The sequence below is a fragment of the Bidens hawaiensis genome, unplaced genomic scaffold, assembly GCF_021521415.1.
Source record: "Bidens hawaiensis isolate Kalapana, Puna unplaced genomic scaffold, B.hawaiensis_p1.1 tig00041330_1, whole genome shotgun sequence".
Taxonomy (NCBI): Eukaryota; Viridiplantae; Streptophyta; class Magnoliopsida; order Asterales; family Asteraceae; genus Bidens; species Bidens hawaiensis.
In genome coordinates, this window is record NW_027497325.1 from 79,467 (window position 1) to 196,050 (window position 116,584).

The 116,584-nt window shown below is 35.6% G+C and overlaps 5 protein-coding genes, 1 long non-coding RNA gene, 1 other non-coding gene and 3 pseudogenes across 8 annotated transcripts; 7 read left to right on the top strand and 3 right to left on the bottom strand.

Moving 5' to 3' along the window:
- Window positions 1–6,242: 6,242 nt before the first annotated feature.
- LOC143592874 (uncharacterized) lies at window positions 6,243–8,683 on the top strand. Its single transcript, XM_077072674.1, has 8 exons — window positions 6,243–6,529; window positions 6,631–6,829; window positions 6,934–7,135; window positions 7,244–7,397; window positions 7,467–7,473; window positions 7,543–7,795; window positions 7,884–8,219; window positions 8,295–8,683. Exons 1-8 carry the CDS (start codon window positions 6,243–6,245, stop codon window positions 8,681–8,683), a joined length of 1,827 nt encoding a protein of 608 aa, XP_076928789.1.
- Window positions 8,684–19,255: 10,572 nt separating this feature from the next.
- On the top strand, window positions 19,256–20,751 carry LOC143592878 (uncharacterized). Its single transcript, XR_013146002.1, has 2 exons — window positions 19,256–19,632; window positions 20,581–20,751. It is a non-coding gene; the product is annotated as an uncharacterized LOC143592878 (long non-coding RNA).
- A 14,010-nt stretch (window positions 20,752–34,761) lies between these two features.
- LOC143592879 (AP2-like ethylene-responsive transcription factor At1g16060) lies at window positions 34,762–37,705 on the bottom strand. The gene is made up of 7 exons (XM_077072676.1): window positions 37,515–37,705; window positions 36,970–37,052; window positions 36,837–36,845; window positions 36,133–36,221; window positions 35,911–35,984; window positions 35,174–35,224; window positions 34,762–35,070 (listed from the first exon to the last, which is right to left on the bottom strand). Exons 1-7 carry the CDS (start codon window positions 37,658–37,660, stop codon window positions 34,887–34,889), a joined length of 636 nt encoding a protein of 211 aa, XP_076928791.1. The 5' UTR covers window positions 37,661–37,705; the 3' UTR covers window positions 34,762–34,886.
- Window positions 37,706–57,436: 19,731 nt separating this feature from the next.
- On the top strand, window positions 57,437–61,760 carry LOC143592886 (putative folate-biopterin transporter 3). Its single transcript, XM_077072683.1, has 4 exons — window positions 57,437–57,924; window positions 59,266–59,525; window positions 60,083–60,178; window positions 60,924–61,760. Exons 1-4 carry the CDS (start codon window positions 57,585–57,587, stop codon window positions 61,686–61,688), a joined length of 1,461 nt encoding a protein of 486 aa, XP_076928798.1. The 5' UTR covers window positions 57,437–57,584; the 3' UTR covers window positions 61,689–61,760.
- Window positions 61,761–62,126: 366 nt separating this feature from the next.
- Window positions 62,127–66,053, bottom strand: LOC143592880 (protein HEADING DATE REPRESSOR 1-like). Its single transcript, XM_077072677.1, has 3 exons — window positions 65,543–66,053; window positions 63,521–63,852; window positions 62,127–62,456 (listed from the first exon to the last, which is right to left on the bottom strand). Exons 1-3 carry the CDS (start codon window positions 65,634–65,636, stop codon window positions 62,259–62,261), a joined length of 624 nt encoding a protein of 207 aa, XP_076928792.1. The 5' UTR covers window positions 65,637–66,053; the 3' UTR covers window positions 62,127–62,258.
- Window positions 66,054–66,757: 704 nt separating this feature from the next.
- LOC143592875 (1-acyl-sn-glycerol-3-phosphate acyltransferase PLS1-like) lies at window positions 66,758–71,156 on the top strand (annotated as a pseudogene).
- Window positions 67,863–67,983, bottom strand: LOC143592888 (U5 spliceosomal RNA). The gene has a single exon (XR_013146004.1). It is a non-coding gene; the product is annotated as a U5 spliceosomal RNA (small nuclear RNA).
- Window positions 71,157–95,022: 23,866 nt separating the features above from the next.
- On the top strand, window positions 95,023–97,950 carry LOC143592882 (4-coumarate--CoA ligase-like 9; annotated as a pseudogene). The gene is made up of 6 exons (XR_013146003.1): window positions 95,023–96,067; window positions 96,705–96,894; window positions 97,008–97,153; window positions 97,226–97,293; window positions 97,438–97,540; window positions 97,621–97,950. The product of XR_013146003.1 is annotated as a 4-coumarate--CoA ligase-like 9 (transcript).
- Window positions 97,951–98,389: 439 nt separating this feature from the next.
- LOC143592889 (U5 spliceosomal RNA) lies at window positions 98,390–98,482 on the top strand (annotated as a pseudogene).
- Window positions 98,483–102,681: 4,199 nt separating this feature from the next.
- Window positions 102,682–104,367, top strand: LOC143592887 (mitogen-activated protein kinase kinase kinase 20-like). Its single transcript, XM_077072684.1, has one exon. The coding sequence runs from the start codon at window positions 102,730–102,732 to the stop codon at window positions 103,963–103,965; it is 1,236 nt and encodes a 411-aa protein (XP_076928799.1). The 5' UTR covers window positions 102,682–102,729; the 3' UTR covers window positions 103,966–104,367.
- The last annotated feature ends 12,217 nt before the right edge of the window (window positions 104,368–116,584 follow it).

Genomic DNA, 116,584 nt, shown 5'->3' on the forward strand with positions numbered 1-116,584 from the left:
CGTATTTGACATGACAACCATTCTATGTATTTAATTAGACAATATTACAGAAATTGTCCTTTATCTTTCACCTAAATTTCACTCGTTGTCTCTCATCTTCAAAATTGATCATTTTTGTCCTTTATGTTTCAAAATCCGACACCCTTTGTCCTTTTCGCCTAACCTGGTTAGATTATGTCGTTAAGTCATGTCAGTTGCTACTCACGTGAGGGCATTTCGGTCTTTTCAGCTATCCTTCAAATTTCCCCCAATATATAAACGACCCTAACCCCCTGACCGTTCAGTAATTCATCTTCTTCATCCTCGCTCTTCGATAAGTTAGGGTTCAGCCACAAAAAGACCAATCATCAACTCCGATGGGTGATTCGGGCTGGGTCGTACGCGACATAACCGAAGAATATGACCTCGATGCTCTATACGGTATGTTGCGTCTTCCGCTACAATTTGTAACCCTAGGTGCGATTAATCGTTGATTAACTTAAAATTTTTTTTTTGCAGGCTTATATCCTAGTATTTCAGTTTGTGCTTGCATACTGGTGGTAGGTTATTAACACCTCCAAACCGTACCTATGTTGGAGGTAAGGTAACGTTTGTGGAAACTTGATAGACATAGACAAGTTTTCAATTCATGAGCTTGATCTGATGTTGGATATGTTAGACTACAATGAGACAATGCCAATGTACTACCGGTTCTTGCATCCTGAAAAGAACTTAGACAATAGCCTTGAACACCTAAGTAGTGACAGAGATTGTTTGGAGTTAGCTAGACATGTGGAAGAGCATAAGCTCATCCATGTTTATACTACTCATGGTGTTAAAAACATAAAGGAATTGTTTACCTCACCAACTAAGTCTAAGTCCATCACTATTGAAGAGATTGATGAACCTGACCATTTGCTATTGTGCCTTTAAAGTTAAATGAAGATGTTGGGCAATCTAGTGGGGCTGGACATGATGTTGAGCAATTTAGTGGGGCTGACAATGAGGACATAGATGTTGGTCATTTTAGTGGGTTTGGAAATGACAATCAGGATATAGATATTGGTCATTCTAGTGGGTTTGGGAATTATCAAGAGGATGTAGACATTAGTGAGCAAAGTAGGCTTGGGAATGAGAAAGAGGATATACAAGAGAATAGGGTTGACAATGAGGATGATGATTGTCACACCCCAACCTAAGGCGGAAATGCCGGGGCGTGATCCAATTGCTCAAAGCTCGAAGATACTATCATAAATATAAATGACAATATCTAATTAATTATTTTGTTCAAATAATACACACAATAATCAAATACAACCAAACCATTCAAATAAATAAATACAACAAGTCTAAATCCATGTACGTCTTCATTATAATCCTAAGGTCTTTCTAAGTGTCCATTCTTCAACTTAGGTGTGACATTTGAGCCAAAACAAGGTACACCTCAGTACGTATTTACCGATTAAGCAAATAAACGTCTTTTGTGTAACAAACGAACGATTAACCGAACGGGTCGGGTTATGACCCAGATATCTCGGGGGGCCATCTATAAGTGATATACGTTTAATACAAGCTAAAAAATTAGAAATATGGCCTTAGTTTGATAGCAAACAAGTTAAACGAAATTATGCTCATTTAACTACCCGCTATAGATTTAAACGCGAAAGATAGTTACAAACCAAGCATTGTATCATCCGTTAAGCCGAAAAAGACTTACCAAACACTTATTTGAAAAGTTTTAAGCGATCCGTGAAAATATTTTTGATTTTTACAAACATATAGTATGTTTTTATAATTTTACACAAAACTAGCCGAAAAACACTCGTTTTCGCGCTGTTTAACGCACCCGATAAGTTTTTCGCGCCAAAAACCGAACCCAAACTAAATTTGGATCGGGCTTTTTGTATTTGGGCTGGAGAAACCAGATCATAGGGCCAAAACAGCCCATCATGGGCCCAAAGGGACTTCCGATCGGCAGCCCACCCCCACCCCCCATTCTTTTTATAAAACTTGTTTAGGAAGCTTGTTTATCCAATTTGGTTTATAAAAACTGAGGTCCAAGCAGCTGCAAGCTGAAATTCCAGAAAACCTCCAAACCCTAAGGTAAAGAGCTTAAATAAGTAGCTTTTGAACTTGTTTAAACTTGTTTAATACCATAAAAACATGTCTTGGTTACTAAAAATCATTCCTAACCGTGTAAAAATCCTAAAAATGTTCCATAAACATTTTTTGATCATAAACATGGTAAGGAACCTGTTTTGATATTTTTTTTTGGCCATAAACACGGATTAAAGGGTTGAAACGGCGTTTTTACGGTTCAAAAGTTCGTTTTTGTGCACTAGCCGAAACCCTAAGTTAAGGGCTGTTATGTTGATGAAAAATTGCTTGGTTTGTGATATAGGACTTGTACCTAGCTTTATTAGAAGCACAAGAACCTGAAAACTTGATTAAAAAGTCGGAAACGAGCCAAACCCGCTAAGGTAATGCCGAAACACTCGCTTACGGGCTACTTAGGTTAAGGTTGTTATGTGCATATTTTTAGGACTTAAAATTTTTCAGGGACATCAGGGACCATGTCAATGAGTCCCTATTCAAATTTGGTAATTTTTCGACCATCCGAGAATATTTGGCGAATTTATTACAGAATTGGGACGTTTATTTGGGAAAAATAGCTAAAATACTTCAAAAATTATGAAAATTTTCTAGGAACTCATATTTGATGTATTTTGATCATATATGAATTTTGGGATCATTTGGAGAAGTTTAAAGGTGTTTTGTTTATTTGCGTTCGTGTGAATTTTTACAGCCGAATTTGGTCCAAAAAGAATATCGCATGAGATTTTTACATTCTGGAATTGATACAGGTTGTTTTGAGACATGATTTGAGTATTCAGGAATTTTTTTGGAATTTTTGGAAATTGTTTGGGGTAAACGGACGATTTTCAGGTAAAATATAGCTGATAAAATGAATTTTTATAAATTAATAAATCAGTAAATAAATTCCAGAAATATTTTTATAAAAATCTATATATTTTAATTTATAAGTGGTTAAATTTTCATAATTTAATGATTAACGGTTAATTAATTATGCTAATCTGAATATTAAACAAATTCATTTTTTATAAAAACCGGTAAGTTCGCGACTAGTGAATCTGCGGGAATATCAAAACACCAAGAGTGATCAAAAATCATATTTTTGGACTAATTAAGTAAAAATGAACTTTTCTATGAGAAACCTGGACAATCTGGGTGGATTGTGCGTGTTTCTTCTCAAATCAAACTGAATAAACGGAAACGGGCCCCGTGGCTAATCCGGGACCCTAATAGGTGATCATTCTTTATAACTTAATCATTTTATTAACCAATACATTTACTCAAGCTTATTTTCCCATAACTGTTTTCTGAACGCGTAAACGAGCAACTTGGCCCAGCTAGGAAAACGGGAATCTGAGCCAAGTTCGGTTTTGAGTATTAGACATTGAACAACATCACAACCTAAGCCTATTGCCACTTTCTGGGCGTTCCAGCTACACTCAGATTAGTTATACAGCCCAGATTAGTATTGAGATTATAATAATATTAAAATATTAATATTATTATAATATTGATTATAGGAACTACTGATAGCGGACCGAACGAACCACGAGCTGATACAATACTGAATATCTACTAAACCGTGAGTTTCATGACCTCACTTTTAAACTGTTTTACGAACTTTTGGGGTGAAAAGCATGTTTGCTTATATCTATATACTTATTTGAAACATGTGCTGATGTGAATTATCTAAGTGCTACACACGAAGGTCCCCAATATTACAGTGATTAACTTCGAGCCGGTGGCTTGTGAATAGTACTATTGGTTTGACAAACCCAGGCGGGGCCAGCACGGTTGCTGAGACATTATCCCGTTTGCACATGTCCATATTTTATTTTTACGAACCCGCTATGTAGTGTTAGACATAGCTACCGGGGCATGTTGTGGGCGGAAAGGGGCCACAGTGGTTGATTGAGCGTGGGAAATGGAGGCACGCAGCACGAAAGTCCAGGCTTCACTGTAGCTTAGCATAATTACATCACATACATCATTTACATACATACATACTTATTTCATGATTACAAGTGCTGAATTGTGAATACTCATTACTGTTTTCTTGAAACTCGTGAAACTCACCAACTCTAGTAGTTGACCCGTTTTAAACTGTTTTTCAGGTGTACCTAAATCAGAATGATTAGGTGATCTGTCACTTGCCTGAAGTGTGTGGTTGATGCTATGTGAATAGAAGCAAAGACGTTAGTAGTAAGAACGTTTAGTTAACGAACTAGTTTCGTTTGTACCACCTAGACTGTAAAACAATGATAGAACGAAGAAATGTAATATAATGTAAATTAGTTTGTAATGATTCTTTATAAACAATGTGTTGATACCAGAGGTGTCTGTTACATTCCCGTTTTACGCTTCCGCATTGTGCTAGTCGGGGTGTGACATTAGGCAACCTGCATATGCGTAGAAAATGGAGTTTTGTCAACAAATATGTTGAGTGAGATTATCACCAACTTTGACACAACAAATAGTTATATAATAAATAAATAATAAATGATAAGTGGTAAATGCGCAAACCAATCTATGTGGTAATAATCAATCAAACCTTAACAAACCAAAATCAAGTATATTCGTGTGCCAATGAATCGTTGCCAAGCGAATCGGGCATTGATTACAATGACTAGATTGTCGGTTTACCTTCGCCAAGCGAATCGGGCTCCGTTTACTAAGACAGTCATATGATCATACTAATGAGAACCCTATAAAAGGGGATATGTTGAACCTCTCCGAACTTTATCAAGCAAATAATTAAACAGGTAGCAATTAGCAAATAACATTCAACTGATATTCATACAATAATTATATTTGCGATTTTGAGTATATATATATATATATAGAATAAAAAATATGAGTAAGTACGCATATGTTCCCAAAACATTAGAAAACATTTTATAAAAAGGGGAATGATCAAACTCACCTTAGATTAAAGGCAAGTGAGTATAATTAAGAATAAACGAGTCAACGGATAAGTGAGTCGTCCAATACGCGTCAAACGAGATAACTGATCAGAACCTGAAACTTTTTAATATGAAACTATAAATAAAAACGAACTTAATGCCGCTGGAATCAATCCAAACGGATGAGTAGAACTCTAGTTATGTTGAATTAAACGTTTAAGCGAGCTGGTACTGACCAAAATCTGAACAGCGAGTCGGAAATCGGGTTTTGGGCAGTAGCCTTAAAACTACGTTTTGAAAATAAAAGTTATCTGGACCGAACGTTGAATCCGACCAGAAGCATGAGAAAATGCAAAGTCAAACTTGTTGACTGTTTTGCCCTTTAGCGGGTTTTAAGCGAATTGACCAGTCAACACCCTTCAATCACCGAAATTGATTGAAGGTTATTGACTAGGGAATATGTATGAACGATTTTACAGTTTACAACTTACCCGGAAAGTGAAAGGAATGATAAGAAACGGAAGTCAAAGGTCATTGAGTTTGAAAAGTCAACGAACAAGTCTTGAATCTTTAACGTATATGCAAAAACCGAAGGGTTGGAGAATGAACAGAGGTAAGGGACGACTGGAGGATGTTCCTTAGGGTTTTATTAAAGTTTACAGCAGATGGTTATGTCTAGTTTATATAGAAAAACATAAAACGAACTAATTATGGGCTTTTGGCCCGTTTAGGCAAGTAAATATGGTTTAAAGGAAAGAATCATCAATTTATTCATAAAGATCTGATCTTAAGCAGATGAAAACGATTTAGGACTTGTATTTTAGTTATATGATGTTTACTTGGACCTTAATTCACTCAAACATGCCTAAAATAAACGATTTTATACCATAAACGAGTTAGGAAATGAACTAGAACTTAAACGATCTGTGCAGAGTTGCCATAGCGCCGCGCGGCGTCCACCACCCTTGATGGTCACGCAGCGCCCCAGCCACAATGGTTGGAGTTTCATTTTTGTCACAAACAGCCCCTATACTTTGTTAAATGAGCATACTTGAACTAGTTTTAGTATAATTTGGTTTTGAACATTGATTGGAATACAAGGGCCTAAAGTGAACACTAGGAAACTTATTTACTTATAATTATTTGATTTTTATTAATATTAAAGGTCTAAAATGTTCCCGAGTCGGATTATAAGCAAACGAATACGGGTTTGAAAATCCGAAATGTTACAATGATGATACGTATATTGTGGATGAGGAGAATAACATGACAGAACCTGAAGTGGACATGAGTGATTACAGATTGAATGTTGATACAGATGTTGAAGATGGGGATGATTTAGAACCACTAGATTTTGGTGAGGATGTAATAGACAATGACAAATTTCTTAGTGGGTCAGAATCAGATGAGAATGAGACCAGCGATAGGAAAAACATTCTTCACAGTATAAGAAGATCCAATGAAAACATGTTAAACTTTTATCTTGGCCAGGTATTTGGAAGAAAAGAAGAGGCTAAGAAGTTGATTAGACAACATGCAGTTGAAAGTAGAAGGTTAATTAAAACTAAACAAGATGATCACATAAGAGTAAGGGCAGTTTGCACTATTCTAAGCCAGACTTTGAGGTTGATGACTGTGGGGTGCATGCTGCTAGCCAACAGAAATCTAAAAACAAAAAAGAGAAAGGCAAAGGGGCTGAAAAGGAAAAAGGAAAAAGTAAAGGGGCTAGTGGGAACAAAAAGAGAAAGGGGAAGGGGCTAGTGGGAACAAGAGCCGAACCACATGATGGTGGTAGGGGCAAAAGGACACAGTCACATGCTTATCAATGTCCATGGGTCTTGTTTCTCTCCAAAGTAAAAGATTCTCAAAATTGGGTTGTTAGGACATTAAATACCAACCACACATGCATTCAATCAAGGAATATACATGCTTGCACATCACTTTTCTATCTGAACAGATGTTAGAACAGATTGAAGAAAACCCTAACATCCCTGTTAAAGCAGTTCAAGATCAATTTAGAAGGAAGTATGGTGTTAGTGTTCATAAGATGAAAGCATACAGGGCCAAAATGAAAGCAAAGAGAAAAGTTGAAGGGGACTACAAGCAACAGTATTCTTTTCTTAGGGATTATGCTGCTGAGTTGGTTGATAAAAATCCAGGTAGCACTGTTAAGATTGAGGTTGAAGTACCATCAGCTCATGAAGCTACAACCAGATAGTTCAAAAGGATATATGTTTGTTTGGCTGCTTTGAAACATGGGTTTAAAGCATTAGACAAGAATTTGATTGGTCTGGATGGTGCATTTATGAAAGGCATCTTTCCTGGTCAAATGCTTACTGCAGTGGGTCTTGATAGCAATAATGGAATCTACCCTGTCTGCTATGCAATTGTGGAGTCAGAAAGTTTTAGCTCATGGACTTGGTTCTTAGAGCTTACGGCAGATGATCTGGAAATATGAAGCAATTCAAGGTTTACTTTCATGAGTGACAGGCAAAAGGTAAGGAATTAAAGGTTCACTTGCTATTTGTCATTATGTTATTTATTAACCTTTGTTTATGTTGAACAGGGGATTTTTCAAGCCATTCAAACTTTGTTTCCTTGTGCTGAGCACAGATACTGTCTTAGGCACATCCATGAGAATATGAAGCTTGCAGGATATAGAGGTGTGCTGTACAAAAACATGTTATACAAATGTGCTACCTCAACAACCAAACTTGAGTTTCTTACTGCAATGAATGAGTTAAAGGAGTTCAACAAGGAAGCACACTTGTGGTTGCCAAAAATAACACCTCAATCCTGGTCCAGGTCACACTACTCTGGTTAGTATTTAAAGACTTTAGCAATAGTTTGTATGCTTGTGATACTTATTAGACTGTCTGCTTATTATCTTGTGTAATCCTTTAACAGGATTAGCAATTTCTGATGTAATGATTAACAACATATGTGAGGTATACAATGGCAAGATTGTGGAAGCCAGGGACAGACCCATCATATCTGCACTTGAGTATGTAAGGGAGTATTTAATGAGGAGGATTGTGACTGTGCTTGGGATTATTGATAAATATGAAGGCCTGCTTACACCTAGGGCCACACAAATGTTTGAAGCAATCCAGAAACAAGCAAATCATTACAGTGTGCAGTGGAATGGAGGGGATCTATATGAGGTGAGTGGAAAACCTACTGATCCATATGTTGTCAACTTGGCAATGAGGACTTGTAGTTGCAAGGGCTGGGAAATTACAGGTATGTTGATTACATTTGGTTTGAATTAATTGTAGCAAGTTGCCTTGTTTATATGAAGACTTATATTTGGTACAGGTATGCCCTGCAGACATGCTGTGGCTGCACTTTGGTTCATGGCTGCTAATGGAGGAAGGGTGGGGGCATTAGAAAGTTGGGTTCACGCGGTGCACACAATGGACAGGTGGAAGTTGGTTTACTCCTTTAAAGTAAATCCAATAAATGGGATGACTTTGTGGACAAAATGTGAGGCTCCTACAACCATTGTAGCACCCAAGCACCACACCATGGCAGGCAGACCTAAGAAGGCAAGAAAGAGGTCAGTTGTGGAAAAGGATGATATACCAGCAACTGGCAAATTGACAAGGAAGAACACCTTTGGAGCATGTAGCAGGTGTGGGAGCACTGGCCATAATGTGAGGACTTGCACAGGCCCACTAAAGAAGAAGGGAAAAAAGGCAGCTTAATGGGATCCTGCTTCACTAGATCTTCATTTGGTTATCTTGCTTTAGTAATGTCTTTTGGTTGTGTACTTTGAACCCTCTAATGATTTTGTGTATTTTAAAGTTTGTGGCAGCACTTGACTTTATTAGGTGTGGTAACTGGTTATGGTTATGTATTGTGAACAACTTATGTTATGTGAATTATGAGGTTTATGTTGATTTGGTTATGTTTGAGGTTGTGTTAAACACTTTGACTTCAATAAGTTTGACTTTATTAAGTTTGACATGAATAATTTTGACTTTGTGTATTGCAATAATGCACCAGAGTATGACAAATGGTTGTGGTACAAACTTGTGCATTGTAGCACTTTCATTAATCTACAAACTTTACATCATGTTGCTTGGACATACAAAAGAGATACAAAAGGCGTGCACTTTGCACCTAAAACCAACCTAAACCAACCCCAAAAGACGATAGCATCCAAAAGACAACTTAACTATCAACAGCCAACCCTACATCCAAAAGACTACCTATCAACAGCCAAACCCACAACATTACTTGTCTGCACCTTGAACCAAAAGAAGATACAAAATAAACCCTATCCAACTAACAATTAGCAACTTCTTAAGCTTCATTGCGTCGGATTCACTTGCTTTCAGTTTCCCGACAAGCCTTTCATTCCCAACTTCAAGGTTGTCCTTCACCCTAAGCAAGCCCGGAATGATGTCAGCACATCTTTGACACTTACGATCGTACCAACCAACGAAACCACATCTTGAATTCTGGATTTTCACATAAAAACAAGATTTTAGGCAAAGAATGTAAAAAACCCTAATTATCGTCAATTACCTGGTCAGGACATGAATAGAAACGCCGAACAGGATTCCTGTCGGTCCACGACGTGAGGATGATCGCCGTTTTCCCACAATTGCAGAGAACCATGGTCGGAAAGTTTCTGGATTGCAGAGAGAACCTAGGGATTGTTGAAGGTGAGTAAATGATCGGTCAGGGGGTTAGGGTGGGTATATATTGGGGGAAATTTGAAGGGTAGCTGAAATGACCTAATTGCCCTTACGTGAGTAGCAGCTGACATGAGTTAACAAGAAAATCTAACCAGGTTAGGCGAAAAGGACAAAGGGTGTCGGATTTTGAAACATAAAGGACAACAATAATCAATTTTGAAGATGAGGGACAACGAGTGAAATTTGGGTGAAAGATAAATTACAATTTCTGTAATTTTGTCTATTTAATTATATTTCAATGACATCCGCCATTTCAAATGGCGGATATGAACAGTGATTTCGCACTTGACATGACAACTCTCCTTTATCTTTTTACATAACTTTTAAAGTTTATTTTACATTAAAAAAAGACTTTTTATTTAAAACCAATGTCAAGAGGGCTTTAAATCTTTACATGCACATGTGAAAAATCTAACATACATTTCTTTAATGGTGTTTTGCAACTTTTTGCCTTTTCATTTCATTTGTACGCTGTAAATATGAATTTATTCCCTTTACTTAATTGTTACATTTAAGAAAGTAATGTTACTTTTTCTTGATATTATTTCATCATGTTGTGGTCCAAAACTTTTATTAGTATGAAATTGTGACATTTTAGTTGAGCTTTTATTAGTATGAAATTATGACATTTTAAGTTTATTTTACATTTAAAAAGATACGTTTTTTTAACTAATGCCAGAATAATTTTTAAAAACAATCAATCTAGTAATTTATACCCCAACTTGTGACATCCATAATATAGCTAGCTTGGTAAAATATTCGTTACTAATATACTATATTAATTGTTTAAAAGACCACATAAGATTTTTCTTTTATTATTAAAAATTCTTATAATTAGTATTATTAATAAATATTAATTAGTACACCTAGCTTAAAGTATTTTTGACAGACTCTATTTATAATTTGAAGAAATGAGATTTGGTAGTACGATTACCGTTCACACTTGCCATTTGAAATGGCGGATGTTAAGAGGACATCTGTCATTTCAAATGGCGGATGTCTATCAAAAATACTTTAAGATAGGTGTACTAATTAATATTTATTAATAATACTAATTATTAGAATTTTTAATAATAAAAGTAAAAACGTATATGGTCTTTTAAACAATTAATATTAGTATATTAGTAATGAATATTTTACCAAGCTAGCTATATCATGGATGTCACGAGTTTGGGTATAAATTACTAGATTGATTGCTTTTAAAAATTATTCTGGCATTAGTTTAAAAAAAAACATATTTTTTTTAAATGTAAAATAAACTTAAAATGTCCCAATTTCATACTAATAAAAGCTCAACTAAAGTGTCACAATTTCATACTAATAAGAGTTTTGGACCACAACATGATGAAATAATATCAAGAAAAAGTAACATTACTTTCTTAAATTTAACAATTAAGTAAATGGGATAAATTCATATTTACGCATCGTACAAATGAAATGAAAAGTCAAAAAGTTGCAAAACACCAATAAAGAAATGTATGTTAGATTTTTCATAGGTGCATGTAAAGATTTAAAGCCCTCTTGGCATTAGTTTAAAAAAAACGTCTTTTTTTAATGTAAAATAGACTTTAAAAGTTATGTAAAAAGATAAAGGGGAGTTGCCTTGTCAAGTACGAAATCACTATTCACATTCGCCATTTGAAATGACGGATGTCATTGAAATATAATTAAATGCATAGAATGGTTGTCATGTCAAGTACGAAATTACTGTTCACATCCGCCATTTGAAATGGCGGATGTCATTGAAATATAATAAATACATAGAATGTGGGTCATAGAAAAGTACTGCCACTGTTTACATCCGCCATTTGAAATGGCGGATGTCAATAAAAAATATTTTTGACACATAGGGGTAAGCTAGGTGACCGGCGGTCAGCTGTAAATTAACATCCGCCATTTAAAATGGCGGAACACGAATAAAATATTCAAGATCCGTCATTTCAAATGGCGGAACACATGTTTCTCGTCCACATCACCAGACAAAAACTGACAAGCCCTATGTTTAATATGACATCCGCCATTTCAAATAACGGATCTCCTATTTTCAATCAACAATCTTTCTCTCTCCTAAAAACCATTTTATGCTCTTCAATTTTCCTATTTAAAAAAAAAATCCTGTAAACCCACATTATTGTTATAAATTCAAGAAAGGCTTAATGGATCGCGATGATAGCTACCGAGAGCGAAATCTTAGATAATATAAACTGCGAGGAGGTGATCAAACAATTTGTTGTCAAGAATACTAAGAGAGCTTCACGATTCATCGGTTAGCCGTTAGATATTATTGTATTTGGTTTTATGACTATATATTTTTTTTATATTTTATTGTTATAACTTTAATGAAGTTAAAAAAAACTAGCTTATATGTTATATATTCGTTACTCGTTAAGGCCTTTTTATTTCGGCTCGACCGGGGTATATAAATTCTCGGAGACGGCCCTGGAGGGAATGGAATGGACGTATGAATGGGATGGACAAATGAATAAAATGGATAATTAACATTCCATTGTCATGTTTGGTTAACATGTAGGAATTCAATACTTCATCACTTTATTATTATTATTAACTATTATTATTATTATTATTATAAGAATAATAATAAATAATAAAAGTAATAATAATATGAATATTCATAATAACAAATTTTTAGGACCCTCTCGCTACAGCGAGATTGTTAAGCTGAATAAAAATAATCATAACAACGTTGAATCACATATGCGCGTCGTAAAATGTTAACTCGTCAAATTTAAAATAATAATATTGATAATATAGTAATAGTTATAATAATAGTTATATTATTATATACAAACAATAATGATAATTATATAGTAATAGTAATAATAATAATTGTTTATTCTTTTGACCTTTTATTCCTTGAATGAATGAATAAAAAAAACAACCATATCCAAAAGAAAGAAAATTCTAAAAACGGAATGGGTTTCATTCCTTATAGATTGATCCACTCTATTCATGCCTGGTAACCAAAATATTTGTTTTTTTTCATTTAATTGAAATGACCCATTACATTCTCTCTTTCATTCATTCATACCAAACGCCATCTTGATTTAATGAGATTAGCTTCATGATCATTTCATACCTTTATTAATAATACTCCTTCATTTGATCTCAAATTTGCATTTATATTTTATATTTATATTTATATTTACGCCTGCGCATACATATATACCAACGTTGCTGATTTATGTATTTATCCTCCATAGTCTATTCGGACTTAAATAGTTGAAAATGACAAAATAGCAGATTTTTGTAGAGCTAGAGTTGCAATGGCCCTCAGTCAAGGTCTCCGCAACCCCCTCTCCTTACTTCGTTTTCAATCACAATGTTTTTTATTTCTGGTTCATCATATTTTTAAATGCAACAGATTTAAGCATCTAATAATGCATCTATTAAACAGATAAGAGTATATATGTATGAACACATTAATAAGAAGACTTTAGCTAATTTATTTATGCTTACAAATATTTATAAGTTTATCTAAATAAGACACTCACGAGTCACGACCTCCTCGTTAGTTTTATGTAGGAGATATCCCAAACTGAACATGGCCCAATAGGTTTGGGCCCAATACATATTAGCCCATATACTCCCTATATAAGATTATAAGGTAAAGGGAGGCTTAACCCTATATATAGATGGATTTTACTCCTTGTTAATTTTGAGTAGAGAACCATAATAACCCTACAATAACATCTATATATAGGGCTATGTAGAGAGAGTTGGATATGCCATTATATTAATATAATCGTATTATATAATGTTACATTTAAAGGAAAATCTGACTATCCATTTATTAATGTGGATGAATTTTAATAAAAAGAATGGTGGTGTTGGTTGATCAATGGTGTGGTGTTAGATAGAAAACAAAGAGTAGGCCATGTTATGGAAAATGTTGGGTGATGAGGAAATGCAGTCCATATACATGTGAACCTAAGTGGTTGGAATGCTTTGGCATTTCCCTCATGAACAGGGCATCCATAGAAGCAGACACAAACACACATAATTAATCGAATCTAGATATTATGTGGTTTATGGTAATAATATCCTTCTGTCGACACAAAAACACAAATCTTGGCATATGCTGTTCGAAATATAGATATATATGGGAATATGGGATTATGGGATACAGTAAAATAACCACTCATTGTTACGTTCATAGGAGGGAGGGAGGATCAAATTTTCATACCAAAAGGTCACTATTAGAATACCGAATATTTGTAAACAATTTTAACTAGCTTACTAGTTACCATGTATTTTTGTGTCTTTTCTTCTGTCCCTTCGATACCAAAATGAGTCAGTAACAAATATAGCAATTAGTTTGCAATGGACATGTACACGTCCATTGCTTCTGCGACCATATTGATTATAGTTCTAATGCGGTCACTTAAACTTGTACTGCTTTTTCTATCTTTAAATGTTGAACATTAATATATACCGGGTTTGTAGTAGTGTCTAATTACATCAAGGGGTGTGCTTGTGTTGCTTTAGGACGGTTTTGGGCAAAAAGTGAAACACAATCAAAAATTAAAAAAAAATAAATTATTTCACCATCTCCTGTCTTTTGCTTTTTTCATAATAAAATATAATGTCTACATCAAGACAGAAGGCAAGCAGACAACAAGCTACGTGGTAAGCCCTTTTAGAATTGGAAAACCCGTTGATCGATTTCAGTTAATCGATTTTACATACAGCTATGGTTGCTTATGGGTCTTGTAAGCGTGAAAGATATGAGCTTGAAATGTTTGTGCTTAACTAAAATCACATTGAAAATAATTATGCATATCAAGTTGATTGTAGATAGGTTGTGTCGACTTGAAGTGTATCGACGGGTTATCCAAGTTAAAGACTAACATCCATTGATAAGTTTTTATAAATGGACTGATGATTTATTCTGAGAAAAAATGTTTATTTGAAATTTATTGAATGTTGAATGTTTCCGTTACTATGTTTGAATGAATTTCTCTGTTGAGAGTTATGTCTTATGAGTAAATTCATCAGCTAAGTAAACAAACTTAAATAAAACATAATTAACAAAATAACAAGTGTATGTGATAACCCAATAAACTATTAGCATTTAAACCCAACCCGACAAGGATAAAATTATTATACGGCTTGCATATATATATTGGTTATAAAGATCATAGTAACAATTACATCGAAACAGAAGACAAGCGGACAACAAGCTGTGTCACTACCCCCTTTTAAATTGCAAAACCCAATCTTTTAAAAACCACATTCGCTGATCTTAGAGTCATAACATTACTATACATAACCTGTTGAACTCGGGTAGCGGAGGTAGTCCAAGGCTCAAACAACGAACGAGGGTGATATTGTGGAATTTGATGCTGATCTCCTCCATCGAAATAATGAATTAAAGTTGTGTAACACGAATGCAACCCATTTTAACATATATTAAACGAATTATAAACCGGTTAAATAGGTTGGTATGCTATAACAAATTTGGTTAAACATGTCATAAATGTTGTCAGGTTAACAAGTTTAATTAAACATGCTAACAAATCAACTCAAACATGACCCCATCTAGTTAAACATGTTATAATATTAACACGAGCATGATTTATTTATTAATGAAGCCAAATATAATAACTCAAACCTACTATTATAAAGTCTCATATGATGAATCTTGACTCCTAGTATATGTTTTTATTTTTTACAAAAAGGGAATTAAATTAAAGAAAAATAAGATGAGAATAAGATGTAATAAACTAATTATGCAGCCAGTTTAATAATTAAAAGAATTGGTATTTATGTCATCAACCACTAACCAATTCTGTGTCATCATCAAAGAGTTTATATTAATCTTGTTTACATGCTTACTCACGACCACCGGGGCCATTGACCAAGACACTGCCTTTCCTTATAAGTTGCATTTAGTTTATCTAAACAGGTGTCCATCCATGATGAATCAATTAAATTCCGATATCGAAGTTTACGTTGTTTCCAATTGAAATATCAATTTGATTTGATATTACTTGTTGCTTTTCATATTATAAATTTATTAGTACAGAATCAATAACTGTTAAAAGTAAATAAGGTTAGTGCTCTACTTGGGTAATGTCATATTTATATAAATATATATTATTTTTTAGGAAAGTGAATATGATTTTGTTAGGCGAGTAACCTTATATGGAAAAATACTCTAAACTATGTCGTTTTAAGTAAAAAACCTCTATCTAATTAAAAACTCTTTCATATTATCTAATATATATAATTTGAAAGTTTGGCGGCGCTAGAATCTTATTGGTTCAAGTGGCAGTCCGATATTGGACAAAGTTTTTTTTCTTTTGTATTTTTTATTTTGTTTCGTAGTTTCAGTATCATAACGAGCATAATTGAAACAAATTAAATTTGTGTCGATTTACCACCACAAATCCCGAGACCAACAATGCTCAGGTTTTACCGACTTACCACCGCAACGCCTGAGTTTTACCGACTCTTTTATTTTAATTCCGATACCTTATGATGGTATTGACTGAATTCGTGTCAACCCATCGTCGTAATGTTCAGGTTTTACCAACGCCCAGGTTTCAATGCTGGGGTTTTGCCATTGCGCCGGATAGAAAATCTAGTTTATAATAATTTTGTAACTCCACTAACCGCTTAACCGCTATAGAAGGTGGCAAAATGTCAACTCGATCTTTTGATTATAATGTTTTTTTCCCGGGGATTTCCATCACAAACATCCAATGTCTCAAGTTTTCAGAGAGGAATTATATTGGCAGCTTTCTCAAGATGGAGTTTTTTTTGGTATTTATTGGATGAATTTGTTTTTCTTATTTTTATAATTGAAGCATTATGTGTGTCATCAATGAGAATAACAGGGAACTCAAAATTGAAAAGGAAAAAAAATCTTAAATAATCGAAGGAATCACAACTTACTAATGTATTGAGAAAAGTTTGCAGGTTTTCAAATGACGTTTTTGTGTTTTTATTTGTTAAATTTTGTTACTTATTTATTTATTTAACTATTATATATATTATAACATCACTGTAATTAATACATAACTTGACATTCAAAAGACATAAATAAATTAATCCAATAGTACGAGCTAGATCCAAAAGCTTGAGAACTAAGGGATTCGATTAAGATTGCGTGCAGCTGTTTTTCAAATACAGATTAGTAAATAAAGATTTTCTATAAAAGGGGAAGGTATTTTAGTTAAATGAGGGGTTTTTGTAATCATTTTTAATCAAAACTACATAGTTTTGTTTGGCTTTCCGTGTAAGGTTACACGTCTAAGAGCACCGTATTCGTTTTCCCCATATTTTTTTATTTCGTTATTCTAACAGCAAGATGACATGTCCACACCCTTTTTGAATTGGAGGTGACCTAGTCAGTTGGTACCCATGACTTCTAGTATAAAACATCTTAAAAGAATCTCACATCAGATTTTAGATTAGAGAGATGTGTTGATTTATATATATACTCACATCTTGTGATCAAGTATGACGAAGGTGGGTCTTAATAAATGATGATTGAAGCAAGATTCTGTGATTTGAACCATGACACACTGTATTTCCATTCCGATCGTATCATGGAGTTACAAGCACAACAGATTCCATCATAATACACTTGAGTGTGATAAGATAAAAGTAGATGGTTAACTCTGGGAAGTTCTCATGAGTCATGACTTTGTCAAGAATAAATCGGTTAGTCGGTAGTGAACAATATCAAGGCTATAATGGGAGTGTTCCAGTATGGAATGAGAACAGCAACTCGAGTGTTATTCAAGATGGCCTACAGACTGTTGGTAATTTCATACCGTGTTCACAAGTTGGTAAATTTGGAAGGACCTAGTTGACAAGTCGATCAAATTGATATAGTTTTCCAATTGTAATAGGATTAGTATAGTAATATCTTGGTTACCAAGTTATAGTTAAATACATAAATATAGGGGTTGGATCATAAGCCTTTGAATGTGTGATCAATAGAGATTTATTGTAACAAGTCTTTGAGTCACTTTTCTTTCACAATAATAAAGTATATATCGATATTACAATTTGAAGTGGTATAAGAACTTGGTGTAATCTTAGTCCAAGCTCGAGGTGCCCTGGATCGTAACCAAATAAAGTGTATGACTTACCAAACATCGCTCACCATGGATCCAAACGCATACGTTAGATCTTGTAACTCATCATTTAAGTTGTTAATTATACCCAATATTTGGATAAGCGGCCTCTTAGAAAATTATCATGTAAGTAACCAAAAACAACAAAAATTAATGAAAAAACAGATAATATCATGATCATGGTGGGATGTTACATAAATGTTGACAAACATTTAAACTCCATTACTACATCCAAAAATGAGTTTTAAAAATTTCTCCGAAGCTTATAGCCGAAGTCCTAACCTGAAGCTATCCTCCTCTCAACGATGGCTGGTGCCTTACTGTAGATAAGAAATATGATTAATACTCACATTATTACACTTAGAAAAATAAACGCAAAAGTCTCACATCCAAGATATATGTGATTCGTTGAACCTTTGCTAAAAAGGTGAATAGCTTGCTTGAGTGTCGTTAATTATAAAAACTCAAGCATAACTCGACCTTTGTGGAACCGAGTAATGTTAATGTGGACTGCATAAGTTCCTAGATGTGGTAGTTCAAACAACTATATCGAGGCTATAAACACATAAAAATGGGGTTCCCTTCAAGGATCAATCTTATCTATATTATATATAAACGAAATCTTTAAAAGCTCTCTGGTTGCTCTATAAATTCTTTCAATTCATCAGATTATTTTATTTGTAAATAAAGAATTCTCATGCATTTGATCCGAATTCACGGGTATGAGTCTCACCAAACCCAGATAACTCTTAAACGGGTTATAACATCTCATTAAATTAAAAATTAATCTTGTAAAATATTTGATATGAAAATCATAAAAAATATGGATATACTAAAAATTAATATCCGATTTTTTAAAAAAAGAGATAATTTTAATTAAGAAACAATTTTATAGTAAAAAGAAATAAACAAGTCATGGGTCACAAAATTTAGATAGCTTTTAAACAGGTTATAATATAACATTTATTTATGAAATCCTTTTATCATCAAACCCTAAGTATATTATTAGCTTTATTACAATAAATAAAATTAAAATCCAAAAAATATATATTAAAAAATAAAAAATATAAAACAACTATCGTAATACGGGGGATAAAACCTAGTTTGTAACATAAAAATTAAGGACCAATCTTATTTGTAATTGTTTAATTTGTCTAATTTCCATTGGTTTTCAAAGGAATAGAAAAGTGAATCTTAATTGGTTGGATTATAATACTAATTTATGACTTGCACGACTTGCAAAAGCATTAGTCTAGTCCTTTATGCTAAATAAAGATATAATATTTACCTTTTTAGAAGATAAACACAAACTTGTTTGATATTATAAAACCCTAAAAAGCCACGTCATTGTCACACCCTTCCACCATCCACTTCATTTATTAATTTTTCTTTATAAATACATCAAGTGAGCCAATAGCTTTTCACCTTTAAGTTTTAAATTCACCACTAAACTAAAGTGAGGCTCACGTAACACCCGTGCAACACTCTTCCTTTAATATCTCTATACATACAACCACACCTTCACCATATTCAATAGAGACTATATCACATATTAATGAAGTTTTTCTTCCCTGAGCTTGGTTTCTGTTTCGGCGGCACCGCCATAACGCCGCCTGCGGAGATCATCTGCTCTGATGTCTCGAGTACTCGCCGACGTGTAAGGCATGGTAAATTCACGAAACACTGGAAACCGGAGCTCTCAGCGATCGCAGAAGATGGTCATATGCGACGACAAAGTCATGATCAATCGGTTAGTGTTGTTAGATCGGAAAAGAAACCGCTGAACAAAACCAGATCGTCGGGAAGACCTCGATCTCATTCGTATAGTAGTGGTGATTACAGGTAAACTTTTGAATCAAGATTCTTGTAACTTGTTATTAAATTCTTATAATTTATTAGTTTCATATGTTTAAGAAAGTTATGATACTTAATTAAAGGCGTCGTATCATACAAGCAATGTTTTCTGATCACACAAAGTTCACATGGTGACATAACTGTAAATATGGAACCTAAATTACGTATAAAAAAAATAATCACGCATAAAGTAAAAATGATTGCTCATGGAGAAAAATAATTAGACATGAAGAAAAATAATTAAGTAGAAGAAAAATATAATCTCATGACGAAATATAATTACGCATAAAAAATCAAAGCATGACACATCTGATTTAAAAAAAGGTATAGGAACAGGGTACTCAAATTAAAGAGAAAAGAAGTTCGATTTTATGATGTAGTTATTAAAAAAATATATATATACTATTTAGAAAAGTTATTAGCGTTGTAAAAAAGTGGGAGAATTTAAAAAAAAAGTGTGTGCTCAGGATTTTATAATTGGAATTATGTCACCACGTATTTGTTTTGAATTAACTCAGTGATCCGGAAGCCTTTGTATTTAAACCTTTTCAATTGCAATTAAGTAATAAAAAGTGATTATAAAAAAAATAAGTGAGCATCACGTGTATTTCTTAAAATCTCAATATGATAAGGTTGTACCAACTTGTTTGATCACATGAGCAACTTGTAGATTCATATTTGTTTAAATTCACACACATTTGAGGTGGTCAACCGATGAATATATGTTGTTAGATGTGTACTCATGTTGTAACATAATTAAATTATGTATTTATAGTATTTCGTATCCTATTTGTGTTAGCTCTATATGTTTAGCTGAAATTCTTTTTGCACTTTTTAAATTTCGGAAACAATATTGTAGTGAGGTGTCGTTTTAAATTCTAATTGCTACGGATATATTTAACATGTCATATGAATTATTGTGTGACAAATATACAGGAAATTTACTCAGACAGTGGCGATTCCTGCTTTTTCTCCGACACCGTTCGTGTTCTAACTCGGATGATCGGAGATGCTTGTTTCGACATGCTGTTTGTTTGTATATTGAAAACTATTTATGATTTACTTTGGCTTGCAATGGTATAAAATGGGATATTGATGCTTGCCGATTACTTAATTGCTTTGGAATTATAGAAAAATAGTTTTCAACAAATCTAGATACAATCAAGTAAGATAGAGTAGGGTTTGGATCAAATACAAATAAAATTAACGTGCTAAACGTGAGAATCAAGTAGAGTAATTATATATACAAGTAGAGTAATTATGTAATTACACTATAGAGTACGTAATTACTATTATATATACAAGTAGAGTAATTATGTAATTACACTATAGAGTAATTACGTACTCTATAGTGTAATTACATAATTACTCTACTTGTATATATAGTTACTCTACTTGATTCTCATATTTAGCACGTTAATTTAATTTGTATGTTAACTATTCCCAGATAAAATATATGACAAATGTAAAAAATATCATCCTTCTTTATAAGTCGCAGATTTGTTTGGTTGGTGTATTTTATTCACACACTGGACATGGGTGGTCATATAAGTATTGTTGCAATCATGATAAATAAGAAATGAAAAGAGGCAAAGGATTATCTCGTAATTAATTCACGGGTGTGAATGATTGAAAAAACAATATCTTTTCAATCACGCTACTGCCACATGATTTTTAGGTAAAGCATTTTCTAAAGCAACATACTAAAATAATCTAAATAGAAAATAGGTATAATCCTTTAGTTTTATCATTTATGGTAAGTATATAATGGTTAAGCAACTAACAACAATTTATATTTTCTAAAACAACATACCAACTTCGGAAATCCACTTAAGATGTGTGTTATTCACAACTAGTGACTTAATATATGGTCTACTCAACTGTAAGCTTTTGGTTCCCGTGGATGCAAAATCATTGCTCATCACCAATTATTGGAAAGACGAATTTTTTTAGGGTAAAAGAAACCAAGTTTAACCCGGACTGTTTTGAAAAAATAAAATCAGTTTAATATGCCTCTGGTCGGGACTAGGCATTTTCTTAGACTGTGTGTAACTGGAAATGGGCTGAAGATGGTTTCCATGTCAATTGACCATTGGTACTGAACCATGGACTTCGAGCCTGTGCATGGGCTACTTCGTGGACTCACGGCCATGCACAACGGCTGTTATTACTTATTATCGAAATGGATTACCAAACATGGGCCGCAATAGAAAGTAGAAAGTGTCTTGGGAAATTTGTTAAAGAAATTAAGATGGCAATTTCAAATATTAAATACAAACTTGCTTAAGAACCCATGTGATATACGAGATTATCTAAATAATAAAAAAAAGTAAAACAATGAAATTTATCATGCTTATGAACCATTGATAAACTAGTTTTATACCCGTCCGTTGGACGGGTAATTTATTGTTATAAATTATAAACTCTTTTCTTTATTCTAACAAACACACATAAAAAATAAAGAAAAAGATCAAAGTAGAATATAGCACCTACACTAACACAACCGTACAATTATATGAAAATGTAGCTGTCTGAAAACTCAAACATACATTACTTGTTGAAGAATAATGTTCTTTTAACGGGTTCATGAATAGTAACTATGTTGCATTAGGTGGTTTAAATTTAATCATCAATTTAGCACCAAATAAATACAAATTGTTAACATCAACTCATATATTTCTTTTCAACATAGCAACTGAACTGCATTATGTTTACACTTTAAAATCAAAGAGAACAAAATATGGTGTTTGTAACTTGTTATTACCCCAATACCACACCACTGCTCAGTTCTTGTTAGTCAAAATGATTTTAACATACATCTAACTTGATAACCCATTCAATAAGTAATATACTTGAAGATGGCAAATAGCCACGAAACAATTAATACAAAGATTGAACGCCCAAAATCTATTATAAATGCATTTACTTCTCCCTTTTCATGATAATCTAACCCAATAAAATCTGTATACACTCGAAAATGACTCACAACCAAATGGTACTATCTTTCTTTTTCGGTAAAGGGAAAGAACCTAGAAAAATTATAATTTAAACATCAAAAACTGCAAATAAAAGGGTTACTTAATTAATCCTGTCGGGACATGTCCCCAAGTAAAATCAACAACCTCCGAATCACTAAAAAGAGATCCTAAACAAACATAAAATACCCTATCCATCTCATATATACCCTAAATTCACACTCATTACGAATCATATTGACAACTCTATTATGCCCGACTCCTAATATAACTCTCTTCACATTCTTTAGCCAAATATAGTATTTAGTTTTGCTTCATGAATATTCTCCTTATTCATCATATGACCCCATTTTGGACTTTGCAGTCAACAACATCTAAGGCTCAGACCAAAACTGATTTACTATTCTAAGCGTGACCCCAATTTATGCCATCAACATGATTCAAAAATACCCTGCACACAATGATTGAAAAACAACTTGTTTTAACCCAAACAGAATAGCTTCATTTAAAACAACCCATTTTTCATAACCCGTTTTGACCTGTTACCCCTTCGAACCTAACCTGCTCGTTTTGCCAGGCTTATATATGGCCATTGAGTACCGCAAGCAGGAAAAAATTTTTGTTCTACAATTACTAACAGAATTAGCAATAATTACTATATTCATTTAAAAAACAGAAAAATCCCGTTGTTTTAGAGAACTTCGCCTTAAAATGGTGCTTGTGAATATGAACAATAGAACTGTCATTCGGGCATAAATCCACCTGGTAATATTGTAAACAAAAGACTCTTTTTAGACTTGAAGCATTAGAAAAAACTTATTTTTGCATTTCAAAAACTATATCACCATGGTTCATTTTGATACCTTAATTTTAAATCAACTAATTTTACTTTTTAGCTTTAGAATTTGACATGGAATACTTGCCAGTTTAATTTGTAACAAATAACACATTTTAATAAATTAAAGTAAAAAACAAATGGGTTAAGCGGGTCAACCCATGAGCTTATCAGGTTAACACGACCCACTCAGCTAAATAGGGTCGCGAGTTTAACTCCAAAGATCCATATATAGACTAATGGAAGTCGAAAAAAGGCCCGTATGAACTTACGAGATGATACTGTCAGTGATTGTTCCCTTTTATTGTTTCTCCTACACGGGCCACCGATGGTTCCGAGTTCCCTGCATTTTCCTTCGGGGCTGGAATTGTAGCCCATAGGTGGGTTAAGGAGCTAAGGTACTCCAAATGGCTTAATGTTATTCTTGTATGCATATACAAAATAAATCAATTAAGTTTTTCTTATATAAGTTAATTAAAAAAGCACCTCAGCATCAATATTATTTCTAATTCCTCCAGAAGTTTTCACATCCTCAGAGCCTAAATAATATAGATAAAAAGAAATTATCCAAATTAGCATAGTAAATTATATCCTTATGTGGTTATGAATAAATTCAAAGAGAAGAAATTACACCAAAATGAGAGAACTGATGAAGACCATCGTGCAGACAACTGTTTTGACTGATGGAGATCATTAGACTGCATCAATTAAGATTTATAACTATCATCAAGCAAATATTTCTTCGTTAAACATTCAGAATAATCTAATATAGCATATGACGCTATAATAATACATTATAACCACCAAAAGTGACAGAAGAACCTTGAGAGAAGCATCCAATGATGACGGAATTGAAGGAATCGGAGGTTCAGCTGGGGAAAAATAAATGATTGAAACAACGCTACAAGTAATTATGAAATCCAAAATCAAACCAACAAAAGTAAGTTTCTTACCGTGGTTGGTTTGTGTTGCTTTCCCAATTCCTCTGTTCACTAATATTCTCCTTATGCATTGCAATAAAATATATTGAACTCAAATCAGTAGCAAAATCAAACACCGTCAATTCGGAGCCGCTGACTAATTCAAACTTGATATGAAATCCATGACCGAGTTCAGGATCCCTTTGGCTCTGCTCGATTGGGGATTATGAAGTCGCTGGGAGAGCTTTGGTGATGGTAGGAGTTTATAATGCTGAGGAAATTAGGGGGAGGATACGACGTGGGTTGGAAACAATAATATATATATAATTGACAATCGTTGAATTATAAACAAAATCAGACTGGGTGTCAAATATATATTTAAGTTGTAATTAAACTTGTCTAACCCTCTTAACCGCCTCTAAGTTACATATAACTACATATGTTTATTGAAGTGTAATATATATATATATATATATATATATATATATATATATATATATATATATATAAATGGCCATGGTTGTTTACTCAGTGAAGAAACGTGGATCTACTCACTGGTAGCAGATCTACTTTCCTCGGGTATGATTAAACTGTTTCACCGATGGTTCCTTTGAATCCGTGTTCTTCCACCTACAAAATGAACAGCGCCGTTACTTACCCCTCAGAAAGGGACAGAGGGGTCCTCTTTGCGGTAACCCTCCGGCGTGAGAATCAGTATCTTTGTGGAGAAGATAATAAAGTGTGAGTCAGTGAAATCTCAAGAGTATTGCTGAATCGCTTGAATACTCTTGATTGTGTGACTGTGTGTTTTCTGTAACTGACTGTGAGTGAATATAATTCAATATGATTGAATGTGATATCACTGCTTGTAACTGTCAATGATTGAGTGTCAATGAATCTGTCATCAAAGTGGAGTTGATGCTGTATTTATAGTGCTAGGGTTTCCACTGGCTGGGCTCAGCCTCGTTGGCCTCCTCCAATAGCACTGCGCCACGTGTCCTCTGGGACACCTGGCGCTTTCTCGTTGGTTGTAATCATGTGGTAGCACATGTGTCATGCTGAGTTGTCGACCTTTCATTTGGCAGCTGTCAACATCAGCATATTCTTACTCCTTAAAAAGATGCCTTCTAGAAGAGTGTCTGACGTGCACAATCAAGGTTGCCCTGATCCTGATTTGGATAAGGACGAGGTTGATTATGTGTACGTGTGATATGCGCCCATCCTGAGAATGCGCGAAGTCTTCTTTTTATTCTCACGCGCAGATATTTCATGCGCAGGTGTGATATGCACGAGCGTGTGATATGCGCCGCGCGCTGGTGCGCCACGCGCATATGTGACGCGCGAGCATATGTGATGTGCAAGAGCATGCGATATGCGCCGCGCGCATATGTGATGCGCGAGCATATGATGCCTGAGCATGTTTTGTATGCGCGATGCGCCTGGGTTTTGGCTTTGTGCCTTCATAATGTCTTTATCTTGTGGGTTGACCCGCCTTGCTTGGTGTTGAGGCGGGTACATACCTCTTCAAGCCCCCCCAGTCTAATGTGTGTCTTATCTTGCGCGAGCGTGGTAAGATAGATATTAGACTCACTGAATTGTCCTTTTATAGGGGGTTTTGTCGTTTTCTTGGTTGTTTCCATCGTCGCGCGAAGTTCTATCCATTTGGTTGAAAACGAAAGGTCCAAACACGTGGTTGGTTGGTGATGACGTGCGCCGTAAACGTGTCAGACGTTTCGTGTGCTCGAGGTGCTACAGTTGCCTTTCACGTCCCCTCACACAGCTGTCTTGAACACGTGTCGCACTCGCATTGGTTAGTACCTGGGAGTGGGGGCGCGTCTCTGTTCCGTGGCAGGTCGGTTACATCTTTTTGTCCCCTCACACAGCTGTTAGGGACACGTGTCGCGCCTTCGTTGGCTTGCCCCTGCGAGTGGGGGCGCGTGAAATCCGATCAGCTGCCACATTTCTCTCTCCTGGGCCTATAAAAGCAGGCCCTTAGGAAATTTTTATCTTCATCTTCATTGTTGCTAAAATTCAAATTTCTGCTTTCACATTCTGATTTGAGTGTTTACATCGATTCGAATCCTCGATTATCGGCTATTACAGTTGTATGTCTGATAGTTCATACTCGTCTAGCCCTTCAATCACCTCCGTTGCCTCTCGAAGACGCCGTGTGAAATCTGTGGTGATGTCGACATTGAAGCAAAAGGGGAAGGGGAAGAAGGTTGTTGAGACCACATCGGAGGAAGTAGGGAGGACCAAGGCCACCAAAAGGTGGAATGAAATCCCCTGCAAATTGAAGCAGGCAGATCTCGACAACCTGATCACCTCTCAGGGCTTTCCCACCCTGTTTGGCTGCATGTTGCCTAGGTCCGGGCAAACGGCGGCGGACCCGCCTGCCGGCTATATATCCCTATATAGCCACTTTTTCACCCACTGCAACCTTCGTCTCCCGATGACAAGGTTTGTGGGTGCACTGTTGAAGTTCTATGGGATTCACATATCCCAAGTCCATCCGTTTGGACTCGTGCGCGTGACTCACTTTGAGTTCATGTGCAAATCCCAGCGCGAGGAACCCACTCCTCGGCGCTTTCAATATTTTTATAAGGCCAAGATCCAAGACAATTGGATCTCTTTTATTCCTCGCAGTCAGAAGGTGAAGTGCTCCACTGTTTCATTCAAGAGCCTTCATGACTGGTCTGAGAGGTTTTTTTACATTAAGGCAGGTGTGATCCCCATCCGTATGACCATGCGCTCTATCACTTCTGCGCCTGCGGATGAGGATGTCCTCAAGAACCCAACTGGCGCATGGGTTAAGAAACTGACCGCCGAACCATCCCCCGCGAAGAAAATTTGCGAGGAGGCGCTGGTTGGGGTCGGCATGAGCAGGCTCTGGGCCGACAGCGCGCTTGAGCCCGTTATCCAAGTCGACGGGTTGTGTAAGTTTTTTTTTTTTTTTTTTTTTTTTTTTTTTTTTTTTTTTTTTTGCGCGAACATCGTTCTTTTGCTGATATCATTTAACTTGTCTTTGCGCAGTCACCAAGGATTACATCCTTGCCGCTTATGATGAACATGTGGAGGGCGGCTCCGTCGAACTTGGCGTTGGGGAGGTTGGTTTCCCGGATCGCTTTGATGACATGTTCATCCCAGTGGATCTGGATTTTGACTTTGACGGTGACGCGCCTGGTAAGCCTTCGCACTCCTGCTCATTCCTTTAGAATACCCAAGTTTATTAACAGTTCTGTCGCTTGTTTTTGTAGATGCGCTTGAAAACTACGAGCTAGAGCTCGCGGAAGAGGAGGAGGAGGAAGAGGAGGCGCCTCTACTAAAGCGCAAAGCTAAGGGGAAATCTGGCGCAGGGGCCAGTAAGAAACAGAAGAAAGAGGACACCCCTGTCGCTCATCCCCATGCTCAAACGAAGGGACCTAAGGAAACCCAGGTGTTTACCACAAAGGTTTCTTTAGCTTCTCTGCCTGTGAGAGTGGGCAGACCTCCTGTCCACTTGAGGTATGGTGGCGTCGCCTCCTCCTTTCGCGCGGCTGAAGAGAGAAGCAGTGCCGCGCCTGCAACAGGTATACTTTATTTATCTTCATCTGGCTGAATTGTTATTAAACCTTTGCTCCTTTAAATGTTTGCAGAGGCAGCGACGGTAACAGATCAGCCGCAGGCGCCACAAGGTGCCACGGCTGCGCCGGGGACTCCATCGAAGTCCCCTGTTCTACCCTCTGAAAAGGGTAGAATGGATTTTATGGCGATGTTCGATGCGCGAACAGAATTGCGCCAAGGTAAGTTTTGCACATATGTCTTCTGAATTTTTCCCTTTGGAGTCAGTCATAAACAATTTTTCCTTGTTTATTTGTTCATAGGAGTTGTAGCTGGCGCAACAGTTGCTGGTGATACTCCTGGCGGCACTTCCGGCGCCGCTGGTTCTGGTCCTGCTCCTGCTAGTGCTGAGTCTCCCCTTATTGGGATTACCAAGGAGCAGGAAACCGTATTGCGCGCCGAACTGGCGGCGTCGAGACCTCCCTCGCCTCCTCCTGCACGCAGCCCTCCCCGCGAGGCTGGTTTGGAGCCTTCCAGGTCGCAGGAGAAGAGGCCTGTTGAAGAAGACGAGGAGGACGAGGGGGTTCAAGTTGAAGACTCCTTGGGAGACCGCGCCAGCCCTGCGATGCCGCAAGTGTTCGCAGCGCAGACCTCTGGTGGGGCTGGCGCTGACTTTCCTGCTTCATCCCCGCAGGTATGTATTGATTTGTTGGTCCGCTGCGCGTATCTCCATATAAGTATGTTTTATGACTTAGAACTTTTCTTGTGTTTTGCAGGAAGGTGTCCACGTTTACCGCCCGAGATGGAAGATTAATGAAGAGAGTTCCTTTCAATCCATGGGCGTATGCGAGGACTTCTGGGCTCATGCCGTGCCTCCTACTGAAAGGAGGTATCAGGAGGAGCGCACCCGCGCGGACTTGCTGAACGACCATGTTTTCGCTGGGTCGGCTTTCTTCGCTGCTTCCCAAGAGCTTCGTCGTGATTATGTTAAAGTACGCGACGCTCTTGTGGAAGCCCAGCGAGAGGCTAAGGTGGCCGCCTGGAACCTGTCTGATGCTCGCGCGCGAGCTGAGAAACTCCAGGCGGAGCTCAGTGAAAACAGAGCAAGTGCCAACACCGCATACATCAAGCGCGGGCCTGAGCTCCAAGCTGCGCGGGAGAAGCAGCAGTTGGCGGAGGCCGAAGTTGCCAAGTACGCGCGCAGAGTGCGTGTCTTGGAACAGCAGGCCGAGGCGCGTGACCAAGCTATCATCCAGAGTATCACTGAGAAATCATCACTGGAGAGCGAGGTTGCGCGCCTGAAAAGGGATTTGGCGGCCGCGCAGGCCGATAGAGATGAGGCCTTGGCCACGGCGGCGTCTAGCCAGGAAGCACTTGGTGCTGCGCAGGCGGAGAAAGAAAAAATTTTGGCGGCAGCAGCGTCTGATAAGGAGGAACTAAAAAAGGCTAAGGAAACTGTTGAGTTATTAAACTCTCAGGTTCCTGCCCTCGAGACGTCTGTTGCTGGCCTCGCGCAGGATCGCCAATGGCTGGTGTCACAGGGCATGGCTCGCTGCGCTTTGGCGATGAAATATTCCGCCGAGTTTCAAGCCCTTGTGATGGACTGCAATGCCGCCGCGCGTTTGGTGGGCCGAGCTGAAGGGTTTACGGATGGGTATGAGTATGGCATGTTGAGGAAGAACCCATCCGAGTACCCTTACAAGAGCGATGCGGCCTGCGCGGACATGGCCGCGGTGGGGGAAAAGTATATGAATACTCCCATCCCCATCCTTATGCAGGTACCTTGATCTTAATGAGTTTTACTTTACTAACTTTTCTAAGTGTTTTGTACTCATTACTTTTCTAATGATTTACAGATAGCTGCGCTTGCTGACCAGCCCGACCTCGGCGCGCTAAAGAAGTTGCTTGATGATTGCGAGAGGGCTGGTGGCGATGATGGTGGCGCGGGGGATGTTGCCCCTGCCAGCGGCTCTGGCGCGGCGAAAGAATCTGCTCGTGACACCGTTGTGATCGAAGACTCCAATGAGGAGGAAGAACTTGACTATGGTCAGTTCGGGGATGAGGAGCAGACCGCGCCAGATGCTGCGGGAGATGATGAGGGTGATGAAGCGGCTGACGTCGACGTGGAGACTTGAGAAGCCCTTCATCAAATTTTGTATATTTATTTTTTATACTTGTAATTTGTAACTCATCATACTTGTAAATTTCGATCCAATGGAATGAAACTTGTTCTCTCCTTTTCATATCTTGCGCATTTCCATTCATCTCTTCATGTTTGGTTGTATAGATATAAGATATGCTTGCACGTTAAAATAAGAACAAGGTTGTATGGAAATTATTCACTTAACCTCTGTTCTATTTTGTTTGTGGTTCTCGCAGTATCTTGCTCATGCTGACATGCGCGCTAACTTTTCGTTATTTTCTTTTTCGCGCGTCGTTGTCGCGCGGTATGGAAGTATGAGTTTAGCCATTACATGTCAGCTTGTGTTTCTCAGATATCCACTATGATTCCGCGCGCGGCCTCGACCTGAGACCTTAACATGATATGGCATGTACTTTGCCTTAGTTGTGTTTAAGGATTTTTATGATCAGGCTGCGCGGGATGTAAGATGGATGTTTGTGAGTGTTTTGAGCTAAGGCTCTTTGTTTTGGGCTAAGGCCCTGACGTTTTTAGAGTTAAGACTCATTAACGTGTTTGAGCTAAGGCTCGTAAGTTTGGGCTAAGGCCCTGACGTTTTAGAGTTAAGACTCGTTAACGCGTTTGAGCTAAGGCTCGCGCATGTATGTTTTACTTCGCTTTATTTTGTTTTGAAGTCAATATAGTGTTGTCATATTGTTCCAATTTAATAAAGGAAGTGTGAAACATGTATGCAAAGGTAATAGAACAAATATTGAAAGATAGCGCGACAAATATTGAAAGATAGCGCGAATCATCATTCATGATGGCTTAAAAGCCTTGATTACAAATTTGAACTTTTACATGAAGCATTTTCTAAGTTGTGCCGCGTTCCACGAGCGCGGTATCTTTTTTCCATTCAAATCTTTTAAAGCGTACGCGCCTTTCCCCAAATCTTCTGAAATTTGATAAGGTCCCTCCCAATTGGGGGACATTTTTCCTGGGGGTATTGCGCGACTAGCTTCATTGTTTCGAAGGACAAAATCATTTTTCTTGAAGTGGCATTCTTTAACGCGCTGATTATAATATTTTTCCAGCTTTTTCTTGTATCTGGCTTCATTAATGATAGCCGCTTCTCTGCGCCCTTCAAGCAAGTTAAGGTCCAATCTTCTTTCGCGCTCGTTATCAGTTTTGCTCATCATGAGTACCCTATGGGATGGGCATCCAATTTCTGCTGGGATCATAGCCTCTGTCCCATAGGTTAGGCTGAACGGGGATTCGCCATTGCTAGTTTTGCTTAATGTCCTGTGCGCCCACAGGACATTAGGTAACTCTTCGACCCAAGAATGGGATTCTCCCTCCAACCTTTTCTTCAGCCCATTTAGCAAACTTTGATTCGCGCGCTCCACTTGACCATTCCCCTGAGGGTGGTAGACGGATGTGAAGATTTGGTTGATGTGCAATTCTCTGAGCCAGCTTGATATCTTCCTGTCAGTGAATTGTTTGCCATTGTCGCTCACAATTTCCATGGGAAGGCCAAAACGGCAAATGATGTGGCTCTAGATAAATTGCTTCATCGCCTCAGCTGTGATTTTTGCTAGTGGCTTGGCCTCAACCCATTTTGTGAAATAGTCTATCGCCACTACCAAAAATTTCACTCGCCCTTGCGCTTGCGGCAGGGGCCCTACAATATCAATGGCCCATTTGTGGAAAGGCCATGCGGAGGTGACTGGAATCAAGTTGTTCTTTGGACGCATGGTGTTTGGCGCGTAGCTCTGACATGCCTTGCATTTTTGGATTTCTTTTAGCGCATCCAAGTACATGCCTGGCCAATAGTAGCCTGAGCTCATCGCCTTGGCAACCACCATGCGCGGGCCAGCGTGAATTCCACAGATTCCTTCATGAATCTCCCTAATCACATAGGTTGCTTCTTCAGCATCCAGGCACTTCATGAGCGGTCCAAGATAAGAGCGCCGATATAATGTACCATCAAGTAATTCATAGTTCTGTGCCTTGTGTCTTATCTTTCTCGCCTGTGCGCGATCGTCCGGTAACTTCCCCTTCATCAGGAATTCTGTTATTGGAGTTATCCAGGATGAAGGGGTTGTATGAATTACAAGGACCGATTGCGTTTGCACTGACGGGCTGCTCATTACCTCCACCCTGACATCTTTGCCAAAGTGATCAAAATTAGTTGATGCCATTTTACTCAACGCGTCAGCGGACTTGTTTTCGCTGCGCGAGATGTGTATGATTCTGAAGAAGTCAAACTGCTCAACGAGCTTTTTTGCCTGCTCTAGATACAGAGGCATTGTGTTCTCCTTGGCGTCATATAGGCCGTTGACCTGAGCAGCTACCAAGTAAGAATCAACATGCGCCTCTAGTCTTTTAACCCCAAACTTGCGCGCGATGCGCAGACCAGCCAGCAGGGCTTCATACTCAGCCTCATTGTTGGTACTCTTGAAGTCCAACCTGATAGCATAAGTATATTCACGATTATCAGGGTCCATCAGTTTGAGGCCTGCGCCGGACCCTTCGCTGTTGGAGGCTCCATCAGTGAATAGCCTCCAAACATCTTCTTCATCATTTGCTCGCGGAGGATCTACCTCGCGCTGAGCTTCTTCAATCTTTCAGTCTGGGATTTCCGTGATGAAATCCGCCAAAACTTGACCCTTTATCGCTGGACGGGGCTTATAAGTGATCGTGTGTTCACCTAATTCCAGCGCCCACTTTGTCAGCCTTCCGGAGAGCGCGGGGCGTCGCAAGACTTGCTGGATGTTGTAACCAGTCAGAACTTCAATAGGATGACCATTGAAGTATCTATGGAGCTTGCGCGACGCGTGTGTTAGTGACAAAACTAACTTTTCCATTATGGAATAGCGCGTCTCAGGGTCTGTGAGCACCCGACTCACATAGTATATCGGCGTTTGTATCCCCTTGCGATCCACCAATAATACTGCGCCGATCGCGGCGGTCTCCAGCTGACAGGTACAATGTAAGGGTCTCGCCAGGAAGTGGAGCTGTGAGCGCTGGCAATTTAATGAGACATTCTTTTATCTCAGTGAAAGCTTGCTCAGCCTCAGGCGTCCACTTGAATTGGCTCTTCTTCAAACAGTTCCTCAAGGTGTTAACGAATGGAGTAGATTTGCTGGCGTGGTTCGCTAGGAACCTGTTGATTGACACCAATCTACCATTCAGCTTCTGAACCTCTTTCATGGTGGATGGTGAAGGCATGTCAAGGATGGCTTCCACCTTTTCAGGGTTCACCTTGAAACCATCCTTAGTGACCATTACACCAAGAAATTTCCCCTCTTCTGCGCCGAAAGTACATTTGCTCGGGTTGAGCTTCATGTTAACCTCCGTTAGGCGCTGAAGGGTTTCCTCGATGTCTTTGAGCATTTGTCCCACGGATGGCGCCAATGAAGAAACGTGGATCTACTCACTGGTAGCAGATCTACTTTCCTCGGGTATGATTAAACTGTTTCACCGATGGTTCCTTTGAATCCGTGTTCTTCCACCTACAAAAATGAACAGCGCCGTCACTTACCCCTCAGAAAGGGACAGAGGGGTCCTCTTTGGGGTAACCCTCCGGCGTGAGAATCAGTATCTTTGTGGAGAAGATAATAAAGTGTGAGTCAGTGAAATCTCAAGAGTATTGCTGAATCGCTGAATACTCTTGATTATGTGACTGTGTGTTTTCTGTAATTGACTGTGAGTGAATACAATTCAATATGATTGAATGTGATATCACTGCTTGTAACTGTCAATGATTGAGTGTGAATGAATGTCATCAAAGTGGAGTTGATGCTGTATTTATAGTGCTAGGGTTTCCACTGGCTGGGCTCAGCCTCGTTGGCCTCCTCCAATCGCACTGCGCCACGTGTCCTCTGGGACACCTGGCGCTTTCTCGTTGGTTGTAATCATGTGGTAGCACATGTGTCATGCTGAGTTGTCGACCTTTCATTTGGCAGCTGTCAACATCAGCATATTCTTACTCCTTAAAAAGATGCCTTCTAGAAGAGTGTCTGACGTGCACAATCAAGGTTGCCCTGATCCTGATTTGGATAAGGACGAGGTTGATTATGTGTACGTGTGATATGCGCCCATCCTGAGAATGCGCGAAGTCTTCTTTTTATTCTCACGCGCAGATATTTCATGCGCAGGTGTGATATGCACGAGCGTGTGATATGCGCCGCGCGCTGGTGCGCCACGCGCATATGTGACGTGCGAGCATATGTGATGTGCAAGAGCATGCGATATGCGCCGCGCGCATATGTGATGCGCGAGCATATGATGCCTGAGCATGTTTTGTATGCGCGATGCGCCTGGGTTTTGGCTTTGTGACTTCATAATGTCTTTATCTTGTGGGTTGACCCGCCTTGCTTGGTGTTGAGGCGGGTACATACCTCTTCAACTTTCCAATTCTTTTTTTACTAATAAACAGATTTTTTTTATTCAAACCAATCAATTTTTCAAAAATAAGCGGCCCCAAGGAGAGCCAATGTGGGCGCCCAGTCAGGACACGTTTTTTTCCGAAACACAATAAGAATTCCCAATATTATAATATTTAAAAAACCTGAACACTTATAAGCGTACTGCAATGATAAACTCATTCTAATACTATAATTTTGCTAATTATTATGTTTACCGATATACCTTTAATCGTCTTTAAGAAAAAACATTTTACATTATTTAGTTTATTAAGGGTAAAGGGATATTTTTTTTCCAGCTCGACCAGGATACATAAATTCCCAGATACACCGAATAAATTATAATAGGGTAATTGTTTATCAATAAGTCCAATAGTTTTGAATGGGATGTTTAGAGTTTGATAACAAATAAAAAAAAGTCATATGTCACACATTTAAAATAATATAATTTTGGGTTTTGTATTTTTCATTTGTAGGTAAGCAACTTTTGATTTTGATGGGATAAAATAACAAGATGTAAAATAAGAATTTACCGTATGTTCCAAGATAAAGATATTTATTGCCAAAAACCCTTCCAATACGAGCCTCCCACCTACCATTATGATGGTGCCTACATGTTAAATATCATCAATAAAAAACTTATAATTATACATTTATACCACAAGACTATCGTTATCAACCTCCCAAAAATCAATGGACAAAAAATAAAATACCTTGCTACACCTCTGTATTTTGAAACTCCTCGTGAAAAACCGCTACTTTTTCTATCGTAACATTAATAATAATTAGATAGGAAGCAAAAAAATTTTGCGACCAAAATTACATAAAAACCCGTTTACAAATTACAAATAGTCAGTTCCAACTTAGGAAATGTTTACAGACAGTCTCAAGTACTATAATAAAATTTTCCTTCAGCAATCCCATACGTATTTTCCACGTTATCAAAAAGGCCAACAGGGTTACTTTTGAGTTACTACGAGATTGCTAAAGAAAAATACGTTTAAACCTGGGACTGTCTGTAAACATTTACTAATTTACTAAGGCCAATAGATAAAATATTAGAATTATTAAAATCCAATAGCTTTTACGTCTACTTTATAGTTTTCAGAACAACAAATCTGAACTTGAGACCTCTTATCTAAAAAAATACCTGCCTCTACCAAATAGGTTGGTCCCATGTTAACAATTTCATATCAACTTTATATTAATGAAGATGAGGTTAGCCATTAGTGGTTATGTACATTAGTATTTACTTTATATTATATTTATAGAGAAAATGTTTTGAAAAATATAAACATTCTAGACAAAATATTTCGTGTTGACATGGACAATGACTTATGAATATACCTAAAATAATTGGTATGTGTGTGACTTGTACGAAATAAAGGAACATTACAAACTATTCAAAGACAAAATGGTCGATTTTAAAATATTGCATCGATTATTTTACCTTCGTAGCGATCCAATATACTCCTCTTTTGACAAACTCTCCATTTCTTGAAGCTCGTCTTTGTACGTTCCGAGCTGCGATATAATGTAACATAACTATTAAAAAAACTACTAATTCGTGTTTATAAAAATAAATAACTAGGAGTTTAAATTAGAGAAAAAAATGGTAAATACAATAAAAATTATAAAATAAAATAATAATAATAATAATAATAATAATTACAGGAAAATTGAGGGTGGTATCTTGTCCCCAATACTTCAATGCTGCCAAGTCATACGCATGTGCTGCGGCTTTTTCACCGTCGTAAGCCCCTAAATATCATCATTTTGGATAAGTTCAAATTTGTATTTTTGAACATCATTTTGAATTCAAACAACTTTTCCCACTTTTTATTATACTATTATAATTTAATATGACTCACGAAATTTGGATATACATCCGGATATTAATGCATATTGACATGGATGTTGAAGAGTAAAAATTATCCGAAATTATCTGATCCGAGCTAAATCAGCCGGTTCAGTATTAGTCTTTTAAAGTTTGGTTTACGGTTTAAAACTAACAAAGTAAACTAAACCGGCTGATATATTTGAAAGGCAACTTTTCTTTAATCTATATGGGTTAAAGAAAATTTAAATATATTTTTTCACGAATAACCATATTAGAATCTTAACACTTATAACACGTAACTTCAATTATAATGAGGATAGATTATTAATTTAATCGATTTAGTGGTCCTAACTCTTTTACACTTTTTCCCTTAAACCCCTTAATACTTAAAAGAATAAAAAACATTTGGCTGTTTTATGACACATGCAAACCACCAAACCGAACCATTTTGAACCGTTTAGCCTGTCCAGTAGACCTAATAAAACAGTTCGGTTTAGTGGTTTGGTCCCTAATTAAAGCCAAGCTAATAAGCTTACCTAAATATACTATATGGATCAGCAAATCACCACCATTTCCATGAACCAGCCATTGAAAACAAAATTCAAATCAGTAATTAAACAAAACCGAATCACACAAGTAAAAATTAATCACGATTTAACAACTAAAAACCTTGTCGTCCTTTTTTATTCTGTGACTGATTCCAGCAATTCTTATCCCACAAATGAGCTTCGTATCTACCAGTCCACCGATGCCTTCACATTCAATAAACACAAATCAATATCATCAAATTAAACATTAATATTTACCAAAAAACTATCTCAATTAAAAAAGTAGTGTTTACAACTTTACATCGATACATAATGCAAATTGGCAACAAGCTGTTCTGCTAGCCCTTTATGGATCAGCCTTTGCTATTCAAAAAAGGGTTACGGCGCAACTTGTTGTCCGATTACATGCCACCTCATTCTAAACATTTTATTTTAATGAAATTATTTTACGTTTCTAAAAAACTATCTCAACTAAAATTAAAAAATAATATTCACATTGATACACAGTGCAAATTGGCAACAAGCTTTTCGGATCAGTTTTGCTATTCAAAAGTGGGATCCCGCGCAACTTCTCGTCTGTTTACATGTTTTGAGTTAAAAGAAATGATTTTATGTTTCCTAGAAAAAAAAACTAAGTCGTATAAAAATAACAATCATAGATTGTACCTTGTTACGCCTCGGTAAATTGAGCTTCGCTGCGGAGGCGAATCTCTTTGAACCGTTTTACGCGTTCTCTTAGCTTTGCTAGTAACCGGTTTGGTCGGTTTCGTTTCTGTTGATGATACATTCTTCTTCTGTGAGGTCCTCGCCATTCAAATCAAATTCACCCAAACACTTTAAAAGATAGTTTTTGAGACACAGCGTCCAATAAGAATGGACAATTGTTGAAACATATAAAGCAATCGACAGATGTGAGAGAAATAATAATAATAATAATAATAATATAAGAGTGGACTCGGTGGGAGCCGGCAAATGGAGTAATGGTACTTGTAACTACTGTTTTAAACTGTATACAGGTTTTTTGTGATCTGTTTTGGGTTTTGTGGTGTGCTTATGTCATTTGGAATTGATGGTGATATCATAGAGGTGGGTTTGGGGTTTAGTAGGTGGTTTAACTGTTTATAGAGCCCTAATGGAGTACATTTGTTTGTTGTTTAGGCCCAAATTAAATCTAATGGTGGACTTTGGGGAATGGGGATCCACCCCTAAAAGTTTAGCTTTTTTTTTTAACTCATATATATATATATATATTTTGTATTTATTTTATGTGATTATGAAATTTATAGATTAAAGAATTATATTTTATACAACCAACTTTCTCTTGTGAAAAGAATAACCACTTAATGTTTACTTTCATTTTTTTCTAGATTAACTAAATATTAATATTGTTCTATTTTTATAAAAAATATATTAATGTTTAAAACTAAGTTACATGAATTAAACATTTATTGAAAACAGTTATTATCAATTGCCTCTTTTTTTTTTCTCTTCATAGTTACCTTCCACTTGACATTTAAATCATTTAGTTTTAATATTGAGAAAAAAACTGCAATGAAATACAGTTTGAAATTTTAGTGGTGTTAAAGTTGAAAATAAGTAAGTGATTATAATGTAACAATGAATAAGCTTAATTATATATATGGTTTATTTTATTTTATATTTTGTATAAAAACTCTATACTGTGATTGTTTCAAATGTTTGTAATACAAAACTATGTGATTTAAGTATGCTTACAGTTGCATACATATAAGGTCTAGTATTATATGAATTCTACAATTTATGAACAGTTTGAAGGTACAAAGGAAATAAGGTGAAGTTGAAATCCCATGTGTAAGGGGCTCTTAATCCTTTTAGAGTTTGACTATGTTCGCTATTAATTTGATTCTTCATTTCCGATTACAACTCACTCAACTCTCGGTATCTCGAATATGTTGATAGAATTGTGTAATTTTTTGCTTTTCAGTTTTTAAAAATCATATACAAAAATGTGTATGATACATCTTTAAAAATTAATAATTGTTACAGACAACTTACAGATTAACTTATTCATCTTTATTGTTATAAAATAATGCTTGTGATTAAATACTAATATTGTCAGTGAAAGTAAGTTGTACGGATTAATTTGCACCATTTGGAGATCACGTGCTCACGTGACTATGACAAGATGTGGACTCTTAAAAACAATTTGTTCCCAGGATATTGACATTGAACTTATCTTGATGACTCCTTTCGCAAATAATAATATTCCTAAAGGCATTCACTTTTATTGAATCATTTTAAAATGAATAAACTTGTTAACTATCATATTGCAAAGGCTCAAAAACATCTACATATATATCTTCTATGTAATCAGATTATATATTTACTCATACTTTAGAAACATTTATTTTATACCATACTAACATCTTTATAAATTGTTACATTTATACATAATTGGTGATATAGACATATGAACACCGTAAAATTTTAACTAATTGAAAAAAAAATTTTAACTCATTGAAAAATAAAATTCATGGCTCCGTTATTGCATATAACTATATACGTGATTATCTAATTTTTACAATTTTTATTTAAAAATATTTTTTTAAAAAACCCCGTATACACATGTTCTAAGGTTAAAACTTAAAACATATATCACATCATAAATAAATTGATAAAGTAAAATGTAAAAAAAGCAGGGCGTCTTTAGAGGGTAAAATCTAGTTAAGGCTTTATACCTTCACTTCAATAAGGCCTCTAATTTTTTAGGTTGGTTATAAAAAGATAATGGATAAATGTTCAAGTTAGAACAAAAACATATAAGATGAAAATGATCGTTAATTTATTTGAAAATAAAAACATATTCGTGATTAGTTGTTTTAGTTTGTAACAATAAAGATTTGAAAAGGACCCCAGATTCTCGTTTTATTTTAGGCCTCCAAAAGGGTTTATCGTCTAGCGATGAGCTCGGGATGGTACCGGTACCGATCCCAAAATTCGGAAATATTAGGTACATGTACCGGTGCCGAAATATTCGGTTCGGTATCGGTACAGTACCGGTATCAGTTCGGTTACCGGTATTTCGTGCAAAATTCGAGAAATATCAGTATCATACCGATGCCGAAAACTCAAAACTTTATACCGATTCGTACCGACTACTGACGTACCGGTAATCGGTACCCGTACCGAAAACAGTTATCCTTAGTTGAGACGACCATGAAATAAAGTACATGTAATTTGATAAATTACAAAAGAAAGAACAAAAATTCAAAAAAATCAAACACACTATTTGATATTAACTTACATTAAATAGAAACAGGTCTTTTATCTTTTTTTATGTAAAAACTGGGCACAAACAAAATGAGGATATAGGGCCCAGGTTATGGTTAAATTGATTGCCCTAAATTTTAGGTGCACCATATTTGCGGCTCGTTTTTAAGACCACCTCTCAAGGGGCCTGTTCTCTGTGCATGGCCATGACATAATTAATCAAACTCTTTATATATTCAACAACTTCACAAATCTAATATATTTGGCAAAGGTATATGATGATAGTCGGTTATTGACGAAAAAACATACTATATTTAGGCGTCAACCAACATACGTAACATTAAACATTCTATTGATATGGATATTTAATGACGTCGTTTTCTTATAGTTTGATTCAGAGTTGTCGGCCATATATATGTTCTTGTTCTTATCTTGAGGAGCATAAGAAACGCAAGTTATGAAAAACGCTCATGAACGTGTTCAGTGATATATCACATCAATAGTGAATCAATACTTAAGAAAAACATGATGTTAACCTCAAAATCTATCATGTTTCACGAACGTCCTTACATTTCCACATCACTGTCAGTCTGTCATCTTGTGTTTTTTATTTCATAACCATATTATTTATTACAATAAACTATTTTTTTATATTGAATATTCAATTTAATAAATTACTTAACAAAAATGTACAAACCTTATAATAAATAAACTATTTTGTTTCTATAACTTTCAAAAGTTTCGCGAATCTTTAATTTTTATTAAATTTTACATTCTTTTTATAAATTTTACAAACCATAAAAGGAAAGAAACTTATTTTATATATTTTTAATAAAAAGGAAAATAAAGTAAACGGAAAATAAAAATGGAAACAAACACAACACCACAATCTCCCTTCCGGCCCCGCGACAACCACCTCACATAGGGGGTGTGGGAAGTGGGGGCCACTTGCGCTAACAAATGAACTATGGGTTCCCTATCATAGGTATTTTAGCGAAGCCGTTGGTTATCTGATAAATTATTTTTGAAGTCATGCATGGTTAACCTAAGTCATAAAATCAATCAACATTTAATTGAGGGAACATGCATTGTAATTAGCAAGCATCTCCTAAACTGTTGGAAAATTAGTAAATGTTTAACAAGTCTAAGTTGAAACATGTTGGGTGATTGAGACTTTAGTGGTTACATGACACCTAAGACATCGATGTAACAAATGATCCACCTTATCTTTATCGTCATAAAGACAATTATCTCAAATGCATGATTGAAATTTCAAAGTGGGCACTAGTATAAAAATAACCTTAATATAAAATAAAATAAAAAATTAATTAAGAAACTGGTTTTAAGAAAGTTGATAAACAAGTTAACAAGTTATTTATTGAAAATCAATAAAAGATAGAAAATCAAAAGTTTGATACTTTTAAAAAAGGTTATTATAACTATGATATATGAATGTGGTTGCGGGTACACATGAAAAAATTGAATAAAAAGGTTGTGTTTGCCCCATAATTGGGAATAGGAACGATAGAGTAAATCCCGGAAAAATACCACTTTCTCATGAATTAATTCATAATATTAATTCATAATACAATGTATTATTTATTAAATACATGCAGGGGAAAGTTAACATGCAAACTAAAAATACGTGTTAATTGTGCGAGTTAAGTAGTATAATTGTATATACATATAGGGTAATTATGTAAGTAATTACACTACACTATAATTAACTTTGTTGTATATATAATTACAATACATGATTCGCACAGTTAACACGTTCATTTAATTTGTATTTGATCCAAACCAAATACATATCTTAATTATACAATATCTAAAACTACAAATAGAATACATTTCGATACATTGATCTATTTTATACAATCGCTAACCGATTTCTAACCGGAAATCTAACCGGTCCACCACTAAGTGGTTTATACCAGGTCCTAACCGTTGGTTAGAAACCGGTTTATATTATTAATTTTCGTAACTGGTTACACACCAGTTAACCGAATTTTTTTTGTTATTTTTATAGAAAAACTGAGTTTTTTTGGGTTATTCACTGGTTAACTGATTCTGTTATACCTGAAACCGGTTATACCAGGTAGGGAGTTTCTTTTCTCAAAACCGGTTAGTACCCAACCCGATTAACATGTCTAACCGGTTATTCCCGCCAAATAATTAACCGGTTAACCGGAATGTGCACCTCTACCTCACAATTAGAGAGATTTGATGATATGAATACAAGACTTAGACGAGAGGCCCAATTAGTTTTGTTTTGATTAATGGGTCGTGTTAAAATGTTAGCCCAGGTTATGTTTTTGTTTTCTTTTATCCTCTCTACTATGTTAGCATCCCGTGTGATACACGGGTTGGATAGATAATATTTTGATTTTAATAAATGAATATAAACAATTTATAAAGTTGAATAAATTACAAATTACAAAATAGAAAAAGAATTATGATAAAGTTATCAAAAATCTTAAAAAAATATTTATTTATATGATTGTGTATGCCTAGCTGGTAACACCTGAATTATATAAGAAAATAATATCATTAATCAAATATTTTGATTCATACATAATATAACATGTTTTCCATATAAAGTTTTTCAAGATACGTCACAACCCTAAAAACTTGGTCTTATTGAAAAAGTTTGTAGAGGTGTATTTGCTTATGCTAGTAACATTAAATTATATATGTTTGATTTACAAACAAAATATGAGAAATTACCAAAAAGATGATCGATCATATGATTATGATAAATGGACAACCCAATATAACCTTAACAAAAAAGCTACTCATACTAAACTATGAAATACATATGATTATCCATAAATGAATACATATATTTATTTACTCATATACTTTTTACAATAAATAATGTACGTTAACTTTGCAAATAAGTTAGTTACATAAATAATTCGTAATACATAGATCCGTAACCCTATTTCGTTTATGATATAAAAAAAAGACAAATTATTACACAGTTTATCAGTAAAATCAACAAAGTAGACATATTCTACAAATGCATCATTATCGGTTCTCAAAATTAGTCATAAGTGTAATATTTTAAGTTTGTAAAGTCTCATCAACTTTTTTCCCAATTTGAAAATTACATGAAAACCTTATGAGTTCAAAGATCTATTGATATGAGCAGATGTAACATAATCATCAATAAAAACACATATATAGTGATAGAAATTAGAAAAATACTATTTAACAAATTCAATAGTATTGTAAGAAATTTAATACGTTAACCTAGATTATCATAAATCCAACCAAAATCAAACTTGTAAACAAATCATAAACCCTAGATGTTTATTATCGAGTTTTGGAGAAATCATGAAAGTCTTTACAGATAAATCGACATAACTGAGAATTGATAAATTGAATAGCTTGAGATTATGTGACTGATTTTTGATTCTCCTGATAAGATTTCAAACTGTAATTTTTTTGTGTGTATGTCATTTAGGGAGAAAGTCAATTACATAAGATATGATTTAGGGAGGCACGAAAAGTCAGCATGTGTGTTATAAGTTATTTGGAAATTAATATAATTTGTTTTTATAAAAAATGGTTGGTTACGGGATACCCATATACCAATTTTGATTTTTTTTAGAGAAAAGAGTTTTAGGGTATGTTTGGTAAAACTAGCTGGTAGCTGTAGCTGGAAGTTGTTGGCTGTTAGCTGGAAGCTGTAGCTGGTAGCTGGAAGCTGTAGCTCTTTAGATATATTTAGATGTTTTGCAGAGTAGCTGGAGCTTTTAATAAAACGTATAAAATTACTAAAATTGGCATAACTAAAATCAATAATAGTAAATGTATTTATTTTGGAAGGTTATTTAAGTAAATTATCATACTAAAAGCTTGTAGCTCTTTCTAAACGTTACTAGTAGAAGCTTTAAGCTTTTTCTCATGACCTAAAAGCTTCAAGCTCCTTGAACCAAACAGAGCTTTTAATTGAGTATGAGTTTTTTCTTAAAAGCTTGAAGCTTGTAGCTCCTAAAAACTTCATGCCAAACATACCCTTAATGATTGAAAATAAAAGCTTGCAAAATGGCACAAATATAGACATATATACCCTCTTTCTCTACATTTGATTATATTTTTAATGCATGCTGTATAAGTGTTTATTTGATTCTCACAATTTTTTTACTTCAAATTAATTTTGAACAGGGCACTTGTATATATAATATGATTAATTATAGAGATTACTGTAATATTTAAATGATAAAAACCGGCCATTGATTTTTTAAGCTAAGTACTCTAATCTTGTTTTTTAAATAATGATGATGATGATTCATGAAAGAATAATATGTCCTCATGTGAGTCATGTCCGATGAAGATACATTCTTGAAGGCTCAAAAATTACAATTATAATTATATTATCTTATAATGATACACCCTTATTATTAGTTGTAGGTTCCTGGACGGATCGTACACGGGATATCGCTAACAACGCAGGTGCGGAATCCCTGCGCAGGTAGTTACGAGTGTAGAGATAGAATCACACGAGCAATAAATCAACCACGTTATATTGATAACCGAACACGTGACTCACGGTCACTATTACAGAAGATGACACGTAACAATATGAAACACACTGAAACAAAACCCTAAACGACCAACAACCAAACTGTTTCAGCGAAACAGTTTTATACACGACAACTTCGCCATTGGCGAAGTTGTCCATAACTTCGCTGATTCAACAAGTTCGCCATAGCGAACTTGTTGACAACTTCGCGTATTACAAAACAATCATAAACTAAACATAATTACATTACAGACTCGATTACAACTGCTAGACAATGAACTACTGACACACATGTACCAACAGACTCCCCCTTGGCAGTAGCTTCATATCTTGATCTTCAAATCTTGAGTCTTGTAATCTTCACCTCTACGCGTGCGCCCCTTCTCTCACACATACCGACACTACCCCTTGATATTTCCTAGCTTGATCCTTCCAAGCAGGAATGTAGAAGATCTTCTTCTCGTTGAGCACTTTCAAATCAGCCTGCGACAGATTAACAAGATGCATCGGGTCGTACACCCGAAGTACTTCTTGTTCATCCTCATCTTCCATTACCGCCTCAGCTGTCTCACAATCCACGTACCACCATTTTAAATCTTTTAGGACGTTCTTGGGCATAACTTTCATCAGTACTTCTTTCAAATGACGGACTGGTTTATACTTCATAACCATCCATGGTTTGCCGTCAGCCCTCATTCCACGATCTTTGTCTTCTATCAACTTTCCTTTTTGAGGCTTTAGCAGTTCAAACTTTTTGTCTTTAATGGCTTCTTTCCATACGATCTTCTCAATGATTCTTGCCATATCATCATTGCTTCTATTGATCAGCCCCAATCTCGCTAAATCTTTCACCTCACATTCTGGTAAGGAATTCAGAGATCTCAACAATCTCTTAAAGTACTGAATGCCGTCGTACCGTTTGATCACAAATAGTTTCAGCTCTTTGTCGTACAACCAGCATATGATTCCTTTCTTTGACTCTGCATAGCCCTTTATATTATAAGTCTTTCTGAACATCGTTGGCACTGCAGGCTTCTTGGTTTTAACAAACCACTGAGCACAGCCTTCTTTCCAGTTCGGCTGCTCCTCCCATACAGTCTCTTCTATCACGCTCTCATCCCCCAATTCTGATCTCTCAACAGCTGGAATCTCATGTTCCACTGAATCATCCACAATTTCACCTTCTTCTAATACATCTTCCACATTAATCTGTTCTCCAATCTTCTCAATCTCATCCATAGGCAACACGTCGTCATCATCCATCAACTCATCGTCCTCCTCCTCATCCAACTCCTTCAAAGCATCGATAACGTCATCAACATCAGCGTCGTCATCCTCAACTACAACATCATCACCAGCTGCATTTGTAGACTCCCCCTCAGTTGTGGAAGCCCCAAGAGCCTGAGAGGTTCTTGGCAGCTCATCACCTGCACCGGAAGGTGCATTGGGATCATCGTCATGATCTTCTCGTCTTTTCGTTCTCAACTCATCGCCCCTACACGTCGTCTCCCCCTGAGATGCCAAGTAATCCTTGAAGGCGTCTATTATTCTTCCATGTTCAACCAGGAGAGCAGCTTGTAGTCGATTGGATTCAACTAGGCGGTCAATAGTCTTTGACTGTTCAGCAACAATCCGCTCTAGCGAAAGAATCCTCTCGGTATCTGAAGTAGGCAATGGAGTTGGTGGTACATCAGCAGAAGTGACCGCAGGTGGTACTCTTGGTAACCCTGCAGTAGAAGTGATGGTCGACTCCACAAACCGTGCAACTACCACCGGTGGATTAAGCGGTTGTGGTGGTAGAGACACAACTGTTGGTGCCGATGTCTCGATCGCTGTAACCTGTGCTGTAGTAGGAATAAGAGACATACCAGATAAGGCAGGTGGAGCAAAACGTACTAGCCTTGAAGATTCTCCAGCTCCCGAACCTATACCTCTCTGTTCTCTTCTTGAACGTCTTAGCACAATCTGTACTGCCTCCTCTTCATCCACTTCATCCTCATCCTCCTCCACAGTTCTCGGCCTCTTTCCCGTAGTCCGTTCCCGAGACACCATAAGTCTTCTTGCCTCAGCAAACGTCTCGTCTAGATCAGAGTCAGCTACCGAAGTAGCTGCTCTGGTAACATCCATAAACTGAGGACCCGAGACATCCATATCAAACAAACCATGTCCACTAAAAGCAGCATCTAGATCAACGTGTTCAGCAGTGGACACAGCCTGAGATATAGTAGCTGGCACAGCAGCAGAAGATACAACAGGCGCAGCTGATACAGCATGAGGTGCTGCCGCCTGATGTGGTTGCGGATCCCTGAACTCGTCCCCTCCTGCAGGAACATACGCCGGGTTGATGAGATACCCGAAAAGTGGAGTATGCCTGGACGCCGCTCAGGGTTGCTACGAGTGCTCGACGTCCTGCACTGAGCAAAGATACGTTTTGTTACGCACTCAACGTATCTGATAGGGCGTCTTTGCGGTATAGACGGAGCGACATGATTAATAATCATTTGTAGAAATCGAGGATACATAATAAATCGCTCGCGCGCCGTCGCCCGTCTCTGACGATCAATCTCGTAAAAGATTAGCTGACTAAAAGAATATCTGCGGTTGTAAGTCAGCGCAATCATGGCCGATTGCATCGTCGCACCCATCCCGTCTGTTCCTGCCTTTCTGCCGGACATGCATACTATTAACACATGCATCAGAAAGCGCCATTGATCCAGCAGAAAGCCTTTCCTCCTCTGCGAGTCCCCCAGCGGACCCGAATAACCCATCCTTAAGTAAGCTCCGTCACGGAAAGGAGCTACGAACTCCGTTGGGTCGTCTCTCGTTTCATCACCGAACTGCAGAGCCAACCGTATGTCTTCCGAGGAAAACTGTATGTCTTGACCATTGACAGTTGCTCGCATCACTGGAGGCTCAGGTCTGCAATCATAATACACCGTCTGCCAGAAATCTTGAATGTTGGGCAGAGATATGGGTAGTGTATTAGTGATCGCGTGAAAAACTCGTGATCGTTGGAGAAATGTGATAATCTCCCTATAGTCTTCAACGCCTCGTGCGTCTGGATCCAAAGTGATATATTGGTTATGGGCTGGAAAGAATTGTCGTTGCTCATCACCATCATCACCTCCAGCACCTCCAACAGCAGCCATATCTATTATCGCCCGATACAGAGTAGGGTCCACATCTGCGTCACCATCTGATTCAGCGCCCAATTTGTGATTGACGCAGATTGGGGTGTCATATGGAGAACTGTCCTCCATCTTGAATCTCTTCAGCACATCATGAACATACTTTGTTTGATGAATGAACATCCCATCCTTCTTCTGATCAACCTACAATCCTAGAAAGAAGGTTAGTTCACCCATAGCACTCATCTCGAATCGTTTCTTCATGACAGCCTCAAAATCCTGACACATGGATACTCTTGATGCAGCAAAAATGATATCATCCACGTAGACTTGAACCAGTAAGAAGTCACATCCTTCTCTCTTCACAAACAACGTACTGTCAATCAATCCTCTTTCAAAACCATTTTCCAGCAAGTAGTCCGATAACTTTGAATACCAGGCACGAGGTGCCTGATGTAACCCATATAACGCCTTGCTCAACCTGTATACGTGATCCGGAAAGTCTGGGTCAGGAAAACCCGGAGGTTGCTCAACAAACACAACCTCATCAACTTTCCCGTTAAGAAACGCGCTCTTCACATCCAACTGAAACACCTTCATCTTTTTAGATGCAGCAAACGCCAAAAACAATCTAATCGCTTCTAACCGGGCAACAGGAGCGAAAACCTCATTGTAGTCAATACCCTCTTGCTGATTAAAACCTTTAACAACCAGCCTCGCCTTATTTCTCACTATAATCCCCTTTTCATCTCTCTTGCACTTGAACACCCATTTCGTGCCTATAGCATGCACATTCTTTGGTTTTTCAACCAAAGTCCAAACTTCCATTTTTTCGAACTGAGCCAACTCTTCTTGCATGGCTTCGACCCACGAGCTGTCCTTTAAAGACATTTGATAATTCTTTGGTTCAATTTGGCTTATAAAGCAGGAGTACAAACATTCATTCATTATACCCGTTTCTTTTATGCTTGTATAAACACAGGTGTGCTCATTCAAGCTACTTCTGGTTTGTACACCGGAGGACACATCACCTATAATATTCTCCAATGGGTGATCTTTGTGAATTCTCGTGGTCGGAACAGCACCGACATGTAAATTGTCTTCCAAGTTTGAAGAGATCTCATCTATGGTAGTTTCAGGCTGAGAGTGAAAAGGATTAATAAACTCATCTTCAGTTGAGGCCGCAGGGGTATCGATAGGGTTTGATGTGGAAGGCTGAGATTTTTCTGTCATCTGATGTTGCACTACCTCCTCTTCCTCATCAAATATCATCTTCGTCACTGCTCTTTCGTCTTCTTCAGAAATTTCCAAAGTAGGTACGTTAAATGACTTAAAAAGTTTAACATAGTCAAACAGCTCAGCAGGTCCATTGCTTGGTTTTGGCGGTTGGTAACTAGTAATGTCGGTGTTACAAACCACCTCCACCTTGCAAGTTGTCGTATTGAAGACCCGTCTGTTGGGAGTCCCAACAACATAACCGACTAGGATTCCCTCATCAGCTACTTCACCAAATTTCGAATTAGTCTTCAAAATCGAACAAGGAGACCCAAAAGGTTCAAGACCGCACAAGTTGGGCTTCCTTCCGTGCATAAGCTCGTAACAAGTTTTTCCAAGTCTCTTAACGGTTAACACCCGATTCAGAACATAGCAGGCTGTAGCAACTGCTTCAGCCCAGAACATCACAGGAAGCTTTGAGTCTGCCAGCATAGTTCTGGCTCCTTCAATCAACGTTCGGTTCTTCCTTTCAGCTACTCCGTTCTGTTGTGGAGTATACGGAGCGCTGTATTGATGCTCAATACCCTTCTGAAGACAAAAGATTTCCATCTCAAAGTTCTTGAACTCTGTCCCATTGTCGCTTCTGATGAATTTAACTGATTTACTCATGACGTTCTCGACTTTTGTAATTAGATTCTTCACCAGCTGAGTCGTCTCGTCTTTCGTTTTCAGAAAATATACCCACGAGTATCGTGAGTAATCATCAGTTATCACCAAGCAGTAAGAAGTACCGCCTAGACTCTGTACATTCACCGGACCGAAGAGATCCATATGAAGTAGTTCTAGAGTACCAGCAATTGAGTTGATCGTCTTGGTGAGATGGCTTTTCTTGTGTTGTTTTCCCTTCTTGCACGCAATGCATTTATCTTCAAAGTTAAAACTCTTTAAGGGAACGCCCATCACAAGCCCATTTTTGACAATGAAGTTCATCTTACGAAGATGAATATGTCCCATTCTCCTGTGCCATAATTCTGATTCTGATTCGCTTGCCTTTGTCATTAAACAGGATTCTCCGGTGGCCATTTCAGTAGACCTCATATCCATCACGTACGTATTCGTTTCACGTGGAGCTTTCATTACTATCCATTCTTCTGGTATATGAAAACCAGGCTTCAATACAATCGCTTCATTCTTAGTGAAATGGACAGTGTATTCTTTATCACAAATCTGCGACACACTCAGCAGATTGTGCTTTAATTCCTCCACAAAATTTACATTTTCAAGTGTCATCTTCCCATTTGACACAGTTCCTCTACCGGTAATCCTTCCACCGCTTTCACCAGCAAAACTAACTCTAGCTCCCTGAACAGGTTTTAACTCTTGCAACAAGTGTTTGTTGCCTGTCATGTGTCGGGAACAGCCGCTATCTACAATCCAAAGATTGTTGGCAGCCCTGTTCAACTGTTCCTGCACAATAAAACAAAGAGTTAGAATCTTGGGACCCAAGACCAATTGGTCTTGGATCGATACGTCCCGTACCCTGGCTTTCTCAAGTTAGCATCAGGATAATTTCTGTAAGTCCTGTTAGGGAATCTCCCTGCAGATTGAGTGTAATGCCTTCCAAACCTTTGAGAATTGAAAGTGTTATATCTTGTGGTTTGGTTGTAAAACTGAGGTTTGTTTTTATGAAAACTTGAATTCGATACATTTTGGCATTTTTTAAAGTTTCCATTTTTAGCAGTAGCAAAATGACGCTTATACTCAGTTTCATTTGGCTTTACATATCTAAATCTCGGTTTCAAAGGGCAATCTGCAACTAGATGTCCTAACTTGTTACATCTAAAGCAACATCGACTCTCCATTTTCTTGTCAAACGTTGGTTTGGATGTAGAGGCAGTGTTACCAGCCGTTCGTCTCACATAAGGTGGGACGTACGGATTGAGTGGAGAACTATTTTTTGAAACTTTATTTTTATCTCCATCGGTGGGTAAACCTACCTTCTCTTTTGTCTGACCAGATTCGGACATCTTATCCGAATCCGATGAGACAGGACTTGAGACAGAAATATTCACACTAGAAACAGGCGAACTTGTTTCGCCACAGCTAACACTTGGTTCTACACTTGTAATCTTGATAGGAGTTGTCTGAGTAACCTCGAAATCAACAGATTTCTGAACACTCGGATTATATGTATAATTGTGGTTAAAGGGTGGTGGAACTTCGTGATATCCGATTCCTCCCCTCTTTGCAGAGGTACCTGGATCACTCACGAGGTGATCAAGGATAGTTGAGGAATTCCTGAACTGCTCAAGTTTGCGGTTCAGTTCCACCACCTTTACCTGATGGTCAGCAATCTGTTTATCCCGATCAGCAATCAATTTAGTTTTTTCTTCTAAAACTTCGTAACTAAGATCAATTATGTCAATTTTCTCAGCAAGTTTAGTTTTCAAGCTTTGAATGTCCTTTTCACATGCTTTAATCTTAATTTTATAACTGTTTTCTCTTGATTTAGTAAAATGGTGATCTTCTTTAATAGTTTTAAAATCAGCATCTAAACGGACGTACTGATCAGTCATAGTTGTTAGTTGCTCAGACAAATTTTCACAATTAGTACAAATATTTTTATTACTTACCTCGGAGCGAGTGTCCTTGTCATTTGCCATGAAAGCTGTTTCTTCTTCAGTAGCTTTCTCAGTTCCATCAACCTTTTCAACCTTCTCACATTCTTTAACTTCAGTCTCAGCCATGTTTGCTTGCTCACCAGAACCACTTGAATGCAGGTTCCAGTTGTACCCACCTGCTTCTCTGGTCAACATGGCGTTAATCTCTCTGTTAACTCCAGAATGTTGTGTAGGCCGACCTTGTCCTCGTTCAACCCTCTCATTTCTGCATTCCTTGGCAAAGTGCCCGTACTGTTGACAATTATAGCACCTTACCTTGGATTTGTCGAACCCAGGCCGACCACCTACAAACTTTCTCCCAGTTTTGTTCATAAACCGTTTCACACGCCTCACAATCATTGCCATTTGCCATTGCAAGTCCATCTCCTCCAGATCATCAGCATCGATCTGGTCGTAATCCTCATCTAGTACAGCAGGGTCCACAATCTTCCCCTGGATGTAGTTTTCGTAGGAAGCAATAAATGAAGCATAGACTGCAAACTGCTCTTCAGCAGATTTTACACTCATAGGCATCTTGGAATAACTATTGCTTGATGCATTTGCAGAAAAACTACTTGTGGATGCTTGAGGCTTTGAAGTACTAGATCCTCCAGCAACGAAACATACATCACCATTCGTGTTTACAGAAACGTTTCCTTCATGAGACGAGTCAGAACCTGACTCCCCTTTAGAGTAATAAGCAGCAGATTCAGGCCTCGAACTTGAGCCTGAGTTAACCTTTGCACCATACATACCAGGGTCTTGTATCTGATCTGTAGGTGTTTCTTTTCGAACCATATTAAGCTCATAAGTTCTGAGCTTATTCACTGCCGTTTCAAGATCATAATTAGGAAAGTCTCTGTCTTCCCTCATAAGAACGGTGTACATTTCCCACTTCGGTGGGAGAGCATCGAGAAGTTTTTCAACGATCTCTTCTTCTCGGTAAGCAATCGAATAATTGCTAAGCTCTGTCATTAGATGATAGTATCTGGTGATAATATCATCCAGCGATTCGTTCTTCAAAAATTTGAAGACGGAGAACTGGGTCTTCAAAAGTTTTACCTTCGATGCACGGATACCCACATTCCCCTCGAATCTATTTTCAAGAGCATCCCAAAGCTCTCTTGCAGAAGTGTACTTTCGGAACGTATGGAGAACCTCTTGAGGAAGCGCCATTGTTATCGCAGCATGGGCCTTGCTTTCGGCCTCGTACATTTTCTTTTCTTCGTCCTCCATTTTGCTGTACTTCTTAACTACGTCACGGCCTTCGTATTGCATAGTTGGAGGGATATATCCATCCTGGATGCACACCCACATTTTGGCATCCTGGTATTTGATGTATTGGATGAATCTGTCTTTCCATGCCACGAAGTCAGTTCCTTTCATCAGCCTCGGGGCCTTAGTAGCAGACCCCGCTTCTACTTCCATCTTGACCAAATCGGAGATGTTGATCGAAGACATCCTTGCAAAAACCTGAAAAAACCTGAAAAAACAAAAAAAATATTAAAACAGCTCAGTAGGCGAAGTTAAGAATAACTTCGCTTGAAGGTTAACTTCGCTGAAAGAGAACTTCGCTGAGATCTTAAATTCGCTTGAATTTGGCGAGGTTAAAAATAACTTCGCTTAGCTCTGGCGAACTTATGAGTTGAGCGAACTTGGGTATGAAGCGAAGTTGCGGATAACTTCGCTAAGGCGAACTTATGAAGTGAGCGAAGTTGTAGTTAACTTCGCTAATCCTTATATCTTCGCCAAAAACCCTAATTCCAGCGACGGCAACTTCGCCTGAAGAATGGTAACTTCGCCCGATGAACGGTAACTTCGCCCGATGAACAGGGAAGTTTGTTCAGATCTGTTTTCGTCAATCCAGCAGCTCCCGATCAATGCAAAGGCTTGAAAATGACTGTCAAGCACTAGCAAAACTCAATCCCAACAAAAACACGTCCCGCGAATAGGTCAAACGAGACGTTTTCTACACCCGCGTGAAATCCCGAACCTCACAATCGAGCCGATTGGCTCTGATACCAATTGTAGGTTCCTGGACGGATCGTACACGGGATATCGCTAACAACGCAGGTGCGGAATCCCTGCGCAGGTAGTTACGAGTGTAGAGATAGAATCACACGAGCAATAAATCAACCACGTTATATTGATAACCGAACACGTGACTCACGGTCACTATTACAGAAGATGACACGTAACAATATGAAACACACTGAAACAAAACCCTAAACGACCAACAACCAAACTGTTTCAGCGAAACAGTTTTATACACGACAACTTCGCCATTGGCGAAGTTGTCCATAACTTCGCTGATTCAACAAGTTCGCCATAGCGAACTTGTTGACAACTTCGCGTATTACAAAACAATCATAAACTAAACATAATTACATTACAGACTCGATTACAACTGCTAGACAATGAACTACTGACACACATGTACCAACATTAGTTACTATTATTAATTACTAAATAATTAATTCATAATAGGAATAACATATTTAAAGAAAGAGTTGGTTATGAAGCTATTTACCAATTTTAATTATCATTTTATTTAGATAAAGAAAAAAATGTTTTAATTATTGAACAAAAATTTGCCAAGTGGCACAAATATAGTGCAATTAGGTGCCAAGTGGCACAAATATGTTTTTATTTATTATAATAGTAGATAACAAAATTGAAATGCGTCGTAAATTTCTATTTTCATTAACGATCATATTTATACATATTATCTTACTCGAAGCAAGTAACGCAACGAATGGGGTTGCGCGCGCTAGTGAGTGAAAGGGGTTTTAATTAACGGGGAAGAGAATAGCTGAGGATCGACTCAAACAATAATTAATATTTTTATACATGAAGTCGACACTATGCAAAAGGTCCATGCTCCGATTAAGATACTTTTGTCCTAAAATCCTAAGGTTTCATCATAAGACAGTTAAGTAACTGTCACACTTTCTTTCTCCCCTTACTTTGATCATCTTTAATGTAGTATGTACAAGTGTATTATGCGGTTCTCACAGTTCTCAATAGTTTTTGATTTGAAAAATGCATCCCTATATGCACATGTTTTTGTGTATATACATGTGTGGGTGATGGTACAAATGATAATTATATATTTACTAGTGAATACACGTATTTTCCAAGATATAATGTTTTATACTACCTAGTTAATTATGGGTTGTGCATTGTTTAAAAACAAACTTGACCAAATAGTTGGAAAAGATTTAGACCGAAAATCACACCTATAACACATAAAAGGTCGATCGTTCATGGTTTGGTTCAGGATATTTGATTTAGAAAATTTAATTGACACGAATGTATTATCATATATTATTATTATATATAATAAATAGAAAGTTTGGTGCCGCAAGTGCCTTATTAGGCCACTTGCGGCACCGACTGGTCCGCAAAATTTGTTTTTGTTTCTTTAGTTCAGTCATCGCAACGAACGTAATGAAAACCGAGCGAACGTCATTTTTTTTAAGTTACAGGATCGACAACGATCTGCTTTTACCAACGCTCGAGTTTTACCGACTGACGTCATCATATTGGTCCACCTCAACTTTTATAATTTTTTGTTTATATATTTGGCTTAATTTCGGTACAACAACACAAGTCACAGAAATCGACCAAATTCACGTCGACTTATCGGCTCAATGCTTGGGGCCGACAACACTTGGATTTACCACCGTCTGAGTTTTGCGCCGGGTTAAAATCTAGTTATATAACAAGTAGAAAGCTTGGTGCCGCAAGTGCCTTATTCGGCCACTTGGCAGCACCGGACTGGTCCGAAATGTTTGTTTTTGTTTCTTTAGGCGGTCATCGTAACGAAAACCTGAGTGAACGTCAATTTTTTTTGTGTTTTCTTTTGTTTTAGTTCCGGGATCGACAACCATCGATTTTTACCAACGCTCGAGTTTTACCGATTGACACCATCCTATTGGTCCACCTCAACTTTTATACTTTTTTTGTTTTATATTTGGTTTTAATCCCACTACAATAACACACGTTACTAAAACCGACCGAATTCGCGTCGAATTACCGACTCAATTCTTAGGCTGACAACACTTGGGTTTTACCACAGTCCGAGTTTTACTAACTTGTCCGGCGCAAGACACAGGGTAAAAAGCTAGTTCAAGATATTTGTACGCCGTCCACTTGCATGTGCAGTTATTGAACCACATAAATAACATAACTAGTGTTGTTGAAATTTCAGGTGTACACATTAGTACACAAGTTATGTCAGTCACATGCTCCCAAACGTGTCAAATATATTTTATGATTGTTTTGTTTTAGTTCTTACGCGGTTGTACTTCTTTATTGAGTATCTACGTTTAGATTTTTTAACATATCTTATCTACGAATATAATTTATTCTGACATAATAATCTTTGTTTAAAAGTGTGGTATTTAAAATATTATACGAGTATTACATAAATGTATGGTGCTCGTGTAGGGACCAAATAATCTGGGCCGTCACGAAGAATTTAAATACCTTAGTCGAGACGAAATAAAATGTCTGTAGACCATAACAAGTAACGAAATATATAAGTTAATTATTTAATTGACAATTACCGTCCTTTTTTCAATTTTTAAATTTAGTTTAGCCCAATAGCATAAATGGATTATGAATATAAATAAAAGTTTCAGACCCAATATATTTAAGAAGAATAAGATCCAAATCTATTTTATAATTTTTTTTTGATAAATATACATACAAAAAAAAAAAAAAAAAAAAAAATTGGCCCAAACAATTATGTGCCTCTGACGACCGCTAGCCTTGCCCTACCTTAGGATATATACTAACATAATATTATCTAACCTCTGTCATATAACATTTATTAGTTGTTAGAGCGGTATACATGTGTGATCTATGCATTTGAGGTGAATGATCCGTAAACACATCTTACCATAAATGGGCATGAAGTTAAGAGATGAGCCATTCAATCATTTCTTTGAGTAACAACCAAAGAGAAATTTACCGAGCTAGAATGAGAGGCATGATGTTCTTTTTTCATTTTAAATATTCTATGTGGGTTAGGTATTGTTATAACTAGGTGTAACATTGATGCATTTTTCTGACTATTTACTAACTGGTCTCTTAGTTTAATCAAATTAGTCGTTTAAAATGGTCCATTTTTAAGAAAGAGTAAAAAAATGTCCCTCACTTTTGCTAAATTTCCAAAATGGTCCACCTGAGTCTCATCTTTACGATGAGATTCAACGTCTAACAAGAACATAACACATGGTCTCAAATCTCATTGTCAATATAAGATTGAGCTAAAATCTAATCGTCAAGATGAGTTTGAGACCAATCTCATCATGAAGTTGTGATTTGACAACCACATGTCAACTGATGAAGCTTAGACAAAAATGAGAGGAGATTGAAACTGTATGGAAATTTTCATAACGAGGAGGTGCCAAACTCAAATTTTCGCTCAAAAAAGGGGAAATCTACGCTACATATACAAAATTTTGGGTGAAAAAACGGGTTAACCTACACTGCCACGCAAAAACACAGAGGGTCGGACCATCCCTGGCCCTCAATAAGCTTTGTCAATACATGTCAGTATGTCATTGGCAGATGAATCTCATTGTCCAACACATAGATCTCATCTTCACTATTGAATTTATGATAGACTATTTCTGAAATCAAGCTAAACGACGAGTTAATTCAAGAATCTCTCTCCTTTAATGAGTCATTTTTTCGGTTCGAGAATTTCTCAAAAAAGAAATAACTATCTTTGCGGACATGACACAAGAACACATGACACACTCCGATCTCCGTACCTCATTTGACTGCAAAAGATAAAACCCTTCGTTATAGTCAACGCCATTCAACAAACCCGTCCGTGCATCCACCGGCACCTACCCATATTCCAATTCCCAATTTCACTTCAAACCCATCAATCAAATCCAAACTAAACCCATTTACCAAAACCATAATAATATTCAAGATGTCAGAAGATCAAGAAAATATTAGAACAACAAAACATGCTACTAATAATTTGATCTGGAAGTCAATAAGTTGGTTTAAAATGTTGGGCAATGAACTAAGCTGGCGGTTTGTTTTTTCGGTTATTATTGTGTACGGGATTAATCAGGGTGTCAGTATAGGCTTGTACCGTGTGAGTGTACAATACTATATGAAAGATGTCCTTAAGTTACAACCTTCTGATGCACAGTTCTATGCTGGAATCATTCAGATTCCTTGGATTATTAAGCCCCTTTGGGGTCTTATGACCGATATTGTCCCCATTTTTCGGTTGAGGAGACGGCCTTACTTCGTGTTTGCGGGTAATTTGAAAGTCTTGTTTTGTAGTTTACGGGTGTAAATGAGCCGAGCTGGGTCATGAGTTGTTTTTTTAAGCCCGGGTTTGGCTCGTTTATTATTTATTAGTTGGTATATATATGTTTTTAGTTATTTTTATAGAACTCGAGGAAAACATTAAATGAGCGTAAGCTTGGTTTGAGCTCGTGTCGTACCTTAAACGAGCCAAAGCTTAGATATTTTAAGCTCGGGCATGGCTTGTTTACTATTTATGAATTAGTTTATATATGTTTTTAGTTATTTTTATATCATTTGAGAAAAACCTTAAATGGGCATTAAACGAGCCAAAGCCCATTTAAGGTAGGTACTACACGAGCTATAAATAACTTTGTTAGATATTTACGTTTTTAGTTATTTTTATAGAACTTGAGGAAAACCTTAAACGAGTATCAGCTTGGCTTGAGCTCGTGTAGTACCTTAAGCGAGGCAAAGCTTAGCTTGAACTTGTTTGTGTGGTGTGAAATTAATAAATAGAAGTCCAAAGAGGTAAAACTTTGTTAGATATTTTAGTGTAATTTGCTTAGCTTTGTGTACCAATGTGTATCGTAATATTCATTAAACAAGTCAGAAGGTATGGGATGCACACTTGTTTTGAATTTATCATGATCTTAAGAGTGAAGCCCCTAAGCATTTTTTTTTGGGGGGGTGATCCAAGCGGATACACGTCTTTGACGGTTCTAGGGGTAGCATCCCTGGAAGTAGGGTCCAAGGGGCAGAGCCCTCAGCCAGTCAAAATATGGCGCGTTGTTGTATTATAAATTTACCATTATTGTTGTATCAGAAGTTCATTAGAAATTGAATTTTCGCAATTTCACATGTGAAATCCGTGGTCAAAATATGGCGCATTTTGATGCCAATTTTAAATTCCGGAACGAAACTGCCAGTTTCTATTCCTAATCTGGATATACGACATGTTGTCTTTTTGGTCGAACTCTTTGGTTCTCGAGTTCACAAAAAACATACGAAATTCTTGTCTCTTATGAGTTTTATACAAATAAATATTCGGACACCATTGAATTAATTCGATCTGAAAGTGCATCACGACTCTCAGATTATCCGGTTGTTATATCTCATGAATCCCCAACAAACTTAAAAATACGAAAGGCTCGTTAAGACTCGACAAGCCTAAATGAGCTTCACATACAAGGGTCAAGCTTTGTTTGATGCTCGGGCTCGGATCTAGCTCGAAAAAGCTTGGCTAGTTTGCACCCCCACTTTGCATTTTTAGTTTAGTCGAGTCTTGTTGCAAAAGCAAAATATTTACTTGTTTACAAAATTTAAACAAATTTGTTTGTATACTCTTTCAGGTTTTGTTGGTTCAATAGCAATGCTAATACCGGCTTTTAGCACAAGCTTGCCAGCAGTATGTGCAGTATTATCTTTCATGACAGCTGGTGCAGGGGTCGCGATAGCCGATGTGACAATCGATGCTTGTGTAACAGAACACAGCATAAGTCATCCTACTCTTGCGGGCGACATGCAAAGCTTGTGTGGAGTTAGTTCCTCAATTGGTCAACTTGTTGGGTTTGCACTGAGTGGTGTTCTTGTTCATATTTTTGGACCGCAGGTTCGTTGCCAGTAATTATTTTTGGACAAAATGGCAAAAGACGTCCTTTATGTTTAATCGTTTTTTCAGTGGACGTCCTTTAGCAAAAGAAATGACAGAAAACATTCTTTACATTTAAAAACTCTATCACATTATGTCCTTTGACTCTAACCCAGTCAACTTTTCCCGTTAAATATGGTCACGTGCCCTGCACATGGGGGTATTTTGGTCATTTTACTATTGCAAATTAAAGTAATATTAACTCTGAACCATTCACTGACCTAAAGATGATTAATTTTCAAGAGTAAAATGACCAAAATACCCCCATGTGCATGGCACGTGACCATATTTAACGGGAAAAGTTAACTGGGTTAGGGTCAAAGGACATAATGTGATAGACTTTTAAAATGTAAAGGATGTTTTCTGTCATTTCTTTTGCTAAAGGATGTCCACTGAAAAAACGATTAAATATAAAGGATGTAATTTGCTATTTTGTCATTTTTGTATGCAAAGGTTTCATTTGACATATGTTTCATTGTGAAATCAAGTTGATTATTTATGGCGTGTTCGTGTTTCAGGGTGTGTTTGGAGTGTTAAGTATCCCGGCTGGATTGGTTATTTTGGTTGGAATGATGCTGCAAGAACCGCTTGTCAATAGCTATTCTCATAAGCGGGTAAGGTTTTAAACGTTCGGATAAACATATTTTGCTTTCAAATTATTTAAGTTTTTTATCGTCACCAGTAGTCGCAATAATAAGTTTTTAATGTTTCGAAAGTCAAAATTTGGTTTCTTAATGTAAGGGCATTTTGGTCAATTCCTCAAAACTTAACTGAAACTTTAACGTCTATCCACGTCAAGGACCATTTGTGTTACGCTTGAGTGAATAGTGTCGAACAAATGTGTAATAAATGAAACTTAGGGACCCAAATACCGTGGCATAGACATATCGCAGGGACTATCCGTGTAGTTCGTTTTAAACTTTAAATGCTATATATGATATACATCAAAAGTTGTATTTGTGTCACGCAACGTCTAACAGTTGATTATTAGTAAGCTTCGGATGAATAATTATTAGCAGTATTTTATAAACTATTTTTTAGGTGAGTTCTAATATTACTTATTATGTTTATTTGACAAGATTCATTTTAGATAAACGTTACAAAATAAAGCTCGATAAGGAATGACCGAACATTGCTTAAATTATCATTTTATTAAGAGTTAAGTGCCATTTTAGTACCTGTGGTTTGGCCAACTACGCAACTTTAGTACCTATTCTTTATTTTGTGCAAATGGCTACCTCAGTTTCAAAAATACTTGCATTTTTAGTACCTTTTTTAACCCCGTCAATTTTCATCCGTTAAGTCTGGGGTATTTGCGTAATTTCATTATTTAATATCTTTTTGCTTCTGATTATACAGGTAAAGCAAAAGTTTCTTGACGCTATTAAAACCATGGCGACGGCCCTGAAAACATCCGAAGTTTGGAGACCGTGTTTGTACATGTATCTATCACTTGCATTAGGTGTAAGTATTCATGAAGGAATGTTCTACTGGTACTCCGATGCAAAAACGGGCCCATCTTTTTCACAGGAGGTTATCGGGTCCATATTCTCAGTAGGTGCAGTCGGGTCGCTTTTGGGCGTTCTTCTATACCAAAACGTGTTCAGAAGCCACCCGTTTCGTGGTGTATTATTTTGGACACAGTTACTGTACGGTGCTTCGAGTCTGCTGGATTTAATGTTGGTGTTGCGGTTAAATTTAAAAGTTAACGTACCCGATTACATATTCGTGGTAATGGACGAAGGGGTTTCTAAAATGATCGGGCGTCTCAGATGGATGCCGCTTCTCGTTCTCAGCTCGAAGTTGTGTCCCTCGGGAATCGAAGGCACGTTCTTCGCTTTGTTAATGTCGATTGACCATATTGGGACGCTTACGTCGTCATGGGCGGGAAGTGTTTTGCTTCGGGGTTTAAGTGTCACGAGGACTCGGTTTGATAGTTTATGGGCTGCTATTTTGGTACGAAGTGTCGCGAGGGTTCTTCCGATTGGGCTTTTGTTTTTGGTGCCCGGGAATGACCCGAATTCGACGATTCTTCCGGCTGAATTGTTGATGACAAAAAAAGGTGATGATGGGTTGGAAAATGGTGATTCTGAAATGGTTTCTTTGGTTAATAGTAGCATATGAGAAGATTTAGTTTATTAAATTTACTTGTTAATCTCACTTAATCATTAACTGCTTCCATACATTCATAGTTTTGTAACTTAAGTGTACTAAATCTTTTAAGTTTATAAAGTACACCCATTTTGTTTATTTGACCTATTAGAGAGGTAATATTAAGTTATTAACCAATGAAGCAGTGTTCTAGTGGTACCCTTATGACTTTCTATACGGAAGGTTGCTGGTTCAAGTCTCGTCTGTGATAAAATGTTGTGCCTGAGCCTTTAGGTGGTGGGTTTTCTTGGAATTGGTGGCGGGATGGGTCACCAGCACTATATCCGATTGCAGGCGTGGGTGGCATTTTGCCGATAGGTGTATTTGTTCAAAAATCAGATAATATATGGAAGATAAATACATGTGAATTTGAACAGAAACTGGCTAAGTGCAAAAAAAAAATAAAATACATGTAATTTGAATATTTGATACATTTGGTGCTAATGCTAATATCTGCAGAAAACAGTAGATAATCTATATATTTAGGTACCTTTTCATCAAACAAACAAGACAATGAATATAAATAAATAACTATATGTAAACTTAATGTTCTTCTTCGTCTTCTATGTTCTCGGGCTCTTGAAGCATGTTCATCAACATATCGACCTGGTTCTGCAACATAGCATTTTGTCGTTCTACATCCGCACGTTTACTTCTTTCGTCCAGTAGCTGCAGTTGGAGATGCTCCAGGACACGCGAGTCCTCTTCCAGTTGCTCGTTTAGGCCGCCGATCTCTCTGTCCTGTAATATTATTAACCAGTAATCCATGCATACGGATAATACGGCTCGGATTTATTATCAGAGAAAAGTGACAACACGACACGACCGTCTCCGAGAATTGTGAAAAAATTTGGGCCGAAGAAAAAAATTTGGACCTCAAATTAGTTGAGTAACTGGGTTTAAACATTAAGAATACATATTTTTCATTTTCAAAAGAAAAATATATATATTTTTTCTATTAAAAAAATTTCAGGCCTATCGGGGTGTCAGGCTGGGGTCTGTCAACCACCCGGCCCTGCAGTGGCGGAGCCAGGAACCTTTTGCTATGGGTTCGGGATTTTTTTGGTTCTCAATATTTTTCCTTCGTCAAAAGTTTTCCGGCCCAACTAGGACGGGTCAGGTCGCTCATTCAGTAAGATAAATAAAATACAATATCATTATTATAACAAAAGTACATCGTCAACATTCAATAAAATACATAGTCTTATTAAATAAAACGAAAGAGTAGGCCGATCGTTGTTTGGTTGAAGTCCGAAAGGTGAGGGTTGAGGCCATGAGGCGTTTGTTGAAGCCTTTAGGCGCACTGGCAAAGTTAATGTGATGAGGCGAGTGTCGTACTCATCTGTTCTATTTGATCCGTCGTTTTTGTATTTTTTGTTTATCTTTTAGTCATATTTTATCTTTAAGAATCTTAATTGGGTTGGGCTTATTGACTCGTTCTATGAATAAGTTTGGTTTTTTGTTTTTTTGTAATCCATATATGCGTTATTGGCCTGTTTATAATAATTATAATTTTTATAGATTTTTTAAAAGATTTTTATATTTTATAAAAGAAATATTCATTGCTATAAATCTTTTTTTAACTAAATCTATAACAATCAATGGGTTCGAATATATATTTTTGATAAGATATCGGGTTCGCTCGCAAAAAAAAATGGGTTTGCTTGTTAATTCAAAACTATAAGTTATAAATCAAACTGTAAAATGACCGGGTTCGGCCAAACTCGGTTGACTATATGTGGCTCCGCCACTGCTGCCCTGCCTCATTGTCGGCCTTGCAACACGATAATATATAGGGAGTGTACCTTTCGGTTCATTTCTTGTACTGCAATGCGGCGCATGCTTTCAACAACATCAACATTTACAAGCTTTCTCTTCTTGCCAATGAGCCATCCGCGTGGGTAACTAGCAGAATCAAAGTCGGGTGGAGGAAGTAAAGATTCAGCCGAAGGCCTTCTACCGTTCAAATCCATTATTGGTTCAAGAGGTTCAAAAAGGGCCTTACGCTTCTCAGACAGAACCACCGGCGGTTCTTCCATAACATCGTCGGCTAAAGTTTCTCCTTCCGTTGTTTTATCAGCTTCCTCGTTTGCGTCTTTAGCATCTTTACCGTCCTTGTGCAAGTTCTTCGTACTACCTGCGATCATAGTTACAACATAAAAAATAAACGAATGGATCATTATCGACCGTGATTAATAGTTTAGATTATTAGAATTCATTTTGGCTATATTTAGTCATGGATGGTTTTATTTAGGCATCTTGATTATTTATTAAAGAGTAAACTGTGGTTTTCGTCTCTGTGGTTTGTTCAAATTTGCGGTTTACATTATTAAGTCTGGTCGTTAAGCCCATCAGCGTGCACCTCACGTGAGTCGTGATTTTGACATTTTTCTCCCCAAACCTAATTCACAAGCCCTCTCAAGTGAGGGGCTGGGGTTTGTTTAGGGAGAAAAAGGACAAAGTTGCCCCTTATGCGAGGCGCACGTTGATGGGTTTTACGACCAGACTTAAGGGTGTTAGTGGGTTCGGGTTTAATTGCAAGTGAGATGAAACCACAGGGACGAAATCGCAAATTTGAAACTATTAAACTAAAACTGCATATTTGAACAAACCATAATGACGAAAACCGCAGTTACTATTTATTAAATGTTCTATAGAATTATAAATCATTATCAAACTTACTAACTTTATTAATTTCTAAGTGGTTGGTTGGGGGTGAAGATAACCAAACTTCAACAAGTAACCAACTTTGTTAAATTTAAGTAGCACAAATAATAAAAAGAATTATAATATTTAATTACAAGTAGTTTAATGAATATATTGTGATTAGTAATGTATGATGTTTTACTAAAAACATTAACAAAAATCAAACTTACCAACTTTATTGAATTCAAGTGATTAGTTGGGGACAAAGACATAATTGTAACTTTTGTTAGAAGCTTACTGAAAAAGTATGACCCTTTATCTTTTGAAAAAATCAAAGAGCACGCACGAGGGTAGTTTTATACCTTTATTATTATTATCACGATTTTTTTTAAATCATGAAAGTCTTTCAAAAATCAAATTTTACACCCGCTCATTTAATAGACCCATTATTTTACTAATTAACTTACTCTTGGTTCTTAAAATAAATATTTGAATCAAATACAAATAAAATTAATGTTTTAATCGTGTGAATTAAATAATGTAATTATATATACAACATAGTGTAATTACACTACGATGTAATTATATATTAATTGCATTACTTGATTCGCATAGTTAACACGTTAATTTGATTTGTACACTAACTTTCCCCCTTAAAATAAAAACACTAATTTTACTATCTTTACCAAAAAAAATAATTAAATACATTTTTAATCTTTTATCTAATTTACTTTTGATTCTTAAAATTAAAATACTTTGTATATTATTATTATTATTATTATTATTATTATTATTATTATCCAATTACATTTGTTGAACATCGTGTATTGAATAATAGAAATGTAATGGTATATTAACATTTACAAGGGATCTATAGAGTTTGAATGCTAGATGAAGACCAATTATAACATTTACTATTGTTATAACAAACAAAAAAACATGACTTTTCTGTTAACTCTTATGTTTTTATCAAACTCTATAGTTCACAAACAATTTCCATTATTAAAGTTTGTTCAACAATAACACACATAGATCTAACAATATCATATATTCACAAGTTAAATTCATATCTTAATCAAGATAAAAACAAAATCAATGTCTCCCATGACCATGCAGTAAGATTTTAATGGATATGATTGTTGTTTAACACAGTAATAGTAATAATAATAATAATAACACACCTGATCTCTTACGAGACTTCCAAAACACAGGAGTTGAAGACACCGGTGAGAAGCCATTAACAACAACAACCTTATTATTATTATCTTCTTCCATAATAATTATAAATATTCACTTGTCTTCAATTCCTTTGGTTCTTCAAAACATATATTGAGAGACTATTATTGTCTTGCTTCCTAGTTCTTCTAATGTTTGTTGTTTAATAAATCTTGTAAAACGTGTTGTTGTCGTTAACCCACACGAGGTTTTAATGGCACCGATAAGACCGATGGTGTGAAATCAACGGCTGAGATTTTGTAAGAGAGTTGGGTTGTCTTTGTTCGTCTGCTTTCGTATTACTCTATCCACGTGGGTCCGGTTTTTTTCCTGCTACAAGGGAATACAAAATTCTTTGGATAATTACCAAATTGCACCGGGTGTTGTTGATAATGATTATATTAATCATGTCTCTAGATGTGGGCAGAATGGTCAACAAAGGAATATTTCTGTTAAAGTACTCATTTTCATTTATCACACATTTCAATAAAGATATATTTTACCTTAAAAAAATTAACTCATGCATTGATACTAGACTGTGAAAAGTCGGTTTGGTTATAGAAGCTTAATCATAACTATATCCAAAAGATCAGTTAATCAGAAGTCGGTTAACTGTTGATTATGGGTCAATTTCGGTTAATCATAAGTCGGTAACTGTCAATTATGGGTCAATTTCGGTTAATTGTTCAATGTATATTTGATGATTTTTTTTTCCTTTGTTTCAGAGTTTTTGTTGAAATGGTACGGCTATGGTGCAACAGATAAAAAAATTTATAAAATGTTGTAATGAATGTATAAAACTAGGAAATAAAGGTATAAGAGCATTTTCATCGCATTAATCAATCTTCTTTCACATTTTTAAATTTTAAGAAAATATAATAAAAACTAACTCCGTCTCATCCACCATTTGTTTGTCATAAGCTTAAGTTATAAAAGGTTACTTTTCATCATTTTTTAAATTATTGTGAATGTATAAAAACGAGAAATATAATAATATAATTATTTGTGAGTAAGATAAAGATAAAAATGATGAATGAGTTATAATAGATTTTTAAAAATGAGTATTAAATTTTGAAAATTATGAATTTTAATTACATTTTAGGGTAAAAAATTATGGATGAAATGTGAATGCTCTAAAAGATGAAAATATATGTATAAAGACAAAAATAGAGGTATAGAAGATGGAAATAGAGGTACAAAAATTTAATAAGCATACAAGGTTCGGTTCAATTAAAGTCTAAACGGACTCACATTAACCGTAACCATAACCGTCGGGTTTTTTTTTTGTTTATGGTTAATTTTTAGTTAACGGTTCGGTTATTGCTCATTCGTAAGTCCTATACTTATTCTAAATTTACACATAGTTTATTGAAAATATATGTAAATTTACAAGTTAACCAAAATTGAAAATATATGTATAAAAGATGGAAATAGACTGAGGCATAAAATTTGGAATAAACATAAACATACAAGGTTCCGTTTTTTTTTTGGCTAAAGTCGGTAAACAAACATACGTTAACCGTAACCATAACCATCGGTTTTGTTTGGTTTGTGGTTAATTTCGGTTTAATAGTTTGTTTTGGTTATAGTTCGAATTTTTCTCACCCTAACCTATACTTATTTCTAAATTTACAAATTGTTTATTATTACACCGCAACTAACAACCACCTAACAAAGAAAAAGTACAATTTTACACATTTTGATACCGCTAAGCTACAAGCTCTTTGGTACCGCTTAGACAATTATAAAAACATACGCACGAAGACCATCCATGGTAACCTAGATTTCATCCGCCTCACACGCGACGTTGTTGGTTGTTCCATCAATAGCTTCTGCACGTAGCCATGAACACATGTTGAAAGGATAAGTATGGAAATGTTGTAGGTAAAAATGTGTATAAAACGGGTAAGAAAAACTTATGTGACACGTGGGTTATGCCTGCATATGAGAATGATGAGTTTTAACATTGTGGGCAAAATAATAAATTACCAACCATACATCGATCTTAGCTATCAAAATTGATAGGCACCAATATACAGGTCATTTGTGATATGAAAAAGAAAACACTTGAATAAACCAAATAAATTAAGTAATAATTTAAACTTAAAGTATTTTCCAACTTTGGGACAAAGTACACCTCTAGAAGGATTGACCATTGAAGCTTTGGGACAAAGACAATACTTCTAAAAGAAGAACTTGGTATACAATTTGAAGGTTGTCAAAAGTATTGTGACTGTTTAGCTTAAGCGTTTAGATAGCTAAAATTTAAAACTATGTTTTGTTAGGAGTCCTTTCAAAGAGAAAAGAACTCTCCAAAAATAAGCGTGTGCTATTTTAGCACAACAAGCACACGGTATTCTTTAGTAAAAGGCGAAAGAATAGTTCGTTTTGTGCTCATTGCATAGCTGGGTGGTTTCTACCATAGTTGTTGGGCTGCTTATATACACACTTCCTTACTTCTAACTTCTTTAATAAGCCGATGTGGGACAAACCTGCAATGACCTACATCTCTCTCTCAGTTGTGTTTGGTTGTTATTTTGCTTTATTTTCTAAGTTTGAACTCTAGTTTAATTTTTTAAATCTTGTTACTATAGTTTTTTTTTAATTCTAAATTTGTTGATTATTAACAAATGACATCATGGTTACATGTGATCAGAAGATTAGTGAGCTACAAGTCTATTGATCACTTAAAGTCGTTTGGTATTCGGTTTTGATTCATCATGATGTTTGGTGTTCACCGTGCGTATGCTTTCTTTTTTCTATTTTCTTGAAGGAGTCGTGGGAAATATTTATCTGAATTTTGATTCTAATCCTTTTAATACACGAGTTCTTTCTTGTCCATTTTCTTTAACTTATAAATTCAAGTATGTGATTCCGATACCATATTGCAAATCAAAGCACATTTGGTTTCGCTGTGCGCTTTAATATTTATTTGAAGTCTTGTTAAGATTTTGTTGTCATATTGCTGCAGGTTAACTTATACACAGATCCTGAAACACTAAAGATGATGGGTTAGTTAGATAGTGATTTTGTAACATATGACTTTGGTCTTTTAATAAGTAAATTTGTGATAGCTAAGCATACTTTTCAGGTAAGCTTGTAATAGCTAATCATAAAAGTGACATTGATTGGCTCATTGGATGGGTGTTTGCTAAGGTAATTACCCAAATTACTTTGTAAGACACTTAGATAATATAATAGGGCTATTTGACTTAATGAACATGCTAACAAAGATAATATCATGCATGGGGTTATATTCAGTTATTTAATAAATGAACGAACATGAACAACATTGTTTAATCATTTAGGTGCTGTTTGTTTTTCCTCAAAAGCACTTCTCCATCTCTTTTGTCTGCGCCGCGCAGACCACGCGCAGACGTTGGGCTCTGCAGTGTGTTTGTTTTTCCGAAGACATTTCATTAAAAAACGTCTGCGCGTCCTCTTCTCCTAGAAGCATTGTTCAAACCACTTCCCACATCTTCTCATCTTCTTCTTATTTTTTCATCAGACAACAAAACAACTCCTTCACCCTCCTCCTTCTCCTCTCAAACCCTAGCTGCCTCCTCCACCCTCCACCGCCGGCCACCCTCCACCGCCGCCGCATCTCTCTCTCTCCACCACAGATCCTTGGTGGTCATCAGCTGCAAATCCTATCTTTCATTTGTCCTCATCTTTTCAACCTGCAAATATTAATATTATTACTTTGTCTTTTTATCAAATGTTTCATACCCAATTCAATCCACTTTGTTACAATATCCTTAACATATAGTCATATAGATCATGAAGATTCAAGTAACCTTATATTCCATATTAATTTCATGGTTCTTACTATTATTATTATTACCTCAAACATGCCTATCAAGTGTTCGACGAAAAGACGAACTGAACCCGGGATTCCAAGGCTCCCCAATGCAATTCATAGACAACAATGGCTTGTTCCTGGAATCAAACTCATCCGATTTCGGGTTCGGCTTTAATCCCACTAGTAACATAACTTCACTCACTTTAGTCATTATGCACATAGCCACTTCAAAAATCATTTGGTCTGCAAACCTAGACTCTCCGGTCGGTAATTCGGTTAACTTTGTGTTTGATGATAATGGCAATGCTTATTTACTTAACAATGGGAGGGTAGTTTGGTCAACAAATACATCTAACAAAGGTGTAGTCTCATTACAATTGTTTGATTCAGGAAACTTGGTTTTGGTTAATAATAATAATAATAATAATAATGGAAGTGTTGTGTGGCAAAGCTTTGGTTATCCGACAAACACGTTAATGCTCGAACAAGATTTTGTTAAAAGGATGACGCTTACGAGTGATCATGATCGAAATGTAACTCTTACGAGTGGATGTTGAAGACCTTTTTTATTTAAATTTCAGTTTATTTAAATTTTAGTTTATTTTAACAGTCTACAGACATTAAAAAACAAACAGTCTTCTTGTTGCAAACTGCAGAGATTTGGTCCACCTCTTCTGCTACAAATGTCTGCAGAGGTGGTCCGCAGACTGCAGACATTTTACCTCTGAAAAAACAAACAGCACCTTAGTTAAACATATGAATATGAGCACATGTCTCATTCATTCATTCATTTATGAACGTGAACGTTCATTTACGTTTGTTCTTACAAGTTAGTTCGGTTACATTTGTTTATGTTCTTCCGGGTATGCTCATTCGACAGTTATGTTCTTTCATCTATGCTCAATTATGGTAGGTCTTTTACGTTCATTCATAATTTAATGCACAAACATAAACGGAAACAAACACATTCAATTTCTAATTTCTTAAACAATCAAACACAGACAAGAAAACCCTGTTTGTTTGAATTTTTTTTTGTTCGATCATATGTTTGGTTAAAGCTAAGAGAACGGACATGAATATCCCATGTGCGCATCCATTCGGTTCGTTTACATGCCTAGTTTGAACGCTGTTTTTGGTTCATTTATTCAGTGAAACTTTGGCAGTTAAATAACTGACTTTATTTTATTAGTACAGAACAAGTAAACATACCTGAAATGTTGAACTTTTGTAACAATTTTTATTTAATTTAATCCTTATTTATTTGCTCATTTTCTCATTGCCATGTTAGAAAAGTCTATACTCTTTGCTGATATTCTTTTAACTGTTATGCAACAGAGATCAGGTTGTCTTGGTAGCACATTGGCTGTCATGAAGAAATCATCAAAGTTTCTTCCTGTGAGTATTTCAATAAGCTAAATACTAATTTAAGAATAGTGTTATGTATATAGATATAATTATTATTGAATATATGCAGGCCATAGGTTGGTCAATGTGGTTTTCTGAGTATCTATTTCTTGAGAGAAAGTAGGCTAAATATGAAAATACCATAAAGGTGACTTAGGTTATTTAGTGTGTGTCTTTTTACACTTTCACTTTGTGTTTTACAGGCGGGTCTTCAATGTTTAAAAGAATACCCTCAACCGTTTTGGTTGGCATGGTTTTTTGAAGGCACTCGGTTTACAAAAGCAAAACATTTAGCAGCTCAAGAATATGCATCTTCAAACGGATTACCAATTCCTAGAAACGTGTTAATTCCAAGAACAAAGGTAGGCCTGTAAATGCAATGAATGAACACGAGCTGGGCAGGGTCATATTCGTTTGTTTGAGAAAGCAGCTCTACCGCCACCTGATGCACAGATTATCAATTTTATCTCCGGGGATTCGGACATTTGTGGAACCTCATTCTCCTTAGCGAAACGGCATGCCAAAGAAACCGAATTGGAGAATGGTGAAAGACCCATCAGGACAACAACTTTAACCGATCAAAGGATCATAACCTTTGACGATGAGGATCGCATGCACCAGGTGAAAAGGTCTTTATGCTTGCTATGACAGATTACTTCTCAAAGTGGATTGAAGCTTAAGCATTTGTTCAATTCCGTGAAATAGAAGTTATGATGTTTATGGTGATGGTGGTGATGGTAGTGATGGTGACGGTGATAATGATGACGATGGTGATGGTGTTGGTGATGAAGATAGTGATGATGATGATGATGATTGTGATGGTGATGGTGATGATGATGATAATGATGGTGATGGTGATGATGGTGGTGGTGGTGATGATGATGATGATGATGATGGTGATGATGATGATGATGATGATGATAATGATGATGATAGTGATGTTGATGCTGATGATGCTGATGATGATGATGATGATGGTGATGGTGATGATAATGATGGTGGTAGTGAAGGTGATGGTGATGGTGATGTTGATGTTTATGATGAAATGATGATGATGATGATGGGTGGTGGTGATGATGATGATGATGATGATGTTGTTGATGGTGATGGTGATGATGGTGATGGTGATGGTGATGTTGATGATGATGATGGTGATAATGATGATTATGTTGATGATGATGGTGTTGGTGGTGATGATGGTGATGCTGGTGGTGGTGATGATGATGATGATGAAGATGATGGTCGTGGTGGTGATGGTGATGGTGATGGTGATGGTGATGGTGATGGTGATGGTGATGGTGATGATGATTATGATGATGGTGGTGGTGGTGGTGATGAAGATGATGATGTTGATTATGGTGATGGTGATGGTGATGGTGATGGTGATGATGATGATGATGACAGTGATGGTGATGGTGATGGTGATGGTGATGTTGATGATGATGATTATGATAATGATGGTGATAATGATGATAATGATGATGATGTTGATGATGGTGATGATGATGGTGGTGATGATGATGATAGTGGTAGTGATGATGATGATGATGACGATGATGGTGATGATGATGAGAACCGAAAAATTAACATAATCGATTATGTAACATAATCGTAAATGTAAAATACTCGAAAATGTAACGTAATCGAAAATTTAACAAGATCGACAATGTAACATAATCAATTATGTACCATAATCGAAAATGTAACATAATCAATTATGTAATATATTCGATTATGTAACATAATCGAAAATGCAAAATAATCAATTATGTAACATAATCGAAAACGTTACATTTTCGATTATGTTACATTTTTTATTATGTTACATTTTCGATTACGTTACATTAATGATTATGTTACATTTTCGATTATGTGACATAATTGATTATGTTACATTTTCGATTATGTTACATTTTCAACTATGTTACATAATCAATTATGTTACATTTTTTATTATGTTACATAATCGATTATGTTACATTTTCCATTATGTTACATAATCGATTATGCTACATTTTCGATTATGTTACATAATCGGTTAATTAACATTTTCGATTATGTTACATAATCGATAATGTTACATTTTTGATTATGTTACATAATCGATTATGTAACATTTTCGATTATGTGAAATTTTCCATTATGTTACATAATCAATTATGTTACATTTTCGATTATGTTACATAATCGATTATGTAACATTTTCGATTATGTTACATTTTCGATTATGTTACATAATCGATTATGTTACATAATCGACTATGTAACATTTTCGATTATGTAACGATTATGTAACATTTTCGATTATGTTACATTTTCGATTATGTTACATTTTCGATTATGTTACATAATCGATTATGTTACATTTTCGATTATGTTATATTTTCGATTATGTTAAATTTTCCATTATGTTACATTTTCGATTATGATACATAATCGATTATCTAACATTTTCGATAATGTTACATTTTCGATAATGTTACATAATCGATTATGTTACATTTTCGATTATGTTACATAATCGATTATGTAACATTTTTGATCATGTTACATAATCGATAATGTTATATTTTCGATTATGTTACATAATCGATTATGTTACATTTACGATTATGTTACATTTTCCATTATGTGACATTTTCGATTATGTTACATTTTCGATTATGGTACATTTTCGATAATGTTACATAATCGATAATGTTATATTTTCGATTATGTTGCATAATCGATTATGTAACATTTTCGATTATGTTGCATAATCGATTATGTTGCATAATCGATTATGTTGCATTTTCGATTATGTTGCATAATCGATTATGTTGCATTTTCGATTATGTTCCATAATCGATTATGTTCCATTTTCGATTATGTAACATTTTCGATTATGTAACATAATCGATTATGTTACATTTTCGATTATGTTACATATTTTATTATGTAACATTTTCAATTATGTTACATTATCGATAATGTTACATTTTCGATTATGTTACATAATCGATTATGTAACATTTTCAATTATGTTTCATTGTCGATAATGTTACATTTTCGATTATGTTAAATAATCGATTATGTTACATAATCGATTATGTTGCATTTTCGATTATGTTACATTTTCCATTATGTAACATAATCGATTATGTTGCATTTTCGATTATGTTACATTTTCCATTATGTAACATAATCGATTATGTTACATTTTCGATTATGTTACATTTTCCATTATGTTACATAATCGATTATGTTACATTTTCGATTATGTTACATAATTGATTATGTAACATTTTTGATTATGTTACGTAATCAATTATGTTACATTTCAATTATGTTACATTTTCCATTATGTTACATAATCGATTATGTTACATTTTCTATTATGTAACATAGTCGAGTAAGTTACATTTTCGATTATGTTACCTAATCGATTATGTAACATTTTCGATTATGTTACATAATCGATAATGTTACATTTTCGATTATGTTACATTTTCCACAATGTTACATAATCGATTATGTTACATTTTCGATTATGTTACTTTTCGATTATGTTACATAATCGATTATGTAACATTTTCCATTATGAAACATAATCGATTATGTTACATTTTCGATTATGTTACATAATCGATTATGTAACATTTTCGATTAGTTACATAATCGATAATTTCATTTTCGATTATGTTACATAATCGATTATGTTACATAATCGATTATGTTACATTTTTGATTATGTTACATAATCGATTATGTAACATTTTCAATTATGTTACATTATCGATAATGTTACATTTTCGAATATGTTACATAATCGATTATGTTACATTTTCGATTATGTTACATAATCGATTATGTAACATTTTCGATTATGTTACATTATCGATAATGTTACATTTTCGATTATGTAATGTTACATTGTCGATTATGTTACATTTTCAATTATGTTACATAATCGATTATGTTACATTTTCGATTATGTTACATTTTCCACTATCTTACATAATCGATTATGTTACATTTTCGATTATGTTACATTACTGATTATGTAAAATTTTCGATTATGTTACCTAATCAATTATGTTACATTTTCGATTATGTGACATTTTCCATTATTTAACATAATCGATTATGTTACATTTTCGATTATGTTACATAATCTATTATGTAACATTTTCGATTATGTTACATAATCAATAATGTTACATTTTCGATTATGTTACACATTCGATTATGTTACATTTTCGATTATGTTACACAATCGATTATGTTACATTTTCGATTATGTTACACAATCGATCATGTTACATTTTCGATTATGTTATATAATCGATTATGTAACATTTTCGATTATGTTAGATAATCGATTATGTTACATTTTCGATTATGTTACATTTTCCATTATGTAAAAAATTATCGATTATGTTACATTTTCGATCATGTTACATTTTCCATTATGTTAAATTTTCGATTATGTAACATTTTTGATTATGTTACATAATCGATTATGTTACATTTTCGATTATGTTACATAATCGATTATGTAACATTTTTCAATTATGTTACATTATCGATAATGTTACATTTTCGATTATGTTACATAATTGATTATGTAACATTTTCAATTAGGTTTCATTATCGATAATGTTACATTTTCGATTATGTTAAATAATCGATTATGTTACATAATCGATTTTGTTACATTTTCCATTATGTAACATAATCGATTATGTTACATTTTCGATTATGTTACATTTTCCATTATGTAACATAATCGATTATGTTACATTTTCGATTGTATTACATTTTCCATTATGTTACATATTCGATTATGTAACATTTTCGATTAAGTTACATATCCGATTATGTAACATTTTCGATTATGTTACATAATCAATCATGTTACATTTCGATTATGTTACATTTTCCATTATGTTACATAATCGATTATGTTGCATTTTCGATTATGTTACATTTTCCAATATGTTACATTTTCGATTATGTTACATTTTCCATTATGTAACATAATCGATTATGTTACATTTTCCATTATGTTACATAATCGATTATGTTACATTTTCGATTATGTTACATAATCGATTATGTAATATTTTCGATTATGTTACATAATCGATTATGTTACATTTTCTATTTTGTAACATAGTCGATTAAGTTACATTTTCGATTGTGTTACCTAATCGATTATGTAATATTTTCGATTATGTTACATAATCGATAATGTTACATTTTCCACAATATTACATAATCGATTATGTTACATTTTCGATTATATTACATTTTCGATTATGTTACATAATCGATTATGTAACATTTTCCATTATGAAACATAATCGATTATGTTACATTTTCGATTATGTTACATAATCGATTATGTAACATTTTCGATTATGTTACATAATCGATAATGTTACATTTTCGATTATGTTACATAATCGATTATGTTACATTTTCGATTATGTTAAAAAATCGATTATGTAACATTTTCAATTATGTTACATTATCGATAATGTTACATTTTCGATTATGTTACATTTTCGATTATGTTACATTTTCGATTATGTTACAAAATCGATTATGTTACATTTTCGATTATATTACATAATCGATTGTGTAACATTTTCGATTATGTAACATAATCGATTATGTTACATTTTCGATTATGTTATATTTTCGATAATGTTACATTTTCGATTATGTAACATAATCGATTATGTTACATTTTCGATTATGTTACATAATTTATTATGTAACATTTTCAATTATGTTACATTATCGATAATGTTACATTTTCGATTATGTTACATAATCGATTATGTAACATTTTCAATTATGTTTCATTATCGATAATGTTAGATTTTCGATTATGTTAAATAATCGATTTTGTTATATTTTCGAATATGTTATATAATCAATTATGTTGCATTTTCGATTATTTTACATTTTCCATTATGTAACATAATCGATTATGTTACATTTTCGATTATGTTACATTTTACATTATGTAACATAATCGATTATGTTACATTTTCGATTATGTTACATTTTCCATTATGTTACATAATCGATTATGTTATATTTTTGATTATGTTACATAATCGATTATGTAACATTTTCGATTATGTTACGTAATTAATTATGTTACATTTCAATCATGTTACATTTTTCATTATGTAACATAATCGAAAATGTTACATAATCGATTATGTTACATTTTCCATTATGTTACATAATCGATAATGTTACATTTTCCATTATGTTACATAATCGATTATGTTACATTTTCGATTATGTTATATTTTCGATAATGTTACATTTTCGATTATGTTAAATTTTCGATTATGTTATATAATTTATTATGTAACATTTTCAATTATGTCACATTATCGATAATGTTACATTTTCGATTATGTTACATAATCGATTATGTTACATAATCGATTATGTTACATAATCGATTATGTAACATTTTCAATTATGTTTCATTATCGATAATGTTACATTTTCGATTATGTTAAATAATCGATTTTGTTATATTTTCGATTATGTTATATAATCAATTATGTTGCATTTTCGATTATTTTACATTTTCCATTATGTAACATAATCGATTATGTTACATTTTCGATTATGTTACATTTTACATTATGTAACATAATCGATTATGTTACATTTTCGATTATGTTACATTTTCCATTATGTTACATAATCGATTATGTTATATTTTCGATTATGTTACATAATCGATTATGTAACATTTTCGATTATGTTACGTAATTAATTATGTTACATTTCAATTATGTTACATTTTTCATTATGTAACATAATCGAAAATGTTACATAATCGATTATTTTACATTTTCCATTATGTTACATAATCGATAATGTTACATTTTCCATTATGTTACATAATCGATAATGTTACATTTTCGATTATGTAACATAATCGATTATGTAACATTTTCAATTATGTTACATTATCGATAATGTTATATTTTTGATTATGTTACATTTTCCATTATGTTACATGTTGGTGCATAATGTCAGTAGTTCATAGTCTAGTGTCTGTAATCGAGTCTGTAATGATTAATTATGTTTTATATGTCTTAAGCGAAGTTACTAACAAGTTCGCTGTTTAGGCGAACTTGTTAGTCAAGCGAAGTTATGGACAACTTCGCCTGAACATGCCAGGCGAAGTTGTCGTGTATTTATATAGGTTACGGCTTAGCTTGTAAAGGGTGGTGTGTGTGATCATTATCGAAGTTACGAGAGCTGTAACGTGAGGACGAGAGTTCGTGTCTGTAATAGTGATATTGTTTCACGTGTTTTGGTTATAATATAACGGGTTTGTTTATCGTATCGTGTTTGATCTATTCGTGTCTTCTACGCTCGTAACGACCTACGCAGGGATTCCGCACCTACGTAGATCGAGATATCTCGTGTTGATCCATCCAGGGAACCTACAATTGGCATCAGAGCTTTTGCTCGATTGTGTGGTTCGGGATATTCACGCGGGTGTAGAAGTCGTCCCGTTTCGACTATTCGCGGGACGTGTTTTCTGTGTTTTTGTGTCATTCTTACCTCCTACCATCGTATTCAACCCTTTACACCGTCAAAAACCTCGAAAAACCCAGAAATCAGATCTGCAGAAACTTCGTGTTCATCAGGCGAAGTTGTCGTCACTGTTCGTAGGGTTTCGGCGAAGATATAAGGTTAAGCGAAGTTATCCACAACTTCGCCTACCTTCTCAAGTTCGCCTAACTCAAGCGAAGTTCTCTACAACTCCGCCTACCTCCTAAGTTCGCTTACCTCAAGCGAAGTTAAGAATCAGCGAAGTTCTTCAGCGAAGTTAAGACTTAAGCGAAGTTATCCGTAACTTCGCCTACAGTACTTTAAAAAAAAAAAATCTGTTGGTGCATAATGTCAGTAGTTCATAGTCTAGTGTCTGTAATCGAGTCTGTAATGATTAATTATGTTTTATATGTCTTAAGCGAAGTTACTAACAAGTTCGCTGTTTAGGCGAACTTGTTAGTCAAGCGAAGTTATGGACAACTTCGCCTGAACATGCCAGGCGAAGTTGTCGTGTATTTATATAGGTTACGGCTTAGCTTGTAAAGGGTGGTGTGTGTGATCATTATCGAAGTTACGAGAGCTGTAACGTGAGGACGAGAGTTCATGTCTGTAATAGTGATATTGTTTCACGTGTTTTGGTTATAATATAACGGGTTTGTTTATCGTATCGTGTTTGATCTATTCGTGTCTTCTACGCTCGTAACGACCTACGCAGGGATTCCGCACCTACGTAGATCGAGATATCTCGTGTTGATCCATCCAGGGAACCTACAATTGGTATCAGAGCATTTGCTCGATTGTGTGGTTCGGGATATTCACGCGGGTGTAGAAGTCGTCCCGTTTCGACTATTCGCGGGACGTGTTTTCTGTGTTTTTGTGTCATTCTTACCTCCTACCATCGTATTCAACCCTTTACACCGTCAAAAACCTCGAAAAACCCAGAAATCAGATCTGCAGAAACTTCGTGTTCATCAGGCGAAGTTGCCGTCACTGTTCGTAGGGTTTCGGCGAAGATATAAGGTTAAGCGAAGTTATCCACAACTTCGCCTACCTTCTCAAGTTCGCCTAACTCAAGCGAAGTTCTCTACAACTCCGCCTACCTCCTAAGTTCGCTTACCTCAAGCGAAGTTAAGACTTAAGCGAAGTTATCCGTAACTGCGCCTACAGTACTTTTCAAAAAAAAAAAAACAAAAACAAAATTTTCTCGGGTTTCTTAGTTTTTGAGAAATATGTCGTCAATTAACATCTCAGAGTTAGTTAAGATGGAAGTAGAAGCAGGCTCAGCTACAAAAGCACCAAGGTTGCTGAAGGGAACCGATTTCGTTGCTTGGAAGGATCGGTTCGAACAATATGTCAAGTACCAGGATGCGAAAATGTGGGTATGCATCCAGGATGGTTATATTCCACCAACTATGGAGTACGAAGGTCGTGATCAGATCAAGAAGTACAGCAAAATGGAAGATGAAGAGAAAAAGATGTATGAGGCCGAGAGCAAGGCTCATGCTGCTATCACTATGGCTCTTCCACAAGAGATCATTCATACGTTTAGAAAGTACAAGACAGCAAGAGAGCTTTGGGAAGCTCTTGAGAACCGGTTTGAATGAAATGTGGGAATCCGTGCTTCGAAGATCAAATTGCTCAAAACCCAGTTCTCAGTCTTCAAGTATTTGAAGAATGAATCTCTAGATGATGTCATCACCCGATATTATCATCTGATGACTGAACTGAGCAACTATTCAATTTCTTACCGAGAAGAAGAGATAGTTGAGAAGCTTCTTGATGCTCTCCCACCAAAATGGGAGATGTACACGGTGCTGATGAGGGAAGACAAAGACTTTCCCCAATATGATCTGGAAACGGCAGTCAACAAGCTCCGAACCTTTGAGCTTAACATGGTTAGAAAGGAGACACCTACGGATCAGGTTCAAGATCCAGGTATGTATGGTGCTAAAGTCAACTCTAGTTCAGGTTCGAAGACTGAATCAGCTGCCTACTACTCGAAGGGAGAGTCGGGTGCCAACTCATCACATGAGGGGCATGTGTCAGTCAACACGAATGGTGATGTTTGCTTTGTAGCAGGTGGATCTAGTGCTTCTAAACCGCAAGCAAGCAAGAGTAGTTGCTCTCCAAGTATTTCTATTATCAACTACTCTAAGATGCCTATGAGTGTCAAATCTGCTGAAGAGCAGGTTGCTCTCTATGCTTCTTTTATTGCTTCCTATGAGAACTACATTCAGGGGAAGATTGTTGATCCAGCTATGTTGGATGAAGACTATGACCAGATTGATGCTGATGATATGGAAGAAATGGATCTGCAATGGCAGATGGCTATGATCGTGAGAAGAGTGAAACGGTTTATGAAAAAGACCGGAAGAAAATTTGTCGGTGGAAGGCCAGGGTTTGACAAGACGAAGGTAAGATGCTACAACTGTCAGCAAAACGGCCACTTTGCTAAGGAGTGCAGAAATGAGCGTGTGGAACGTGGTCAAGGCAAGTCTACACAGCATAATGGGGGTAGTAAAGATTATAGTGCTATGATTTCCAGAGAAGATGGTGAATACAACTGGAACCTGCATTCTGAAGAAACTTTCGAACAGGCCAATTTGGCGAAGGTTGAAACTGAAGGAAATGAGAAGGTTACCGGAGAAGAAAAAGCTCTCATGGCAGATGTTAAAGACCAGCTCTCCGAGGTATGTTCTAAACCTACTTGTTCTAAATGTGAAAACTTGTCTGAGCAATTAGCAACTATAACTGATCAGTATGTTGGTTTGGATGCTGAGTTTAAAACTTTAAAAGAAGATCATCACTTTACTAAAGCAAGAGAAAATAGCTATAAAGTTAAAATAAAAGCTTGTGAAAAAGATATTAAAAGTCTAAAAGCAAAACTTGCTGAAAAAATTCAAGTGATTGATCTAAGCTATGAAGTTTTGGAAGAAAAAACCAAACTAATAGCTGAAAGAGAAAAACAGATTGCTGATCACCAGGTGAAAGTGGTGGAACTGAATAGAAAACTTGAGCAGTTCAGAAATTCCTCTGCTATTCTTGATCACCTTGTTAGTGATCAAGGTTCCTCAGTTAAGAGGGGAGGAATTGGTTATCATGAGGTTCCACCACCTTATAATCACAATTACACTTTTAATCCTAGTGTTCAGAAATCTGTTGACTTTGAGGTTGTTCAGACAGTTCCAATTAAAGTAACTAGTAAAGAACCAGATGTTAGTAGAGGCGAAACAAGTTCGCCTGTTTCAAGTGTTAAAATTTCTGATCCGAGTCTAGTCTCATCAAGTTCGGATAAGTCATCCGAGCCTGGTAAGGCAAAAGAGGAGGCGGTATTGCCAGATAGTGGAGAGAAAGATAAAACAACTAAAAAGAGTTCTCCGCTAAACCTGTATGTCCCACCTTATGTGAGACAAACGGGCGGTAATAATGCCTCGACATCGAAAACACCTGTTGATAAAAAGGTTGAACATAGGTGTTGTTTTAGGTGTAATCAATTAGGGCGCCTAGTTGCATATTGCCCTCTGAAGCAGAGATTCAGAGGTGTGAGGCCTACTAAAACTGAGAATAAGTCTAATGGTAATAATAATACTGGTAAAAATGAAAACCATTCAAAATTCAGAAATGTGACTAATTCAGGTTTTCAAAGAAACCAATCTCAGTTTTACACTGCTAATAACCAAACCACAAGCTATAATTCTTTCAATTCACAAAGGTTTGGAAGGCCTCACAATCAATCTACAAGGAGGTATACTAATAGGACTTACAGGAATTATACAGAGACTAACTTTGGAAAGCCAAAGTTCGGGATGTATAGATCCAAGACCAATTGGTCTTGGGTCCCTAGATTCTAATCTTTTGGTTTAATCGTGCAGGAACAGTTGAACAGGGCTGCCAATAATCTTTGGGTTGTGGATAGCGGCTGTTCCCGGCACATGACGGGTAACAAAAACTTGTTACACGATTTGAAACCTGTTCAAGGAGAGAGAGTGAGCTTTGCAGGAGAAAGTGGAGGCAAGATTACAGGAATGGGAACGGTGTCTAATGGAAAGATGACTCTAGAGAAAGTAAACTTTGTCGAAGAATTGAAGCACAATCTGCTAAGTGTGTCGCAGATCTGTGATAAGGAGTACACCGTACATTTTACAAAGAATGAGGCGATTGTGTTGCATCCTGGTTTTCAGATACCAGAGGAGTGGATTGTGATGAAGGCTCCACGTGAGAGGAATACGTATATTATGGATATGAGGTCGACTGAAATGGCCACGGAAGAATCATGTCTTATGTCAAAAGCGAGCGAATCGGAGTCCAAATTGTGGCATAGGAGAATGGGGCACATTCATCTTCGGAAGATGAACCACATTGTCAAGAATGGACTTGTGCTGGGCGTTCCCTTGAAAAGTTTCAACTTTGAAGACAAATGTCTAGCGTGCAAGAAGGGAAAGCAGCACAAGAAATCCCATCATACCAAGAAGGTCAATTTTATTGTCAGTACTCTAGAATTGCTTCACATGGATCTCTTCGGTCCCGTGAATGCAAAAAGTCTAGGAGGTACTTCTTATTGCTTGGTGATCACTGATGATTACTCACGATATTCGTGGGTATATTTCCTGAAATCAAAAGATGAAACGGCTCAGATGGTGAAGAATTTGATTACCAAAGTTGAGAACGTTATGGATAAAAGGGTTAAGTTCATCAGGAGTGACAATGGAACGGAGTTCAAGAATTTTGAAATGGAGATCTTCTGCCTTCAGAAAGGGATTGAGCACCAGTACAGCGCTCCGTATACTCCGCAACAGAATGGAGTGGCTGAGAGGAAGAATAGAATGTTAATTGAAGGAGCCAGAACTATGCTGGCTGATTCGAAGCTTCCTGTGGTGTTCTGGGCTGAAGCTGTTGCTACAGCCTGTTATATCCTGAATAGAGTCTTGACTGTTAAAAGACTTAATAAAACGTGTTATGAGCTTATGCATGGGAGGAAGCCCAACTTGAGTGGTCTTGAACCATTCGGGTCCCCTTGTTCGATTTTAAAGACAAATTCTAAATTTGGTGAAGTAGCCGATGAAGGAATCTTAGTCGGTTATGTTGTTGCGACTCCCAACAGACGTGTCTTTAATACATCGACCGGCAAGGTAGAGGTGGTGTGTAACACAGATATCACAAGTTACAAATCGCCAAAACCAAGCAACGGACCTGCTGAGTTTTTCGACTATGATAGACTTTTTAAGTCTTTTAACATACCGTATTTGGATAGTGCAGAAGAAGAAGAGAGAGTTGATACGAAGATGATCCTTGATGAGGAAGAAAATCTAGTGCAAAGACAGCTGTTTGATAAATGTCAACCTTCCTCATCAAATGCTATCGATACCCCTGCTGCCTCTCCTGAAGAAGAATTTTTCAATCCGTTTCACTCTCAGCAAGAAACAACAATTGACGAGCTCTCTTCTAACTTGGAAGACAATTTGCATATCGGTTCTGTTCCGACCACAAGAATTCATAAAGATCACCCTTTGGAGAATGTGATTGGTGATGTGTCCTCCGGTGTACAAACAAGACGTAGCTTGAATGAGCACACCTGTGTTTACACAAGCATTAAGGAGACAGGCATAATCAACGAATGCTTGTACACCTGCTTTATCAGCCAGATTGAACCAAAGAATTACCAAATGGCTCTAAAGGACAGCTCGTGGGTCGAGGCCATGCAAGAAGAGCTAGCTCAATTCAAGAAAATGGAAGTTTGGACTTTGGTTGAAAAACCGAAGCATGTGCATGCGATAGGCACAAAATGGGTTTTTAAGTGCAAGAGAGATGAGAAAGGGATTATTATAAGAAACAAGGCGAGGCTAGTCGTTAAAGGTTTTAATCAACAAGAGGGGATTGATTATAATGAAGTGTTCGCTCCTGTGGCAAGATTGGAAGCCATTAGATTGTTTTTGGCATTTGCTGCTTATAAGAAGATGAAGGTATTTCAGTTAGACGTGAAAAGTGCGTTCCTAAATGGGAAAGTTGATGAGGTTGTGTACGTTGAGCAACCTCCGGGTTTTCCTGACCCAGACTTTCCAGACCACGTGTACAAGTTAAGCAAGGCGTTGTATGGATTACATCAGGCACCTCGTGCCTGGTACTCAACCTTATCAGATTACTTGCTTGAAAATGGGTTTGAAAGAGGGAAGATAGATAGCACGTTGTTCGTCAAGAGAGAAGGAAGCGACTTCCTGCTGGTGCAAGTCTACGTGGATGACATTATCTTTGCTGCATCAGAAGTCTCCATGTGTCAGGGGTTTGAGGCCGTCATGAATAAAAGGTTTGAAATGAGTGCTATGGGTGAACTAACTTTCTTTTTAGGATTGCAGGTTGATCAGAAGAAGGATGGGATGTTCATTCATCAGACCAAGTATGTCCATGATGTGCTCAAACGTTTCAAGATGGAGGACAGCACTCCATTCGATACTCCAGTCTGCGTCAACCATAAGTTGGGTGCTGAGACAGACAATGACGCAGATGTGGACCCAACTCAGTATCGGGCTATTATAGGTTCTTTAATGTACTTAACTGCTTCTAGGCATGATATTATGTTTGCAGTTTGTCTTTGTGCTCGTTTTCAGGCAAACCCAAAGGAATCTCACATGAAGGGTGTGAAGAGGATCTTGCGGTATCTCAAAGGCAAACCTAAGCTGGGGTTGTGGTACGCGAAGGGAGGAGACTTGGAGCTAGTCGCTTACACAGATTCTGATTATGGAGGGTGCAATCAGAGTCGGAAGTCAACAACTGGAGGATGTCAGTTTCTAGGAGGCAGATTAGTGTCCTGGCAATGCAAGAAGCAGACATCAGTCGCCATTTCAACATGTGAGGCAGAATACATGGCAGCATCCAACTGCTGCTCCCAGGTTCTGTGGATTCAACAACAGTTGCGCGACTATGGTCTGAATTTCTCACTTACTCCTATTTGCATTGATAACACAGCTGCTATCTCAGTAACTAACAATCCCGTGAAGCACAGTAAAACTAAACATATTGACATACGTCATCATTTTATACGGGATTGTGCTGAGAAGAAACTGATTGTGCTTGAAAAGGTGGATACGCTTGATAATTTCGCTGATTTATATACTAAAGCGTTTGACAAATCAAGATTTCAAAACCTTATTGAGCTGAATGGGATGATCAATCCCGAGTAACCATGCTTTGTGTTTAATTAAAAAAAAAAAAAAAAACGTCACTATCGCTGAGAATTTGTAGGTCCCCCCGGGGACGTCGCCGATCGATACGAGATCCGCACGAGGTCTAGGAGTGCGGAATCCTCCTAGACTCGTTTATTGGTGTAAAGATAAAGAACACAAACACGTACATGAACAAATACACGAACAAATACAAGAACGGGATAATCAAATCTGCAGATTCTTATATATAATAATCAACCACGAGACATACAGAACATAAACAGAAAACATGACTGACCCGAGGTGAGCTCTACCTCGGGTCGTCTCACACGACTCTCCTTGTCTCTTACTCTCTCTAAACAAACAAACTACTCAAGACACACACTAATTTCTGGATACAAAACCTAAACAAGACACACATATATATAGACAAAACATCTTCTCGGGCTTGGGCTTGGGCCAGTAGGCGAAGTTGTTCAGTAGGCGAAGTTGTGATAACTTCGCCTAAGGCGAAGTTGTGCTAACTTCGCCTGTGGCGTCTCCGCTGGTCTGAATTGCATAGCGACGGTCACAAAATGCACCAACAGTCTCCCCTTTGACCGTTGTTCTCAATTCTAACAAACACGAAAGATCATCTGTTACAAAAACATGCACCAACAGACTCCCTCTTAACTGATGATCTTCTGTTTGCCCTTCAACCAGCCGTGTCTGAAACTGTCATGTAGCTTCACAAATCTACCAATCACCCAGCGTCTTCCATATCAGATCTCCCCTTCAGTGTAAGCTTCTCCGACTATAACGATTGAGGTCTTTGAAATGCATGCATCCTCGTGCCAATAGATCATCTCAACCAATCACGTGAGTCCATCTGACTTCACCAACACGTGAAGTTGGGCTTCCTCCACAACTTCACCAACTCGTCGGCATACGATAAGGTTTAATCTTCAACTACTCAACATCAAGTGATCAATTTCATCACAAAACCACCTTGACAGAATCTAACACATGACCATTAATTAATCCGAAGCATCTTCAATCATCAGGGATAACGATCAAGAACATAAACACTTTAGTTCCCGATTAAATCCAACTTGTTCCAGAATTTTCACTCTAATAAATAAGCATCACGTTTCAGGATCCAATTCTCGAACGCCTTGAAAATAACATAAATAATAAGCTCTGATCGCAATCCAGTAATGACAAAAATCTTCAGTTCAATTTGACTTTCTTCGGTTGGTCAACCTCGAACAACAACAATTTCATTGCCCACAAACACCCAAATATGTGTCAATATCCAGTTTCAATCAATATCCCATTCACAAACTCAACTCTATATCCAGAGTTGACACGTATTTGTTCACACGTAAGACCCAGAGATAACAAGTTTCACTCGTTGACGGAACAACATCTCCGGTCTCACAATAATCGTGTACACCTGGCCATACAGACGAAAACACCAAAATACTTTTTTTTTTCTCGTTAACTTCGCCTAAAGTTAACTTCGTCTGTCCATAACTTCGCCTGGCTATAACTTCGCCTGGCTAAAACTTCGCCTGTCAATAACTTCGCCTGTCCATAACATCGCCTGACTGATAAGCGAACTTGAGAAGGTAGGCGAAGTTGTGGATAACTTCGCTTAACCTTATATCTTCGCTGAAACCCTACGAACAGTGACGGCAACTTCGCCTGATGAACAATAACTTCGCCTACGGCGCTGTTCGGCCAGAAACGCACAGAAACGTGCCAGAAACACCAAAACGCAGATCTCGAACCATAGCATAAGAGCCTAAGGCTCTGATACCACTTGTAGGTACCCCCGGGGACGTCGCCGATCGATACGAGATCCGCACGAGGTCTAGGAGTGCGGAATCCTCCTAGACTCGTTTATTGGTGTAAAGATAAAGAACACAAACACGTACACGAACAAATACACGAACAAATACAAGAACGGGATAATCAAATCTGCAGATTCTTATATATAATAATCAACCACGAGACATACAGAACATAAACAGAAAACACGACTGACCCGAGGTGAGCTCTACCTCGGGTCGTCTCACACGACTCTCCTTGTCTCTTACTCTCTCTAAACAAACAAACTACTCAAGACACACACTAATTTCTGGATACAAAACCTAAACAAGACACACATATATATAGACAAAACATCTTCTCGGGCTTGGGCTTGGGCCAGTAGGCGAAGTTGTTCAGTAGGCGAAGGTGTGATAACTTCGCCTAAGGCAGAAGTTGTTACAACTTCGCCGTTGGCGAAGTTGTTCTAACTTCGCCTAAGGCGAAGTTGTGCTAACTTCGCCTGTGGCGTCTCCGCTGGTCTGAATTGCATAGCGACGGTCACAAAATGCACCAACAAGTACGACCGTATGTGTATATTTACGGGTACTTAATGAAGTCAAACACTGCGGTGTTTATGAGGTGACCTAGCGTAGAGGCTCTAGTTTATAATGTGTTATTTGACTTTGTTATTCCTAAGCCACGTTGGGCCGAGGCAGGCGTAGTCTCGAGGGATAATAAAGCAAAAGAAATTATTTTGCGTCAGCGTGTTCACCAGCATTCGTTGCTGACGTATTTTATTACATTTTTGCAGGTGAACAAGATTAGCGCTTAGAAGTGTCGAAGTAGTATAAATATCCGATGGCTCGGATGGTTTTGTAATAACTTAATATGGCGGTTTGTAAATTTATAAACACATATATATTTTGTAATAACTTAAAACGAGTGTTTTATAATCCCGTCTTTTGAATGTATATATAAATTACACTTTTAATCCTTAAAGTTTTATAAGTCTTCCGCAAATAAACGTAACTCTGATTTATTTAGAAACACGATACCAACTTATGGGTCGCACTCCTAGGCCTTATATGGGGGTGTGACATGTTACATTTTTGATTAGGTTACATAATCGATTATGTTACATTTTCCACTATGTTACATAATCGATAATGTTACATTTTCGATTATGTTACATAATAGATTATGTACACTTTCGATTATGTTACGTAATCAATTAGGTTACATTTTTTATTATGTTACATTTTCCTTTATGTTACATAATCGATTATGTTACCTTTTCCAGTATGTAACATAATCGATTATGTTACATTTTTGATTATATTACATAATCGATTATGTTACATAATCGATAATGTTACATTTTCGATAATGTTACATAATGGATTATGTTACATTTTCGATTATGTTACATAATCGATTATGTAACATTTTTGATTATGTTACATAATCGATAATGTTATATTTTCGATTATGTTACATAATCGATTATGTCACATTTTCGATTATGTCACATTTTCCATTATGTTACATAATCGATTATGTTACATTTTCGATTACGTTACATTTTCGATTATGTTACATAATCGATTATGTTACATTTTCGATTATGTTACATAATCGATTATGTTACATAATCGATAATGTTACATTTTCAATTATGTTACATAATCGATTATGTTACACTTTCGATTATGTTACATTTTCCACTATATTACATAATCGATTATGTTACATTTTCGATTATGTTACATAATCGATTATGTAATATTTTCGATTATGTTACCTAATCAATTATGTTTCATTTTCGATTATGTTACATTTTCCATTATGTTACATAATCAATTATGTTACATTTTCCATTATGTAACATAATCGATTACGTTACATTTTCGATTATGTTACATAATCGATTATGTAACATTTTTGATTATGTTACATAATCGATAATGTTACATTTTCAATTATGTTACATAATCGATTATGATACATTTTCGATTATGTTACATAATCGATTATGTAACATTTTCGATTATGTTACATAATCGATAAGGTTACATTTTCGATTATGTTACATAATCGATTATGTTACATTTTAGATTATGTTACATAATCGATTATGTTACATTTTCGATTATGTTACATTTTCCATTATGTAACATAATCGATTATGTTACATTTTCGATTATGTTAAATTTTCCATTATGTTACATAATCGATTATGTTACATTTTCGATTATGTTACATTTTCGATTATGTTGCATAATCGATTATGTTACATTTTCGATTATTTTGCATAATCGATTATGTAACATTTTGGATTATGTTCCATAATCGATTATGTTACATTTTCGATTATGTTACATAATCGATTATGTAACATTTTCGATTATGTTACATAATCGATTATGTAACATTTTCGATTATGTTACATAATCGATAATGTTACATTTTCGATTATGTTACATAATCGATTATGAAACATAATCGATTATGTTAAATTTTCCATTATGTTACATTTTCCATTATGTTACATAATCGATTATGTTACATTTGTTACATTTTCGATTATGTTATATAATCGATTATGTTACATAATCGATTATGTTACATTTTCGATTATGTTACAAAATCGATTATGTAACATTTTCGATTATGTTACATAATCGATAATGTTAAATTTTCTATTATGTTACATAATTGATTATCTTACATTTTCGATTATGTAACATTTTCGATTATGTTACATTTTCGATTGTTTTTAATTGTACATTATGTTACATTTTCGATTATGTTACATAATCGATAATGTTATATTTTCGATTATGTTACATAATCGATTATGTTACATTTTTGATTATGTTAACTAATTGATTATGTTACATAATCGATTATGTTAAATTTTCGATTATGTTACATTTTCCATGATGTTACATAATCGATTATGTTACATTTTCGATTGTGTTAAAATTTCACGTTATGTTACATTTTCGATTATGTTATATAATCGATAATGTTACATTTTCGATTATGTTACATAATCGATTATGTTACATAGTCGATTATGTTACATTTTCGATAATGTTACATAATTGATTATGTTACATAATCCATTATGTTACATTTTCGATTATGTAACATAATCGAAAATGTAACATTATCGAAAATGTAACATAATCGAAAATGTTACATAATCGAAATTGTAATATAATCGAAAATGTTACATAATCGATTATGTAAGATAATCGAAAATGTAACATAATCGATTATGTAACATAATCGAAAATGTAACATAATCGATTATGTAACATAATCGAAAATATAAACTAATCGATTATGTAACATAATCGAAAATTTAACATAATAGAAAATGTAACTAAATCGATTATGTTACATTATCGATCATGTTATATAATTGGTTATGTTACATAATCGATTATGTTACATTTTCTATTATGTTACGCAATCGATTATGTTAATTTTTCGATTATGTTACATAATCGAGTATATTACATTTTCGATTATGTTACATTTTCGATTATCATCATCATCACCATCATCATCACCCTCATCATCTTCATCATCATCATCATCATCACCACCACCATCACCATCATCATCACCACTACTATCATCACCATCATCAACATCATCATCATTATCACCATCGTTATCATCATCATCATCATTGACATCACCATCACCATCACCTTCATCATCACCATCACCATCACCATCACCATCACCATAAACATCATCATCATCATTACCACCATGACCACCACCACCATCATCATCATCAACATCATTATCACCATCACCCTCATCAACATCATAATCATCATCATCACCACCACCACCACCACCACCACCACCATCATCATCATCATCATTATCACCACTACCATCATCACCACCACCATCATCATCATTATCATCATCATCATCAGCATCATCATCATTATCACCATCATCATCATCACCATCGCCATCACCATCACCATCACCATCACCATCACCATCACCATCATCAACATCATCATCATCAATATCATCATCATCACCACCACCCATAATCATCATCATCATCATCATCATCATCACCATCACCATTACCATCACCATCACCATCATCATCACCATCATTATCATCATCAACATCATGATCATCATTATCTTCATCATCATCAGCATCAACATCATTATCATCATCATCATCACCACCACCACCACCATCATCATCATCATCACCATCACCATCATTATCATCATGATCATCATCACCATCACCATCATAATCATCATCAACATCATCATCATCATAATTATCATCACCATCATTATAATCATCACCATCACCAATATCAGCAATATCATAATCATCACCACCACCACCACCACCACCATCATCATCATCATCATCATCATCATCATTATCACCATCACCATCACCATCACCATCACCATCACCACCACCACCATCATAATCATCATCATCACCAGAGGTTGCATGTGGGTTACAAATGGATATACCAAATTACAAACATCTTAGCGGCATACTAATATCTTGTTGGAGCAAATCAATGTTCCAAAAAACAATAGCCGAAACTGTAGAGCAACTCGAAAAGTTTGATAGGTGTTCCAAACATGAGACATTCGAGCAAATCAATGGTGAAGCTTGGACGAAAATGCGCGGGGGGGGGGGGGGGGGGGGGGGTTGGGGGGCTTAACTTTCGGCCAAAAACATATAAATTTACTTTAAAAGCTATTAGGAAACATAACTTTGGCCTAGATGGGCAGTTTTGGGAATTGAAAGTTGAAAATGTAAAGAAATCTTGTTGGCTTGCATGGGTTACAACTGGGGTTATCATTAGCGGTATAGATCTTGTGTTTAACCACATGAAGTGTGACAAGAGGCAATAATGCATTTAATTTTGTCAAAATTCTTTAAGGCAGGAGTATTGTTACGCGCCAATTAGTCTAGAGACTTAATTGTACTTTTGATAAGTAGAAGGACTGGTTGTGTAAAATATTGTAATAGTTGTCAGCGAGTCAGTTAGGTGTCGATTAGTTTTCTGACCAATTTCTTAACGTTTCTTCTCCCTAACTCTCTCTTTCAATTTGGTAGGCAACAAAGAGGTTCAATTGAAAAGTCATGTTCATTAGTTGAGTAAAAAAGGGTGTTTAAAACTAGGATGGTGGCATAGTGTCCGGTCAGTGTCTTTTTGTCAAGTATGACACATGTGACTTTGTTTTGGACAAACTAATGTATGAAACATGCATGTGAACTTTTTGGCACAATCACTCGACGACTAAAAGTTTTTATTTTATGTAGGTATAGCTTGCGAACCTATGTATCGGAATCTTATCTTAGTAAGTAATGTACAACTTGTTAATGTACGTAGAAAATTTCAAATTGTCATCACTCATCATTATGTGACTCGTAACTTCTTGAATAAAACGAAATTTGAATCATGTGAGTGACAGAACGAATTGATAATAGAAACACAAACAAGTACACGATATTTAGGGAAAACCTCTTGTATTATTATAATCACCTTAATCATGGCTATATATTTATAGGGTGAACCAAACTTGGCCAACATGTAATTACCAAATATAAAGCCCAAATTACAACCTCATAAACTCATTACAACATTAATGAATTTCATGGGCCTAATAGGTATAACCGAGTCACCTACACGTGACACGCCTATTATGATGGAACTTATCGGGGCCGGCCTTGGGGGATGGCGGGGTGGTCGACAGCCATATGCCCGACACCTCGTTAGGCCCGAAATTTTGTTTTTTTTTTTTAAATTATATGTATTTTTATTAAATACAATATGTATATTTAATTATTAAATTTAATTACATAACCACTAACTTGGTCTAGTGGCAAAGGGTATTACTATCAACCAAAATGTTATGGGTTCTAGTCTCATTTGAGATTTTTTTAATCTTATTTTTATACAAAAGTTTTTTACACAACCCAAAATATAAACAAGTAAACTCATATAAAAATTAAATTGTTTAAACCCAACAAAATGCTCATTTTACTTAAGGCTCAAAAACAATTTCGTCTTCGGCCCAAAACAAACATTTGAGGTTGCTTATACTCTTTTATAATTATTTGCTAATTCATTATCATGCTTTTGGCTAATTATAAGACACCTAGAGTGTTTCTTCCCAGACAAATGGAGTGAAGTGCAGGCTTCTCTTTGAGATTTCGAGTGTCCCAAACGTGTATTAAGCAGCTACCAAGGCCCACCACACCTCCCAGCTGACCCTAGTGGAGTGAAATGAAGAGGCAACACATCAATTATAGAGGATGAAAATCGAAACATCCAACCCTAATTGGTTTGCTAATGTGGGTCGGGTCAGCCCAACGATCACATCACCAATATTCTAACTCGGGCTACGCATTCAACCTGATATGATACATACGTCGTAAATCTTTCAACCCTTAAGAAAATCTACATTACAACAAATCACCAACCAAACCCTCGTATGTAAAGGATGCACGATAAAACTCGAATACTAAGCAATGATTAAATAATTCTTTTATAGAAATCAATTTTTTTTATAAAAAAGCTATTACCTACTTTAATTAGACCAGACAAAATGATCAGGCGGGTTGGATGGGTGGGCAACGATCATAGTCAAAATAGACATATTTAGAATGAAAGTATCAAATGATTGAATTATAGAAAATATATCAACTCGACAACGACCATATATAATATTCTAATCATAACACCACATTCAAAAGCATAAAGAAAGAAATACATGCTCTACATCATTATTTCGATATATGTACGTAATTGAGGAAAGTTAACGTACAAATTAAATTAGCGTGCTAACTTTAAGAATCAAGTGTAATTATGTAATTACATCGTAGTGTAATTACACTATGCTATAGTTACACTACATTATATGATTCTCATAGTTAGCACGTTAATTTAATTTGTATTTGATCCAAACCTTATGGAATTAACCTACAAACAAATACAAATAAGGGAAAATTTCCAAAATGTCCAGTTTAAAGAGAGAGATGTTTGTTTGTTTCGTCAAAAATCGACTTCCGGTTTTATCCCTTCCTAACACGTAACCGGAGATGTGTCATTTGGTTGCCTTGACAAATTTTTCCATCTAACAAGAAAATGACACTTTTCATAAATACAAGACAACCCAACAAAAAATCTATGCACCCGATGGAAAATTTGAAAAATCTATGTATCCTGATGGAAAATTTACAAAATTTATGCGTCCCGATGAAATTTGAAAATCTATGCGTCTCGTTGCGAAATTTTGAAATTTAGAAAATCTATGTAGCATGACCAATAATTTGAAAAATCTATGTGTCCCTATCAAATACAGGAACACAAAAGTTTAAGCGGCTCCGACCAAAATTATGGCAAACACATCGAACCGACTTCTTTAATGACAGATGTCGTCATCTAGCTGGACAAAAACCTGACCGGCTAAAAAGCACGTAACCGACAACGTGTTTAGAGGGGCCATTTCTGAAAGTTTTTGGAACCCAGGACATTATTTCATCTTTAATTGCATGAAATAATAATAGCAGTGCCTTTTGCTTAGTTTGCACACTTGTCTATATTACATTTACATCTACACCATCACTCATCATCTACTTACATTTCAAAACTACACCATCACCAACACACCCATGGCAAATGCAACCTCTATAGACCCCCAATCCGGCTTCTCTTCAACCACCAAAGCCTTCCACAGCCTCCGCCCCGCCCGCCCCACTCCTGCCACCATCCCAAGCACTCTCGATCACCGACTACACACTCTCCCTCCTTCGATCCAACCCCGCATTCTCACCATCAACCGATTTCCTCATCGACTCCACCACTGGCCACCGTCTCTCCTACGCCGAATTCATTCGTCAAGTCCACTCCCTATCCGCTTCACTCGCGACAATATTCCCTCCACATGCGAAAAACCAAGTCGCATTAATCCTATCTCCAACTTCAGTTCACGTACCTGTCATATATTTCTCGCTTTTATACCTCAGTGTCACTGTCTCCCCAGTTAACCCGGTATCCACTGATACCGAGTTAACTGACCTTGTTAATCTTATTAACCCCGTCATTTCCTTCACTACTTCCTCTCTAGCGTCCAAACTAACGACACCATTCCCGTTAGGGACAATCATTATTGACTCCCCACAATTCATTTCCATGCTACAAAATTCAAAAAATAATATTATTCCAACACAAGTCAACCAGCACGATACAGCTGCGATCCTGTACTCGTCTGGCACAACCGGGCGAGTAAAAGGCGTTGAACTAACACATAGGAATTACATTGCTAGAACATCCATGTCACACCATAACATATTTGTTAAGCACGGAAATTCAGTTCAACAAACTCAACTACCTCAACAAACTCATGAAGTGTCATTGTTTCCTTTACCATTATTTCACTCATTCGGGTTTTTTATGCTCATTCGAGCGGTTTCGTTTGGTGAGACACTGGTTCTGATGGAGAGGTTTGATTTTAGCAAGATGTTGAAAGCTGTGGAGGATTATAAGGTAACTTATATGCTGGTTGCACCGCCACTCGTGGTGGCAATGGCAAAATCCGAGATGGTTACCAAATATGACTTGAGCTCGCTTTTGTCGCTTGCGTGTGGTGGTGCGCCGCTTGGAAAAGAAGCGGCCGAGAGGTTCAAGGCAAGGTTTCCTAATGTTGAGATTATCCAGGTAGTCGCAATCCTGGAAATCAATCGTATTGGATTAAACCATAGACCGAAGATCAGTTGTAATGAAACTTATTAGTTTAATTACAACTGATTATAACGGTCTAAGTTTAAACCAAATGATAAATAATGATTATTTAATATTTAAGTTTTATCATGTAACGCATTTATAATAAATAGTACACAATCATGTTTTGAGGACTATAGTGTGATCTGGTGAGACGTCTGGTTTAATATATATGATTTTATGTCTCGTCCGGTTTTAAAAACATTGCTTATCAGTACAATGAAATATCTTTACCAGTCGCACACTCGCACTTATGCAAGTGCGTTGAGTGCTGGCTCGATAATGTGACCCGACAACATGAAATGATTGAGTAGATACCATTATTGAGCAAAAGCATAGTTTTCTTGTCACATCTTCAAAATTTGAATTTTTTTCAAAATATATACATTGTGAATAAGATGCATAATAATATCTAAAGCAGTAATGATCAAACTTTGAGTTTGCACTTTGCAGTCCATGTGGGGAAAAGAGTCCATAACTTAATGCTTTGTTTTATTAGTCAGATTCAAAGTAAAAATCTTTAGATTATTATGTGGTAAATGACCATTTTATTTTCTGTTTGAATAATATAAAGGGATACGGTTTGACAGAAACCGGGGGAGGGGTTACAGGAATGATCAATCCAGACGAGTGTGTACACTATGGATCCGCGGGTCGTTTATCGTGTAATGTGGAGGCCAAAATAGTTGATCCCGAAAGCGGCGAGGCTCTATCTCCTATGCAACAAGGAGAACTGTGGCTAAGAGGGCCCATGGTCATGAAAGGTGATACATCTTCTACTTGTTTGGTGTTTAAAAAAACAGTTTTATTTTTATTATTATTATTATTATTATTATTATTGTTATTATTATTATTAATGTACAAGTCTGAATAACAGGTTATGTGAGAGATAAGGAAGCAACTGTTGCAACTATAGACTCTGAGGGATGGTTAAAGACCGGTGACCTTTGTTATATCGATTATGATGGCTTTCTTTTTATTGTTGACCGATTAAAAGAATTAATCAAGTACAAGGCTTATCAGGTAATTAACGAATCGGTACATGTTAATTATTTCAAAGCTAGCACTTATGACGTTACGATGAAAACATCGTAGGTTGCACCAGCTGAACTAGAGCGCTGCCTTCAATCAATCCCAGAAATAGTAGACGCTGCTGTGATTCCGTAAGTTAGTATGCATAAACCTTATTGAATTTGATCACTATAAGTCTATAACAATGTCATTACAATAAGTCAATCTTAATACATATCTTTGTATAAAAAATAGTTGTATGTTTGTGACACACTGACATTGAAATATAATATTAGATATCCGGACGAAGAAGCTGGGCAGATTCCCATGGCGTATGTGGTAAGAAAACCGGGAAGTACAATCAGTGAAGCACAAATCATGGACATAATTGCAAAACAGGCATGTATAGTTTGTATACATACTTCTCAACCTTGTTCATGTTTGAAAGTGTGTGTGGATTAATGCATGTTTGGTTGCAGGTATCACCATACAAAAAGATTAGAAAAGTTGCGTTTATAAATGCGATTCCAAAGACTCCGGTAGGAAAGATATTGAGAAGGGAGTTGGTTAAGCATGCTTTATCCGGTGCTTCATCTAATTATGATCAGTTATTGTTCACCAGTATACAACAGACACCCGTGGAAAAATAAGGGCATCTTGTAACGTTTCTTTTATAAAGGCAACGGGACGATATTGGGGGATGATGCGTGTCTAAAAATAAAGTTTTTAAATTTGTAAACCGTTTTTTACTGTAACGAATATTAGAACACGAATAAACAAGTATAACCTCATTAGTATTAGCACCATTTTTTACTAAACCTTTTCGGTCCTCGTTTTCTTAACTCACGAAAAAAAAATTAACTTTACTTAAAACATGAAATTATAAGAAGACAAATAACTAGCAATAACAGATAGGTTTAAATCAACACCAAACAAAATACTACCGTGAATCCACTACTATTTTACGAGTCACTATATCTGAAATAAACGGTCCACAAAGGTATGGTATATGTAGCTTTTGAGTTATTTCATCCTGTCATTATTTACAAAGAAATTAAAGATTATACTAACAAAATAAACAAAATAATAAACTTGAATTTGAAATTTGATAAATAAAAAACAAGAACCAAATACAAGTGAAGAAGAAGAGAGCTGAAAATTTCTTTTGTCCCACATCGGTTAGTTAAAGGAGTTAGAAGGTAAGGATGTGTGTATATAAGTAGTCCAGCAGTCACTAATCAAAGCACACAGCTATGCAATGAGCACAAAGCGAACTATTCTTTCGTCTTTTATTAAAGAATACCGTATGCTTGTTGCGTTAAAATAACATACGCCTAATAACAGAAAGGACTCCAACAAAACACAGTTCAAATAGAAAGTTGTTCACAGTATCTACTCATGTTGTATCTTGATTCGGCTTGTGATAGAAAAAACGGTCTTGATATCGTTAATCCTGTAAATTTTTTTTAACGACTAAGTAACTAAAAAAATTTTCATTAGCCACCAATCAACTGTCTAGCTAGTGGTTGTTACAACCAAAAAGTACATACACGGAAAAAAAACACCTTTACAAGTTAAAATCCCGTCACATCTCCTAGATTATCGACTCCATATTCGACATACTCTGAACCCATAGATAACCCAAAGCTTTTTTTGTCTTCAACCACACCGCTAAGCTGCACCAAATTGTAATTACACAAAAATGGCGTGAAGCGTTTTTGCCTTCCGCTTTGAACTTGCATATATACAAAATATCATAGGTACAAAAGTCAAAAAGTAACGGAACCTTACACCATTGAGAAACCACTTTCCAAGTTGCCTAGGCAAAGCAACATGACACACAAATATGCACGGCCGAGTGGCCAAATCCACTACCTCGCCACAAACCAGACATAAGACTAAGGGAACAAGTGAACAACCACGTGTCGCATAGTTAACGACACCAAGGATGGTATTCTCTCCACGTGTCAACTCGATTATTAATATGATACAAGACCGAAAAAATGTGATAAATATAATATTTTTTGGATGGTCACAACTCACAACATAAAAGGTTAGTTTGGCTAGCTCATGGGTGTACGTTGGTTCGAACTTATGTGATCTGTGTCCATGAACCTGGACTAGCATTTACAAGGTTGATGCCAGCTAGTCACGTGAAGGGGGTGCTTGTGGTTACGGATCATTGATCTCTGAATAAAGTAATGTGGCCACAAGTAGTTTGTCCACTTGCAAGTCCACCACTAAACCAATAAAGATAATAATATCCATGTATATCACTTATTTAAAGATAATTAAGGATATAGAATATAAAAATATTTTAAAAACAATTTATCATTTCTATATTTCTCATATAATTTTCTTTATAAAAAATCAATATATTAAAATCGCTCCACATATTAAATTTAAACAAAACTTTGAAATTATTTATACTATGTGAGGAAAGAATTGATATAAATTAATCTTTAAAATTAGACACGTGGAAATTCAAAGTTCCTTTAATTCATGTCTATTCTTTCTTATTTTTTGAGTAATAAAAATTAATATTTCATAAACAATATAATAAAAATACGTGATCTTGATGTAACCCAAAACAAAGTAAAGTAAAACCTGAAAACATAAACAAATCATTTTATCGTTGTTGTAATGTAATTTGTCAAATAATGTTTCATGATTTAATTCAATCATAACTAAGAAAAAAATGTGTGCTTTTCTTTATAAATTTAGCATTATAAGAGACTTTTATGATATATTAAAAAAGATGGAAGTTAAGTTGAATTTCGATAACCTTTATACATGACTTTGATTTGTCTAATAGATAAAATTAAGAAGACTTGATGATTTGTTAAAAATGATGTTTTACGTCATTTGTTTCCTTGAATTGTAATAGACTATGCTTGAAAGAGTTTTATTGACATTAATAGACTGTTTCATGATTTGAAATTATGATTTATTTAAATTACAAAATTTTACAAATGTTTCGTACACTACTTTATTATTTATAATAAAAAAAAATATGACCGTTTTTGTATGTCAACTATTGTATGTTAATTTATTTTTATTGTATTTTTCTATAAAAATTATGACCGTTTTCTACAATGAGCCTATATTAAAAACCTTGAATCATCCAAACACATAATCTAAAGAATGATTAAAACACACTTCTAAATCATAAATCTAAATTGCAAATACACGCCAACATTCATACCTTTACACAACTAAATATCACACAAAAAAAGGCGTGTAGGCACGTAAAAGAGAACAGGTTTGCCCGAACCCATTAAAAACCAAAAAATAAAAAAGAAAAAAACAAAAACAAAACTTTAGTATTATATATTCGGGTATTTCAACGCCTTACCCGTAGAAATTTTCGAAACTGAACCCGTAGAAGCCTTTACACTGAGCCCTTAGAACAAACCTTAACCTACATTTCAACGAACATTAACCCTTAGAAACCTTGACAACGAACGTTAATCCACATCAAGCCTGTAGAAACCTTTCGACATCGCACCTGCGTAACCGGACTAGACTAGAAAAACCCAAACATTAGTGCTAAACAATTGGTTGTCCGTCCATCGAAAATTTCCGAACCCAATGAAAAAAATTCCTAGTTACGCCTCTGGAATATATATATATATATATATATATATATATTATTAGTCAAGTAGGTGAGGAGGAGGTCCCAAGGCTGGCCAGTTCTAAACGGCACAATCAAAATTCTCTAAATAAAATAAAAGATTTGTTATTCAGATTCTTATTATGACACAAGTTGGAATATGTATAAAAAAATAGGCATTGTTATGATGATACTATAAAATAATTTGAAATCGAGCATAAGTAGGCTTCCAAACGAGTAAATGTGAAAGCTTTAAAACAAGTATACATCATCACAACCCACATATTACTTTATTTCCAGTCAAGTCCTTGCACATACACGCTAATTCAATTACTTGGTCAACTAATCACAACTTAATAATGGTTGTTTGCGTTTGTCTGACTATATAAACTAAGAATATTTTTAATTACAAATAACTTCTAATCATAAGTTTTCAAAACTTACGTTTAATAATCAATATATACAATTAATAAATATTTTTTGAGTACACCAATAAAAAAACATTTTTAAACTAAAAAGGATTTTAAAAAAAATGTAACAAAAACCTACCCCACCAATGCACAAATTCAACCAGTAATATCCTTTCACCAAATCTTCATTAATCATTTAACCCCAACTTTAATTTAAATAACTAGCAATTAATTATTTAATTTACAATTCCACCATTTAAAAAAGCATGTGTAGCATGCACATGCCATGTTAAGCACACATAATAATTAGCTACATTAATAATGTAACCTACTTTCTCAGTTCATAACCAATTATCTACAACAAGGCATATTCATTTTTTTTTAAACGGCCAACAAGGTATATTCATAACTTGGGAAATAAGCATCATATCTTACTACCTAGACTTGTTTGATTATACTTTTAGAAACTTTATCCCAAAGTCTTTAAAATGGTAATAACAACATTAACAAGACAACCTTAATATCAACAACATCGTAACACCACTTACCAACACAACCTTAGTTATTAATATTATTATTCCGTTAAGAATAAAAATATAGTTTGTTGAACATCTTTGACTTGTTTTGATTATAGAAACTTTATCTCAAAGTTTAAAAATAGTAATAACAACATCAACAACCCAACCTTTATATCAAGTATCAACATTCAAAAAACATGGTAACAACATTTTCCATATACAATAGTACAAATGTATGTATACTTTCACAGAAAAAAAAAACTTATATATTTTTTTTGAACGATAACTTTCCTTGCTTTCTTTATATGTTAAACCACCGTACTCCTTAATTTGAAGAGTCACCGTTGCTTCACTTTGGCCAGATTTTGTTGTCTTAATCGGCCCTACGCTCGCTTCAAAATCTGGCACGGGGATTCCCTAAGAAACCACACTGTCGGCTGCCACTTGACAGTCGTTGTGCCGTCACAAGAACATTGAGGTGAACAAATCGGTTTGAAACTCAAAACCGGTTTACTTTGGTCAACAAAAGTCAAGTTTATGATCGATTTCGGTTGGGGGGGTTGAAACCAGTTTCTTGACCAAGTTACGATTGGTTTCGGGTCAGTCAGCCGGTTTCGAGGGAGAAGATTACAAACTGGTTCCAAACCTACGATTCAGTCTGTTGGAGTTAATGTCTTATTTGTCATACAAGAGCAGAACTCTTTATCGTAACACACGGTGAGACGGAAACTCGACTGAGCTCGCGATTCGAACCGACAATCTCACAACTTCGTTTCCAATATTCATCAAAAATCTTGATAGATAGATGTCATGATAAAAACTTTTGTAAGTTGTAGGAAACGCGGCTGGCTGCCTGTTGTTTGCCAATCCCCACATGCCTAATTATAGAAACTCCATATAAACAACCAATTTGCACACCCCACCACATGACTCGTCGTAAACCCTAAATAAATAAATAAATACAATTTTATTTTCCCATTTGCACATTGCATTCTCTTTCTCACCCTAATTTTCATTCGTTCATACACAAAGCAAAAAAATTTGAAGATGAAGAAGAAGAGAAGTCGAATTACAGAACAACACTATTCCAAGAAGGTTATAAAGAAACACAAGCAGCAGCAGCAGCTAACAATTACTAGCAACAATAAGAATTATTATTATTATTATGGCGACGGAAAAGCGTGGGTGCGAGGCGGGTGCATTGGCAAAGGGTGTTTCGGGTCGGTTTACATGGCGACTTTGAAAAGGCCCAAATTAAGATACAGCTCATACCCACCAATTATGGCTGTCAAATCGGCTGAAGTTTCATTGTCATCTTCAATTCAAAAGGAAAAAGAGGTGTTGAACAATGTTAAAGGTTGTCGTAACGTGATCAGATGTTTTGGAGATGAGATTACTAATGCGGGTAATGGGCTTATGGTGTATAATTTGCTTTTGGAGTATGGGGCTGGTGGAACCCTAGCTGATCTGATTAGTAAATCGGGTGGAATCGGGTTGATTGAATCCGATGTCAAGCGGTTTACTCGATCCATTGTTCGTGGGTTGTGGCATATTCACCAGTGCGGGTATGTGCACTGTGATTTAAAGCCTGATAACATTTTACTTGTTTGCAATTCTCGTTGTTCAGTTTCGGGTTGTTCTGGTTTATCTAGTTTATCTGGTGGAGATGAATTCGTAGCTAAAATTGGCGATTTAGGGCTAGCGAAACGGGCGAAACAGGGTAAAAAAGGGAAGTTGATGTCGTACTGGAGAGGTACGCCGATGTATTTATCGCCTGAAGCAGTAAGTGACGGTGTCCAGGAAGCGCCAGCGGATATTTGGGCGGTCGGGTGTATTGTGCTCGAAATGTTGACTGGGTGCCCGCCCTGGGGTCGGGAATCGGACACCACGTGTGAAGATGTTGTTAATCGGATTGGTGATAACGAAAGTCCTTCAATTCGAAGCACGTTGTCGAGTGAAGCCAAGAGTTTTTTGAAAGGGTGTTTTGCGAAATCGAAGTTTAGATTGACGGCCGATATGCTTTTGGTGCATCCGTTTCTCGAAGGGATTGACGATGATGAAGGTGACGACGAAGATGATGATAGTAGTGACATTTATGATATAAACGCGATCAGTTCGTTAATTATGTCGGAAAACGAAGACGGGTATTCGTCGTATTCAGATGGAGTTTGTTGGTCAGAAGACGACGGCGAGGGTACTGAAACCGACATGAATTCGTGTTTTTCTATTGGGGAAGAGACCAGTAAAATAGCCCCATTGAAGTACAGTACCCTATTAGTGTAACTATTTCTTCAAGAGTATAAGAGAGTTTGTATCATGTTTTGTGAGAGTTTATTGTAGTTACATACTTATGTTATGTAGTCATATGTTTATGATACAGAGTATACTAAATGTATGTGAAATTTGATTCATTCTTTGTGATGTTTTCTTTTGTCTGTAGCTGAATTTGGTTAAAAGTTTTGCTTTAACTTTATATTATAGGTTGTATATTTCTTCAATCAATCAATATGATTCTGGTTGCATATTATTGTTGTACTAGGAAGGTGTTACTGTTGCAGTTTTTGTTAGGTCTATGGTCTAACATGGGTAATTTGTATGTGGATTTAGATTAGTAGAAGCTTCAGTGACATTAATGCAAGTTTTTATTAGCAATCCTTTGATAAGTGTTAACAATAGTTTCTTAATAGTTAGTTACAAATAGGTGAACATTGATTAAACTTTGAGCAATGTACATTTATGGTATATGTGGTTAATGCTCTGATCTATTTTGCAGAGGAAAGTACACTCAACCTTGTTCTCAAAAGGTTTTAATTTTATGGAGAGATGTAAATTTATTAGCACCTTTTTGTAGAAATTAGGTTTTGTTATATGATTAGATAAGAAATAATCCATCAATACGATTCAACCGTAGAAAAACCTATCAGAATAAACTATTTCTTGAAACTCGGTCTATCAATGAAAATAAATCAATCAATTCTCATGGCGGAGTGTGCAATAGTAATTGTGTTCCTGTAACTTTATGATCAATAATAATTGCGTGATCAGTTGTTAATATGTGATTAGCATAAACTTAAATCACTACTGGCATAAAAAGCAAGTCTGAGGTGCATCAAGATGCAAAGCGAAATTAGGCGCAAATCCTTAGCTTTTTTGTAGGTAAAGGCACACACAGTACAAAAGGCGCATTTGAGTTGCAAAGGTGCACGAAAACGGATTGAAGCACAAGTGAGGCGCGCCTCATGTTATGGAAGCTTTTAAAATCAAAATGTTGTACAACACTCTCTTTTGGTTGTACATATGGTAATATATTAAATCATATATGCAACTTATTTGCTAAATTTTTGGTAACGGATGCTAAAAACCTGTGATATAATTTTTCTTTTATCTTTTTACATAAGCACCTTGCACTTTGCATACAAGAGGTAGCGGGCTTTTGCTCTTTGCGACTCGGTTTTAGACTCTATTACCTTGGTGTTCTTCTCGCTTTTTGAAACCAAACATAAGCCATCATTAGTAGAAACTAAGTACCAACTAACAAGGCGAGCCATCAAACTAACTTTATTTATTGTTTATAGTAACTAACAAGGCGAGCCATAAATAGTATGATTAACTGTCAATCGTTTTAATCTTCAAGCTAACACTCTCTCATCAAACCTTGTATCTTATAACACACGTTTGGATTGTTCACAACCTATAAATCGCAAAATTTGGCCTATTTAGGGTACTACTTTTTCATAACATATTTGATTATTGATTATTTCCAGTTTATCCAATTAAAATTTAAAAACTGCTATAAAAATACTTTAATATGAAATTCATTACACGATTCAAAAACTACTAAGTATCTTAACTAATATGAAACCTATATTCTTCATTGTAACTACTTTTATGATATATTTATGGATGCATTTTGTTGTTCTTTTTTTATTATTATTATATTTTCTTGCAAAAGGTAAATATTATAAACGAAAAAAACGAGGGGAAGACTCACAAGAAACAAACAGCCCAAGAGTAGAAACAACTAAATAACAAACAAATTAAAACCATAATAAGAAACAAACTATAAAGGAATTTTTTTTAAAATAAAAGTAGAAGATTACATAAATTTAGTGATATTAAAAGGATTTTTAGACAAATCTTATAAAGATTTATTGTTTCCCTTCTACCAAATTTAGGGAAGCAAAAGTATTTTAACTAAATTTAGGCAAACTTTATATTTATGGTATAAGCCTACAACTTATCATATCTTAATACAACATATATAATCAATATGAAATTATCTTTAATTCAACAATCTCTATGATTGAATAATTCTAACTCCAACTTACTTTTTAACTGTTAAAATTATCTCGATCACACCTCTCATATACAAAGTTTTTCACTCATTAGTGTTTACCCTATGTTCGTGAGCTTAACGATATATAAAGTACGATAAGAGAATCTTTGTGAGGTCCTCATTCTAACGGATTAATCTTGACTTCTATTATTTTAATGATAGAGGATTTTCCCGTATTTATTTTCTCCTCATGCGGTGTCATCAACGTACTCTCTTCTTTCATCATAAACTTTTAAAGTGTCTTGAGATAGTTATTTAATTTTCAATATATCTACAATGAATACGTATGTCATTATTTAATTGTTATTTTTTAGTTGTTTTAACAAGTTATATCAAGTTTCAATAAATAAAATAATGTTTTTTTATATGTATAGTTATTTTAATAGACCTATTACATTATAATTCAGTTAAATTAAAATTTAATATACGTAAAAATGTAAAAGTAATATTTGCACACACACGTGTCTTTTATTTGTCACTTTTCTTGAATTTCCTTCTAAATTAATGACAACCAAACAAACTTTATCGATATATTTTATTTTTCTTTGGTGTAGCTTCTATTATGAAATTCTATTTTGAGTCCTACTAGTCACATATTGGTTTTATCACATACAAGTGTTGCATCAGTGGATAAATGCATGATAACGTGTTCAAGTTCTTTTCAAAATAAAAAAAAAATGACAATAGTAAAAAACGTCTTATCATACCACTACGACGTAGGCACTAATTTTCAACTAAAAAAATGCTTAATGGCTTCACATTTATTTTTACTAGACGGGTGCCCGCGTGATGCTGCGGGAAACCAAAATCCTAGTAATCATGTAACAATTACGGATATTCAAAGTTCGTTTGAAATCTTGAAAACGTTTAAACCAATCTCCACTTTTGATTAGCTGGTTTCTGAATGTTCAAACAATAGAAAACAGTTCGGTTTACGGTTTATACCAAAAATAGGCCATATAAAACCGGACCGGACTGTAAACTTATTATTGAAACTCAATGCGTGAAACAAAACCATTAGTAACGAATCAGTTTAAATTTTCGACGCTTTAGTTTTCGTTTTCAATGAAAAAAATCAAACCAACGGTTTAGCTCACTATTTAACTTAGAAACTGTTAAAACTGAATTGTGAACGCCTATATGTAACATGTTAGTTTTTTTAATTGAAAAAAAATATAGCAATACCATACCCAAATTAAAGACAATAAAATACTCGTTTTTATGGTGTAATTTTTAAAAAAATGTATTAACGTATGAAAAAGTTACGGCTGTTGGAAAATCACGGGTGTGAAGTTGGTTACAATTAAAATAAAAAAAGAATACATAGGTAAAGATGAAGGTTCAAAGTTGTAATAATTTTTTAAATTTACAAAAGTTGAGTAAAGATGAGGGGGCAATGTTGTAACTTTTTTCATGTATATTTTCTAATGGACAAGTTTGTCCTTATCTTACATGCTATAGAAGGTGTACCTTAAGCTTTACAAGTCGTGAATTACTTAAAATGTTGGTGTCTTAATTTGCCCACGTTTCATGCATTATATATAGTATAGATATAAAAATGTGAATGATATTATGTGATTGATTGAAAAGAAGGTCGGCCCCACACTCCTTACCCATCAACCTGTTAACCGGTTAGTGCCCGGCCGCACAAGGATTTTCTTCTTGTTTGGCGCCCATGTTTAGAATGGTGAATTGGCTTGGCTGAAGAATTATTGTGAGGTGTAGGGATGATGTACCGGTACCGAAAATTGCAAAATTTTGGTACAGGTACCGAAATATTCGGTATTGGTTCGATACCGGTATTTAATTTAAAATTCGAGAATTACCGGTACCGTACTGATACCGAAAACTCAAAACTTGATACGGATATCAAACGGTATCGAATTCGGTACCGGTATCAATCAATACCCGTATCGAAAACGCTCATCCCTGATGAGGTGGTAGCAGCGCTAGTGCGCCACCAATCAGTCTTAAGTTAAAAGGAAATAATAAGTTTTTGAAGTAATGAGATTTGTGTGTGGGCCGAGGAAGGTACACCGTCCGTACACAGGCAACATCCTCTTTTTAGATTTGCATTGTTTTGGGCCTAAATTATTATGAGCCTTTGCATGTGAAGTTTTATGTTCTTTTCTTTTTAAGTGTTATTCGTACGTAAAAATTCATATTTCATTCATATTGGCTCGACGGCTCCCTTTAAATTAGTGTAACTGTTAAGACCAATGAAAATGTTTTTGGACCCAGACTGATTACCTATACACTTTGTAAGATTACTTTGCTTCGTATTTGATGCTCATTCATTCAATATATATATATATATATATAGAGAGAGAGAGAGAAAAGAGTTCAAATAAGAATAAAAAGTTTCCTAGGAATGGTAAGAACCAACAAATTTTTGACATTTGGCATTACAAATTATGGTGAAAGAACAATTCTAGGAAACGTCGGTTATAGTGATGAAAGAGTAATTTTAGGAAACTATGTCGGTTATTGGTAATTTTAAATCTCAACCATTGATTAACATAATCTAATTACTATGATTTATTTCTAGTCTTCCTAGGAAACTACTTCTTTTTAGAATAACGCTCCGCTATATATATATATATAAAGGTAATGTATTGGCTGTCCCAGTATAGGCAAAGTATTAAAGTGAAAGCTTCAAAATGAAGTTGCTTTTACATGATTCTTCATAAAACAATAAGTAGCCAATACCTAGAATTAAGTTAGTAATAATGTGCATCTGTTCTAGATTAGCGAAAATGAGATAAAAAATGATGGCATACCTTTTCTTAATCTTTTTATGTAATCAGCTAATTTTATGTTCCTCGGGTCTTTCTCACTCGAATAATCCAACTCTCCAACAAGAAATTCATGGTTTGTATTCGTTTCCAATCTCACTTCTTCTAAATCTACGATTACATGATATTTTATACATAATATGCAGGGGTAGTGGCGGTGACCGGCTCAAATAGCATCAAATATGAACCTATGGCACAACATGGGAACAAAGACACATTGAAACAAGGGGAAAAAGGACACCAAGGTGCACATGGTGGTGACGGTGCTGCGAATTTGAATCGCAATCATCATGTTCCACGCAACATAGTATCGTCGATGCATGCTAAGTCGTTTAGTATCACTTTTGGATCGTTTTTCCTTCTCCTTTTTGCCTTTTAAGAGTATAATACATATTGTTACTCAAAAGGTTTGTTTGAAAATTCGACTGTCAAGATCCAGGGCCGGCTCTACCATAAGTGTGAAATTTCTTTAACCCAACTCCTTCACCGATGGTTCCTCTGTCGTCTATGATCCCCCTACGCCACCAATGCTAGCGGCTAACTTTTTCCTAAAAATTCGAGTTTTCGTCTTTTAACACTTATGTGTGAGCCAATCTCGTATGAATACAATTAACAACAAATGAGGGATTTTGATCTGCTTCAAATATATTATAGTGGTGGTCTTAAATAGCTAAAATCTTGACATGTTAATTTGTTTGTGATTTGGAGATTTGATGAATTGCATGAGAAACTACAAAGTGATTGTTGTATTATGATTTATGTACTTGAGAATATTTATGTTATAAAAAAAATTATTATGTTTGTTGTTGGATATAATATATTAATCTGTCACGATATTCTAATTGCATTTGGCATTTTACTTAGCACACGAAGCACTAAGTCATATATGTTAAAAAAAAGTAACTAGATTACATAAGCCCCTCTCTCTTTTTAAGGGAAGGGATTTTTAACACACATCAATATGAAGTCTAAATAATGGCTAATGCAAATCGACAATAACAAATCAAACTTTAGCTTAGTTCAAGAATTTGTCTAGTGAATGATATCCATCCCCAAAACAGTTTTACCTACCTTTCAATAGAACAATAATGGTACTTGGTACATAAATATTGCACTTGATCTTGGCCAAAAGGGTGTAAAGAAACATGTACTTTTATCCCTAGTATCCATACATTAAAATAAACGAGCATTAACAAATATGAATCTGAGCACTTACAGTTAGGCTTCCCGTCATAATCTATCATTAGTTGATTGCTTTAAGTCTCAATAAAGATGCATGGCCCCACCAACCCCTTATCACAAAATAGATAGTATTTGATTTCTCATAAATAAAAAGGCTTCAAAATGAAGTTTACCTTGACATGTTTCTTATTAAAACATGGGTATCCACGAAAAATATTCATACTTGTAAACGTATACAGTATATACCAAATTAAATAAAAAGATTTATAATAAAGATGAAAGATCTATTCTGCTTAGATGTTGGTTTTAAGTTTCAAAACGTAAACCAAACCGTTAAATTTTGTTTTTCAAATCGTAAACATCTTCCTTCCATAGGTTGAACCAACATGTTACAACAATTAATTTGCTTCAGTTATTAAAAACTTGAGCCGGAAGTAGGGGTGTGCAAGAAACTGAAAAAACCTTTCAGAAACCGAAAAAACCAAAAAATCCAAACCGAAAAACCGAATTGAAACAAAACCGACGGTTTGGTTTTATTTTTTGTAAAATCCGAACTAACGGTTCGGTTTTGGTTTTCCATGTAGTAAAACCGAAAAAAACCGAACCGAACCGAATTCCAAAATTTTTATTTTTTATATTAAGTAATTTATAAGAATTTAATAAATATGTAACTCAAATATTTTTGGTCAAATATATAATTGTATATTAGTTTATTAGTTAACAATGAACAAAATTATTTATACTTAAATTCATTATTTTTTGTCAACTTTTTTTTCGACCTAAAACTTTTAAGCTTAAATGGCAAAACAAAAAAAAAACCGAAACCGAACCAAAACCAAAATGAAAACCGAAAAAACCGTAACCGAAAAAACTGAAACCGAAAGGTTTCAAAAAATCCAAAAACCCGAAGTTTTGGTTTTCGGTTCGGTTTTAGCCCAAAATCGCACCGAACCGCACCACGCGCACCCTTAGCTGGAAGGAAGCTTCTTAAACAGGTTTATGGGTTGGGGTCAACAAGACCTATGCCTGTATCTGTTTTTCTTTTTTCTTCTTGAAAGGCCAAATATTAATAAAAGGACACAAAGGGCCACAAGCAAGTAGCAACGGCCAAATACAAAGCAGATACAAACAAAACCGAAAAATGTGAAAATCGAAACAACAACAAGGAATTACAACGGGAAATTTATGAAATTAAATCTACACCAAGACTCCAAATCCAAGTTTCCGTTCTTGCTTCTGTTATTAACCCGTAGGAAAGAGCATGCATGCTTTAATACCATTAACCAACTTTGTGATCGAGCAAACACTATTCTTGAATATTTTTCGTTCCTTGTATGCCTCCCACGACGACGTACACCACCAAAATAGCTTTGTATTTTCTCCATGGATACCTTGTGTTCTATTGCTAACTCTATGAATGATTATAACGAGTCGCATGGGCTATTTTTATGAAGCTTCACCCGGCCATGAGAGGATTATGGACTCTCTATCTACTACTATCTCCTAATCCCACACTCAGATATATTCGCACCTTTGTAACCCACACTATGAAATATTTAATGATTTACTTACTAATAATCATAAATAGAGAATTAACCGTACCGTACTATTAAACATAAATGTTATTTCATTAAAATTAGTAAACATAGAACATACATAATACTACCCAAAATATAATTAACTTAAAAACCTTCTAAAATGACTAGAAACTTGATCTTTGGAACACTTCAGAGTTTGAAGGATGCATGTAACTGCTTGTAGCTGTTCAACGTCTTTCGTGTTCCTGATTAAGACAAAAGAAATGTGATATGTATATATATTGTATTATGAATTTATGATAATCGAAAGCATCAAAGCAACTATTATATGGGTAAAATAATAATGCACTGCCATAGTACTCTTTGAGGTTAAAATACCGCACATATTTTGGTTAAAATAATGCCCTTCTCTTTTGGGTTAGAATAGTGAAATCAGGATATATGATGGTGTTTCACACATTATTTCTTCTTTTAATCATGATAAGTAATACATATATGAACGTTCTTCAAACTGCTTGTTGAATTTCGAGGTTTTAGGTTGGTTGCAACTTTATACAGGTGAGGACAAGAAACACTTTTCATCTATATGTATAGTAAATTATATAACATTATTTTTTTAAATAAAAAAGTGGGTTGGGAAAAAAAAGTGGTTTTAGGTGTGTGACTTTTGTTTTGAGTTGCTATCTAAGATAGCGGATCTCACCAAACCTTCCTAGTTGGGTGTTGCAACTTTAAAAATGAGTAGGCGTGCCACGTAGGATCCGTTATCTGAGATAGCGGATCACACTCTGACTTTCGCAGCCCATGCAGGTACTAATGCCCCATGAAGGATGCTCACAGCCAAGAACATTTTCAAACAAGTTTGCAGCCTCGTGCTCTCGGTGTAAAAATAATAGATCATCATTGGTTGGACCTTGGTCTAAAACTATAAATGCCACATTTTACAAATTGATGAGGGTTTGATCAAAGCTAAGATTATTGTTTGGTTTCTGAAAAAATAAGATTATTGGGATGGACAATGCTGTAAGAAACTTGATCAGATATGGGGTATATATATCTATGTTCTTTGCAACACATAGATATAAAAAAACTAAATTGTTTTGAGTTTTAAATCTGCATGCATGCTAAATATCTTCACTGAGATATATCCACAATTTATTAAATATTTTGTTGGTTTGTAAAAGCATGCATATGCCACTTTTTTTTCAAACAAATGATTAAAAACCCGAATAGTTCTTGCGCAGTTGTGCCATGGTCCGATCCTGATCCTGCATGGCACGCCAACTCATTCTTAAAGTTGCATCGCTTGTCCAACTAGGAAAGTTTAATGACCGGATGTTGAGATTCGCTATCTCAGATAAAAACTCACCTATTTTCACTCAAAACATGAGTCAGACCTCTAAAACCACTTTTTTTCTTCCTAGACCTCCTATTTCATAAAAAAAAATATGAAGCTATTAAGCATACATGCATGGTAATGAGAACTAATCAAAGATATTATTTGGCTTGAATGGGTAAATATTACTTACAACATATTTTATGGCGTTTGACAGAATTAACATCGCCCTCAAGCACAACCTCGAACTTCACCTCGCCGTATGTATCGTCACAGTCACTGTCACTAGAGGGATATTCGGCCTCAGGATCGATTCCGAGGTGCTCTGTAACGTACTGATAATAAGTCATGTCTGAAAAGCAGTTCAAACCCTTCCAATCCGCATAATACTCCTCTAGATAACGGAGATTTTCTTGAAACGCGTTGAATCTAATCGCCTCCTCGTCCGGGCTGTTGTAAGCTTTGTTGTACTCTTTCTTCCATTCCTCAAAACGTTTCCTGTCAGCTTCCTCCGATGCCGCCATTGCTCCCTCCTGTATTTAAATAAAAATTAGAAGAAAATCTAATTTATTTAGAACACAAGCTTCAGAACAAACCCTAATAATTAATTACTTTTGAGAGCTAGGTAAACAACCAGGGGCGTATGCAGCTTTAAAGGAACGGGCTCGGCCGAACTCGTACAAATTTTTGTCTTAGTGTTATATATTAGTGTATTTTGACAATGCACCCGTAGAAATTTCAACATCGAACACGTAGAAAACTCAAATCTAAGTGATAAACAATCGATCGTCCGTACCTCGAAATTTTCTGAACCCGTAGGAAAAAATTTCTGGTTACCCCACTGTAAACAACATAATTTAACTACGTACTTTTAAGGTATAATATAAAGGTATAATATAAGATACCGAATCGAAACAATGATCAAAGCATATGTAACCTCACCAAACCCTAATCGGTTGTCATAAAAAAACATATACAAATAATATTACGAACACGACAAGAAACACATATGAAACAAATTGTTGGTACGTACCTAGCTGGCTGTTTGTTGTGTGTTGAAGTGGAATGAAATCAACAGACAAACTCGATTTGAGGAATAGTGTGTGTTAGGTTAAAAAAATATTATATATATATATATATATATATATATATATATATATATTTGCATGAGCCCTTCTCTAAGTAGAGATGTACAAAACCAGGTTAAAAGAAAATATGGTTTAGTCAACATATAATCAAGACCGGTTTGGTACAAACCGATTTGAGTTATAAACCGGTTTATGAGTAAAACTGTTTGATCTGATCATCAAATTGGTTCAGGTTAGTTTATAAACCGGTTAACTCTTAAAAGACCAATTTTTTTTCCAATTCGAGATGGTTTTAACAACTTTGGTACGTTGTTTAAAGTCTGAACCGCCGGGCTAGGCCAGTTTGGAAACTAGTATAGCCTAAATCGGTTTTGGGTTGGTACCGTTCCGGGTTCTAAACTGGTTTATTTTTTCATATCTACTTCTAAGATTTTTGTTTTTTGTATATATGTATTCGTATTATATTGGGCATTTTTGTGTACGTTGTACTTGACTCTAGCTTGCAGGGTTGCGTCGACCCTGAAGGCAGTCGGGTTAAAAATAGAAAGTGGGAAACTAGGGATGGGAAATCGAATATGAAAGGTCGTACATCTCAATTGTAAAATCGTGATCGATATATGATGTTTTCTACAATTGAAATCGAAGTTATTATTTTTCCAATTGATCGAATAAGTGTGACATGTGGGAAAATGATAAAGGAGAAGCCACCTTATTGGAAAATAGGGTTTGATCGAGTTTGGTTGCAAACCTTGTGTAAATTTAACGTTTCAGGAGGCAACCTTATTAACGTGCTTCGCCAGAACGCGCGGGTTTCCAACTTGTGGATTAAAAAATCAAACTTATCATTTATGATATATCATTGAGCAAACTATGAATGATAAAATAGTCTTTTCTTTATCACCTAACAGGTATATACCATATATGTATATGACTAAATAAGTCTGATTAACTCATCAATTATATATGTCGTCAAGAACTAAAAGGGAATTTATGAAAATATGTCGTCAAGAACTAAAGAATAGGAGATGTCAAATAAGAGCATTATAGTGATCGTTCAACCAGTCTGGTGATAGTAAGTAATATATACATTTTTGTCATTTTAAAACTCTTGTTATTTTTGGACCTAATGGTGGTACTGGTGACAAGAGGTTGGCTTTGGAACCTAACTTCGCACGTCCGTGGCTACTTACCTATGACCGTATCCGTGTTGTCAACAATTGTGCTCATTATGACTCAATGTAATTAATGGAATATTTTGGTAGATTACATCTGCTTGCATCATAAAAACCAATACAATTTGTAACATGTTTGAAGTAATATAAATGCATTCTATTTTATGACGTATCACTAAAATAACATCAATTAAATGCTAAACAATATCGAGCCCCGCCGCATCGCCCGGGTCTCCTACTAGTTTTATAAAACAATAATATATAGGGTGTTTACAGCGAGGAATTTAAAAGGAAAGTTGAGGAATGATATGAACTAATTTTTATTTTTTGTTAAGGAGAACATAAAACAAAGAAGGAAAACACAAATTTTGCATTAAAAATGCCCTTTGCCTAGTTGAGGGGTAGCCTCCCACTACCCCTCATTATAACGTTGATCCACCCCTAGTGTTTAATAAAATAAAATAATTATTATAATTGTTATGATATTGTAGTTTATAACTAAAATAATATGCCACTTGGGTCGCGCCTATGCGTAACAGTGGTGCGCATAGATGGTGGCCGTAGCGGTGTGATGGCAGATGATGGCGGCGGAGTGGTGAATTTTTGAGCTTAAATTGTAGGATTACACTTTCGAAAATAAAAAAATTGTGGATGAGGAAGATGGATTCATAGGTATGGTACTTGGTTATTAGAGAAAAGACTTGATCGTTGAAGAATTGTTAGTGTAATAAAAAGGTTTCATATCGAATATAATAAGCAGTTTTAATTCTAATATAATAACTTTGAGGGGCAAAATAAAAATGCGTATTTTGCTTTTTAAGAAAATTAGAACTAATAACGGGCCAGGGCCAGGGCCTGTTTAAATCGTTTGGCCCACCAGTTTTAGTTTACTCTAGCAATTACGGCCCAGTAGGCCAGTAGTCCAGTACCCCTCACCCTTCATCACTCATCATTAAGAAGAAAATGAATTATTATTTTACTAAATATTATTCAACGAACATGAATTATTATCTAGTACTGCCTTTTATTCAACATGTTTATCGTTTTGTCGATAAATTTGTCGTAGAGTAAAATGGTTCGTAGACAATTAAAGTTTATTTTCTTATAATGTAATAATATAAAACATTAAAATCCTACAATAAAATAAACTATGACAAATCTATAATTTAGCATCACACGAACTATTATACTTTATTTTGTTACATGGTCATAATTATCATTAAGCTGCTTCAAAAACTATACACAATAAGCATAATTAGTGTAGTTATATGTATCATTCGTACGCTAAAAACTGTGTTTGATATAAAATTAGGGGTGTGTATAGTTATGTTTGGGTTGGCTTTGGGCTAAAACCTTTCGGTTTTTGGGTTTTTGAAACCATTTGGTTTCGGGACTTCCGACTTCGGTGTTTGGGTTTTGTTTTGGCTTCCGTTCGGTCTCGATATTTGGCATTTT

Bases quoted from the DNA above. Each gene is read 5' to 3' on its own strand.
- LOC143592874 (XM_077072674.1), top strand. From the start codon at position 6,243: ATGACAGAACCTGAAGTGGACATGAGTGATTACAGATTGAATGTTGAT. The intron at 7,796-7,883 runs GTTAGTATTTAA...ATCCTTTAACAG, and splicing joins GTCCAGGTCACACTACTCTG to GATTAGCAATTTCTGATGTA. The intron at 8,220-8,294 runs GTATGTTGATTA...TATTTGGTACAG, and splicing joins CAAGGGCTGGGAAATTACAG to GTATGCCCTGCAGACATGCT.
- LOC143592879 (XM_077072676.1), bottom strand. From the start codon at position 37,660: ATGGCGAGGACCTCACAGAAGAAGAATGTATCATCAACAGAAACGAAA. The intron at 35,985-36,132 runs GTAATTATTATT...ATTATATCGCAG, and splicing joins ATACCACCCTCAATTTTCCT to CTCGGAACGTACAAAGACGA. The intron at 35,225-35,910 runs GTAAAATAATCG...ATGTTACGATAG, and splicing joins TATATTGGATCGCTACGAAG to AAAAAGTAGCGGTTTTTCAC.
- LOC143592886 (XM_077072683.1), top strand. From the start codon at position 57,585: ATGTCAGAAGATCAAGAAAATATTAGAACAACAAAACATGCTACTAAT. The intron at 59,526-60,082 runs GTTCGTTGCCAG...TTCGTGTTTCAG, and splicing joins TTCATATTTTTGGACCGCAG to GGTGTGTTTGGAGTGTTAAG. The intron at 60,179-60,923 runs GTAAGGTTTTAA...CTGATTATACAG, and splicing joins ATAGCTATTCTCATAAGCGG to GTAAAGCAAAAGTTTCTTGA.
- LOC143592880 (XM_077072677.1), bottom strand. From the start codon at position 65,636: ATGGAAGAAGATAATAATAATAAGGTTGTTGTTGTTAATGGCTTCTCA. The intron at 63,853-65,542 runs GTGTGTTATTAT...CTATGATCGCAG, and splicing joins GAAGTCTCGTAAGAGATCAG to GTAGTACGAAGAACTTGCAC. The intron at 62,457-63,520 runs GTACACTCCCTA...ATAATATTACAG, and splicing joins TACAAGAAATGAACCGAAAG to GACAGAGAGATCGGCGGCCT.
- LOC143592887 (XM_077072684.1), top strand. From the start codon at position 102,730: ATGAAGAAGAAGAGAAGTCGAATTACAGAACAACACTATTCCAAGAAG.